This window comes from Mustela nivalis (assembly GCF_964662115.1).
Source record: "Mustela nivalis genome assembly, chromosome: 9".
In the NCBI taxonomy this organism is placed as follows: Eukaryota; Metazoa; Chordata; class Mammalia; order Carnivora; family Mustelidae; genus Mustela; species Mustela nivalis.
In genome coordinates, this window is record NC_139028.1 from 71,179,478 (window position 1) to 71,318,231 (window position 138,754).

The 138,754-nt window shown below is 40.8% G+C and overlaps 3 protein-coding genes and 1 long non-coding RNA gene across 12 annotated transcripts; 3 read left to right on the forward strand and 1 right to left on the reverse strand.

The window, feature by feature from the left end:
• The first annotated feature begins 447 nt into the window (after positions 1-447).
• Positions 448-16,130, forward strand: IPO7 (importin 7). Its single transcript, XM_082683100.1, has 13 exons — positions 448-565; positions 980-1,145; positions 1,316-1,476; positions 2,663-2,791; positions 5,507-5,573; positions 5,656-5,781; positions 6,240-6,337; positions 8,941-9,036; positions 9,695-9,915; positions 10,017-10,222; positions 11,427-11,633; positions 14,110-14,226; positions 15,008-16,130. Exons 1-13 carry the CDS (start codon positions 497-499, stop codon positions 15,103-15,105), a joined length of 1,761 nt encoding a protein of 586 aa, XP_082539226.1. The 5' UTR covers positions 448-496; the 3' UTR covers positions 15,106-16,130.
• Positions 16,131-27,477: 11,347 nt separating this feature from the next.
• ZNF143 (zinc finger protein 143) lies at positions 27,478-89,140 on the forward strand. 6 transcript variants are annotated; one of them, XM_082683090.1, is made up of 16 exons: positions 27,478-27,583; positions 44,238-44,352; positions 44,557-44,649; positions 45,701-45,784; positions 46,329-46,409; positions 48,028-48,224; positions 48,991-49,065; positions 59,494-59,613; positions 61,118-61,193; positions 61,910-62,035; positions 65,443-65,622; positions 71,174-71,401; positions 75,871-76,019; positions 80,149-80,310; positions 86,957-87,103; positions 88,138-89,140. In XM_082683090.1, exons 1-16 carry the CDS (start codon positions 27,542-27,544, stop codon positions 88,219-88,221), a joined length of 1,959 nt encoding a protein of 652 aa, XP_082539216.1. In that variant the 5' UTR covers positions 27,478-27,541; the 3' UTR covers positions 88,222-89,140. The 6 variants fall into 6 exon arrangements, with proteins under 6 accessions (XP_082539216.1, XP_082539217.1, XP_082539215.1 ...); XM_082683091.1 differs by having other exon boundaries at positions 27,500-27,583; positions 44,234-44,352; positions 46,326-46,409; XM_082683089.1 differs by having other exon boundaries at positions 27,513-27,583; positions 46,326-46,409.
• Positions 89,141-95,153: 6,013 nt separating this feature from the next.
• LOC309840741 lies at positions 95,154-111,152 on the reverse strand. The gene is made up of 2 exons (XR_014298768.1): positions 111,032-111,152; positions 95,154-95,428 (listed from the first exon to the last, which is right to left on the reverse strand). It is a non-coding gene; the product is annotated as an uncharacterized lncRNA (long non-coding RNA).
• WEE1 (WEE1 G2 checkpoint kinase) lies at positions 110,290-128,472 on the forward strand. Of its 4 annotated transcripts, XR_014298753.1 has the most exons (13): positions 110,292-111,910; positions 113,390-113,595; positions 114,282-114,345; positions 114,546-114,718; positions 115,405-115,526; positions 119,311-119,457; positions 121,640-121,735; positions 121,823-121,908; positions 122,766-122,936; positions 123,032-123,177; positions 124,338-124,426; positions 127,329-127,417; positions 128,247-128,315. XR_014298753.1 is itself a non-coding variant. In XM_082683095.1 (12 exons), the coding sequence occupies exons 1-12, from the start codon at positions 111,335-111,337 to the stop codon at positions 128,363-128,365; spliced, it is 1,995 nt and encodes a 664-aa protein (XP_082539221.1). In that variant the 5' UTR covers positions 110,290-111,334; the 3' UTR covers positions 128,366-128,472. The 4 variants fall into 4 exon arrangements, 3 of the variants coding, with proteins under 3 accessions (XP_082539221.1, XP_082539223.1, XP_082539222.1); XM_082683095.1 differs by lacking the exon at positions 127,329-127,417 and having other exon boundaries at positions 110,290-111,910; positions 128,247-128,472; XM_082683097.1 differs by lacking the exon at positions 128,247-128,315 and having other exon boundaries at positions 127,329-128,240.
• Positions 128,473-138,754: the final 10,282 nt, after the last annotated feature.

Below are 138,754 nucleotides of genomic sequence, written 5' to 3' on the forward strand. Positions count from 1 at the left end.
GATCTCCAGACCCTGAGATCATGACCTGAGCTGAAGGCAGATACTTAACCAAGTGAGCCATGAGGTACCCTGAGAATATCTTTTTAGATAACCAGATAATTACTTTGTAAGCAGGGTCTTTTCTCAGACTGTGTTGTATTCATTTAGAACTTTTTCAGTGAGGCTTTTTTCATTATAATAGTTTTATAAGGTAAGGAATAAAATTAACCACACTCCCATTACTCAAACATGATTGCTGTTAAGATTTAGTAGAAAAACTTCCTAAGCAAATGAGGTAAAAGATTAAAGAAAAGGTATTCAGTGTTTTTTGATGGTGAAGTTTGAGAATGAGAAAATTAGATATGGATCCTGAGGTACAAAGAATCAGAATAAAATTGTTTTTACATAGTTATTTTTAACATTTGTGTATTTATTTGGCATTTGAGTTGATTATATTTGGAATTCTTTGAAAAATAATTGTTGTTTATATTTACAGAAAAAGATCTACAAAGATCAGATGGAATACATGTTGCAGAATCATGTATTCCCTCTCTTCAGCAGTGAACTAGGCTATATGAGAGCAAGGGTATGTTTTCATCCTTATTCACTTACATATTTATGTTTTGTAATGAATGACTGCTTATGTGGACTTTTATGTGGAGCCTCTTTAATGCTCACCTTAATAAAAGCCTTATTTCCTTTTAGACCTCTGTTTCATGTAAATATTAAATGGCTGCTGTAATGTGTGCATAGTTTTCATCTGTGTCTGATAGCAGTGTCTGTCTGTGTTTTGCATTCAGACCTTGCTATCCACACAAATGTCATGCAGCCAAAGAATAATTTGGGATCATAGTACTGGTCTAGTGTTGTGTCTCTGGGCATATCTACCACTGGCCAGCCTCCAGATTCCCACACAGAACTTTTGGAATAGACATACTGTAGCTTGGGGCAGTTTAAGGATAGGATATCTATAGTAACTCACTGCATTTTTTAATAAAAGGCTTGCTGGGTCCTTCACTATTTTTGTGAAGTAAAGTTCAAAAGTGACCAGAACCTGCAAACGGCCTTAGAGCTGACAAGAAGATGTCTGATTGATGATAGGGAAATGCCCGTGAAAGTGGAAGCTGCCATTGCACTTCAGGTGTTGATCAGCAATCAAGAAAAAGGTAAAGGATTTATATCTCAAAAATAGTGCAGTGTTTTTACAAATAATTTTAAAAGGCATAATCCTAGAAACTTGACACATTTTCTTCCCCTGTATGGGAAAGTATCTGTTATTTGATATATGTTATATCGGGTTTTAGGAGGTTTTGGCCAAATTTTTTTTCTCTTACAGCTAAAGAGTATATTACACCATTCATCAGACCTGTAATGCAAGCTCTTCTTCATATAATAAGAGAAACAGAAAATGATGATCTTACCAATGTAATTCAGAAAATGATCTGCGAGTATAGTGAAGAAGTTACTCCTATTGCAGTAGAAATGACACAGCATTTGGTATGTTATTTGAACCAATCATTTATTCAGTACTTAATCTTTTATTAAGTATGTTCATAGAGCTTACTGTATATCAGGTAGTTTTAAGCCTTACTTCTGTATTTAATTCATACATTTAGCTCATTTAATTCTATATAAAGAATATATTTTTATATATTTATATATAAAATATATTTGTATGTTTTTAATATATTCATATGCTGAGAGAAAATGTGAGCTCTAAAAAGAGCCATTCAGGTACCCCAGCTAGTTTTCTTTTCTTTGTTTTTTAAGATTTTATTTATTTGACAGAGAGAGAGCATAAGTAGGGGGAGTGGGAGAGGGAGAAGCAGTCCTTCTGCCGAGCAGGGAGCCCAATCTGGGCCTCAGTCCAAGGACCCTGGGATCATGACCCCACCTGAAGACAGATGCTTAACAACTGAGCCACCCAGGCGCCCCTGTTGTTGTTGTTGCTTAATGAAATTTATAAACAGTAGCTACTCAATAGTTGGCCTTTGTTTACTGTACATAGCCCCAAACTTTTGAGAATTAACAATGTAAATTGTTTAAGGGTAATAGAAAGCATGAACATGCCCTAACAATTACCATTCATAATCCCAGTACAGTGATTTATTTGATGCAGTTTATATTTTTGCTGAGTATTGAGGTTTCAGGAATCTAGGTCTTGGTATCTGCTGTGGATTTAAGCAAAAGCAGAGTTTTGTGAAAACCTGATTTTGAAATGGGGAAGGATATTTGAATAACTGTAGCAACATTCATTAAATATGTATATTGCATTTATAATAAGCTGGTTATTAATTAGGACTCCATCCTTTACTCCTCAGAATTTTGACAAAAAGCCTTGAGTAATGTACCTATATTTGGGCATTGTCAAATGTTAGCCAATAATATTAATAAGAATATTGATAATATTAGGCAGTTTGTATGCTTTACCTCATTTAAGCCTCAAAGTATCTCTATGATAAAGTTCTCAAATGAAATGTCAGGAGACAGGTCAAGTAACTTAAGGTCAGCTAGTAAGTGGTAGTACCTTCTGATTGTAGAGCCCAGACTCTTAATATTAATCAGTGGTAACATTGATTGGTTTTGCTGTCTCTGTGAGAACATTTTAAAAATTAAGTTTTAGACCAAAATGTGTTTATACTGCTATAACGGCAAGTCTAAATTTATATTCTCTTAATTCTAGGCAATGACATTTAATCAGGTAATCCAGACTGGGCCAGATGAAGAAGGAAGTGATGACAAAGCAGTTACTGCTATGGGAATTCTGAATACCATCGACACACTTCTTAGTGTAGTTGAAGATCATAAAGAGGTAAAATGATTCAGTGTTATAAGGTTTTTGATCCAGGTAATGATCCACGTTTTAGGGAATTTAAAGCCGTTTTTCAGCAATAGTTCTAATGCATTTTTGGAAGACTCTGGCTTATGTAAATTCTCTGGTTATCTTTGACATGCATCCTGACTGTTCCATCTTTTAACTAGTTCCCTTTTTTAAGGAAAAGATTGGTATCTTACAAATATTTTAGGTTCTTTAGTATTAGAAGGAATAGGAAGGAGGTATTTGTATTACCGTATCTTTACTTCAAGGCTTTGAATTTTGGCAGCCTCTTAGGTTACCTCTCAGATCCAGATCCAGTAGTGTGGTAATTCCTAGGAAAACCTTCCTAGTTCCTAGTTTTCCCATTTTATTTTATTTTTTTAGGATTTTTACTTATTTGTTTGACAGAGAGAGATCACAAGTAGGCAGAGAGGAAGGCAGGGCGGGGGATTGGGAAGCAGGCTCCCTGCTGAGCACAGGGCCCCATCCCAGAGCCCTGGGATCATGACCTGAGTAGAGGTAGGCAGAGGCCTAACCCACTGAGCCACCCAGGCGCCCTGTTTTTTTCTTTAGAAAGGGATGGTCAAAGGAAGAGAATCTTAGGCAGACTCCATGTCCAGCACAGGCTCAATCTCAAAACCCTGAGATTTTTTTTTTTTTTTTTTAAAGATTCTATTTATTTATTTGAGAGAAATTACAAGTGGAGGGAAGGGGTAGAGGGAGAAGCATACGGGCCTTGGTCTCAGGAGTCCAGGATTATGACCTGAGCCTAAGGCAAATATTTAACTGATTGAGTCACCCAGGCGTCTTTCTAATTTTTTATTTTATTTTATTTTATTTTATTTTAATTTTTTAAAAAGGTTTTATTTATTTATTTGACAGACAGAGATCATAAATAGGCAGAGAGACAGGCAGAAAGAGGAGGAAACAGGCTCGCTGCCGAGCAGAGAGCCCGATGCGGGGCTCGACATGACCTGAGTCAAAGGCAGAGGATTAACCCACCAAGCCACCCAGGCGCTCCTAGTTTTTATTTTTTAATTAAAATAAAATTTTCTTAATGATGGTAAACTACACATAACATAAAATTTACCATCTTAACCATTTTCAAAGTACAGTTGAGTGGCATTAAGTATACATTGTTGTGCTACCATTACTATCATCTTTATAGTTTTCTCTTATAGTTGTCTATTTTTTTAAATATTTTATTTATTTGACAGACAGAGATCATAAGTAGGCAGAGAGGCAGGCAGAGAGAGAGGAGGAAGGAGGCTCCCCTTGATGCAGACAGCCGGGTGTGGGGCTCGATCCCAAGACCCTAAGATCATGACCTGAGCTGAAGGCAGAGGCCTTAACCCACTAAGCCACCCAGGTGCCCCATCTTACAGTTGTCTTTAAAGAGAATTGTAATCATGAATTTTTAAAAATGGAGTAATTTAAGACGTTCAAAAAGGATAAAGAACAGAAAACTATAACCAGTACCCTTTAGCTACCACCTAAATTTATTAGATTTTAACATTTTATAGTATATCCTTTAGACTTTATTTCCATTAAGAACAACAATTTCAGGGACGCCTGGGTGGCTCAGTTGGTTGAGCAGCTGCCTTTGGCTCAGGTCATGGTCCCAGCGTCCTGGGATCGAGTCCCACATCGGGATCCTTGCTCCGCAGGGAGCCTGCTTCTCCCTCTGACTCTTCCTTCCACTCTGTCTGCCTATGCTCGCTCTCGCTCGCTCTCTCTCTGACAAATAAATAAATAAAATCTTTAAAAAAAAAAAAAAAAACAATTTCAGATAGATGTAATTGAAGCCTTTGGAGGACCTCTTTCTAATCTCATTTCCCTGCTTCTTTCCCTTAGAAGTAACCAGTATCCTGAATTTGGTGTTTATAATTCCAGTGCAGATATTTATATCCATAAATCATAATTCCATGTTATCTGCAAATTGCCTTTTGCAACCAGAGATTTTTGGTAAACTATTTATATTCTGCATTATAATTGGAGATAGGAAGAAGCCATGAGGAATTCTGTAGCTGTGTCTGGTTAACAAAACAAATGTTACTATATTTGAAGAGTTGACAATGTTTTAAGTATATGTAATTGAAATGAATGTCCTGGTTCTGTATCCAGTTAGTAAATTTTATTTTGTCTCCCCTCTTCACTTTTTAAACATTCTCATGGCTTCCAGAGATTTGGGGTCTGATTGAGGATTATACTGACAGTTAACGAGGAATTTGTGTTTTTGGTCTTGGGGTGTGGTTCACTGTGGCTAACAATTGTGTGAATAGAGGTGACTTAAGAATTAGTGAAAGTGGTAAAAATAATGCCTTTTTTCAAATAATTTTTCTGTAAGCTATTGAGAGTGACTCTTCAGTTACATCAGGGCTGAGTTGATCTATATTTAAACACAAAAAGGTCTGTAATCTATCTGCAAAATGATTTGGCTCCTGTATTTTCATAATTACTTACATTTTCCCAAGGTACTGTTTTTTCCTTTACTTCTTAGGTAAACTGTGCAAGTGATTTTTTGTGTGTGTTTCATTATAATGGTATTTTACTAAATTTCAATTCCACATTGACCCACAGTTTTATAATGAGTCACTTCAAACAAAGATTTAAAATGTATTTTAATAAGCAGTGAATTGCATTATACATTACTTATTAATTAATAAACTGCTGTGCTACAGTTACATATACTTTTTTCTTCTCTTTTAGATAACCCAGCAGCTTGAGGGAATCTGCTTACAGGTCATTGGAACTGTTTTACAGCAGCATGTCTTAGGTATATACCTTTACTTAAGCTTAGAATTTCCTGCTTTTTCATATCAGCAAGCACTGTCTTATGACTCCATATTCTCTTTCAGAATTCTATGAAGAGATCTTCTCTTTAGCACATAGTTTGACGTGTCAACAAGTGTCTCCGCAAATGTGGCAGTTGCTACCTCTAGTATTTGAGGTTTTTCAGCAAGATGGCTTTGATTACTTTACAGGTAAGACAAGTAAACATAGAAATACTGATGATTTCCCCATTTTGATTTATTTTTAGTATATCACTTGAACATATGCTTTTGAATATTCTAAGGTTTCTTTATTTACAAGTCTTCATTTGTAGTTAATGCTCAAAGATGATAACATTGATTTCCATTATATATTTTGATTTAGTTATCCTTTGTTTCCTTTAACACATTTTCTCAGCATCCTGCTCCTGTCAGTCTTTTTGTACAATATATAATAATACTCCTTGCATTATACACACACACACACACACACACACACACTCTCTCTCTCTCTCTCTCTCTCTCTCTGTTACAGACCAGTCGCATATTTGCTTTCTTTTTCTATGGCTATTTTTCAGAAACAGCATTTGTATTAGTAAAGATATTTGACTTATATTACTTTTTATGTTTTTAACTCATTTTTAATATTTTTATGCTTTTTGTTAATACAGATATGATGCCTCTGCTCCATAATTACGTAACAGTTGATACAGACACACTTCTCTCTGATACCAAGTATCTTGAAATGATATATAGTATGTGTAAGAAGGTAGGTCATTTTTTAGTTAATATAAGGAGATATGTCATGAGGCTGGTGCTGTGATAAGTATGAAATTGTGAAAAGTCACATGACACATTATAGTGAACACTATATGGGTCTGACAGAATAAGGGCTTTAAAAGTTATAAACTAGAAGACTGATTCCTACATGCCACAATAATGGCTTTGACGAGTATTTGTCTTCTGTCCGCCCTGATTTTTTTTTTTTTTTTTTTTTTTTTTAAGACTTTATTTACTTCAGAGAGGGCGGGCACGAGAGGGGCAGAGGGAGCAGCATACTCCCCGCAGAGCAGGGAGCCTGACATAGGACTCAGTCTCAGGACCCTGGGATTGTGGCCTGAGCTGCAGGCAGACACTTAACCCACTGAACCACCCAGGTTCCCCTGTCTGGCCTGACATTTTATTGGAGTTATAAATGTTTTTATGTTTAGAGTGCCTGGAGCTTACCTTGGCCTAGTTCTTTGCTAGCCTTTGAATCAGAAGAAGGAAAGAACAAGAATTTATTTGAGAGATATTTGAAAGGATCAGAAATAAAGAGGTTTCATTTTAAGATTTTATTTATTTATATGACAGAGAGAAACAGTGAGAGAGGGAATACAAGCAGGAGAAGCAGGATAGGGAGAAGCAGGCTTCCTGCCAAGCAGGGAGCCCAATATGGGGCTTCATCCCAGGACCCTGGGATCATGACCTGAACCAAAGTCAGACACTTGAAGACTGAGTCATCCAGACCCCCCCCAAAGATGTTTTATAAAGAAAATTCTTGGAAGATACAGGTTTATGAAGGCTTTACAGTGATTATTTAGTAAATAGCAAAATTGTAAAAACCAAGGGTTTACTTCAAGTCAAAAGTAATGGGGCACCTGGGTGGCTCAGTGGGTTAAAGCCTCTGTCTTCGGCTCAGGTCATGATCCCAGGGTCCTGGGATGGAGCCCCCACATTGGCCTCTCTGCTCAGTGGGGAGCCTGCTTCCTCCCCTCTCTCTCTGCCTGCCTCTCTGCCTGCTTATGATCTCTGTGTCAAATAAATAAAAATCTTAAATAAAAAAGTCAAATATACTGTGCCGTTTCTTGGAAAACTACAAGTAAATGTATGCCGAGTGTTTTGTGTTGTTTTGTTTTATTTTGTTTATTAATGATTTTCTTACACAAGAGATAGGCGATATAGTTTTTGAATTGGGGTCCTTCAGTATCAAAGTCAGTATAATTGGGTTTGCATTTCTAACAGTGCTAAGAGACAGCTAGCTGTTTAACAACAGGCATTTTAGGGGTGCTTGGGTGGCTCAGTCAATTAAGTGTCTGCCTTCAGTTCAGGTCATGATCCCGGGGTCTTGGGATTGAGGCCCAAGTCGTCAGGCTCCCTGCTCAGTAAGGAGCCTGCTTTTCCCTCTGCTCCCCACTTGTGCTCTCTCTCTTGTGCGCTCACTTGCTCTCTATCTCAAATAAATAAATAAAATCATAAAAACAAAGCAAAAACACCAGGCATTTTAAAAATGATTTTGGGGCTGCCTGGGTGGCTCAGTCATTAAGTGTCTTGCTTTAGGCTCGGATCATGGGATTGAGCCCCGCATCAGGCTCCCTGCTCAGCAGGAGGCCTGCTTCTCCCTCTCCCACTCCCCCTGTTTGTGGTCCCTCTCTCACAGTCTCTGTCAAATAAATAAATAAAATCTTTAAAAAAAAAGAAGAAGAAATGATTTGCTCCATGGAATTTTTAGAGGGGTTTGTCTTCATTGATATCTTTTCTTTCTGAACACCTAGTCACAAAATAATCATCTGGTGTACTATTCATTATTTATTGTCAATTATACAGTTAATGTTAATACTCTGATAATAGTGATATCTGTCTGTACCAAATCCTTTCTTTTCCAGAAGTTACTCATAACACTTGAGAGTTCTCTAAGTAGCAAGCCAAGTCCATGTTTTTTATTTCTTGCTTGGGGATAGCATTTGCCATCAACAAGCTGCTGCTGCTTCCTCCTCTCCCAGTCCAGTGACACTGTTTTTTATTTTATGAGACTTGTGTAAGGAAATGTCTTTCTGGGGCGCCTGGGTGGCTCAGTGGGTTAAAGCCAGGATCCTGGGATCGAGCCCCACGTCGGGCTCTCTGCTCAGCAGGGAGCCTGCTTCCTCCTCTCTCTTTGCCTGCCTCTCTGCCTACTTGTGATCTCTGTCTGTCAAATAAATAAAATCTTTAAAAAAAAAAAAGTCTTTCCTAGCAATGTCAGCTTATTATTATTACTTATTTTTTTGTACTTCTTTACATAGGAGCCTAATATCCCTGAGAAAGGTAGAGTGCTTTAGCTATGATGGTTGTATGAGAAGATAGTGTTTTTCAACATGCTGTAGTTCAGAATGGCACTACAAGGGAGGTGATTTGATTATGTAAACTAAGGTGTGGGATTGATGAGATACAGCCAACCAGTAACTCCAAATCCTCACAGTTGCTTTAGATTCGTGTCTGTACAATGAATGTGTAATGATTTATATTAATTAGAGTATCTTAAAAACTCCAGGGACTATAGACGGATGACAGGTATTCTCTGATTTAAAGGTTTCATGATGCCTTATTGCAGTTTTTTGTTTTTGTGTTGATCAGGTTCTTACAGGAGTTGCAGGAGAAGATGCAGAGTGTCATGCAGCAAAATTGTTAGAGGTCATTATTCTACAATGCAAAGGGCGTGGCATTGACCAGGTCAGTGAGGCTAAGTATTTTATGATTCCCATTTGAGGCTTCATAGAATCTTTGTCTCCACTTTTCTTTCTTTTGGGACAGTTGTGTATTTTCTTTATTATTTTTTATTACGACACTAGATAACACTTTTTAATTATTGGTCTACAATTTAACCAATATATAATGATTATGTGTTTAAATATGTATGAAAATATGACTGACAAGTTTTATGGCTGTTTGTTATCATGCGTGGTAAGATTTATAGTTGGCTGTGAGCTTATTGTTTGCCACATTATCACTTTACAGTAAGATAGATTTAGTTGTTAAATTTCCATGGTCGGTTTCCAGCTTTACTGATATATTTGATATACAACATCATATAAGCTGAAGGTGTATGATATGAATTGATACAGGTATATATAGTGTGAAGTGATTATTACAGTAAGATTAGTCAGTAAGAATACTGTGGATCCAGCTGGCTATCGTGATGAGGGTGTGATAGCCTGGTGAAGACTTGTTTTCTCTAAAGTTAGATTTCTCAGTAAATGCCTCAATAGTAAAAACTATTAGGTTATCTAATGAAGACAAAAAGAGGTTAGTTGAGGCAACAGTTAATATGTTAGGATGGTTAGACTGCTGTCACTTAAGGTTTTGGAATATTTTCCTGTCTTCTTTATAGTGCATTCCCTTATTTGTGGAAGCAGCTTTAGAGAGACTGACAAGAGAGGTGAAGACAAGTGAACTTCGGACAATGTGCCTGCAAGTTGCCATTGCAGCTTTGTATTATAATCCACACCTGCTTCTCAACACCTTAGAAAATCTTCGCTTCCCTAATAATGTTGAACCAGTTACAAATCATTTTATTACGCAGTGGCTTAATGATGTAGATTGTTTCTTAGGGTAAGTGACATATGTTGGATCTTCGTTTATTTAACTTTGTGAGAAACTCTGCTTATTAAAAAAAAGAAGAAGAAAATCTTTATTTTATTTTTATTTTTTAGGCTTCATGACAGAAAGATGTGTGTTCTGGGTCTCTGTGCTCTTATTGATATGGAACAAATACCACAAGTTTTAAATCAGGTTTCTGGACAGATTTTGCCAGCTTTTATCCTTTTATTTAATGGATTAAAAAGAGCATATGCCTGCCATGCAGAACATGAGAATGACAGTGATGATGATGATGAAGCTGAAGATGATGATGAAACTGGTAAGGGATTTGTGGTGGAAGAAGCCAAACTTACCTAGTTAGAAATCAGTGGCCTTTTTTTTTTTTTTTTTTAACCTTCTAAAGAAATGTAGAATCATATGCAAATGCTTTCATGTTTGTTCATTCATAGAGAGACTACCTTATCTTCCTGCTAGAGGATAAGGTCTGTGAAGGCAGAACTTGGGCTAGGTCTCATGACATGTAAAGCATTTCTAGCCATTTATGGGTTTTGCTGTTGACAAACATCTATCATTTATTAGTGCTAAAACCTGAGTATACCTGTACCATAAAATTAATTTGATTAGACATTAGCTAATACATTCCTTCTTCTAGACACCAGTCTACAAGAGTATAAATTGATAGAATGTTGGTTAAGAGAAATTATTATAATGGTTTCAGAATAAGATAGGTATTGCCATTTTTGTCTTTTATCATTCACCAACTTGGCCTTTTAAATAAAAACTCACAAAAAATGTTCTGTGGATACAAGATAAACTGTATTATTTTAGGGGCGCCTGGGTGGCTTAGTGGTTTAAGCCACTGCCTTCAGCTCAGGTCATGATCTCAGGGTCTTGGGATTGAGCCTCGTGTCAGGCTCTCTGCTCAGCAGGGAGCCTGCTTACCCCTGTCTCTCTGCCTGCCTCTCTGCCTACTTGAGATCTCTCTCTGTGTCAAATGAATAAATAAAATCTTTAAAAAAAAAAAAAAACTATATTATTTTACTCTTGGTGTTTGGTTCAGTATATACCATAAGGCCCAGAGTGCAAGTGCTGAATCTCATATTATGTAATCCTTTTTCAAACCTCTGGTATTAGGAATTGTGGTTGGGTTTCTTGGATTTCTGTGATATTTTTTTATTCTACTTATTCCCAAATATTGTACTTACTTAACTGTTTATTTGAAAGAGAGCATAAGAGCAGGAGTAGGAGGGGTAAAAGGTAGGGCAGAAAGAATCTCAAACAGATTTTACTCTCAGGGAACCCCAGCTTGGATCTTGATCTCATGACCTGAGCTGAAACCAAGAGTCAGATGGTTAACTAATTGCACCAACTAGGTGCTCCGCAGAATATTGTATTTAAACACCAGTTTCTGGAACTTGAATTTATTTAGTTGTGATTTGTAATTTACTAAATGTGATCACTGTCAGTTTGTTGAGTAAGAGAATACTTCATTGTTAACAAATGTACCTATTTATGACTTACAGAGGAACTGGGGAGTGACGAAGATGATATTGATGAAGATGGGCAAGAATATTTGGAGATTTTGGCTAAGCAAGCAGGTGAGGATGGAGATGATGAAGATTGGGAAGAGGATGATGCTGAGGAGACTGCTCTGGAGGGCTATTCCACAATCATCGATGATGAAGATAACCCTGTTGATGAGTATCAGATATTTAAAGCTATATTTCAAAGTAAGTCGACTTATGTAAGATTTGTAATTCCGATAGCTCTGTATGATCCATTTCTCTGTACTTGTCTGTTCTTATTTGTGTCTGTCACTTAAAGAAGGGATTTTAGGTTTATCAAACCCAAACTTGACTTGATTGATTGAGGGGATTGGTAGCTGAAGTATCCAAAGTTACTATTGTTGCCATAGAGTTGTAGAGCATTTCCTCATTTTATTACTTTACTTCTATTTAAATTATCATATTGAAACATGCACATTATAGGAAAGTAGTATATTTCAAAATTTATACAATGACAATTCCTCTTTCCCACTTCTGATTGCTCTTTCAGCTTTCTCCAGAAGTATGCACTCTTGTATCTGTTTGTTGTGTGTTTATGTATGTGTATCTTTGTTTTCCCTTCCAGCTAAAACCATAGTTAACTTTCTGAGAAGTTGACCATTTTTAATATTAATGGTCTTAGAATCCCTTTTTTTCCTGTAATACATTGTATGTGCCTTTGCCATCCTTTACTTGGACTTCAACAAAATATAACATCTCTGTTCTGCCCAACTTAAGAAATTAAAATTGGCATTATATTTGAAACACCCTTTCTCCACAGAGTTATAACTCTTCTATCATTCCTATGTATTATGAGAATTTTGATGTGGAATAAATTCTCTGATAACCAAGGCATTAGTCTTCCAAACCCATGACAAACCAATTATGATGCAAGGTACAGAAACACAAAGGAATGGTTTCTGAGCTACATGACAGGCATCAAGAATTGATTGGGTGCCATGAATTACTGACTTGTTTTTGTCTGTGACTGTATATAAGTCTATAAAATACAAAGTTAATCCCAAAGGATGGCTTATAGTAGAGGGCCTGCGAATAGTAAGTGCAGTGAAGTAGAAATAGAAAAGCATGTGATTATGGGGTGCCTGGGTGGCTCAGTGGGTTAAGCCGCTGCCTTCGGCTCAGGTCATGATCTCAGGGTCCTGGGATCGAGTCCCGCATCGGGCTCTCTGCTCGGCAGGGAGCCTGCTTCTCTCTCTCTCTCTCTCTGCCTGCCTCTCCATCTACTTGTGATTTCTCTCTGTCAAATAAATAAATAAAATCTTAAAAAAAAAAAGAAGAAGAAAGAAAGAAAAGAAAAGCATGTGATTAGATGTCCTTTAATCCCCTTAATTTCCCACCTGCCCCCCAAAAAACCCTGCCATCTGGTACATGGGGAAATCAGTTTTCAGTCATGGAATTACTGTGTTAAAAACTTCTTTTGTGGAAAGTCTTTCTAGAGACTTTCTAAAGTCTTTCTCTGACTCCGCAGACACCTACCCCTTTATATAGCTGCTTAATTGAAATAGAGAAATACATGGTCAGACTTGATACACTTATATGTCAATTTATTAGTGCATAATTTTTATGAAACACTGAGATTTTAATACCTGGTCATGTCACATGCTGACAAAATTTGTTAACCATTTAGGCTATAATATAAAATGTGAGCATTTCAATACTGCAGAACTACCATTGGAAAAAGACAGTAGATGTATTTAAGGAAAGTTTTTGACAAGGCAGCACAGAACAAAATAAGGGATTTATTTTGTAACCATTCACTCCTTTCTTGATCTACTTAATGCTTCTGATTTTTATTTTTTAATTTTGGAATTTGAGAATTCTAACCAAGGTAGCCTTGATCAGTTGCTTTTAACTCTGAATCTTTTATACAGGTTGGTTTACTTTTAAAGTTTCCCTACTTTGTTACTTAATAATATAAGAACTGGTTCAGGGGTGCCTGGGTAGCTCAGTGGGTTAAAGCCTCTGCCTTCAGCTCAGGTTATGATCCCGGGGTCCTGGGATCGAGCCCTGCATTGGGCTCTCTGCTCAGCAGGGACCTGCTTCCTCCTCTCTCTCTCCCTGCCTTTCTGCCTACTTATGATCTCTATCTGTCAAATAAATAAAATCTTTAAAAAAAAAAAAAAGAAAGAAAGAAAGAAAAAGAAAAGAAAAGAGCTGGGTTCAGCTCTGATTTCTTTCCTTTTTTTTTTTTTTAAGATTTTATTTTTTATTTTTTTATTTATTTGACAGAGAGACATAATGAGAGAGGAACACAAGCGGGGCGAGTGGGAAAGGGAGAAGCAGGCTCTCTGCTCTGCAGGACTCTATTCCAGGGATCATGACCCGATCCAAAGGCAGACACTCAACAATTGAGCCACCCAGGTGCCCCAAGCTGATTTCTTATTTGCTGGAAATATGAAGTATGATAATAATTAGATTTTTTTGTAGCATAAAGCCAGACCAGAATTTTTTTTTCCCTTTATCTTTTGTTTCACAAATAACTTAAAGTAACTTAAATTACTTCTGGGAAAATATAAAGTAGATCAGAATTTCAGAACTGGAGGTGAAGTAGAAGGAACATATTATAAGGAACTGTCAGGCCTTTCATATTATTGCCCTTTCCCCCCCCTTTTTTTTTTGTTTTGTTTTGTTTTTTTTATAGCTATACAAAATCGTAATCCTGTGTGGTATCAGGCTTTGACTCACGGTCTTAATGAAGAACAAAGAAAACAGTTACAGGATATAGCAACTCTGGCTGATCAAAGAAGAGCAGCTCATGGTATGTCAATTGACCACAACCCCTCTTTAATGCAATTGATGACTTAATACAGCTTTAACATTTTATATTAAATGATTTAAAATTGTATAAATCTACAGTTGTTGCAGGTTATTGGAATTATGGAAGAATGAAATGTAGAAATGAGTTCTGTTTTTGGCCATAGTTAATGACTTTAAGTGTAGTTTCAGTGTGCAATAGCTTTGATAAAGTTGCTCAAGCTCCTGGTGATGGCTTGATAGTAGAAAATTCTATTAAAAGTATAAAAAAAATTAGGTTATGAAAACTGTGAATTTTCTTAGAAATATTATATGCATTTCAGGAAAGGACATTTTAGATAATACACAGCCTAACAATTTTCTGTAGGTCTTAATACTATTAGTCATATTTGTATTCAAAAAAGTATCCTCCTTATTAAGGAAGGCACAAATTTCTAAGGTATTTTATATTTAGATTCATTAGCTGTTCTTCCCTTTGTTGAAGACTGAGTTCTAATTCAGTATTGGACTCAGAAGGGTGTATTTAAAGATTTCTTTTTACCATCAGGAAGTGAAAGTTGGCTAAGAAGTCTACTGTATATAACATGAGGGTTTATCTTCTCTCTATAATGTACATCTTCCCTTCTCTTACTCCTATACAAGAGAAGGAGGGAGAGGACAACTTTGGAACTTTCTGTTTATTAAGTGGGTTAAGCTTTTGTTAATGTCTATCAATTCCTTCTGTTCTCCAAAGTAGTAAAGATGATTAAATATTCTTTTAAACTTTCACTTACTTGTTTTTTTAGAATCCAAAATGATTGAGAAGCATGGAGGATACAAATTCAGTGCTCCAGTTGTGCCAAGTTCTTTCAATTTTGGAGGCCCGGCACCAGGGATGAATTGAGTTATCACTTTCTTTCCTGCTGTGTGATTGTAGTGAAGAGCTTGTGTTCCTCCTAGTAGCGGTTCCAGAACTGGTTCATGTTATCTACTCTAAACTAATTGATCAATAGATGGACAAAAAAACCCAGGAGGTGGGACCTGATCATGCAACTTGGCACTGAAAAAGAAACCAGAGGGATTTTGGGGGGGAGGGTGGTAATTTGGGGGTGGTATTTTCTTTATTTTTTGAAGAAAGATTCTGACTGAAAGTTCAAGTGACACTGTGGAAATCTGAAACGAGGGGATGTCATGAAGGCAGCTTTTCTTTTTCTGAGGAAAAAATAGGCATGGGCTACAGGACTACTTAAAATGTCTCATTTACAGTATAAGCTCAAAGGTAGATGTAATTTTTACACCTATGAGTATTTGTCCGATTTCTGTCTCTTCCTCACCATTGGGTATCTATTCTTTATATGTAAATAAGATAAGGTAATCGATAGCCTTATTCAATCTTCATCATTTTCATTCATCAAAGATTGTTCCTATGTAGATTATTGGACATTTATTGTAGCACTACATAACTGATTAAAAAAAATCTGTAAATGAATTAGCACTTTCATATTGAAACAAGCCTGCTAGCCTATGTATAAAATAGCAAAATGTTTGCTATTTATAAAAAGAAGGGATGTAATGGGGTGGGGGGCAGGGTAATTTCAAGTTATTAATTTAAAAATGAAATAGCAATTTTGTACCTGGTGACTTTGTGGTGCACTCACCTCTGATAGTGACTTGAATTCGGTATGTTAAAAGGGGTTAGTGATATTTCATTGCTGCTAAAAATGGCAACTCCCTCTGTGTCCTGTTTTTTCTTAAAGCTCTCAGTGTACAAGTGGAGACTTGGATACAAGACCTTACTGTATCAAATAAGAAAGGTGATATTTGAAGCATGTAAATTGGATATAAAGTTCTACTCTTAAAGAGTTGATCAAAGAGTATGGCTAAACATCTATATATGCAATCTATTAAAAGAACTTAATTCGGCTATTATGTCTTGATTTGATTGCAGTTTTTTCCTAATTATAAAACTTTTCCCTCATTGGCCTGTTTTTATTCTGTACCTAGAAGAGTGCAAAATGCACACTTTTAAAATTTAACACCTGCTCATATTCTCCTCCCCCCTTCTTCCTTACCCTCTTGATTGTGGTATCTTCTCTTAAATAGCTAGGCTAAAGGCACACGGTTCCCTCCAAAAACCACTATTGATACCACTGCAAAAACAAGCCAGCAACAAAGACAATGTGGAGAGGTTGGCTTGCTTTCCTCTCCTAACTGCATGTTGAAAAATAAGCCTTTATTGATCTTAAACATCTGTCAGATGAGTCATACATTGGGTTATTTTTTTATATACATGTATACACACAATATTTCAAATTGAAAGCAACATCTCAATGGATTCAAAACTATTAAATGCTGTTGTCTATAACAGACTAGGAAATTTATAACTGTAAAAATGAAACAAATGCACATATTGATATTTAAAATGCATAATGAAGAAAACCCATTGGTGTTGTGTTTTTCTTGTATGCCAATAATTAAGCCACTACTGTTGGCACTGTTTGGTTTTCTATTTTAACACTGAAGGAGTGAAAGTATTTCCTATATTTATGAATTTACTATGAAAATCTTGGCAAAAAACAAACAAACAAAAAAAAAAACAAAAAAATTGTCTGTCTAAAATGTGTGAGTGAAAACTGTTAATCAAGTGTGTTTCTACTTTTTTTCCCCCCAAGTTGGACACCATCTGTATACCCTAGGTTGCTTAAGGGGATTTCACTATTATATAAAATCAATAAAATTAAAATGGAGTAGTTGTATATATGCAACATTGTGTACAGAGGGGATATATTGAATAGTATTAAACATTTTCGTCTTCCTTTACCTTTTATCCCTTAATATCTAGTCTACTTTTTTAAACTTCAGACTTCAATGCTCTTTGAATTGATAATTCCAATTTTCACATTGTTATTGGAAAACCATATCTAATAAAGGTTTTAGTTATTCCCATGCACAGTATGAAAATTCTCATTTGCTGAGCTTTTATTCTAAAAAAATGTACTGGTATGTCTTTGAGAAAAGTTTTATTGTCTCCTCTGTCATACAATCCAAACTAATCTCCATTTATAGATTGTAATTGAAATTAAAGGCCTTTAAATTATATTAAATAGCTTTCAAGTGTTAGTTTCTAATGTCTCAAATATATATTAGTTATTTACAGTATTCCCTTAAATTTAACATCAAATTATAGTTTCTTACAGATTATGCACGTTGATACTTGTCAGTGCTTCTGAGTAAGGGTGTAGGACTTTGGATGAGTATTTACAGACTTGTAATGGGTTGCATGTAGATATTATTTAATATACAGTCTTTCCCACAGTTTCACTAACCTGTAACTTATTTAATTTATAGAAGTTCTGATTTTGTTTGGGTTTCAATTTTTGTTTTGTCAAATGACTGACAGTGTAGAATCTTCACTTTTTGTTAAACTTAAGCTATTTTTTTTCCAAAAGCTATTCGTTGATCACTATTAAAGGAAGTTATTAATCTGTTTCTCTCCAGGTAATAAAATGATGATTGCTAAGCTACACACCTTATCAAGATAGTGACTGCTGTGCTCTCCTCTGGAGGAGACCAGAGTGTAGAGCTGGGGTGGCCAGACCACAGCCTTATGATTGTATGCTTCTGTTCAGCCCTAGATGTAGGCCCTGAAGCAAGCATGAAGAAAAAGTCATTAAGAACTGTATTAATACAACTAAACCATGTCTTTGGGAAGATCTAACACAATGCCTTAAGCATAGTAGGCACTCCATAAGTGATTGTGAAATGAATGGCCTAAAATTACATTAAAACATCCATCACAAGAATGTCCAGTTCTGTTTTATATCATTTAAATTTTGGTGAAGATCTCTGTGACTTTTTTTTTTTTTTTAAGCATTCCTGAATTCTGCATTTTACCTTTGATGAGGTTGGCCACTCTTGTAATAGCACTTTGCTGAATGTGGTTTTTTTTTTTTTTTTTTTTTAAGATTTTATTTATTTATTTATCAGAGAGAGAGAGAGAGAGCAAGCACAGGCAGACAGAGTGCAAGGCAGAGTCAGAGGGAGAAGCAGGCTCCCTGTGGAGCAAGGAGCCTGATGTGGGACTCGATCCCAGCACGCTGGGATCATGACCTGAGCCCAAGGCAGCTGCTTAACCAACTGAGCCACCCAGGCGTCCCTGAATGTGGTTCTTAAAAAGGGAAACTAGGTGTTTAGCTAGAAATCCAGGATTTTATTAATATGTAAGGAAAAAGTGTCTTTTAAATAACTTTATTGTGAAGTAACAGACACACACCCTTCCACGTTTGTTTTCGATTTTATTTATTTTGACAGAGATCTCAAGTAGGCAGAGAGAGGGGTAAGCAGGCTCTCTGCTGAGCAGAGCCTGATGCAGAGCTTTATCCTAGGACCCTGAGATCATGCCCTGAGCGGTAGGCAAAGGCTTAACCCACTGAGCCACCTAGGCACTCTTCCAGGTTTTTTAAAGCATAGGTGACCTTTTATGTATGTCTGGATTCTGCTTTCATGTATAGATTGAAATTTTGTCAGTTATACTCGGTTTGGATCCTGTATTTAAATGCTTCCCATCTGAGTCTTAAAGATTAAAAAAAAAAAAATCCTTTAATAAACTCAAACTAGAAGTACAAGGGAACTCCTCAAACTGAAAAATGGCATTACCAAAAGCCTAAAAGCTAGTGGCTGTAATGAGAAACTAAAAACCTGGCGCTGCGATCAAGAACCAGACAAGCAGGTTCCCTGTTGCCACTTATATACAGCATTGTACATACAAGACTAGCCAGGGCAATTAGGCAAGAAAAAATAAAAAGCTTCCTACTAGATTAGAAAGCAAGAAGTGAAACTATTTGACATGATCTTGTAGAAAGCTTACAGGAATCCTCTCACAAAAAAGCTGACTTCATCATGGTTGCAAGACACAAGATTAATATTAAAAAATCAATTGTAGGGGTGCCTGGGTGGCTCAGTGGGTTAAAGATTGTGCTTTCAGCTCTGGTCATGATCCCGGGGTCCTGGGATCGAGCCCTACATTGGGTTCTCTGCTCTGCAGAGATCCTGCTTCCTCCTCTCTCTCTGCCTGCCTCTCTGCCTACTTGTGATCTCTGTGTCAAATGAATAAATAAAATCTTTTTTAAAAAATCAATTGTACTGAAACAACAGTGGAATTAAGGAAATTTTTATGACCCATCAAAAATTTTAGCAAAACTGAAAAACCTGTGAAAACTATGAACACTTGAGAGAAGAACTAAATAGATGAGAAGATGTCCTATATGCATGAATTGGAAGACAGTATCATGAAGATGCCAGTCCTCCCCAAATTTATCTATGTGTTCTATGTAATCCCTATAAAAACAGCTAATTTTTTTCAGGAAATGACAATTTGTATGGATATTCAAGGGGACTCAAAACTAGTCAAAACAATCTTGAAAGCGAACATGATTTTATAATCATGGCAGTGGTCTTAGGTATAAGGATAGACATGCTGAGAGATGGAATAAGATTGAGAGTCCAGAAATAAACCCTTATGGTCAACTGATTTTTGACAAGGGTGCCAAGACCATTCAATATAAGAAAAATCTTTTCAACAAATGGTTCTGAGACAGTTGGATATCTACCCTCACACCATATGCACAAACTAACTCAAAGTGGTTCAAAGATGTAAACATTCAAACTCCAACAAAACTTTTTTTTAAAGATTTATTTATTTTACAGATAACACAAGTAGGCAGAAAAGCAAGCAAAGAGAGAGGATGAAGCAGGCTCCCTGCTGAGCAGAGAGCCCAAGGGGCTCGACCCCAGGACCCTGGGATCATGACCTGAGCTGAAGGCAGAGGCTTTAACCCACTGAGCCACCCAGGCGCCCCTTCAACAAAACTCTTAAGAAAAAATATTGGCATAAATATTTGTGACTGAATTAGGCAACAGTTTCTTGGATCTAACACCAAAACACAAGCAACAAAAGGTTAAAGAGGTAGCTTGAACTTCATCAAAATTTTAAACTGCTTCAGAGGACCCTTTCCAGAAAGTGAAAAGATAGCTCAGAGAATATGAGAAAATATTTGGAAATCCTGAATATATAGAGGACTCTTAACACTCAACAAAGAAACCCCAATTTAAAAAGTAAAGGGGTACCTGGCTGTCTCAGTCAGTAGAGCCTGTGACATTCTGGGTGGTGAGTTCTGGGCCCATGTTGGGCATAGAGCCTACTGAAAAAAGAACTCCCAAAGATGTTGAACATCCCTAGTCATTAGGGAAATTCCAAGTAGATATTTCATACTTTAATAACGTCTTTAATCAAGAAGGTGAACATCACAAGTTTGGTAAGGATATGGAGAAATTGGAACCCTCATATATTGCTGGTAATATGAAAATGCTTATTGTAGAAAAGTTTGGGAGTTCTTCAGAAGATTGAAAATAGTGTAACCCAGAAATTCTAGATAAACATAACGAAGAGAAATGAAACACATCTGCACAAAAACATGCACAGGATTGTTCATAGCAGCATTATAGCCATGCTATATAACCATTAACTGATGGACAGATAAATATAATTTGTGGCCATACAGTCCGTTAGATATTAGGCAATTAAAGGTAACAAAGTACTGTTATATGCTACTATGTGGATGAACCTTGAAACAGTGAAAGAAGTCAGACAAAACATTCCACTTATATGAAACTTGTAGAATTGTCAAGTGCGGAGACAGTCGTAGCTGTGGGGGTGGAGAAGGAATGAAGAAATGCAGCTAATGGGTGATACAGGGTTTCTTCTGGGGATGATTATTTGCATTCGACAGTGGTGATGGTTTGTACAGCCTTGTGAATATACTAAAAACCACTAAAGTGGAACACTTTAAAATGCTGAATTTTATATAAATATCTACATTTTCAGTTTTATTAAAGTCAAATTTGGTTAAAGTTCTCTAAAAGGTAACCTGAAATATTTCCAAATTAAAAAGTTTTACTCATGGTTATTCAGTTGTAAATAGTTTAGAGATTAGGAGTAGGGTCGCCTGGGTGGCTTAGTAGTTAAGTGGCTGCCTTTAGCTCAGGTCATGATCTCGGAGTCCCAGGATCAAGCCCTGCATGGAGCTCCCTATTCAGCAGGAAGCCTGCTTCTCCCACTCCCCCTGCTTGTGTTCCCTCTCTTGCCATCTCTCTTTCTGTCAAATAAATAAAATCTTAGAGATTAGGAGTAAATAGTTTGATTATATTTCCCCATATTTCATTTGCTACTAGCTCATTTTTAAATTTTTGTTATTAAGTAACTCTAGGCTCATCGTAGGGCTCAAACCCATGACCCCAAGATCAAGAGTCGCAAGCTCCACCAACTGATCTGGCCAGGTGCCTCATTCATGTTTTAAATTCCATCACCCTATCAAACAGTCCTATTACTGTAACTGGTGCCAAAATTTTGGAGGCAGATACTTTTTTAAAAAAATATTTATTTATTTGACATAGACTCAGCAAGAGAGGGAACACAAGCAGGGTGAGTGGGAGAGGGAGAAGCAGGCTTCCTGTGGAGCAGAACCCTGGGATCAGGACCTGAGCCAAAGGCAGAGGCTTAAAGACTGAGCCACCCAGGGACCCCTGATACCAGATCCTTAAAATTCTCTTTATAACTTTTTTACAGTAAATGTTACATCTCTCTTATTTATTTTTTTTGTCAGAGCACAACCAGGGGAAGGGGCAGGCACAAGGAGAAGCAGGCTCCCCTTTGAGCAAGGAGCTGGCTGCAGGACTGGATCCAAGGCCTCTGGGATCATGACTTGAGCTGAGGGTAGACACTTAACCGACTGAGCCACCCAGGTGTCCCTAGTATTAGGAATTTAAGACTGAACCAAACTTTTTTCTCAAAAAAAATTACAGCAGTTAGTGTCTTTCTATAAAATAATACCAATCTTAATGCTTATTTGGAGACGTGAGTTGTATTTTAAAAAAAATTATTGGGATACCTGATGCTTCAGTTAAGCGTCTTGACTCTTGATTTTGGCTTAGGTCATGACCACAGGGTCATAAGATTGAGCCCCTGGTCAGGCTCTGCACTCACTGGGGAGTCTGCTTGTGATTTTCTCTTTCTCCCCCTTTGCCCCTCCCCCGGGGCCCATGTGTGCACCCTCACTCACTCTAAAAAAATAATTTTTTTTTAAGGTTTTATTTTTTTGACAGAGACACAGCTAGAGAGGGAGCACAAGCCCCGGTGGGACAGGGAGAAGAGGATTCCCACAGAGCATGGAACCCAATGTGGGGCTTGATCCAGGACCCTGGGATCATGACCTGAGCTGAAGGCAGATGCCTAACGACTCAGCCACGCAAACGCCCCTAAAAAATGAATCTTTAAAAAAAATTCTCACTTTATCTCAAGATTATGTTTTCCCTGGAGTGCCTGGGTGGCTGTCAGTTGAGGATTTGATTCTTGGTTTTAGATCAAGCCCCAAGTCAGGCTCTATACGGGAATTCTGCTTATCTCTGTCCCTCCCTCTGCTTGCATGTTGTCTGTCTCGAATAAATGAAATCTATGGGGTGCCTGGGTGGTTGGTTCAGTGGGTTAAGTCTCTGCCTTTGGCTCAGGTCATGATCTCAGGAGGACCTAGGATCATGCCCCGTGTCGGGCTCTCTGCTCAGCAGGGAGCCTGCTTCTCCCTCTCCCTGCCTCTCCTACTTGTGATCTGTCAAATAAATAAACAAAATCTTTTTTAAAAAATCATAAGCTTATTAAAAAAAAAAGGTCTTAAAAATATGAAATCTATTCTTTTTTCTTTTTTAAGATTGTTGGGGCATCTGAGTGGGTCAGGTCGTGATCCCAGGCTCCTGGGATCGAGCCCAATATCAGGCTCCCTGCTCAGCAGGAAGCCTGTTTCTCCCTCTCCCACTCCCCTATCTTGTGTACCCTCTCTTGCTGTCAAATTTAAAAATACATATTTAAAAAATAAAAAAATATTGTTTCCCCAGAAAAATAAAATCATGTTAAAACCAGTCGTTTCATTCCTGGACTAACAACGTATTCTGCTAAAATGCTGCAGATTTACTATGCATATTAATGAAACTGGTTTTACTGTCTGTAATGCTCTACTTTAAGTAAATGTTAATTAGAAGCCAAAATGATAGCTAGAACATCATCAAGGTAGCCAGTTTTTTTTTTTTTTTAAGATTTTATTTATTTATTTGACCAACAGAGATCATGAGTAGGCAGACAGCAGGCGGGGGTGGGGGGCAGGAAGCAGGCTTCCTGCTGAGCAGAGAGCCTGATGTGGGGCTAGATTCCAGGACTCTGGGATCATGACCTGAGCCGAAGGCAAAGGCTTTAACCTACTGAGCCACCCAGGCGCCCAAGGTAGCCAGTTTCAAAGGAACACCTGGACTCTTAAGGGGCTTTACAAATTTGTGGATTGAGTATTTTTTGCTTGCCACTAAAATAAACAATACACATTAACCACAACTGGTAAACCCTGAAGCTCACTACTTGGGTGATTTTTTTCAAATGGGGTTAACCAATTAGTCCAAGCACAGAGTTGGCAAAAAGAAAAAATTACATTCATATGGGCATTATCAGTTTGAAGTAAGGAAATCACGCAATTAGTCACTAACAACATTACCAGTTTTTCTCTTAAGATTTATTTTACAGAGACTTAGCGAGAGGGAACACAAGCAGGGTGAGTGGGAGAGGGAGAAGCAGGCTTCCAGCAGAGCAGGGACCCTGATGCAGGGCTGGATCCCAGGACCCCAGGATCATGACCTGAGCCGAAGGTAGACGCTTAACGAATGAGCCACCCAGGGACCCCAACATTACCACAACATTACCAGTTTTATGATACCTATGCTTTATCATCAGCATATATACTGAGAACTGAAATGGGAATGTTTTAAATAACCTAATCATACACTTCCTAAAGTATGTTCTAATTAAACCTTAATTAATGGAATTTCAGCCCCCCCTTTCTTAAGGAGATTTACTTTATTTTAGTGTGAGCAAGAGAATGGGGAGGGTCAGGAGAAGAGAAAAATTTCGAGCAGACTCCCCACTGAGCAGAGTCCAAGGAGGGACTGGATCAGAGGACCCTGAGATCATATATAACCTGAGGTGAAACCAAGAGTCTTGACACTTAACCCCTTAACCAGCTAAGCCATCCAGGTGCCCCAGAACTTCATTTCCTTTTATTTTCTTATTAAGATTCTGTCAGAGAGAGAGCTCCCCTGCTGAACAAGGAGCCCAATGCAGAACTCAATCCCAGCTGGGAATCATGACCTGAGCTGAAGGCAGACACTTAACCAAGCCACCAAGGTGTCCCAGAACTTCAAGCTTTTTAGTACGTCTTACGTAGCTTTCATCTGAATCTCAAAGGTGTTATCAAGGTGCTTAAGAATCAAGACAAGCTAACTGAAGTATATGAGAAGCATCTCTGGTAAGTAGAGTGCTACATTTATCTACATTATCATATATCCTCCCAATTACATTGTGAAATTAAGTGGTTTTACCAGGTTCTGAAACAAGACAATTCTACAACTCCTAACGGAGAGAGTAAGCTACTAGTTTGGTTTTATTTATTTATTTTTTAAATATTTTATTTATTTGAGAGAGAGAGCATGAGAGGAGAGAGAGGTCATTGGGAGAAGCAGACTCCCCGCTGAGCAGGGAGCTAAATGTGGAACTTGATCAGAGGACTCCAGGACCACGACCCACGCCAAAGGTAGTCACTTAACAAACTGAGCCACCCAGTTGCCCTGGTTTTTAATTCTTTAGTGCTGGGGAAATAAAAATCTTCAAATTCATGATGAAAAGATCCATATTTGTTACAGAAAAAATAAACCCTCTCCCAGAGATACTTAAAATAGTTTAATGCATCCTTTCTCTTTCTTCTGTGCATGTAGTACTTTAATGGTCATGTCACTATACGAACATGCCAAAAACAATCATTCTCTAGAAAAGTTTTGAGATACTGAAAGGAACGTTTAAAAAAAAAAAAACATGATGGTAACAGTTTTTAAAGGGGGCTAGAAATGTTTGCTTATTTCTAAAATTGAGGAAATGGTTCAGCTTTAAAAGCCTGGACTTAGGGCGCCTGGGTGTCTCAGTGGGTTAAAGCCTCTGCCTTCGGCTCAGGTCATGATCCCAGGGTCCTGGGATCAAGTCCCACATCCGGCTCCCTGCTCACCAGGGAGCCTGCTTCCCTTCCTCTCTCTCTGTCTACCTCTCTGCCTACTTGTGATCTCTGTCAAATAAATAAATAAAAATCTTAAAAAAAAAAAAAAAAAAAAAAAAAAAAAAAAAAAAGCCTGGACTAGCACTGATTGGAAGTATTCTCAACAAGCCCTTAATTTGATAAAATGTACTGATATGAGACAGGAGGTGATGTGGGGAAAATCTGAAGATTATGAATGGCCTTGAATACTATGTACACTTGAACTTTGTTCTATAGTCACTGGTAAATACTGTTAACATAAAGTTCCATTACCTGTAAGAAAATCTGAATTAAGGTTTCCCTCTGAATTATTGGAATTATAACCCCCTATCCACCACCATTCAATTTTTACAACCACTCAGAAGGTTCTGGGGACATGAAGATGTCCTGTAATTGCAATCTATAACTACAGGGTGATTTTTTAAATCTTTATGAGATTTTATATTTATAATGCTTTAAGTAGACTAAAGGCATGGGACTCAGTAACAACTGGCTAAACTACATGAAAGTATTCTGATTAATGACATACCTGCTTATAAAATGCAGATATAACAGCTGGAAGGTACTGAAAGTAATTAAAACATCTTGTTTTTTCATCTAAACTCCATTTCTCAAAGAGAATGTATCCATTGGGTACATGGTCTGTTTTGTAAGCCAATTCCTCCAGCTTCAATGAACCTAATCCAGTTTTGTGTCATATTTTCCATCTTTATAAGGACATAAAAAATAGAAACTACTTTAAGCTGCTAAAGAGTATTATTCAAAAGAAACTCAAAGTCCTATATGCCTTCTAATGGAGTTTGGGCACCAATTATGCAACTATGCTTTGGTTATAGTTAGTCGACCTTCATTCCCCACCAAAAAGAAGGTAACGTTAAAAATCTGAAACCAGACTCCATTAGTAGGCTGGGTATCTTTAACACCTCTTTGCCTTAATATTTTGGCAATTCCATAATCACCTGAAATCCGAGTCACTAAATCAAACGCCATCAAGCTCTTCAGTTTTTGTAGGCAGGTCACAAATGTGTTGAAGCGATCAGCCACCTCATTCTCTTATTAACTACCTAATTCTTACACCTGGAATACACGACTGAACAAATCTTGTCTCCACACTATCTCACCTTTATGAAGCCTTGTTGTCAAAGCAAATGAACACTTAATGAATATTCCTGAAAAGACTAGTATTTTCAATAGTTTAGAAAAACTCTGGGCTGAGAGTTTTGCGGAGCCCAACCAAGACAATGCTTTCCCCACCCTCCTTACTTTCTTTTAATTCTCAACACAAAGAAAAGGGAAAGTTAAAAACGAGGGTGACGACACCATTTCAGCCCACTTCAAACTTACAACCTAAGCAACATAAAAGCACAGAAGCACCCGCAGTGTCTCCCAGCAGAGACCAAGACGACCGCCCCGTTGCCAAGCTCCATCGGAGCTTTGGCAGGGCCAGGAGGCCCACTCCCCCACCAAATGATGCCCCGGCGACTTGAAAAGCCCGAGCAGGCTTGGCAGCCAGTGACCGGCATATAGCAGTTCCTGGGAAAGCAGAGCCCAATCTCCAAACCAAAGGCCTCGGCAGGCACCGAGAGCCCCCAGGGAGCGGTCAAGCGTCTTTTCCTGTCCTAGGCCTCCCTACCACTGTCCTCCCAACGGGGCGACACTCGACAATCTCTAAGCAAAGCCCAACCATTCACCAGAACGCGCTCCAGGAAGCCCACCGGGAGAGTCAAAGCCACCTCCTAGCCCCTGTGGGGAAAATGGCGCCTGTCACCCCAGCTCCCTCCCGGCTAGTCACAAGGACCAACCTCCCTCCCTCGCTACAAAATGGCGCCTCCCGCTGGGGCCCCAGAATCGGCATAAATCACTTGTCAGCGAGGCGGTATCTTTCTAGGATGAGCGGTTCTGCCAACCAGTCAGACACAGGAACTTTAATTCCGCACTTTGCACAAGCCATTCAGGCGCTGGCTGCAAGGCCAGACGAGGCAGACGTCACGAAAAGGGGGCGTGAATGAGGCGGTCTCCTTTCGCGTCGCCTAAATTTGAACCAATGGAAAGCAGGAAGCGCCTCGTGAGTGACGTAATGACCGCCCAATGGAGGCTGGGGGCGGGCCTCAGACTCGCTATGCGGGTTGCGGGGCCAGGGGGCCGGGCGGCTGTTTCCTGTCCTGGTGCATGGTGGTCGGACGAAGGAATTGTTGGAAAATTTTCTCGGAGGTTCGTATATAAATGTGTTTTTACCCAGTGTGCATTATTCTCCGCCCGGCCGCCGCCCTCAGCGCGGCGGCGCGGGCCCGCTTGGGCCCGGGCGCTGACTCCGGCTGCTCAGCCTTCGCCGCAGGCCTTGCCGATCCTACGGCAGGCCTCGGTAGCCGCGCCTGGGCAGAAGCGGAGTTTATTAATAACCCGCGGCCGCCACTCTGGGGCGGCGGAGCTTTTCTCGCTGAGGACGTACCCCCCCCCCTTGTCTCTGCGCGTTGCGCCCCGCCTGTTCCCCTCAGGGGACCGCCGAGGGGAGGGAGTGAAAGAGGGGAGGGTGGAGCCCTCGGGAACCTGGCGGCGCTTCTCTGCTTGACCTCCGCGCGGGGCGAGTCCCCAGACGCCGCCGAGGCAAAGCTCCTCCGGCTGGGACGCTGGGCCACGGTCCGCACCAGGCCCCAGCCCGACGCCGGCAGCAGAACTGGCCCAGGGCCCGCTCGGGATCCCGTTTGCAGATCGCACCCAGAATTTTCCTTCTACCTATATCGTGCACAAATTTCTTGTTTCTCTCTCTCTCTCTTTTTTTTTTTTTTTTTTTTCTTAATTTTTAGGTGACTGGGGTCTCTAACATCGAATATTAGAAGTTGTCAGTTTTACCATTGCCTTTTTTCTCGGTTTTGGCCAGAGCTAACGAATCTTTCAGTTGCTTTGTACTGTATTACTGTGGAACGTGAATCAATTTTTATTCCCTCCCCTGTGCTTTTTAAAAAACATTTTAAGTTTTCTTTCCGCATTAACGAAGTTAAGCAAAAATAGGAAGAACACCATTGCTAAACCCATTGTTTGTTTAAAATCAGCTAAAGCTTTTGCTTTGGAAGTGTCTAATCAGCTGGTATGATCTGGTAGTGGTGTGATGAAAAATTGTAGGTTCAAGGTTGTGGTCGTCTTTTTCCTGAGTGTTAGTAGAAGATAAATGTTTGCTGAGTTAAAAATCTGTGCAGTATTTAATGCTCTTACCGGATTCCTAGTTTATTGTTAAAAGTGTTTAGTAAGAGAACAGGTAATAAGGACATCACTAAGATAAGATGCACAACTAATTTTATCCAGGCAGATTTTGATTACTTTGGAGAGTAATTATTTGGCAGTTTACAAGTACTTGAGTGGCTATTTTTTCAATACCACCCTTTTATTTTTTTAAAATAATATCTGTATTGATAAAATTTATGTACCTTACAATTCACCCATTTGAAGTACATAATTAGGTAGGTTTCATAAATTCTGTTGTGTCCCCATCATCACAGTCCATTTTAAAACATGTCCATCACCCCAAAAGAAACTGCCAGTTAAATTACTCGTTTACCCTTAAGCCTGCCTCCTTCCCCAACCACTAATCTACAGATTTGCCTATTCTGAACATTTTATGTAAATGGAATCACACAGTATGTGGGCTTTGTGACTGACTTTTTTCACAGCATAATATTGGCAAAGTTCATTAATGTTACAACTTGTGTTAGTACCTCATTTCTTTTTATTGCCAAATAATACTTCATTGTATGGACCTAAATTTTATTTAAATATTCATCTGTTGATGGACATCTGGAGTTTTTTGGTCTATTCTGCTGTGAACATTTGTGTGTAAGTTTTTGTGTGGACGTATGTTTTCTTCTCTCTGAGATATGTATATATACCTAGGAGTAGAATTTCTTGGTCATACGATTACAGTATACTCAGTCTTTTGAGGAACTGTCAAATTTTTCCAAAGGGGCTGCACCATTTTGCATTCCTCTCAGCAGTGTGTGTGAGTTCCCATTTCTCCTCATCCTTGCCAACACTTGTTATTATCAGTCTTTCTGGTGGTAGCCATCCTAGTGGATATGAAGTGGTATCTTTTGTGATTTTGATTTGCATTTCCCAATGGTGTTAAGTGTGCTTTTCATGTGATTATTGGCCATTTGCATATCCTTTGGAGAATGGATCTTTTCCCCTATTTTGAAATTGGATTGTCTGTTATTGAGTTGTAAGACTTCTTTGTGTAAAAGTCTTTATCAAATAGATGATTTGTAAAATGTCCAGAGCCCTTTGCTGCAAGCTGGGATATTGCAGTGAATAAGCATTCATCATGTTCTTCACGGAATGATGACCTAGCTAGGTTGGGGAATTATACCCCCACCATTACTTTTAGCTATTATTATTTTTGATGCATATGCAGTTTATTATTGTTTTTTTTTAAAGATTTTATTTATTTATTTGACAGAGATCACAAGTAGGCAGAGAGGCAGGCAGAGAGAGAGAGGGAGAAGCAGCTCCCCACCTAGGAGAGAGCCGGACACAGGGCTTGATCCTAGGACCCGGATCGTGACCTGAGCTGAAGGCAGAGGCTTTAACCCACTGAGCCACCCAGGTGCCCCAATACATATGGAGTTTATGATCATGTTAGGAAAACTAACCAACTTTCTTTCTTTCTTTTTATTTATTTATTTATTTGAGGAGTGCCTAGTTCGCTCAGATGGTTAAGGTCAGCCTTTGGCTTAGGTCATGATCTCCAGGTCATGGGATCAAGCCCCGTGTTAGGCTCCCAGCTCAGCAAGAGTCTGCTTCTCCCTCTGCCTCTCCCTCTGCTTGTGCTCTGTCTCTCTTAAATTAAGAGAGGATTAAATTAAATCTTAATAAATTAATTAAGAGAATAAATTAAATCTTAAAAAGAAAATAAAGATTTATTTATTTGAGAGAGAGCAGGACCCTGAGATCATGACCCGAGCCAAAGGCATATGCTTAACCGACTAAGCCATCTAGGAGCCCCAGGAGAACTTTGAGTCCGAGGTTTTTGTGATTATTTAATTTTGAAGTTTTGTTTTGTTTTGTTTTAAAGCTGAGGTTTTACCTAGTTCTGAGTCTTTTTGCTCCTGGTTTGATTTCAGGACATAATTCTTAGAGTTGTGTTGTGGTGTTTCTCCTTACTGTGCTTAGTTTGCATTCATTTTAAGGGGTGGCCTTTATAGGACAGTGTTTTAAACTTTACTGTCAATCCAAATGATTTTGTTTGTAAGATGGATTTAGACTGAGAAATCTCCCTCCCCCTCATAGAAAAGAAAAAATTAAAAACAGTGATACACTTTTGTCTACACTTTCCCATAAATCGAATCCCAGTTTAAAACTATGCTGCAGGGGCACCCAGCTGGCTGTCAGTAGAGCGTGCAACTCTTGATCTCAGAGTCATGAGTTTGAGCCCCACGTTAGGTGTAGAGATTATAAATAAACTTTAAAATGCTGCTATCAACTATTATTTCATGAAATAAATAATATTAAAACTATGCTGCAGTGGGAAATCTGCACCCTGTCGAGATAACTTGTCCATTAATGTGTAGACACAGGAATTTAACTCCACAAACTACATTTTTTTTGTACTTAAAATACCACTTTACTTAGCATTTAATTTCCACTAGGCACTGAGTTAAATGATTGAGTGGTTTACATTTATACATAAAACTTTTTTTTTTTTAAGATTTTATTTATTTATTTATTTGACAGAGAGAAATTACAAGTACACTGAGAGGCAGGCAGAGAGAGAGAGAAGGAAGCAGGCTCCCTGCTGAGCAGAGAGCCCGATGTAGGACTCGATCCCAGGACCCTGAGATCATGACCTGAGCCGAAGGCAGTGGCTTAACCCACTGAGCCACCCAGGCGCCCAAAACTTTTTTTTTTTTTTTTAAGATTTTATTTATTGGGGCGCTGGATGGCTCAGTGGGTTAAGCCTCTGCCTTCATCTCAGGTCATGATCCTGGGATGGAGCCCCACATTGGGCTCTTTGCTCAGCAGGGACCCTGCTTCCCCCTCTCTCTGCCTGCCTCTCTGCCTGCTTGTGATCTCTGCCTGTCAAATAAATAAATAAAATCTAAAAAAAAAAAAAACCCATTGCATTAAAAAAAATATTTTGTTTATTTATTTGAGATGGAGAGAGAGAGAGAGAGAGATCACAAGTAGGCAGAGAGGCAGGCAGAGAGAGAGGAGAAAGCAGGTTCCCCACTGAGCAGAGAGCCTGATGCGGGGCTCCATCCCAGGACCCCAAGATCATGAACTGAGACGAAGGCAGAGGCTTAACCCACCCAGGGGCCCCTATACATAAAACTATTACCTTCATTATGAACCTAAGTCAAATACCAGAGTTATTATGCAGTAGCATACCAACTTCTTTAACTTCTAAAATGTAAGATGTCTGTAGTTCCTAGAAAGATACAATTGAGTACTGTACATAATATGGTTTAGGAGGGATGTTTTCTGTTATTTATGCATGTCTTTAAATAATGCCTTTGGCCTTGTATTGAAAAATAGAGTTTTTTAAAATATAGTACAGATGTAATGGTCACAAGAAGTTGGAATCCTTTAAATGAATGGCAGTTTACATATGCAATATATACACAGTACATAACATAAAAAGTGAGGCATAATGAAAAGAGCACCGGAATAAAAGAAGACCTAGTCTTAGACCTGTCTCAGGCAGTTAATTTCCCATGTCTCTATACAAATTGTATTCATTTGTTGAACAAATATTTAGTAAGGATACACCATGTGCCAGGCATTCTTGTGGGCCCTGAGAATTCAAGGGTGAACAACAGATGGGGGCCCAGCCATGATGGAACTTAGAGTTCACTTAGAAGTTCTGATAAGTACTATGAAGGAGATGGAGTTCTGTGGTAAAGAATAAGGGGATGGTGGTAGAATGGATATTTTAGATAAGTGACATGGAACAGTACGTGCTAAAGCAGGAAGGTCAGCATGGCTGGATGTATACAACGGAGGACATTTGTAAAGCACTCTGCAACATGAGTTATGTTAAACTCATTAGATATTTATTGAATATATAATCTTAGGTATCAAAAATTTAAAAGACTCACAGAACACAGTACCTGCCTTAGAAGGCTGATAGTCTAATTAGGCATACTGGACATGGGATTTTAAGGACTGGTAAGATGAGAGAAGAGCAGTAGATATCAGGAATCAAGACTTTCAGCCACAAACGAGGTTCGTAAACCTCATTTTTCCTCACCTGTAGAAAGAAAACTGGCAGGTTTTGAGTACATCTTGAGTGCTGAAGTCTTTATGTACTTACTTCCTTTCTCACAATAGACCTATCAGGTGGATATTCGCTCATTCTTTCAAAAGAAAAAACGGAAGCTCAGCAGCAAGTTAATTGCCAGGAACTGAGCAAGATTCAAATACAGAGCATACCAGCAAAGTACGAAGCCATATACAGATGAAACCTATGATAATAAAAATGTGATTGGTAATTCCCAGTGGTCTAGACTACAAGCCAAATAGCTGCAAATACTATGGGATTTAGGTGATGACTGAGGGACGCCTAGATGCCTCAGTCAGTTGGCTCAGGTCATGATCCCAAGGTCCTGGGATCAAGTTCCATACTGGGCTCCTTGCTCGGCCAGGTTCCTGCTTCTGTCTCTGCCTGCTCTTCTCCCTGCTTGTGCTGGCTCTCTTGATCTCTCTCTCTCTCTGACAAATAGAAAAAATAAAATAAATAATTGATGACTGAGATCTGGCTAGTGAGGGAGAGGCACCATGGAAGAGCCAGCGGCAGTTGTAAACTGTTACCTGTGCCTAAACTGCCCTTTCTCCTACCCCTAGGAAATGTTTGTGTTTTTATGCCTAAATTTACATACCATCATTTTTGATCTCTGAGGCAAAATTAGGTGCTTCTTACTCTCTTAATGCTTCTGTTTATAGTAACTTTTTTTTTTTTTTAAGATTTTGTTTATTTATTTGACAGAGATCACAGGTAGGCAGAGAAGCAGGCAGAGAGAGTGGGAAGCAGGCTCCCTGCTGAGCAGAGAGCGATGCGGGGCTCGATCCCAGGACCCTGAGATCATGACCTGAGCCAAAGGCAGAGAGGCTTAACCCACTGCGCCACCCATGCGCCCCTAAAGTGACTTTTTAAAGGGAGATCGATTTATTTATTTATTTATTTATTTATTTATTTATTTTAATGATTTTATTTATTTATTTGACAGGTAGAGGGAGAGAGAGCACAAGCAGAGGAAGCAACAGGCAGAGGGAAAGAGAGAAGCAGACTCCCTGCTGAGTAGGGAGCCTAAGGCAGGACTCAGTCCCAGGATCCTGGGATCATGACCTGAGCCAAAGGCAGAAGCTTAACCACCTGAGCCACCCAGGCCTCCCACTACTTGAGTTTTTATATATAAATACTAGCATGTGCAGGTATTTATATACATTTTTTAAAACATGAATATAGTCATAGCATAAATATTCTTTTTGCAATTTGCTTTTCCTCCGCTTGTAATATATCTTGGATCTGTTTCCTACCATTTAATAACTATCCCATTCTTTTTCTTTTCATTCGTTTTTTTTTTTTTTTTTAAAGATTTTTTTTATTTATTTATGTGACAGACCACAGGTAGGCAGAGAGGCAGGCAGAGAGAGAGAGGAGGAAGCAGGCTCCCCGCAGAGCACAGAGCCCGACGTGGGGCTCGATCCCAGGACCCCGGGACTATGACCCGCGCTGAAGGCAGAGGCTTTAACCCACTGAGCCACCCAGGCACCCCTCTTTCTTTTTTTTTTTTTTTAAGATTTTATTTCTTCATTTGACAGAGACACAGCGAAAGAGGGAACAAAAACAGGGGTAGTGGAAGAGGGAGAAGCAGGCTTCCCACTGATCAGGGAATACTGATCAGGGAATGATGCAGGGCTTCATCCCAGGACTCTGGGATCATGACCTGAGTGGAAGGCAGAAGCTTAACGACCGAGCTGACCCAGCCGACCGGGCCACCCAGGCACCTCAATCACAGTCTTTTTCATGTTTGCATGTTTCATTTATGAATGTCATTTAATATATTCTTTTGGGTGCACTTTTAGATTGTTGACTATTTTTTACAACTGTAAATAATACTACAATGAACTTTGCACACTTGAGAGTGTCTAATAAGTCCCAAGAAGAATTACTTGGTTGAAGATTTACATTTAAAATATTGATAGTTCTAATTGTTGTGGGGTCCCTCGCCTGCCACCACACATTGTGTTTTAATGATCTGTTTTCTTTTTTTTTTAAGATCTTATTTTTATTATTTATTTGAGAGAGGGAGAGCATGGCCAAGGTGAGGGACGGAGGGAGAAACCGACTCCCTGCTGAGTGAGGAGCCTGACACAGACTGAGATCCTGACCTGAGCTGTGACCTGAGCCAAAGGCAGACTTTAGCAAACCTTAACTGACTGAGCCATCTAGGTACCCCTAATGATCTGTTTTTACTTGTGTCCCACCATGGAATAAGTTTCTTAAAGGCAAAGACTTCTTTTTTACCTCTCTAAAAGCTTGTGTGTGCACACACACATATTAATACATATACATGTGTGTATACACATATTCACATGTATGTATATACACATACATGTATATATTATGTATACATATACTACTCAAAATATCAGTCCTAGATATTTATCTAACAAACATATTTTTTTCCAATAGTTGATCATGGTAAATTTAAAGACCTAAAAGAATAATAGGAGATGAAGTTTGAAAAATAAATAGGAACCAGATTGGAAAGTAGCCTGAATGTCAGACCAAGGAATTGGACTTACACCTCTAAATGGTACAACTATGAGCGATCATAGGGGAAAATGTTCAAATCTGGAGAATCCTATCTCATCATTCATTTGCAAGGATCTTAAGTCCTTGCTCTACTTTAGAGTAACCTGAACTTGGGGCACTGGGTGGCTCAGTTAAGTGTCTGCCTTCAGCTCATGTCATAATCCCAGGATCCTGGGATCAAGCCCCACTTCTGGCTCCCCGCTCAGCAGGAAGTCTGTCTGCTTCTCCCTCTCCCTTTTCCCCTCTCCTTGCTCCTTCTCTCACTCTCTAAAATAAATAAATAAAATCTAAAAACAAAACAAAACCCTTTAAAAAAAATAAAGAACCCTAACTAGAATGCATCATACTAGTGATTTTTGTAAAAAAGTTGATGTTGAGGGGCGCCTGGGTGGCTCAGTGGGTTAAGCCGCTGCCTTCGGCTCAGGTCATGATCTCAGGGTCCTAGGATCGAGTCCCACATCGGGCTCTCTGCTCAGCAGGGAGCCTGCTTCCTCCTCTCTCTCTCTGCCTGCCTCTCTTCCTACCTGTGATCTCTCTCTGTCAAATAAATAAATAAATAAAATCTAAAAAAAAAAGTTGATGTTGAATAGATCCACACATCCAATTCTCAGAGAAAGGGCCTCGACCTGTCAAAAATTGATGAATATGTCCAAATATTTAAAATACTTAAATTATGTATCATTTTCATGCTTCCCTTTAGTCTTTTTGAGTAATCATCCATCTGTTCTTAGAGCTTCTAGTATAATAGCCAGGGCCAGTAAAGATGTGGTAAAATGAGCATAGTAATTATGTTACTGGTGACAGTGCAGTCAGTGTACCACTTTTATTTTTTTTTTACTTTTTTTCTTTAAAGATTTTATTTATTTATTTGACAGAGAGAGATCACAAGTAGGCAGAGAGGCAAGTGGGGCGGTTGGCGGAGGGAGCAGGCTCCCTGCTGAACAGAGAGCCAGATGTGGGGCTCCATCCCAGGACCCTGAGATCATGACCTGAGCCTAAGGCAGAGGCTTTAACCCATTGAGACACCCAGATGCCCCCAGTGTACCACTTTTTTTAAAGTAATAGAAAAATAAAAATAAAATAATGGTAGCAAATTGTAATAGTCATAAAAATGCTCAGATTTTTTGATCCAATAATCTTAAACTTGGGAATTTAAGGATGTAATCTACTTCATACCCCTAGCCCAAAAAAAAACTAGTTTTTATTTATAAACATGTCAATTAAAAGAGTGCTTTTTATGAGAAAATGACATGTGCCTGGCATGTAATAAGAAAAATGCTAAATGTCTTGAGAGGGAAATTAGTTTGTTAAATGTGAATTAAAAGCAATCATTGTGAAGATTATCTGGCAACTTGGAACACTTTATAGAAATGAAAACTGAATACAAAACATTATATATACTATAATGACAATGCTGTGAAAATTTATGTATGCATACAATAGCAAGAGTTAGAGTAGAAAACCAGGAAAAAGGAAGATTTGATTTGTTTAAGCTATTGGAAATGATTCTTTTTTTTTTTTTTAAGATTTTATTTATTTATTTGACAGAGAGAGATCACAAGTAGGCAGAGAGGCAGGCAGAGAGAGAGAGAGAGGAGGAAGCAGGCTCCCTGCTGAGCAGAAAGCCGGATACGGGACACGATCCCAGGACCCTGAGATCATGACCCGAGCCCAAAGCAGCGGCTTAACCCACTGAGCTACCCAGGCACCCTGGAAATGATTCTTTTTAACTTTCACATTTATATTACAGTGTTATATGCGATGAAAATTTTAATGGTGTACGAAAACAAGATAAGACAGTTGGCAGTGTTATTAACTGGAAGGATGAGATTGGAGCAAAGAGTGGTAAAGGTGTTACTGCAGTAGTTAATGTGTGAGAAGGTGGAAAACAAAGGTTTTGAAGTATAAAAAGTCATGAAGTTGGCAGTTGCTCTGTTGTGAATTTAAGACTGGGTTTAGGGGCCCCTGGGTGGCTCAGTCAGTGAGGAACTGACTCTTGATTTCAGCTCACATCATGTTCTCAGGGTCATGATCTCAGGGCCTTGAGATCCAGCCCCATGTTGGGCTCCATGCTCAGCACAGAGCCTTTTGGTCCCTCTCCCTCCCCCTGGTTGTGTGCATACACTCTGTCTGTCTGTCTCTCTGTAAAACAAATAAAATCTTAAAAAAAAAAAAAAAGCAATCCCTTCTTCCAAAATCTACTTAGATTTCTATTTTTTTAACATAAGGTTGTGGTGATGGTTGCTGTTTTGCTTTAAACTACTTTTAAACAAGAGATTGAAATATGTACATAATTATTTTGTGAGAACTAATTGTAGTTTCCTTATGTTCGCTTTTTTCTTTTTTTTTTTTAAAGACTTTTATTTTTGAGGCTACCTGGGTGGCTCAGTCATTAAGCATCTGCTTTAGGCTCAGGTCATGATCACAGGGTTCTGAGATTGACACCCCCCCCCCCCCCCACAGCCACTGGTCTCCCTGCTCAGCGGGAGGCCTGCTTCTCCCTCTCCCTATTCCCCACGCTTGTGTTCTTGCTCTGTCAGATAAATAAATAAAATCTTTTTTTAATTCTTTTTGAAAAAGATTTTATTTATTTATTAAAGAGAGAGAGTACAAGCAGGGGGAGCTGCAGGCAAGGGGAGAAGCAGCCTCCCTGAGCAAGGAGTCAGATGTGGGACTCTGATCCCAGGACCCTGGAATCATGACCCCAGCTGAAGGCAGATGCCTGACCACTTAAGCACCCAGGTACTGCCACGCTCAGTCTTTTACAACTGGTGATTCAACCTGAAACATTAACTGTATGAAAGTCATATATGGTGAAGATTTTTTTTTTTAACCTACAGAATGCATATAGTAAAAATTATACTTTTTTTTTTTTACAATTTTACTTATTTATTCAACAGAGATCACAAGTAGGCAGAGAGGCAGGCAGAGAGAGAGAAGAGGAAGCAGCTCTCCATTGAGCAGAGAGCCCGATGCGCGGCTGGATCCCAGGACCCTGGGATCATGACCTGAGCCAAAGGCAGAGGCTTTAACCCACTGAACCATCCAGGCGCCCCCCAAAATTATACTGTTCTTTAATGCTGATCTGTTTAACTGAAGCATACTATGAGAATTTTAAAAACCTGGTTATCCTCTGAACTAATCTTGTGTAAATTATGATTGTCTTTTTGTTTCTTTTGGTTATTCAGTATACTGGGTGCATAAACCTGCTATTGGCATATATTACCTTGATTTGAAATTTTCAATTTAAGTAGTCTAATTCTCATTGAGTGAGTAAAGTTGGAGGGTTGCACTTAAAAATGCATTTATAGGGGCGCCTGGGTGGCTCAGTGGGTTAAGCCGCTGCCTTTGGCTCAGGTCATGATCTCAGGGTCCTGGGATCGAGTCCCGCATCGGGCTCTCTGCTCAGCAGGGAGCCTGCTTCCTCCTCTCTCTCTGCCTGCCTCTCTGCCTACTTGTGATCTCTTTCTGTCAAATAAATAAATAAAATCTTTAAAAAAAAAAAATGCATTTATAGGGCACCTGGGTGGCTCAGTCTGTTAAGAGTCTGCTTTTGGCTTCAGTCGTGATTGCAGGCTTTCTAGATCCAGACCCCTGTCAGGCTCTCGGTTCAGTGGGAGTCAGCTTCTTCTTCTGCCTCTCCTCTGGTTTGTGCTCTCTCCATCTCTGTCTAATTAAATAGTCTTTTTAAAAAATACATTTATGGGGGTGCCTGGGTGGCTTAGTCGTTAAGTGTCTGCCTTAAGGGTCTGCTCAGGTAATGATCTTAGGATTCTGGGATTGTGCCCTGTGTAGGGCTCCCTGCTCATCGAGAAGCCTGCTTCTCTCTCTCCCATTTCCCCTGCTTGGGTTCACTCTCTTGCTGTGTCTCTGTCTGACAAATAAATAAATAAAATCTTTTTTAAAAAATGCATTTATAATAAAATGCTACTTTTAGCTGTTTCTTATATTTGGGTTCGAGATAATATTTAGTTTGAAAAAAGGACCCTAACTGCTAATAAAGATTTTAAATCTTCCATAATATGCACTGAATTTGAAAATGGTGTCCATTTCCCAGACTGAATTGGTGGTTTGGAAAATGAAGTATACCAAGAGTAGAAGTATCAAAACTAAAAATCTGAAGATTCTTTAAGGTGAGCATCTTTTATTTTATCCCTTATTGAAACTGTATTCCTTGAGGCTGAATAGGAGGACAACCCACAGAATGGGAGAAAATATTTGCAAATCCTCCATCTGATAAAGTATTAATATCTAGAATATATAAAGAACTCTTACAATTCCATGATAAAAAGACAACCCATTTTAAAAATTAGAGAAAGCAGCGGCACCTGGTTGGCTCAATCGGTAGAGTGTGCACTCTTCATCTTGAGGTCTTGCATTCAAGCTCCACATTGGGCTTGGAGCCTACTTAAAATTTAAAAAAAAAAAAATTTAAAAACTTAAAAAACAGGCAAAAATAGACATAGGATCTGAGTAGCTATTTCTCCAGAGAAGATATACCAAAGGTGAGTAAGCATATGAAAATATGGTCAACATTATTAGCCATAAGGGAAATGTAAATCAAAGCCACAATGAAATACAACTTCATACACACAAGAATGGCTATAATCAAAGACTGATAAAACTGTTAGCTAAGATGAGAAATTGAGAAATTGGAAGCTGATACATTGCTAGTGGGAATGTAATATGGTGCAACTGCTTTGGAAAAGTTTGACAGTTCCTCAAAATTTAAGCATAGAGTTACCATATGACCCAGCAATTACTTACGTACATATCCCCAAGAGATGTGAAACCTATGTCCACACAAAAACTTGTACACCAGTGTTTGTAGCATTATTCATGATGGCCAAACTGTGTAAAATGGCCCAAATATCTAGATACAAACAATTCAAATGATTGGATAAATAAAATGTCCATTCACACAATGGACCATTATTCAGCAATAAAAGAATGAAATACTGATCTATGCTACAACATGGACGAACCTAGAAGACATTTTAAGTGAAAGAAGCCAGTCACAAAAGATCCCATACTGTAGAATTCCATTCATGTGAAATATCCAGAAGAAGATCTATAGAGATAGAAAGTAGCTTAGTGATTGATTGCCTAGAGCTTTAGGGGGTAGGGTGGGAATGAGGTTTTCTTTTTGAAAGTAATAAAAATATTCTGAATATAGGTTGTGGTGTTTGCACAACTTTGAATATATTAAAGCCATTGAATTGTATACCTTAAATGGGTAAATATTGTGGAATGTGGATTATACATCAGTAAAGTCATTTTTATTTTGTTTTTTATTTTATTTTTTTAAACTCAGAGCTCCATCCCAGGACACTTAACTGAGCCACCTAATTCTTTTTAAAAAAATTATGGTAAAAAAGCAGAACATAAAATTTACATTTTAACCATTTTTAAGTACAATACAGTAGTGTTTATACACAGGGTTGTGCTACAGACCTCTAGAAAGTTTTCATCTTGCAAAAATGCGTCTCTGGGGAGGAACAAGTCCCTTTTTCCCCATCCCCTAGTCTCTGGCAACCACCATTCTACTTTCTAAGAGTTTGACTACGTTCGATAACTCATATTAGTGGAATCATGCAGTATTTGTCTTTTTTTTTTTTAAGATTTTATTAATTAGAGAATACAAGAGAGCACAAGCAGGGGGAAGGGCAGAAGAAGAGGTAGAAGCAGACTCCCTGTTGAGCAGGGAGCCTGATGTGGGGCTCCAACCCAGGATCCTGGGATCATGACCTGAGCTGAGGGCAGATGCTTAACCGACTGAGCCACCCAGGCGCCCAATGGTATGTCTGTTTTTCTTAGGCTGACCTGCATTATTATCTTCCAGAAAGGCAGGGAGTTTGTTTATTATATACTGTGTCTTCTTGGAGTTTCCTGTGGTGCTTCAGGATAGCCTCTTCTGTGTCTGACTTTGGCTCACGATTCATTATCAAAGCACATGAAATTGACTACATTTCATAAGGTGGCCCTTTCTAAGATGTTATATATATCTCACATGTTCATTTCCACACATCCCAAAAATGTCAGTGACAGAAATCATCAAGAAGACATGATGGGGGGCGCCTGGGTGGCTCAGTGGGTTAAGCCGCTGCCTTCGGCTCAGGTCATGATCTCAGGGTCCTGGGATCGAGTCCCGCATCAGGCTCTCTGCTCAGCAGGGAGCCTGCTTCCCTCTCTCTCTCTCTGCCTGCCTCTCCGACTACTTGTGATTTCTCTCTGTCAAATAAATAAATAAAATATTTTTAAAAAAAAAAAAAAGAAGACATGATGGATAAGGTATGAGCAACAGCAGAATGTTGGGTCTATGGCCCATTTTTGCCTTTTCTTCACTGTCCTATTTCCCCCCATGTGATCGTTTTCTAACAAAGTCCTTTGTATCCTCGTCTTTTCTTTAAAAAAAAAAATGCACTGTATACCTGCCATCACTTATTATCTCTGGTAATTGTGCCATTTGAACTCCTCTAAGCCCTTTCTCCCATCACTCCTTCATGTATTTGCCACCAGTTTGTGTCCAGGAAACAGTTGTCTTTTCTTCCTTAAGCTAATATAGCTTTTCTTCCCCCATTAGGTTGAAACTGTAGGTGCTGAAGCCTTCCTAAAGAAATTTAACAGGGCACCTGAGTGGCTCAGTTGGTTAAGTGACTGCCTTTGGCCCAGGTCATGATCCTGCAGTCCTGGGATGGAGTCCCATCCGTGCTCAGCAGGGAGTCTGCTTCTCCCTCTGACCTCTCTCCTCTCATGCTCTCTCTCCCAAATAAATAAATAAAATCTTAAAAAAAAAAAAAAAAGGAAATTTAACAGTTGACCAGCTTTCAGGCAAGGGAGAACTTTTATTTATTGCAGATGTGTTAGTTACCTATTGATGATATATATTGTAGTTATTTGGAGATTGTAGGTAATTGAATGAAAATAACAAATCTTAGACATTTCTTAATATCATGACCCAAATTATCTTGTAATTTGCCTTTTAAAAATTTCATCTCCTAGAATACTCCAGAAATCACAATGCTTACTTACTACATCTTTATAGGTGTTTCCCTTCCATTTCCTTATCTTAATTTATTTGCATTACAGAGTGAGAGAATTTCTTCGAAAATTAACCTCTCCCAATCCTACTTTCATCAGGCATCTTCACTGCAGAATACTAGTATTACTCTGAGACTTCTCTGTTAGCCCTTAGAGGCAGCAAGGAAGTGTTGAGGTTTCATACTGCTCCGTGAACAGTTATGGGTGTGAATCTTTCAGGACTCCCTGAAAAGTCAGTCCTTGATTGACTTTTATCACAGTGGTGATTCTTTTCTATGAGCATAAATTACCAGTTCTGGCTTTAATCCAGAGGGTTTCTAAAACAAAATCTTCAAGTAATCATAAATATAATTGTAAATTATTACTTTCTGAACATTGTTGTTTTAAATATTGGCACTAAAATCAGATCTTTAGAACTGGAAAGTCCTCAGAAGATCCTCTGGACCAATTCCTTGGCACAAGGCAGCTAAGTTATACCATCTACTGTTTGAAGCAACTCACGGCCCAAGGAGATAATAATGGGACCTGAGAGTAGGAAAAGAGAAGGAAGAGGTTGTGATGGTGACTGGTAAAAGAGCCATTCATCCATTTTAGCACCTATTGTATGTCTGTTATGTGTGAGTCAGCGGTAAGCAAGCAGATAAAAATCCCAGTGTGTTCTCATGAGGGAAAAATAGATAAGAAAGGAACTAAATAGGGGTACCTGGGTGGCTCAGTCAGTTAAACATTGACTCTTTTTTTTTTTTTTTAATTTATTTATTTGTCAGAGAGAGAGGGAGAGAGAGCGAGCACAGGCAGACAGAATGGCAGGCAGAGGCAGAGGGAGAAGCAGGCTCCCCACCAAGCAAGGAGCCCGATGTGGGACTCGATCCCAGGACGCTGGGATCATGACCTGAGCCGAAGGCAGCTGCCTAACCAACTGAGCCACCCAGGCGTCCCAAACATTGACTCTTGATTTTGGCTCGGGTTATGATCTTAGAGTCATGAGATTGAGCCCCATATTGGCCTCTGCACTGGGTGTGGAGCTAGATTCTCTCTCCTCTTCTCCCTCTGCCTCTCTTCACCCCCACCCCTTCTCCCTCTAAAACAAACAAACAAAAAGAAACAAGCTAAATATATGTCATATGTCAAATATTAAGTGCTATGTAGAAATATAAAGGAAGGAAGAGGGCTAGGGTATATCATGGTTGGGAGGGCAGCTTGAAATGAAGTGAACAAGGAAGCTCTCATTGGGGTGACAACAGTAAACAAAGACTTGAAGAAAATGAGGGAATAACAGTGAAGAGACTGTAAAGCACGTTTCGGGCAGAAGGAACATGAAATGTAAAGGTTGCGAGGCAACATCACCCTGTATGTTTGAGCAAAAGGCAGGACACCAGTGTGGCTGAAATGAAATGAATGAGATGGAAAGCAGTAGGAAGTGAGGGGCAAGATCATCGGGCTCATCGGCCAGGGTGAAGACTTTTGGCTTTACTCTGGTAAGTTATCAGAAGGTTTTGAGCAGCAGAGGGACATGATCTAACTTTTCCCTTCTAAAGGGCACAGTGACTGTTGTGTTAGTAAGAGACCGTGGGGAGGTCACAGGGCCAGCAGGGAGACCTGTTAGGATGCTGTATTGTGGCAGTTATGTGGGCAAAAGGTGGCAGTGGCTTGAATTAGGGCAGTGATGACGAAGTGAGAAGTGGCCAGAAGCAGGGCAGCTTTCTGCAGATTGAGGCAACAGGATTGTGGGAATAAGTGGGAATCTTATGTTAAACCCAAAGTTGTGAAAACTAGACATAGGACAAAACCGATAGGCCAGAGTTGTCAGTGTGCTCAATAGTTTACTGATGGATTATGAAAGCATGCTTTGGACTGTGGATGGATACTCTTACCCTGCATATTAAGTGAAATTTCAGCTTATTTCAAACACTGTTTATTTCTGTAGCACATTTCTGTGGTTCCTAAATATTCTTTGTCGTTTTTGTTTTATTTGCATTGTTCTTTGTTCTCAAGTGCTTGTATTTTTCCTCAAGGTAGAAAATGTTGTTAGCCCAAATAAATCGAGATTCTCAGGGAATGACAGAGTTTCCTGGAGGAGGAATGGAGGCTCAACACGTTACCCTGTGCCTGACAGAGGCAGTAACGGTGGCAGGTGAGCAGTTTCATTTGACGGGATCATGGGATTCTCCTGCTGTGGACACTGGGTACAGTAGGGCAGGGAAATATTTTTTGTAAATGCTAGAAGAAATCCCATTTGAGTCTAAAGCAATCTGCCTTATGCCTGATTTTCATTTAAAAAATTTAGCACGTAGTTTTGACAGTTATCTAAAGAAAATAACTTTTTTTTAAATAATAGATGGTGACAATTTAGAGAATATGGAAGGTGTAAGCTTGCAAGCTGTAACACTTGCAGATGGTTCCACCGCTTATATACAACATAATTCTAAAGGTATGTGCCACATACACAGCCCATTGATTAATACCGGCAATTTGTAACCTCAGAGTTGGAGTGCCTAGCAACTACCCGCCCCCCTTCCCGGCCCATCATTACGCCTCTGTATTGCATGTGGTAATTTTCAGTAGTTTCAGGTTCACTTAAGTGTGTTTTGATAATTTGGGGACAACCTTTGAGACATTTAGAATATACTCTGGGGTGTCAAAATTAATGGGGGGTTGTCCCCAACCACTTTCTAGTAAGACCCCTCTTGCTTTTTTACTTCCGAGTTATCATGTAAGGTCTTTACAAAATATACATGGAAGTATAAACGTTTGGTTTTGCTTTTATAACATTATCTGTAAATCAGCGTTTACTTTTGCAAAGAAATAGCTCAGTGCTCCCAACTCCTTGTTTTTTTTTTTTTTTTTTTAAAGGTTTTATTTATTTATTTGACAGAGAGAGATCACAAGTAGGCAGAGAGGCAGGCAGAGAGGGGGAAGCAGGCTCCCTGCTGAGCAGAGAGCCCGATGCGGGACTCGATCCCAGGACCCTGAGATCACGACCTGAGCCGAAGGCAGCGGCTTAACCCACTGAGCCACCCAGGCGCCCCCAACTCCTTGTTTTTATGGGAACCTACTGAATGCATGTATACATAGTTGAGGGACGAATAGCACCTAGGAGTGAGTAGGACATCTGGCCGCAGATACACTGATGAATCTGTCAGTCTTCTCAGTTTCAGCTTCCCTGCAGTCAGGGTCACTGTTCTAAGTGGCTCTGAAAGGTAAAGAGATTCAGCTCCCATAGCTTGCCGTGATGAGCCACTCTTCCTCTTGAACTTAATTAACTGAAAATTGGAGGGGAGGAAGAATGGCTGAGGGAGGATTTTCTGCTTTCTGTAGGATCACTGGATGTGTTTTTGAATTGCCTCAGAACATTGAGGGAAGAATCAAGATGAACATGATCTTAAGTAGTGTATGTTTTTATAGTTGATACCATTTTGAAATTGTATAAAGTTTAAAATGTTTGCTTGGGCTAATTTATTGGCTTAAATCTTTTGCTCCAGATGGAAAACTCATAGATGGCCAGGTCATTCAGCTGGAAGATGGTTCTGCTGCCTACGTTCAACATGTACCCATACCTAAAAGTAGTAAGTATTTGATACTTACGCTCCTGATTCTCATCCTTGGGTATTTGCTGCCTCCAGGTGTAAACTTGGAGTGTAAACTCTTACTGGTGTAAACTTGGTTCAGGTCTCTAGTCCTTCTTTTGAAAGGGGAGATCAGTAGGTGGCAAAGAGAGGATCTAAAGACCATTTGGACTTCATTGAGACTTTGTCTTAAAAATCACAGAAAAGAAATTACTGGACTGTACTCTGGAGATAAATGGACAGTAGTCCTACGTGAATATTTCTATCACTTGAGCTCACTCCCGCATGTCTCTCATTTTCTTTTATCTCCCTCTTTTTTCAACTCTCCTTACTTACTAGTAGATATTCCTAAAACAAGTATTCTGCTATTTTTTTTTACTAACACTTACTTACAGTAGCTTTACTGAAAATACTGTAGTGTTCAAGGACTCCTAAAGCACGTGTAGGTTTTTATAATGTGTTTAATGGTTTATTGACTCTTATCGCCGAGTTATCCGATCGTTAGGAAACGTGGGATCTAAATGTAATTATTGTTCTTGAGCAGGGGACAGTTTGCGTTTAGAGGATGGTCAAGCAGTGCAACTAGAAGATGGAACGACAGCGTTTATTCACCATACCTCCAAAGGTAAACTAACTTTGGAAATAGGAATAAGGGAGGAGTGCAAGAAAAGTAAGACTTGTCTGTATTTGCTGAAATGCTGTCACGTAAAAGATTTGTACTTGTTTTCCGAAATACAAGATGGTGGATTTGGGCACATTCTAAGGAAAAACTTCGTGACCATTTGAGCTGCCCAGTAACAGGTTGGAAGGGCAAACCCCTGGTCTCTGAAAGACTTCAAGTAGAGGCTACTATTTGAATATAAAATTAAACATTTGAAATTTAAATTATTGATTTTTTCCCTCCTAAATATATATTTTTTAAGATTTTATTTATTTGAAAGAGAGAGTATGAGCTGCGGGGGAGAGGGAGAAGCAGGCTTTAGGCTGAGCAGGGAGCCCAATGTGGGGCTTAATCCAGGGCTCCGAAGTCATGACCCGAGCCAAAGGCAGACGCTCAACTGACTGAGCCATCCGGGCACTCCTCGAATATAACTATTTTTTTTAAAGATTTTATTTATTTATTTGACAGAGAGAGATCACAAGTAAGCAGAGAGGCAGGCAGAGAGAGAGGAGGAAGCAGGCTTCCTGCTGAGCAGAGAGCTCGATGTAGGGCTCGATCCCAGGACCCTAGGATCATGACCTGAGCATGAGGCTTTAACCCACTGAGCCACCCAGGCACCCCATTGAATATAATTTTTAAGCAAGATCCTTTGCTATTATGTTGGTCTTTAAGATGAAATAAAAATTTTAAGTTTATTTGAAGCCAATGTGGCAAAAATGTTAACGCTTTTTAACTTCGTGTAGGGAGGCCCAGGGGTTTGAGGTGGAATGCATAGTAGTGAGCATAGCTCTGAAGCCAGACTGTCTGGGTTCAAATCTGGGCCTGCTGTCTTTTAGCTGTGTGGCCTTGTTCAAATTATTTAACCTATGCTTCAGTTTCATCCTCGGTAAAATGAGTGTTACAGTAAGTATCCACATCATAGGGTAGTTTTGAGGACAAAATGTGCAAACATATGTAAAGCATACTATTTGTCACCTAGTAAAGGCTTGAAAAATGTGAGCTATTATTACCTTATAGAATATATTATAGAATGACATTACATGTTTTAGAAAGACTTTAGTTGTGAAATCAAAGGGGGAAATTTTTTTAAATTTGGAATACTTAAATTTGTAAGTAATTTAATTAAAGTTAAGAAGATGTAAACCCTGAATTTTTTTCTTTGGCAGGGGAACTTAATCACAGATTCATTGTGATTGTCTAGATTTATGATTTTACAAAGCTCTATATATCTGAACATGCTTATTTAGAAGGGGGAAAAAAAAGCCCATGGACTTTGGAGTCATCCTGGCATGAGTTTAGATCCTGGTTCCTCCACATACTGATTTTGACTGTTAAATGTTAGTTTTTTCTATTTTCTGGTTTCTAAGGAAAGTGACTTTCCTTCCCCCAGAACTCAGTTTCCCTTTTCCTGAATGAGGGTGGTACATACACCTACCTCACAGAATTGTTGTGAGGAATTGAAGGAGAGCACACATGTGAAACACATGGACCTACTCAGCCAAAGTTCCTTCCCTTCTTCCTTTAAATCTGTAACTCTGTCAGACTACCTATAATTTCATGCCCTTCTCTTCCTCTCCCCCAGACAGTTATGACCAGAGCGCCTTACAGGCAGTGCAGCTGGAAGACGGCACCACTGCGTACATCCACCATGCGGTGCAGGTCCCGCAATCTGACACCATCTTGGCAATTCAGGCTGATGGGACGGTGGCAGGTCTGCACACTGGAGATGCCACGATTGACCCCGATACCATCAGTGCTCTGGAACAGTATGCAGCAAAGGTACAGCATTTTACACTGTCAAGAACGTCCCAGATATAGCTTCTTTACTTTTCATTAAAATAAAACAAAAAAAAGTCTACTTTATCGAAGAAGAAACTAGCAATTCAAAGTCAAAATCAGACAGCCTTAAGGAGATCAGCATTTATCTTAAAAGAAGTAAAGTGTAGGAAAAAATAGTTAAGTACAGATAACAAGAATGGAATAAGAGCTTATAGAAAAGAAATGGGGACTGATAAGTCACAGAAAGATATATTCAAGGATGAGTGCCGTAAAATAAATAATAAAGTATAGATGGAACAGTTTATGAATTAAGAAGCAGAAATTAGAGATTGGAAAAAGTGAAGGAAAGTCTCAGTGAAGTTTTACATAAAAAATACTGGGTTTTTTCCTTGCATGGAACATGTATCTTTCATACAATTTAAAAGGTTTCTTTTCCCCACTTTTTATAGTAGAAAATTTCAAACACACACAAAAATAAATGATAATGAATCCCTGTGTACTTATCACCCAAAGAAATGGCAAAGGGTGAAACTTTTTTTTTAAAATATTTTATTTATTTATTTGACAGACAGAGATCACAATTAGGCAGAGCAGCAGGCAGAGAGAGTGGGGGAAGCAGGCTCCCCACTGAGCAGAGAGCCTGATGTGGGGCTCAATCCCAGGACCCTGGGATCATGACCCGAGCCGAAGGCAGAGGTTTAACCCACTGAGCCACCCAGGCGCCCCAAAAGGTGAAACTTTTTAAAGCTTTATTTTATTCTTCTAGGTGTCCATTGATGGCAGTGAAAGTGTAACAGGTACTGGGATGATTGGAGAAAATGAACAAGAGAAAAAAATGCAGGTATGTAGAGCTACTTTTTTACAGAAGAATTTCTTTCCCTTAGCATTTGAAGGCCCTTCTGTGAGTGAAAGCAAGAGTAGAGAACTTATTACTTCTATAGGAAGATCTTACCAGGGAAAGAGTGTACATATTAGGCAGTAGCTTTCTCGAACTACCTCCGGTCTCAGGATTTATTATGGATCCACAGTGGCACTAAAGAAATAGAAGTATCCGAGAAATCCCAATGAAGTTTATGTTCTGGAATCCAAGGCAGTTTTGGAGGCTGGCATGGCAGGTTATGGATCCTTCCTCTGGGGCCCCACAATTACTGTGTGGGCACCCTTACAGGGAGCACCCTCCCTGCTTTGCTCGTTGTGTCTTTTTGTTTCTTTTGCTTCCACCTGGTTCCCCATACACTTTCCTTTTCAACTTCCATAGAGAAGGTCCAGCCTTGCTAATCATCCTTGTTCCTACTGGGCAAAGCCATTTATGCTTTTTGTACCAGACTGCTTCCTGGGCTACACATGGCCACGGGTTGGCTATCCTTAATTCAGATGCTCACCCTGGGTCCAGTCATTGGGCATCCATTACCCAAACAACAGCCCACAGCAGCAGTGTCTCTAAAAGTTTTATACTAAGTGCAAAGTAGTCACAGATGCATTCTGGGAGATATACAAGTCAAAAATCCCAAACTGGCATAATTCAGGATTCTGCTTTGAATTACCTCTTTGTGTGGGGAGTTTGGTAGGTGTTTGGGAGTTATATAATCCTTGTAAAATATTCTTGCTTTAATGCTGCACCTTATTTTTTCAGCAGCTACCTCTAATAGTTTGCCAATTGTTCCCTCGTGGCAGTTGTTCACATTCTTTGACAGTTTTGTAATACTTAACTCCTGTTCTAAAGTGATTCCTTCCAGGCCACAATTTTAACTTGAACGTTAGTATCACCACTTACCACAGAGTGATACTATTAGATGTTACAGAGAAGATTTTACGTTTATAATAATAGTAAATGATTAAATGACAGGAATCACTGAAATTGCTGGTAGAAATGTGATACTTATTTTATTTTATTTTATTTATTTATTTGTGAGAGAGAGACAGGACGAGAGAGGGAACACAAGCTGGGTGAGTGGGAGAGGGAGAAGCAGGCTTCCCGGAGAGCAGGGAGACCAACGTGGGGCTCGATCCCAGGACCCCAGGATCATGACCCGAGCCAAAGGCAGTGGCTTAACCAACTGAGCCACCCAAGCACCCCCAGAAATGTAATACTTCTGAACATTGGTGAAGAGCCAGCATTTCTGTTTCTTTTCTCAAGTGGTATCACGAAGGGGTGGTAGTATGAACAGTAGTTAGCAATTCACCAAGCCCATCAGCTTTGATACTGTGTGATTGTTGGTGAAATTTTCAAGTCTTTGAAGTCATAAAATGAGAAATATTTTTTGTACTGCAGTATGTCAAATCCACCGAGTCAAGTTCTACTAAAAGGCAAATGAGGTATGAATATATTCAAGAGAGGTAGATCAGTGCCTTGGAGTCTGTCCCTTATTAGTAACTAACAATTAAGTTTTTAAATAATGAAATATTTTTATTTATTTATTTATTTTTAAAGATTTTATTTATTTATTTGTCAGAAGGAGAGCAAGCGAGCGAGCACAAGCAGACGGAGTGGCAGGCAGAGGGAGAAGCAGGCTCCCTGCCGAGCAAGGAGCCCGATGTGGGACGTGATCCCAGGATGCTGGGATCATGACCTGAGTCGAAGGCAGCTGCTTAACCAACTGAGCCACCCAGGCGTCTCCAATAATGGAATATTTTTAAAGAGACAGTTGTAGCTACACGTGTAATAAACTAACATAGAATGGGTCTTAAAAAATCGAGTGAATTTACCACTGGACTGTATAACATTATACTGTTACCATAAAAGTCTCTCATAAAAGTCTATTACAGGGGCGCTTGGGTGGTTCAGTCAGTTAAGCATCTGCCTTCAGCTTGGGTCATGATCCCAGGGTTCTGGGATGGAGCCCCACATCAGGCTCCCTGCTCAGAGGGAAGTCTGCTTCTCCCTCTGCCTCTCACCCTGCTCATGCTCTCTCTCACTCACTCACTCTCTCTTTTGCTGTCAGATAAAGTCTTTTTTTTTTTTAAAGTTCTATTATCATTAATAATTATTTCTGAATCCAGAAACATAACTAGAAATTCAGTACTGCTAAAGGAAAATGTTGTAAAAAGCCCTATTACTGCAGACATATAACCATTTGGTGTTGGTGCCAGTAGACAAGGAAACAGAAGGAATTTGAATAGGATTTATTTTTTGTAGCTGTAGCTTTTTCTCCTTTGCCTTTTGTGCCTTCCCTTTACAGGTATCTGATATGGTAGCCACATGGTGGCTGTTGAGCACTTGAAATGTGGCCACTCAGAATTAAGATGTGCTGTGAGTGTAAAATACATATAAGATTTTGAAAACTTATTATGAGAAAAAGAATGTAAAATATCTCAGTAATTTCTCATATTGATTATATGTTGAAATAATATTTTAGACATTGAGTTAAATAAAAAAATTACTAAAGTTAGTTTCACCTGTTTCTTTTTACATTTTAAATGTGGTTACTAATTCATCATTAGTAGAACATATTTTTTTAGAATTAGAGTCCAGGCCCAGTGTGGAGCCCCAACACTAGGCCTAAATTCACAATCCTGAGATCAAGACCTGAGCTGAGATCGAAAGTCGGAGCTTAACCAACTTAGCTGTGCCAGTGCCCCTAGAACATTTTTAACTATATACATGGCTTGCACCCGTGACTTCTATTTTTCTTCATTAATGCTGGACCAGAAGTTCATGAATCCTCCATCCTTTCATACAATTTAGTACCATAGTTGACGTTGAGCGTCCAGTACATAGTATTAAAAGGTCAAATATCGCAAAAGAACCACTGCAAATAAGCAGCACCTCCTCTTGGTACTCCTACTTCTGCCAGAATGCTTAAGAACTTTTAACTCCATGCCTGGCTGAACTTTAAATAAAGAGATCTGTAGCTAATACAGTAGATTTTTTTCTAAGTAGTCTTGTTTCACAGCTGTAGATTTTTTCTTTTCATTCTGATGCTTACAGTTTAGAACTCTTTCTTTCATCTATGACATAAATATACTAATTGTGCTGCTGAGTTGCTCTTGCATGAAACCAGATTTCATAAGACAAGAAATACCTAGAGGATCTAAAGCAGCTGTGCTCATGGGGTTGGGCAGAACTTCCCCCCTCCCCCCCACCACCAGAAGACAGTTAGCAATGTCTGGAGACAATTTTGGTTGTCACAGTTGGGGGAATATTACTGGCATGTAGTGGGTAAATGTCCTGCAAGGCATGGGACAGCCCCCACAACAAAGAATTATCCTGTTCAAAATATCAGTAGTGCCGAATTTTTGAAAACCATGGTCTAAAGTACTCGATTTAAGAATGCCCAAGTGTTCATTTGTGGGAACTATAAGGCTAATGGGGTAGGTATTTGGGGGAGACTCTGACTGCTATCATTGCCCTCATGCTGTACCACCCTTAGTTAAGTAGAAAACAGCATGGTATTAAAGTAGCACAACTGTGTAATAAAAAGTCCATGTAGTTTCTATTCTGCCATATAATAGCTGTGTGACTGAACAAATCATTTGACTTCTCTGGATCTGAGTTTTCTCATCTGGTAAATGAGAATAACTTGCCTTACCCATCTCATGAGGTTATGAAAACCAAATGAAATTTTCATTTGGTTGACATTTTAGGTAACACATGAGAACATTATTTTTAACTATGTAAGTATTATATGACATTGTTCATGCTTTACAACATGAATACTAAGAATACTAGAATACTAAGGCTTTTTTTCATGGTAGCCATTAGTTTATTTTAACTTCATTTGAAACTAATTCTAAGTATTGGAGATCAAAGTGTTTTGGCTTGGTACTTTTAATCAGATAGATATTAATCAGATAGATATTTAATCAGATCATATCTGATTTAATCAGACATTACTTTTAATCTAATAGAAAGTACAGAAAGCCAATGAAGCCAGCTCAGGAAAAAAGAGATCTTGTAAGCCTACAGCAGAGCTTATAAGAAGCCAAGAGCATGAACTGATGGATAGCCAGACTTCACAGGAGCCAGAATTGCAAAGAAGTCAGGACTGGAGGTTGATCTCACTCCTTTTTCTTCCTCCTCCCCTCTTCCATGGCATTTCTGCTTTCTATGCAGACAGGTGTCCTGTTTTCATTGTATTTGCATATGGCTCATCACAGCCATTCTTTTTTAGGTTTACCACCTACAACTAACTCAACATTTTCCTTTATTTCTCAGGTCATATTCCAGGGAAGGAAAGTTGGACTTAGCTTGATTTTTAAGTTGAGCCGTGTAAGGCATAGGTTACTGGTCAGCCTTATATATACCATCTGTTCTGATTATCAGGCTCTGTGGGTGGTGTGGCAGATCTCCCAGAACATGGGTTGGGTGATTCCCCCCAAACCTGCCTGTATATATAGGCAGTTTTAGTGTAGATCCTATTCTATGCATATATTCTGTACTTTTATCTAGCTATGTGATCTTGAGTAAACAAACCTTGCTTTCCTAAGCCTTTTCTTTTCATCTCTAAAAGGAAGGTATTTGATCAGTGGTTATGAATCAGGGGCAAACATGAGATTGAGTTACAGAACTTTTAAAAATAACCCCTGACTGGGTCATGTGGCTCTGTCGGTTAAGACTCCGTCTCTTGGTTTTGGCTCAGGTTATGATCTGAGGGTCATGGGATTGAGCCCCGAGTTGGGCTCCCCACTCAGTGGGGAGTCTGCTTCCCCTCCCTCTGCCCCAACCCCCCACTCACACTTTCCCTCTTTTGTTAAAATAAATAAATAAATCTTAACAAACAAAGAAACAAAAAACCCCATGACTAAAATCATTTTCCAGAGATTTGATCAGTAGGTCTGAGATAGAACCCAGGATTTTTTCAAAAAATACGTTTAGTAGGTTTTTTTTTTTAAATTATTTCAAAGAAGTACATTGGCAAAAACCAAAATGACCAATTACCTTACTGTGTAGGTAGCTACTGCATACTTTTTTTTTTTTTTTAAAGATCAGCGTGTTTACTTTTAGAAAATCCATTTGTTGTCTTATCTTCCATTTCTCTCATCAGTGTTTTATAATTTTCAGAGTACAGGTCTTCATCTTCTTGGTTAAGTTTATTCCTAGGTATGCTATTCTTCTTGGTACAATGGGAATGTACTGGTTTTCTTTTCTTTCTTTCTTTTTTTTTTTTTTTTAAGATTTTATTTATTTATTTGACAGAGAGAGATCACAAGTAGGCAGAGAGGCAGGCAGAGAGAGAGGAGGAAACAGGCTCCCTGCTGAGCAGAGAGCCCGATGTGGGACTCGATCCCAGGACCCTGAGATCATGACCTGAGCCGAAGGCAGCGGCTTAACCCACTGAGCCACCCAGGCGCCTGTACCGGTTTTCTTAACTTCTCTTTTTGCTGTTTTATTATTAGAGTATAGAAATACAACTGATTTCTGTGTTTTAATTTTATATCCTGCTACTTTACTGAATTAATTTATTCTAATAGTTTTTTTGGTGGAATCTTCAGGGTTTTCTATATATAGTATCATGTCATCTACAAGTAGTAACAGTTGAACTTCTTTCTTCCTAATATAGATGCCTTTTATTTCTTTGCTTGTCTGACTGCTGTGGCTGGACCACTTTCTTATACCATATACAAAAATAAACTCAAAATGGATTAAAGCCCTAAATGTGAGGGGCGCCTGGGTGGCTCAGTGGGTTAAGCCTCTGCCTTTGGCTCAGGTCATGATCTCAGAGTCCTGGGATCCAGCCCTGCATCAGGCTCTCTCTGCTCAGCAGGGAGCCTGCTTCCCTCTCTATCTCTGTCTGCCTCTCTGCCTACTTGTGATCTCTTTCCCTCTCTCTGTCAAATAAATAAATAAAATCTTAAAAAAAAAAAAAACCTAAATGTGAGACCTGAAACCATAAAACTCTTTTTTTTTTTTTTAAAGATTTTATTTATTTATTTGACAGAGAGAGATCACAAGTAGGCAGAGAGGCAGGCAGAGAGAGAGGGGGAAGCAGGCTCTCCACTGAGCAGAGAGCCCGATGCGGGACTCGATCCCAGGACCCCGAGATCATGACCTGAGCCGAAGGCAGCGGCTTAATCCACTGAGCCACCCAGGCACCCCGAAACCATAAAACTCTTAAAGAAGAACAAAGGCAGTAATTTTTCTTGACATTGGCTATGGCAACATTTTTTGCAGCCAGATCTCCTAAGGCAAGGGAAGCAAAAGCAAAAATTAAGTATTGGGACTATGTTAATATAAAAAGCTTTTGCACAGTAAAGGAAACCATCAATAAAACAAAACAGCCTACTGAATGGGAGAAGATATTTGCAAATGATATATTCAATAAGGGGTTATTATCCAAGTTATATATTAAAAAAAACTTAAACAGTTTGGGCGCCTGGGTGGCTCAGTGGGTTAAGCCGCTGCCTTCAGCTCAGGTTATGATCTCAGCGTCCTGGGATCGAGTCCTGCATCAGGCTCTCTGCTCAGTGGGGAACCTGCTTCCCTTTTCTCCCTCTGCCTGCGTCTTGGCTTACTTGTGATCTCTGTCAAATAAATAAATAAAATCTTTAAAAAAGAGAGAGAGAAAAAAAACTTAAACAATTCAACACCAAAAAAACAAATAATTGGATTAAAATGGGCAGAGGACCTGAAAATACTAATTCAAAAAGATATATGCACTCCTATTTTTATTACAGCATTACATACAATAGTGAAGATATGGAAGCAGCCCAAGTGTATATTGACTGATGAATAAAAGAAATTATGGTATATATAAAATGGAATATTTTGCAGCATAAAATGAAAAAAATGAGATCTTGCATTTGTGACAACTTAGATGGACCTAGAGGGTATGCCAGATGAAATAAGTAGGAGAAAGACAAATACCATATGGTCTCATTTATGTGTGGAATCTAAAAAAACAAGACAAATAAATTAAGAAAAAAGCAGAATCAGACCTCTAAATTCAGAGAATAAAACGATAGCTGCCAGAAGAGAAGGAGTGTGGGGGGGATGGGCAAAATGGGTGAAGGGGAGAGGGAGATACAGGCTTCCAACCATGGAATGACTACATTGAGGGAATAAAAAGCGCAGCACAGGGAAACTAGTCAGTGTTGCATGATGACAGGCAGTAGCTATATTGTTGTAAGGGTGGCATGTCACATAGAGACATTGAACCACTATGCTCTATACCCATAGCTAATACATCATTGTGTGTCAACTATACTCAAGTAAAAAAAATTAGATTAAAAAAAAACCTTATCTCATTGTACCCTTAAAAAAAATCCAAATGGGGAGCACCTAGGTGGCTTAGTCAGTTGGGCGTCTGCCTTCCGCTCAGGTCATGATCCCAAGGTCCAAGGATTGAGCCCCTTGTCGGGCTCCCTGCTCGGCGGAGAGCCTGCTTCTCCCTCTCCCACTTCCCCTGCTTATGTTCCCTCTCTCACTGTATCTCTCTAAGTCAAAAAAAAAAAAAAAAAATCCAAGTGGTACAGAGAGATAAAAATAAAAAGTGAAGGACCGCTACCCAATAATAACCATAGTTAGAATGGCTATGAAGGATTTTTGTTTGTTTCTTTAAGTAGGCTCTACACCCAGTGTGGGACTCAAACTCATGACCCTGAGATCAAGACTCACATGCTCTACCGACTGAGTCAGCCAGGCACACCTTTGTTTTCTTAAATCTTCCTGGCAGTTCTTATGTGTCCCCTGTTCCCTAAAGGTCCCTCTGTTGCCACACTTCTTCTTCGATTAATTCCTCTCTTGAAAGAGAACATACTTTTGAAAATTCTTCAGGTTGCTTGAATTTTATCCTTTCCCAAGCGTATAAATTATTGACATCCTAATAAATACAGATTTACATAAGTCAGATAACAAAAGTCCTATTTTCCGTGTGTATCAGACCTTTACAGTAAATGGAATTTCAAGCACTGAGCTAGGCAGTAAAAGCACCAGTTTTCCACAGCCCTGTCAGCTCAGTCACTGCAGCCACAGAAGCTCTGCCATTCAGTTACCTCTGAGCTGCTGCAGCCTGAAGCCCGGTGGCTCACTAGCGTGAACTCTGGAGCTCATCTGCTTCAAGTCCTACTTCCCAGCCTTTGACCTTGGGCAAGTGACATTACTTAACTACCCTGAGCCTCGTTTTTCTTATTTGTAAATCACAGGAAATAGTTAATTCATTGGATAGTCACGGAGGACCAGCAAGGCAGCACACAGGCAAAGCACCCCCCACCACGCAGCACAGAAGTGCAACCCCTCAGGGAAGGGCAGTGAACCTCTTTAGTATTGAAGTCACTTTGGAATTCAGTCTTGGGCTCCGCCCTTTATTTACCAGTGGGATTTGCACATCCTCAGAACCCAGGAATGTTAAAGCTAGAAAGGAATTAGCATTATCTTCTCCTACCTATCAGAGTTTGAAAACCACCATTTTTCGGTGGGGGCTGGTCCTAGGGTTTCTTTGCCGTCCCTCCAGGACTAGCAGAGCTTTGAGCCACCCACACCTGCCTGGGCCAGCAGAGGCAGGAATGCTTTTATCTGTTTTACGCAGCAGAATGCTATGTAAGATCTCATCTAGCAAAGGAATTTAACTCCTTAAAGAAAGTTTAAAAAAGAAAAAAAATCACTGATTTAGGACAGTGTGTTCTTTATACAGACAAGCAAGCCCTACTGACTTGGAGAAGGTCACACAGTGAATTTATGGCAGAGCTGAGGTTCTCTCTTAATTCCCAGAACATACATTAAGCAAGGTAGTAATGAAGTCATTTTCTGTAGATGGTTCTAGAGGCTGATTAGCATTTCACTGGTATTAGCTTCTCTATTGCCCTTGAGACATTTCCCTTACAATAATACATCAGGCTTTTCTTTCGACAAAGACTATGTCTATCCTATACTGAAATAACCAATACAGCCCTGCCTCTTCATTTAGCTTTTGAAATTTGGACTCTGTCCACTTTCATCCTTAAAATATCTGCAGAATCATCTATTGCTTTCTATTCCTTGGTCATTGTCCTAGGCTGGATTTCACCACTTCTTCCCTGCATATTCATGATTACCCAGACTTTAGTTTCCTTGCGTCTTTTGTCTTTCACTGTTGCATGCCATTACCAGAGTTCTCTTTATAAAACACAGAACTGATCTCAGTCAGTCCCTTACTTTAAAAATGTTGGGGCCCCAGAAGAGCATGTGACTCTTGATCTTGGAGTTGTGAGTTCAAGCCCCATATTGGGTGTAGGACTTGGTTAAATAAATAAATAAACTTAAAAAAAAAAAGTTAATACCTGCCTTTGCATTCATTATCTAAGTTTACTCTTCAGAATGGCTTCTGGGGACACCTGGGTGGCTCAGTCTGTTGGGTGTCTGCCTTTGGCTCAAGCCATGATCCCACAGTCCTGTGATCAAGTCACACATTGGGCTTCTTGATCAGCAGGGAGCCTGCTTCTCCCTCTGCCTGCCGCACTCCCTGCTTGTGCTCTCCCTCTCTGACAAAATGAATAAATAAAATCTTAAAAAAAAAAAGAAGAAGAAGAAGAATGGCTTCTAAAGCTCTTCCCAAATGTGATCTTCAGCTTCCCCTTCTTTTTCATGTTACTCAACTGCCATATAGACCTAATCCTCTCATACTAAGTTTCTATTTCTTCCAGGCACACTTCCATATTTTCTGTCATACTCTACTTCTGTCTGGACTGCTTGCCTCACTTCTCATTTTCAGCCTTTAAATTTCACTGTGAAACAAGGCACCCTAACCTACAGCTCTGTCACCCCAGGGACCAAAGAGTAGAAAGTTGTTCTTCCATTTTTATGGTATCTTAATTTCTAAAATAGGTGGTCATCTTTAAAAACTTCTGAAATCAGGAAAATTGTTTGAAGTCTTGTGGTGTTGAGTCCCAGAAAAATCTCCTGAATATAAGTATAGACTAGGATCAGATGCACTGTACTGTCTCCTGCAGGTGACGGTAACAGCAACATAAACCCCTCGTTTTTCAGTGCTTTGAAAGGCTCTTGAAGTTGAAAATGCTCTTTACGTTGTTTTTAGAACATATATTCCTTGAGCCTGTCATGGAATACTTGCATACAATGGTGATGCTTCCTGGGTAGAATTCTCTAGAACGGGAATAGATCTGTGAGCTCTAGCTCTGCCCCCTCGTGGAGCTCATCTTTTGACTTCTTCCCTAGCTGCTGACTTTAGCTCTGGAACAGAAATAATCTAACTGGTTCAACATGACAGAATCTTTATAAAATAATAATCTGAATCTGGAAACCCACATTACAGTTTTTTATCTTTTTTATTCTGCACATAGTAATTTCATCTACCTTATTTCTGTATGAATAAACCGTACTTTTTGTTTCATCTAGATTGTCTTACAAGGACATGCGACAAGAGTAACTGCTAAATCCCAGCAGAGTGGAGAGAAGGCATTTCGCTGTGAATATGATGGATGTGGGAAATTGTATACAACAGCTCATCACCTTAAGGTATGTTTAAAGGAAATGCTCTATCTGGGTAGGACAATAATGAGGACATTAAATGCCAACACCGTATGTTGATAGCATTAAAAGCCGTTATTTTCCCTCACTTACCAGGATAAAGACACACGCTCACACTCGAACAGGCCATGCAAAACCCTATGCAGATTTTAGAAACTGTCAACTCTCCAAGAGCTTGAGCTGTTCCTTTCTGTCTCCCTAATGTCTGTCGTTCTACCTGGCACATGGTAGATACTCTGTGTATTTGAATATATTTTTGTCAGATGTGAAATTTATGTAAGTTTAGGAGAGCTGGTGGTGTAATTCTGTTATCAGTGATTTGCTGAAATCTAGCAGAAGTTGCTGTTCATGTGCCCTGTCTTTCAAATATATGGGGCACATGGGCTACACACAACATACCACGATTCAGTAGCTAACACTCACTGAATAACTTACAATGTGTCGGGAGGCGGTCACTTAGCCTGTTTAGAATAGCAGTCCCCATTACTCATTGGTGTGTAACTTTGACATGTTGTTACTTGGTGTCTTGGGGCCTCATTTCCTTATGGTAAAAGCATCTCCCTCACAGAGCGGTTATGAGAAATAAATAGGTAGATTTTATATATGTAAAATAGCGAAAAAAATGGCGTGGTAGAGATTCAGTAAATGTTGGCCACTGTCGTGATTGTTCATTTGCCACGGCAGCCCTCTCCAGTAGATACGGTTATGTCTTGGCTTTACAGAGAGGAGTAGAGGCTTAGAGAAGGCACCTGCCATGGCCATCCCACTAGTCCACGCCATCCCACTCGTCCATGGTGAAGCCTTGCCTCGGGGCAGGGCCCCTCTCGCAGCAGCCTCCACGCTCTTAACCTTACGTTGTGTAGCTTCCCTGTGGTCTGCTCCTAGCACTCACCATGTCTGTGTTCCATACGGACACCTCTGACCACCTCCAGTACTTCTGTTCTGTAATTAAAATAAGTACTTCTTAACATACAGGATTTAGGTTTGTATCGAGAATTGGTGGGCTATAATTTTTGAGAAAAGCTGTCTTTTGTTTTTAAAAAAAAAAAGCACATACAAATAACGGACTGAAGTTCAGCCTCGAACAACACAGGTTTGAACTGTGCAGTCCTCTTACATGTGAATTTTTTCAAATACGGTATAGTACTGTAAATGTATTTTAATAACATTTTCTTTTCTGTGGCTTCCTGTTTGGGAAGAATATAGTATGGGAAATAATGTGATAACATGATAAACTTTCATTATGCTTTATGTTCTTGGTAACGGTTCTGTTCTGTTCATCAGTAGGCTATTAGTAGTTTACATTTTTGGGGGGTCAGGAAGTTATACACAGATTTTCGACTGCATAGAGGCAGGAGTCAGCACTCCTAACCTCAAGTGGTTCAAAGGTCAACTGTAATTCAAGGGGGGGGGAATAAATAGGTCTCTCTTGAGACCATCTACCTGAGGGATGCCTGAAGAAAATAGACTCATGCCTGCATTTTAATGACAGGTCCATGAGCGATCACACACGGGAGACCGGCCTTATCAGTGTGAGCATCTAGGCTGTGGGAAGGCATTTGCAACAGGTAAAAACATTAATTTTCTTCATTTCATAGTTCCACTTAGGGGGCAAGCAGGGACTGGCCAGGGGCAGGGACTGGCCAGGAGCAGGAATTGACCGCTTGCCTTTGTCTGAATTAGTAGATGCTCAATAACCAGGGTTTCGGTCTCTCCTTTAACTTTCTCCTGTCCTGCTTGCTCTATTCTCTCTCTTTCTCTTTCTGCTTCCATTTTTCTCCTCAGGCCTACCTCTGCCTACGGTGGTGTTTCACTCCATACTCTGCTTTCTTTTAGCAGAAAAATAAAAGCCAAGCATTAGAAGCAGACACAGAATTTAACATTAGGACAGACCTGAGGGAACCATGGGCAACAGGGACTTAGCAGGGGTTGGGGCCTGCCTGGGGAGACATCCAGCAGGGCCAGCACTGGGACCAGGCCTCCTGACTTCCACCCTATTCCTCATTTAATCTCAATACCACCTCAAGCTTTTGGGGTAGGAGTTGTGAACATCTAATAAGATTTGGGCACTTTAAAAAAAGAAACACATACAACCTCTTCTAGACAGAGTTGAAACTATGGAATTTCCAGCATGATGACCCTTAGCTGTCATATTCTTGTCGATTATTGATAGCTGCTCTGTTGTGTTTGCCAGTATTATATCATATTTTTCAATTGTTTAATCTCAGTTGGCATGCTTAGAGGGATCTCAAATAATGAATTTTTTTTTATATTTTTCTTAAAGGTTATGGATTAAAAAGTCATGTCAGAACTCATACAGGAGAAAAGCCATATCGGTGTTCAGAAGATAATTGTACTAAGTCTTTCAAAACTTCAGGAGATCTACAGAAACATATCAGAACTCATACAGGTACTGGTATGAAGAAATACCATATGTAGGCCGGGATTTGACTGATTGATTTAAGGCCAGGAATTTTTTTTTTTTTTTTTTTTTTATTCATGTATGTGAGAGAGAGAGAGAACATGTGTGCCCATGAGCTGCAGGGAGGGGCAGAGGGAGAGAATGAGGGACAAGCAAACTAAGCAGACTCCCCTCTGAGTGCAGAGCCCGATGTGGGGCTTAATCCCAGGACTCCAAGATCAGGACCCAAACTGAAGTCAGAAGCTTAACTGACTGAGCCACCCAGGCACCCTTAGGCCAGGGATTCTTAAGAAAAATTTTTTTTAAAGATATTATTTATTTATTTGATAAAGAGACAGCAAGAGAGGGAACATAAGCGGGAGGAGTGGGAGAGGGACAAGCAGACCTCCTGCCGAGCAGGGAGCTGGATGCCGGGGGCCCATTCCAGGACTCTGGGATCATGACCCCAGCCCAAGGCAGGTGCTCAAGCTCAACCAACTGAGCCACCCAGGCACCCCGAGGCCAGGAATTCTTAATCTGCAGGGAGGGGACTTGGGGAAGGAGTCTCTGGAAATTTCAGAGTTAGCTTCAAGGGTTTCTCTTAAACTCCTTGCTGTTTGTATCTTTCCAGGATGAAGGCCCATAATTTTGTTAGATTCTCAAAGGGGTCCATGTCCCAAAAAGGATGAACAACATAGATACACTTTGTAGGTATTATAGTCATAGTCAATAGACTATAGTCATAGATACAGTTTGTAGGTATTATCTGAGCAATAGGCTTATTTACCGAGGATTGCTCATCTACTTAGTAGCCCAGCTCAGACTAGAACCTAAGGCACCCAGTTCCTTCTCAATTCAGCATTGCTTCTCCTGTGTTAAGTTGCTGCTAAAGAAAATGAACTCCTAACTGCCCTACAGAAAGAAAGGCTTATTACTTCCTTGTGATCATCTCTCACCTCCTTTAATTTCCTCCTCTTCTTTTCCTAAAGGGTACTTTGTTTTTATCTCCCCTCCCCTCTCTTTCTTGTTCTTAATTATTTGTGGAATTGGAATACCGATTATAAAGGTAATTATTTGCTTTGGATGAGAGCTGGAGGAATCTCAGAAACTGTTGATAAGAGATGCTGTTACAAACTATTGATTAAGCTGATTTATAGCTTAATAATTTAGTTTAAAATTTTACCACATAGTCTGATAACTTTGTCCCCAGATACTTCTAAGTATTCTAAAATAGTTCAGCAAATTTCCATTGAGGACTTGCTAGTCATTAAAATTTAGCTTATAATTCATATATGATCCCAGATATGCTTTGCTTTACAGTGTTCAGGAACAAAGCTATAGATCTCTGCTTCTATTTTATTCATGTAGTTATTTTTTTATTCATTGTTATCAGATGCAAGTGTTTCCAAATTCCTGCAAATTCTATTTGGATTTGCTGTATAATGCCAACCTGTTATTTAAAAGTTACATAAAAACACAATCTAGTTCCATTAATATTTGGTCAAAACATTGGGATTGTGATTCCTTTGATAGTACTCACTTAGCAAACCATATAGTCATGCATCAGTTTTTAAATTGTGAGTATTTTCATTGGTAAGATGTTGGATTGAGTAAGCGGGCTTCAGGGATGTCTATTACAAACACAAATGATTTCAGCAAAAACAAAGCAAGGTGCTACAGGTCAGAGGAGTAGTGTATATAACACCATGGGAATTACTGGAATGCTAGATTCCTTATCACAGCATGTCAGAGCTGGGAAAATGTTAAGGTCATCTAGAGCCAGAGAGAAGGAACTTACCCAAGACAGACTCTTTTCCTTAGGTTAATATATTGAGGGGGGAAAAAAAACTTTCTCTAAAGAAAGGATCAGAGGTTCCTGCTCCTTTTTAAATGATTTCATACTTGAGGTACAAATATTTTGGAATGATTTTTACCAGCAGGTAAATCATAATTTCACTTGGCCAAAATAAAATAACCAACTTTTATATATAGGTAAATATTTGTTTATCTATACACACACAGATTATTTTTTTTAACCACAAAAGTTGTTTGCTGAATTTGAGCTTATTCTAAATAGGGCACATGGGAATCAAAACCAAAGACTGCTTCCTGCCTAACAGTTTAAAGGCCCTTTAAGTTCTGAGGTTGTATAAAACAAGTATGAAGAAAAGGAATGTAATTGGCAGAATAGACTTTTTCATAAGCGTAGATTATGAGCATAATAATATATTCAGCAAATATATTGATATGTATTATATGCTAGACACTACTAGATTTTTAGAAAAACAAAAATTTTTTAAAAATATTATAAATTGAATTAGGATATAAGCTTTTGGGGGATTCTAGAGTTCAGATATTTTTTTCTAGTTAATTGATTTTTTAATTTATTTTTATTTTTTATTGTTCAAATATTATTCTTACTCTTTAAAAAAAATTTTTAAAATAATTTTATTTATTTATTTGTCAGAGAAAGAGCAAGAGAGAAAGAGCAAGAGCACTCATGCAAGCAGGGAGAGCAGCATGCAGAGGGAGAGGGAGAAGCAGGATCCCCGCTGAGCAAGGAGCCCAATGTGGGGCTTGATCCCAGGACCTTCGGATCATGACCTGAGCCAAAGGCAGACGCTTAACCAACTGAGCCCCCCAGGTTTCCCTATAATTCTTATTCTTGACTCTATTTTTCTTTTGTATTTCTTTCTGATTTTTTCTCTCTACTTTTCTTAGCTCATTTTCTTAATATGCCCATCTGGATGACTCCATCTTGGGAAGTCATGCAATCAGTGACAAGTTTTGAACAATATTCAGGTTTCCTATAGAAATTTAAATTTGGGGGCACCTGGGTGGCTCAGTGGGTTAAGTCTCTGCCTTCGGCTCAGGTCATGATCTCAGGGACCTGGGATCGAGCCCCACATCGGGCTCTCTGCTCAGCAAGGAGCCTGCTTCCTCCTCCCTCTCTGCCTGCCTCTCTGCCTACTTGTGATCTTTCTCTCTGTCAAATAAGTAAAATCTTAAAAAAAAAAAAAAATTAAATTTGGAGTTGAAGATACTATTTACAGGGAAAAAAAGGAAAAAACCCTGAAAGGGAAGCCCTGTACCGGAAGACTAGAGTCTTGAGTATAATCCTAGGCAGAATTGAAGGATAAGACATTTTAATTTTTGGAGTGCCTGGGTGGCTCAGTTGGTTAAGCATCTGCCTTCAGTTCAGGTTGTGATCCCAGAGTCCTGGGACCGAGACCCACATCAAGCTCTCTGCTCAGTGGGGAGTCTGTTTCTCCCTGTCCCTCTACCCCTACCCCTGCTTATACTCTCTCTCTCATTCTCTCTCTCTCAAATAAATAAAAGCTTTAAAAAAAAAAAAAGACATTTCAATTTTCTATGTATTTTTGCACCATGTAATTTATTCTTTTTTGTGTTTTCAGGTGAAAGGCCTTTTAAATGTCCTTTTGAAGGCTGCGGTCGGTCTTTTACAACATCAAATATCAGAAAAGTGCACATTAGGACACATACAGGAGAAAGACCGTATTACTGCACAGAACCAGGATGTGGGAGGGCATTTGCCAGTGCAACCAATTATAAAAATCACGTGAGAATACACACAGGTAACTGTCTCCAATTTTTTTTGTCTCTGTCTTTCTTCCATAAACCATTTTCCAGCCATTCCTTCCCTCCTAACACTTGGCGTGGTGGAGGGGGATTAAGCAACTTCAAAAAAACCTTCCCATTAGCTTTTATACACTGATTTATTTAACAGACACTGAACATCTATTGTGTGTTCCCCTGCCGAGCATCAGAGATACAGATACGACATGGTCAAGGGCAATTAAACTGGGGAGAGATGATAGACCTCTAATTGCTATGGAGTGCAGAGTGTCTCCCATTCCTTGAACAAGATGTTTTGGGAGTAGAGAGGGGAGCAGCCATCTCTGTGGGAAAGGAGAAGCGTTCAGGGAAGGCTTTCCAGGGGAAATTGACTTTTATAATTTTATTTATTTATTTATTTTTTAAAAGATTTTATTTATTTATTTTACAGACAGAGATCACAAGGAGGCAGAGAGGCAGGCAGAGAGAGAGGAAGGGAAGCGAGCCCAAGGACTCGATCCCAGACCCTGGGATCATGACCTGAGCTGAAGGCAGAGGCTTTAACCCATTGAGCCACCCAGGCGCCCCGGAAATTGACTTTTAGACGGAATCCTAAAATTTGCTAGGTAGAAGGAAGGGGGACCATGATTCCTGACAGGGGAAATGTCACAGTTAAAGACACAAAGTACAAAAAACATGATTTATTTGGAGAATATGGCAGGCCTAGGGCACACATAGGAGACAAGCGTGAAGTGAGGTTGGAGGGGCAGGCAGGGGCCTTGTGTATGTGCTGTCATGGTGAGGGTGTTTTTTAAACTGGCCTTTGTGGTGTTTATGGGGCAGAGGGGGAGGGGCAGTCTGTGGCTATATTCTTTAAAAAAACAGCTTTATATAATTCACATAATGTATAATCACTTAAAAATCTGATTCATTGTGTGCCAACTCTACTTCAGTAAAAATGAATAAATTCATTAACTAAAGTATATAATTCACTGTTATTTAGCATAGTCACAGGGTTGTACCATCAGCACAACTCAATTTTAGAGCATTTTCATTCCACCTAAAAGAAACTCCATACTTAGCGGTCTCCTCCCACCGCCACCCACTAGCTGTAAGCAGTCTTCGTTCTGTCCTTATGGATTTGCCCATTCTGGACCTTTTAGCCACATGGAATCCTATAACCTAGGGGTTTTGCATTTGACTTCTTTCACTTAGCATGGGGTTTTGAGGCTCAGCCATGTCACAGCATGTATCTGTAGTTCTTTCCTGTTAATTACTGAATATTATTCCATTATATGAATGTGTCACATTTTATTTCTCCATTGACCAGTGGCTTTCACTTTGGCTGTTATGAATAATGCTGCTCTGGGCATTCATGTACAAGTTTTTGCATGGAATTCTATTTTCATTTCTCTTGGATGTATACTTAGGACTGGAATTGCTGGTTTACATGGCAACTCTGTATTTAACATTTTGAGGAACTTCCAAACTGCTTTTTCTCTAGTGACATGTGAGGTTTCCAGCGCTCCACAACGCAGCTATGAATTATTATCTTTTTGCTTGTAGCCATCCTAGCAGGTGTGAAATGGCATCTATCTCACTGTGCTTTTGATTTGCATTTTCCTGTATCCGAAAGATGTTGAGCATCTTTTTCTGTGCTTATTAACCATATGCAGGTCTTTGGGGAACTGTCTACTCAGATCCTTTGCCCATTTTTCAAATTTGGTTCTTTTAACTGTTGAGTTATAAAAATACTTTATTATATTCTGGATATAAGTCCCTTATCAGATACATGATTTACAGATATTTTCTCCCATTTTGTGGGTTTTCTCTTCACTTTCTTGATGGTACCATTTGCAGTACAAAGGTTTTTAATTTTGATGCCGTACTTTGCAAATGTATTTTTAGTGGTTGCAAAGGGAAAGGCAAAAGGGAGGCTAAGGCAGAATGTACATTAGTTTTTCAAGAAGTTGTTTAATACATTGTCTTGATTACTGGTATTAAGAGTAACTTTGGGGATGCCTGGGTGGCTCAGTTGGTTGAGCAGCTGCCTTTGTTCAGGTCATGATCCCAGCGTCCTGAGATCTAGTCCCACATCGGGCTCCTTGCTCAGCAGGGAGCCTGCTTCTCCCTCTGCCTCTGCCTGCCACTCTGTCTGCCTGTGCTCACTCTCTCTGACAAATAAATAAGTAAAAAAATAAATGGGGGGAAAAAAAGAGTAACTTTGCATTAATTTAAAATTAAAAGACATTTTTACAGAAGTTGCAGTGTTTCTCTGGCTGTATTCCCCGGATCCCTGAGTATCTCTGGAAATCTTTTCAGGGATCCACAACAATCCCTTCCCTTTGAAGAGAATACATTAACAAATTTGAATATCACCATGGGCAGAGAGGAAACCTTAAGAGGATTTAAAGAAGGTTTGCCTTTTTTTTTTTAAGATTTTATTTATATTTGAGAGAGAGAGAGCACACAGGGAGGAGAAGGAGAAGCAGGCTCCCTCCTGAGCAGGAAGCCTGATGCAGGACTCAGTCCCAGGACCATGGGATCATGACCTGAGCCGAAGGCAGATGCTTAACAGATTGAGCCACCAGACACCCAAACATTTGCTTTTTCTTAGGAAAAAAATCACTCAGTCCATATTATTGAGAGTTTTTTTTTTTTTTAATTTTATCTATTTATTTGACAGAGATCACAGGTAGGCAGAGAGACAGAGAGAGAGGGGAGCAGGCTCCCTGCTGAGCAGAGAGCCTGATGTGGGGCTCGATCCCTGGACTCCAGGATCATGACTTGAGTCAAATGCAGAGGCTTAACCCACTGAGCCACCCAGACACCCCTACAGAGAGATGTTAAAGGGAAATGAGACCAATGGCAAGTAAACTGAGGGCTGTTAGAATATTCAAAGTGAGTATGAGATGGGGAAGGATACAGATGAAAAGACATTGAAGAGGTATCTGCACAGGACTTGGTTAGTCACGAGGTGTAAAGAAGAACCTATCAATCTGGGTTGTGTGAATCATAAAATGGGGGAGAGCAGGTTAGAAAGGGAAGATAACATCGTCAGTTTGGATGGATCGTCAGTGGTCTCTCTCCCCACTTGAACTCTAACCATCTGTATGTTTGCTATAAGGATTTTCAAAATTTTTACCCAAAATTTATGATCCAAACTGAAAGCCCACTGTAATGAATCTACTTGTGATGCATTTTTCTGTGAAAGAAAAATATTTTAAGTGAGTCTATTGTGAAAACATAGGACATACTGAAGTCATATTTCTGTACGGTCATGTCTTGTGCTTACATTGTGTAGTATGCGTTATTGCCATCGTGTTCCCTCCATTATTACACTGTTTTCTAAAAAAATGGAAAAGAAAACCATAGATTAGAAGGACTATAATGTGTTTTTCTTTTATATCTTTAAAATACTTGATTTTTAGATTATAGTATGTTTGTGTTGTAAAAGGAAAACAGAATTCCTGTCTGATTCTGTACTGGATCATTGTGTATTACAAATCATCATATACCTACTACTGAGTTCCCTGAATGTTAAATAATTAGATAACTGGTGTTTGAAGTGCTTCATATTAGGTAAATGTTCTTGGTGGATTATAACACAGGTGCTTAAGAGCCTTTGTATGATATTTGGGGAAATTGGCTGTTTTTTTTTTTTTTAAATTTTTAAAAGATTTTATTTATTTCTCAAAGAGAGAATCCACAAAACAGGGGAGACGGGCCTAGGGAGAGGGAGAAGCAGACTCCCTGTTGAGCAGGGACCCTGGGATCATGACCTGAGCCGAAGGCAGATTCTTAACCAACTGAGCCACCCAACTGCCCATTGGCTGGAATTTTTAGATGGTCTGGGAAAACATTATTTTTCCCATTTAAAGCAAGTGGAATATAGATGCATTACCTAAGAGTTTACTGTTCCACATGTTTAATGGGCAAATTATATTCCAGTAAGAGGGATGCCTGCATTAAGATTAGAGCTTTGGAACATTTAAATAAAGTCGTGCTCTTGAATGTGACCATACATTGGATTCACTTTTCTAAAAATAGATTATTCCCCATATTCTGTCTGCACAAGTCTGACATAATTTTATGGAATGAAACCCAGGCATCGGTATATATTTAGAAAGCTCCAGGTGTGTGTGTGTGTGTGTGTGTGTGTGTGTGTGTGTGTGTGTGTAAAAATACATAAAGAAATTAACACCCACCTGGTCTTTTATGTGATTGAGAAGCAGTGAAGTAGAGAGATATAGTACATAGCTATAATTTTTGGTCTGACCCAGAGGATGTCTGGAGTGGAAGAAAAGATTAGCTAATGATATCAGGTAGATAATACAGTAAATGCCCACATTATGCTATAAGTGGAGTGCAAATATTCAGCTATGTAAAATGCAACCCATTCTTTCAGGTTTGGTTAGAGGATCCAGTTAAGGCTGCGCAGATAGCCAGTAGAGAGCGCCAAAGCCCAATTCAAATCCACTTCTGTCTTGACTGTGGTTTGGTGCCACCTAGGGGCGGTTTCTGCTCCAGCCTGAATATCAATGGAGCAGCTTTTCTGTTTGGAATTGCCTGCCATTTCCCTTCCTGGCCTTGACCTTACCAGGTTTGTCCCACAGACGGTTACCAAGATAAGAACATTAACCTACCCGGCTTTGGGAACATAGACTGGGCAGAGGAAGGAAGCAATTTCCAATTACTTTATGCTCAGACTTATGTTACAGATGACATCAGGGTGAGATTTTACTGTTTGTGGGTGGTTCTACTGTGTTTAGAACCATGCAAGAAAATGTGATTACGCAAGGAATGGTACAAATGAGAATGAAATACGACATGCGCGTGTATACACACGTGCATGTGCACATTTTAGAAATGTGTGTCCTTTTAGATTTCTAAGTGTCTAGACCATGTCTAGTGGACTTTTTAGGCAATCTTTTTTTTTTTTTTTTTAGATTTATTTATTTGACAGAGAGAAATCACAAGTAGACAGAGAGGCAGCCAGAGAGAGAGAGAGAGGGAAGCAAGCTCCCCGCTGAGCAGAGAGCTCGATGCGGGACCCGATCCCAGGACCCTGAGATCATGACCCAAGCCGAAGGCAGGGGCTTAATCCACTGAGCCACCCAGGTGCCCCTAGGCAATCATTTTTTATTGTCCTTATAAAACCCTTAGGGAAAGATGTATTTGTTTTAAAAATAACTGCATTTATTATTTTTTAGTATAGTATTCATATCTAGCTTGTCTAGTTGTAGTTAACAATCAATGAGTTTTATCAAAGCTTAGCATTAAACTTGGCAACTTCTCCGTCCTTTTCTCATCCCTTGAAATTAAGGGGAAAATGGTATTCAGGCACGAGATAAGACTCAGAAATCAGACTACCTTTTGAGCCAAGACAAAAACCATAGTTAATGGAGTCTTTTCTTATGTTTTGTCTTATGGCAGTATAGAAAGAGATCTGAGAACTATCTATTTTTGCTATTAGTTGCCTCCCCATCCCCCCCCCCCCCCGTGGGAGAAATGGATTGATTATGCCTTCATATGCAAAGTTGATTTTCTGTGTGTGTGTTCTTTACTTAGGTGAAAAGCCATATGTTTGTACAGTCCCTGGGTGTGACAAAAGGTTTACAGAATATTCCAGTTTATACAAACATCATGTTGTTCACACTCATTCCAAACCATACAACTGTAACCACTGTGGGAAGACCTACAAGCAGATCTCCACTCTGGCCATGCACAAACGGACAGCCCACAATGACACTGAGCCCATCGAGGAGGAGCAGGAAGCCTTCTTTGAGCCTCCCCCAGGTGAGTGTACTTTCCAGTAAAACTCTATGTTGGGGAATTAACAGCTATCATAATTTGTGATTCATAGCATTTTCTCAGATCACAGAGTTTTATTCAAATAATCACACAGACATAGAATTTACAACTGTAGTAAGTGCTGTCAAAGAAATGGGCTTGGTGCTCTGGGACATCTATGGGAAGTTAACCTAGTCTGGGAGGTGTTTTTGTTTTGTTTTGTTTTGTTCCCTGTTTGGTTCTCCTCTTGTTAAACAGAAGGATCGCAATAGAGTGGGTTTAGGACACACAGCTTAGCTCAAATGGCAGTTTTTCTTTTGTCAGACCTGGTTCCATTTGCATATAGGACAGAGGGTTTTAGCTCTTGACTGTGGCTTCTGTTCAGCAAGGAAAGCTGTATTGTCACTAAAGAAGTCCTGGAACCTGGCAGCCTGAAGATTAAGCTTATTTCAAGTGACAGTGGCCTCTAGTGGTAGGAGCAGAGGGGTCGGCCACGCTGGGAAGCAGAGGAAGGACCCACTGCTAGATATCTCGAGCAGTCTCGCCTTGCTTCAAGCTGAGTTGGAGTGACTTCTTTTCTGCTTAATAAGTGACCGCTAGGTATAATAGACTGTGAAGGCAAAGAGTTGCAGTAAATCACTTGCAAAGGCTATGTGAGCTTCCTAGTTTTGTAAAGTTCATTACAGGTTAGCTAGGCACAGTTCTTAAATAGGTTAAAGTGACAGCTACTAGGAGAGATGGGAGAGGGTGGATGGAGGTAAATTTGGTGGAGAGGCAAGGATTTGGCAAGAAGGGGAAATAAGGAGCAAAGTCAAGAGGACATTCCAATAGAGGGAAGGGCGCATACAGAAAGCCCTCAGGGTGAAGGGAGCAAAGTAAATTGGAGAGACTAAAAGAAGTCTGGCCAGGGGTGCCTGGGTGGCTCAGTCAGTTGGGTAGCTGCCTTCAGCTCAGGTCTTGCTAGGATTGAGGCCCGCATCGGGATGCCTGCTTCGCGGGGAGTCTGTCTCTTCCTCTCCCTCTGCCTACTGTTCTGCCTGCTTGTGCTGTCTATCTCTCTATCAAATAAATAAATACAATCTTAAAAAAAAAAAGAAGAAGAAGAAGTCGTCTGGCCAGTGGGGCGCTTCTGCCCTAGAAAGGAAGGGAGGAGCAGCTAGGCTGTTTGGGTGCCCTGATGATGTTGGTCTTAAGCATTAGAGCGGTGTAGCACTGCCAGATAACTCTTCGTTGATTCATGTGCTATTCAGCAGTGTTGTAGGAGACAGAAGCATTCATTTCGATAAGAATAAACTCTTGGGAAAAAACATTAGAGGATTGATTACATTCTGTAATTTCATAAGTGAGGAAGTAGAGTAAGTGAAGGTTTTCTTAAAAAAACAAAACCTAGGTTGTCCTGCTGGTCACCACATACCTCCTAAACAAGATAGATTTGAAAATGAAAAGAAATCATATTTTCCCATTCTTAGAGTGAAGCGTTGAAAAATTTTTAGGTGAAAAATGCTGGTTGGAGAATGAGGGGAAGAGCACATCATTTGCTCCCTGCTGCGGTGGTTCCCTGTAGTTCTTGTTTGTCTTTTCAGACGTCTGTCATGTGTCGAAGTAACAGCTCCTTCAGTCCTGGGTGCTGTGTTTTTGGCAAAGCGCTGTGAGTGCACACGGTCCAGTAGCCCCCCAAATGCTGGGTCCTTGCAGTTAGAAAGTAGGCTTTGTTTGTTTGTTTGTTTTTAAAACAGTCTTTAATGATGACAAGCTCAGGTTTTAAAATTCTTTTTTTTGTTGTTGTTTTAAGATTTTATTTTTTTGTCAGACAGAGAGAGCACAAGTAAGGGGAATGGGCAGAGGGAGAGGGACAAGCAGGCCTCCCACTGGGCAAGGAGCCGGATTCGGGGCTTGATCCCAGGACCCTGAGATCATGACCTGAGCCAAAGGCAGACACTCAACCCACTGAGCCAGCCAGGTGCCCTGGAAATTCTTTTTTTAAGCTTCTTCAGTCTCTCCCTTCAAAGTTGATCTTGCAGATGGTCTGAATTTCTTGTATTCTGGAAATAGTCCGTGAAATACTGGCGCATATTTTGTTAAAAAAATAATCAACAAAGATTGTTTTTCCAAGAATACCGATGTGTTTGCATTCCTTTCCTCTCGTATGATTCTTGAGGTTTTGTAGCCCATTCAGATCATAGTATCTGAATGGCTGTGACACAGAACAGACAGGCGTGAAGTAATGACTGCCGTGGAGATTACACGCCCGGGATCAGAGCCATATGCGTGCAAGCAACAGCCACTACCATGGAGAAGTACTCTTAAATTAGCATAAGTCCTTCCTTGAAGGAAAAAAAATAATCCCATATTTGCCCTTTTTCTGGCTTCGTGGGAGGTAGAAAGCCATAGAAGAGAAGGATCAGCAGGCTTCCTGGTTGCCAAGTATAGCAGTAATGGACTGTTGAAATTGCTGTTTACTTGCTGGTTCTTTATGAAATAAAGAAGTGGATGGGGGTTCCTGTTCTGTCCCTCATTAAATGATTAACCTTACCCCAGATAATATGCCATTACCTTGTCTTTACACAATGTGGTCATTGTGTACTGATGACTTGCAATCAGTCACTTGTGTTAAAGAGTAAGTAATTTAGTATTATAGTAGTTTCTGTTGACACCACATTCTGGTTTTGTGGTTAATGTTTATGAAGATTGTCTTATCATTTTTAACAGCTTCTTAAGTGACTGCAAGAACTTCATGCATACTTGCCCTGTTGGAAGGGTAGTTTGCCAGGCAGTCTTCCTGTCCTGTACCCCCCATGCCCTGGCACACATGCATGGTATCACAGAATGACTCCAAGTCACAAGAATAAAAGGGGTCTCCAAGAATAAAAGGACTCCAAGAATAAAAGGGGTCTCCCAAAATTAGGAGTTTTTTTTTAAGACTACTTATTTATTTGAGAGAGGGAGAAAGAGATATCCTGAGCAGGGGGAGGGACAAAGGGAGAGGGAAGAGCAGGCTCCCCGCTGAGCAGGGATCCTGATGTGGGGCTCCATCCCAGGACTGATCAAGACTTCAGCGGAAGTCTGATGCTTATCCAACTGAGCCACCCAGACACCCTGGAAATTAGAACATTTAAATTTGATTTGGAAAGCTTCGGTTTGGTCTGCTTTGATTCAGTTTGGCTCTACAAAAGTGGAGGTGGAAGAATTGGAAAGAGGTGCTGGAAGCCATTTTTATGATTTGGAATATAATACCTATACACTTTATCTATACAAGTATTTCTGTCGTGTTTAAAATATTGTCTTTTTATTTTTTTTTTAAGATTTTATTTATTTATTTGACAGAGAGAGAGATCACAAGCAGGCAGAGAGAGAAGGAAGCAGGTTGCCCGCTAGGCAGAGATCCCGATGTGGGGCTCAGTCCCAGGACCCCGAGATCATGGCCCGAGCCTAAGGCAGACGCTCAACCACTGAGCCATCCAGCCGCCCCAAATATTGTCTGTTTTTGAAATGCAAATCAGAACTACACTGCAACAGAATGACTAAAATCACACAGGTGTTGGTGAGAAAAGAACCCTTGTACACTGCTGGTGGGAATGCAAACTGGTGCAGACACTGTGGAAAACAGTATGAAGGTTTGTCAAAAAAGTTAAAAATAGAATTACCCTATGATTCAGTAATCAAATTACTGGGTATTTACCTGAAGAATACAAAAACACAAGGGGCACCTGGGCATCTCTGTTGGTTGGGTAACAACTTTTGGTTTCAGCTCAAGTCAGGATCTCAGGCTTGTGAGACTGAGCTCTGAGTCGGGCTCCAGCTCAGTGTGGAGTCTGCTTGAGATTCTTACCCTCTCTCTCCCTCTGTCCCTCCCACTCATGCTCTTATTCACCCTGTGTTTATAGCAGCATTATTTACAGTAGCCAAGGTATGGAAGCAGCCCAAGTGTCTGTCCATCAATTGATGAGTGGATAAAGATGTACACACACACACACACACACACACGACAGAATGTTATTCAGCTATAAAAAGGAATGTAATCTTGCCATTTACAATGACATGGATGGAGGCAAAGAGTATATGCTAAGTGGAATAAGTCAGAAAAAGAGAAATACCATGTGATTTCACTCATATGGAATATAAGAAACAAAACAAATGAGCAAGGGGAATAAAGGAGAGACAAAACAAGAAATAGACTCTTAACTATGCCAAGCAAACTGATGGTTACCAGATGGAAGGTAGGCAGGGAGGGGGTGGGTGAAATAGGGGACGGGGGTTAAGGAGTATTGTGATGAGCACCGGGTGATGTATGGAAGTGATGAATTGTACGTCTGAAGCCAATATCGCACTGTGTGTTAATGAACAGGAATTAAAACAAAAATTTAGGAAAAGATAAATAAGAAATATTCAAAGTGATTTAAAAAAGAAAATATATCCTCTGTTTTCTAAACAGCTTGGTTGGTTGGTCAAACAAATGATTCATTTGTTTTAAATAGGTCAAAGTGAAGATGTTCTTAAAGGGTCCCAGATCACGTATGTTACAGGCGTGGAAGGGGATGATGTTGTGTCTACACAAGTAGCCACGGTGACACAGTCCGGGTTGAGTCAACAAGTTACACTTATATCCCAGGATGGGACTCAGCATGTGAGTATCCACCAAAAGCCAAACGAGTTAAATAATATTTCTTTGAACATGGACATGGAAGGCAGGTTCAGCCCCAACTGAGGAAAGCCTTGAATATCAACTCCTTAAAAAAAAAAAAAAAAAAAAAAAGAATATCAACTCCTAGGCTGTGTGAGAGCTAAAGGTGTTCCTGTAGGCCACTGAGAGAGGCTCCGTACAGGGGCATTAGGAGAGGGAGGATGCCTGTGACTCCAGCGTTGGTACTGTTGGAGTGATATTGGTATAGTTACTGGTATAGTTCAAAGGTAATGTGATAAAGGTCAGAACCACAGTGAAATTGAGGGCTTGAAAAGTAAATGGTTCATGAGAAATATAAATCCGAGAAGGGTTAGGATTATTTAGTAGTTGATTAAATCCAGGAGGTAAGATTGATAAACCAGTAGAGCCTTGTCTGAGGAGATGAGGATAGGGAAGCAGCATTGAAAGATCCTGGGAGGGGGTGCCCGACGGGCTCAGTCAGTGGGGTATGTGACTCTTAATCTTGGGGTTGTGAGTTCAAGCCCCACATTCAGTGTAGGAATGACTTAAAAATAAAATCTTAAAAAAAAAAAAAAAAGTCCTGGAAAGTTAGCAATGGGCAAAACTGTAAAATTTCCAGCATGTGATTTTCTCCCTACCTGGAGTTAATGGGAGTTCACTTAACTTACCTCCCAGAATTAATGGACCAAGTATCTTTATTTCCCGGGGTAAAGCCATGTAATTGTTATTCTCCAAATAATTGGTTTCTAGATGCCACTAGCCTAAAATAATCCAGATTTGATTTCTTTTTTTTTTTTTAAGATTTTATTTATTTATTTCACAGAGAGATCACAAGTAAGCAGAGAGGTAGGCTTAGAAAGAGGAAGGAGCAGGCTCCCTGCTGAGCAGAGAGCCTGAAACGGGGCTCGATCCCAGGACCCTGAGATCATGACCTGAGCTGAAGGTGGAGGCTTAACCCACTGAGCCACCCAGGCACCCCACTGATTTCATTTTTAATCTCCAATTAAGGCTGTCTTAGTACCTGATAGAAATAGACATGGGACTCTTTATCCACCTATAACTGTCTTCCATGGAGAACTCTCTCTTTCCCTGTCTTTCTCAGAGCTTACCTCCCTACCCCATGATGAATCTGCCTTCGTGTTGGTAACTGTTACTATGCTGATGTTAATTAGGAGACAGAACATGTTCAGGATTGGCAAGTTCAAGGTGTTTTTACCATCCCATTCATTCCCTCCCCCATCACAACACTACTTCCTTACCATATTCTTTGTCCACTCGTTGCCATGAAAGATTAAATATATTTACTAATGCAGTTTTTTTTTTAAAGATTTTATTTATTTATTTGACAGAGAGAGATCACAAGTGATGGAGAGGCAGGCAGAGAGAGAGAGAGAGAGAGAGAAGCAGGCTCCCTGCTGAGCAGAGAGCCTGATGTGGGACTCGATCCCAGGACCCTGAGATCATGACCCGAGCCGAAGGCAGCGGCCCAACCCACTGAGCCACCCAGGCGCCCTACTAATGCAGTTTTAATTTAGCATCAAACCCAAGACTTTCTTGAACTAGATCAAACAGACAGAGACCCTCTTGAAGTCATGCTAGGTAACCTTCCTCCCTCCTGATACAGGAGAATTTCCCGCTACAGCAGCCCCCAAATAGATAAGGCAATTTCTTTCGTAAGAGGCACTCTGTTCCATTGTTGGATAATTCTGTTGTTTATCAGACTGGAACCTACTGTTGTCAACCACTCTTGGCTACTCTCTGACCAGATAAAATGAATCTCATCCCCCTTCATGTGTTCCAGAACAGCTATTTTCCTTATCGTGAGGTATTTTCTCCACATGTAGCCTTCCCATTTCCTTCAGGGATTAGATATTTTCTTCCATTCCTTTAGTCAATTAAATAGTAAACAATTACTGAATTCTACCCAGTACCAGATATTTTGATAGACTTCATGTGGGGAGTACAGAAAGTAGGGGTGGGTATCATAGTCTAGTAGGAGAGAGCTATTCCTAAATGACCAATAACTTCTTATAATGATGGTCATATGATTGAGGGATGTGTAAAGCACAGTGTCATCCTGGAGGAAGAAGTAAATAATTCTTTTTTTTTTTTTTAAGATTTTATTTATTTATTTGACACAGAGAGACACAGCGAGAGAGGGAACACAAGCAGGGTGGGTGGGAGAGGGAGAAGCAGGCTTCCTGCTGAGCAGGGAGCCTGATGTGGGGCTCGATTCTAGAACCCCGGAATCATGACCTGAGCCAAAGGCAGACACTTAATGACTGAGCCATCCAGGTGCCCCAGGAGTAAATAATTCTTCCAGAAGGAATGTTGGAAGCCCTTATGGAGAATGGGCATTTTTTTTTTTTAAGATTGATTTATTTATTAGAAAGCAAGCATGAGTGCAGGGGGAGGGGCAGAGGAAAAGGGAGAAGCAGACTCCCTGACGAACAGGGAGCCCAGAGTGGGGCTCATCCCAGGATTCTGAGATCACAACTTGAACTGAAGTCAGACACTTAACCAACGGAGCCACCCACGTACCCCAAGAGTGGCCATTTAGTTGGATCATGAAGAATTTTCATAGTTTGGCAGGCAGAATGAAGGGATGGGAAAAGTCACGAAGATATAACAGAATATGACACTCAGGAACTGCAGATAGTTAATTGTGGCTAGGAATGCCAGATGCTGGTTTCGAAGTAGTAGAAGATGAGTCTGGAGAAGCTGTTAAAGGCCATATTGCAAAAGACTTGTAAGAAGTCTGAATTCTGGGGTGCCTGGGTGGCTCAGTGGGTTAAGCCGCTGCCTTCGGCTCAGGTCATGATCTCAGGGTCCTGGGATCGAGTCCCGCATGGGGCTCTCTGCTCAGCAGGGAGCCTGCTTCCTCCTCTCTCTCTCTCTGCCTGCCTCTCCGACTACTTGTGATTTCTCTCTGTCAAATAAATAAATAAAATCTTAAAAAAAAAAAAAAAAAAGAAGTCTGAATTCTGGGGCACCTGGGTGGCTCAATAGGTTAAAGCCTCTGCCTTCGGCTCGGGTCATGATCCCAGGGTCCTAGGATCACGCCCACATCGGGCTCTTTCTGCTCAGTGGGGAGCCTGCTTCTCCCTCTCTCTCTGCCTGCCTCTCTGCCTACTTGTGATCTCTGTCTGTCAAATAAATAAATATAAATAAAAATCTCTAAAAAAGAAGTCTGAACTCTAGTAATGGGAGGTCACTGGGGATATAAGGAGGGAGCATAATGAAATGAAATTTGGGTTTTTTTTTTGAGATTTTATTTATTTCTTTGACAGAGAAAGAGACACAGTGAGAAAGGAAACACAAGGAGGGGGAGTGGGAGAGAAAAGCAGGCTTTCCACTTAGCAGGGAGCCAGATGCAGGGCTTCATCCCAGGATCCTGGAATCACGACCTGAGCTGAGAGCAGCAAACACTTAACTACTGAGACACCCAGGTGCCCCGAAATTTGTTTTCTTAAAAAGGTGTCAAGGTAGAGGATGGTTTAGATAAGGTTAGACTGGATCCCTAGGAAGAAGTTATATTATTGCAGGAGGTCAGACGAGAGGAAAATAAAGGTCTAAATGGGCAGTAGAGATGGAGAAGAGGAAATGTACTTCAGAAATAGTCAGTTTTGGGGCGCCTGGGTGGCTCAGTGGGTTAAAGCCTCTGCCTTCGGCTCAGGTCATGATCCCAGGGTCCTGGGATCGAGCCCCGCATCAGGCTCTCTGCTCAGCAGTTTTGGGCTACCTGGCTGGCTCAGTCGGTAGAACATGTGACTTTTGATCTCAGGGTTGTGAGTTCAAGCCCCACATTGAGTGTAGAGATTACTTAAAAATAAAACCTTTAAAAAACGAAAAGAAATAGTTTTTCTGATTATCTCTTTCTAAAAGAGTTTATTATTACTATTTGCTCCCTCAGAGTAGATTTATACAAGGATCAGGCCTAGTCCTCAATAAGTATTGCCAAATATTTGGAGCACCTGGCTGGCTTAGTCAGTACAACGTGTAACTCTTGATCTCAGGGTCATGAGTTCAAGCCCTACATTGGGCGTAGAGCTTATTTTAAAAACTGGAAAAAAAAGAGAGAGACTGATTTGTAAAATGCATTGTATTGCAGGTCAACATATCTCAAGCTGACATGCAAGCCATTGGCAATACCATCACAATGGTAACGCAGGATGGCACTCCCATTACAGTCCCGGCTCACGACGCAGTCATCTCCTCAGCAGGAACACACTCTGTTGCTATGGTTACAGCCGAGGGCACAGAAGGACAGCAGGTAATGATATTTTCTTTGGATATGAGTCAGTACACGTGTCAATATCATAACCGTTATGTAGATATGCAGTGTGATATGGTGTTATGAAGCACACAGACTTGGATTGAATCCCAGCTTTACAGCTCGTTAGCCACACAGCTCTGAGTCTCAGTTTTTCATCCTCTGTAAAAGAGGAGTGATTGTTGCATCCACACCAAAAGGCTGAGGTAAGGACTGAATGAGAAAGTGCGTATTAAGTAGTTAATACAAAGCCCCAGTGTATATTAAGGTGTTCGTTAATCGTAACCCCTCCAGTGATCATCATCAGATAGTTAGGAAAAGTTGATTTGCAAAATTTACTTTATTTAATATTTTGAATATGTAATATAGTCACATAGTTCAGAAATCAAAAAGTATACACAAGTGTGCAGTGGAAAGTCTTCCCCCTAGCCCTGCCTCCATCAACCTAGTTCTTGCCCCCGCAGAGATAATCCATGCTTGCTAGCTTCTTGTGTAGCCTTCCAGCAATTCATGAAGTGTATACAAACAAATACGGTCGTCTTCTCCCCTTCCTTTCTTTCTTATGGTAGTAAACTATACTGTTCTTCACCTTGTTTGTTTTTCTGTTTAACTTAATTATACATCTAGGCAATATTTCTGTTTCATTATACAGACCACTTCCTCATTTTTAAAAACTGTACCATGTTTCATTATATGAACACCATGGTTAAAAACTTGTGCTGTTTCAAACAACATATCACCTCATGCTCGTGTGACTTGGCATGTGTGTAAGTCTGCTAGGCAAATCCTGGAGTGCATTTATAATTGCGATAAGTAGTGCCAAGCTTCCATTCCACATGACAGTGCCCAGCCACATGACCACCAGCAGCATTTGAGACAGCCTCTTTCCCTTCTGTAGAGTCAACACAGTGGTATCGAATTTTTGCATTTTTGCCAATCTGATGTATCTCTTTGTAGTTTTAATTTTTCATTTCCTTCAAAATACAGGCTATTAATACATTTTACAGTTGTTCTTACGCTATGCTGAAAGCAGTGCTGAGATTTGCTGCAGCTGCCTTACCGTGTTCAGTGAAAGAGTCTGTCAAAAATAGTAGCTCTCATTCTTCATAAATTCATTTATAAATTCCATAGCCTCACAATCAAAATTCCAGTATGCTCCTTTGAAGATATTAAATAATCTCATTTTAAAATTTACATGAAAATGAAAGGACCTTTGATAAATAAAACAACCTAGAAAAAAGAACGAAGTTGAAGGTCTTTACACCTTGAAATACAAAACTCAGAATCATAAAGCTTCTGGAAGAAAAGTGAATATTTTTGTAACCCTAGGATAAAGATTTCTTAGGATAAAAAAAAGCACTACCGGGACGCCTGGGTGGCTCAGTTGGTTGGACGACTGCCTTCGGCTCAGGTCATGATCCCGGAGTCCCGGGATCGAGTCCCGCATTGGGCTCCTAGCTCCATGGGGAGTCTGCTTCTCCCTCTGACCTTCTCCTTGCTCATGCTCTCTCACTGTCTCTCTCTCAAATAAATAAATAAAATCTTAAAAAAAAAAAAAAGGCACTACCAATTTAAAAAAAAAGATAAATTGGACTTCATCAGAATTAATTCTGTTCACCAAAAGACCTCATTAAGAATGAGATTGGGAAAATTTCAGATTGGGAAAAATATATTCACACTATATATCTGACACTGGATTTATATTGAGAATATATAACAAAATTCTACATATCAACAGTAAAAAGATGAATAGCCTATTAAAAGTGAGCAAAATAAATACAATATTGTATTTTATTTTATTTAAAGATTTTATTTATTTATCTGATAGAGAATACCAGCAGGGGGAACAGCAGGCAGAGGGAAAGGGAGAGGCAGATTCCTCTCAGAGCAGAGAGCCTGCCTTGGTACTCGACCCTAGAACCCTAGGATCATGACCTGAGCCCATGGCAGACGCTTAACCATCTGAGCCACCCAGGCACCCTTATAATTTTTTTTTAATGAGCAAATCATTTGACTGTTCATTTGAACAGACCTCTCACAAAAGAAGATATAAAAATGGCCAGTAAGGGGCGCCTGGGTGGCTCAGTGGGTTAAGCCGCTGCCTTCGGCTCAGGTCATGATCCTGATCAGGGTCCTGGGATCGAGTCCCACATCGGGCTCTCTGCTCAGCAGGGAGCCTGCTTCCTCCTCTCTCTCTGCCTGCCTCTCTGCCTACTTGTGATCTCTCTCTCTCTGTCAAATAAATAAATGAATCTTTAAAAAAAAAAAAAAATGGCCAGTAAGAAGGGCACCTTGGTGGCTCAGTGGGTAAAAGCCTCTGCCTTTGGCTCAGGTCGTGATCCCAGGGTCCTGGGATGGAGCCCCGCATTGGGCTCTCTGCTCAGCAGGGACCCTGCTTCCCCCTCTCTCTCTGCCTGCCTCTCTGCCTACTTGTGATCTCTGTCTGTCAAATAAATAAATAAAAATCTTAAAAAAAAAGAATGGCCAGTAACAAAAAAGTGTTCAAATCTGTAGTTATCAAAGAAATGCAATTTAAAATCGCAATGAGATACCACCATTTCAGACACAGGAAGATTACTAAAACTGTGAAAAGACTAAGAAAATGGTAAAAATGCGAAGCAACTAGAACATTCGTATATGCTGGTGGGAGTGTAAAATGATATAACCGCTTTGAAGAACTGTTCGGTGGTTTCTTACACCCCACCACTCAGCAGTTCCACTAGAATACGTATCATATGATTTCACTTACATGGAATCCAAGAACAGACAAAACAAATCCATGGTGATGGAAATCAGAACATGCTGCTTGCCCAGGGGAAGGAAACTGATGGGATGCAATATGAAGGAACTGTCATCTCTATTGTTTTAGGTGATGGTTCTACAGATGTATCTAACAGCCAGAACTCAACAGAACACCTAAAGATTTGTGCATTTATTGCTTGTTAATTATAGTCTCTGCAAACACAGAAACAAAAGCAAAACCCAGCCACTAGCTTTCAGGCTGTCTTACGGAGTGGTCCTGGTCATTTCCATAAGTGTAGGATCCCTGGATGGCTGCACGGTACAGCATGGGTACATATACCTTATGCCAGTTAAGAGTTGCAGGTCTGGAAGGATAGTGACCCCAAAGCAAACATTCTTTTGTAGTTTATCTGTAGCCTGGGGAGTAGGAAAATTTTCAGGAGAGGCAGCTTTGAGGGCTGGAATGAAGCCAGGCAGCTTCCAGCAACCAGGAATACTACAACAGGAGTGGGGGTTTCGTTGGAGGACCAGATGCCCCCATGGCTTCTGCTGCTGCAACTGTAGGCCATTGGGCGAATGTCTGCTATCCATTTGGGGTGTCCAGACACCACCTGTGAATTATCTGTAACGCTTAAATTGCCTAGTTCTTCACATGCATGAGAAGAAAGCAAATGGTCCTTCACTGGCTTTTCTTTTTGTGTGTGTGTGTGTGTGTGTATAGAGTTAGGATTATAATTTTGGGCTTGTCATCCATTCTTCGACTCAGTTTTGTAGATGCCTCTGGAATCCTAGTTAGCAGGTAGAGAGAGAAGAGTCCATGCTCTCCATCTGTTTTATTTTATTTATTTATTTTTTTTTTTAAGATTTTATTTATTTATTTGTCAGAGAGAGAGAGAGTGAGAGCGAGCACAGGCAGACAGAGTGGAAGGCAGAGTCAGAGGGAGAAGCAGGCTCCCTGCGGAGCAAGTAGCCGGATGTGGGACTCAATCCCAGGACGCTGGGATCATGACCTGAGCCGAAGGCAGCTGCTTAACCAACTGAGCCACCCAGGCGTCCCTCTCCATCTGTTTTAGTTTGAGATTACGAAAATAATAAATATTCCCAGTGTAATAGAATAGAAAGTCAGGAAACAAACTCTCACACAGTCAGTCAGTTAAATTTCAACAATTAAAATTTGACCATTCAGTGGGAAAGGATGGTCATTTAAACAAATGGTGCTGGGAAAATTATATCCACTTGAGAAGGAGTGAAGTTCAACCCTTACATTATAGCATATATAAAAAATAACTCAAAATATTTTAAAGACCTAAATTTAAGAGCTAAAACTACATAATGCTTAGAGGAAAATATAGATGAAAATCTTCATGACCTGGATTAGCGAATTATTTCTTATAAAGCAGAGGCAATGAAAGAAACATAATCAAACTTGTTCAAAATGAAAAACTTCACTCACTAATTAGAATTTAAAGAAAATTTTGAAAAAGAAAAAATATATATATAAAATAAAATAAAAAATTAAAGACTTTGTGCATCAGAGGCCAGGACCAGGAGAGTGAAAAGACAATCTACTTAATGAGAGGAAGGTATTTGCAAATTATATATGTGATAAGGGATGAATATTTAGAATAAAGACTTTATATAACTCAACGACAAAAAAATAAAAAAACTAAGCCACCCAGTTTAAGCCAGAACAAATGACTTGAACAGACATTTCTCCATCAAGATTTAGAGATGGCCAATTAACTCATGAAAAGATGTTCCACATCATTAGTCATCAGGGAAATACGAATCAAAACCACACTGACATACCACTTTGCTCCCATTAGGTTGGGCTATTATTCAAAAGTCAGTAACAAGTGTTGCTGAGGATCCAACTCAAAAATTGGAACTCTGGTGCATTGCTCATGGGAATGTAAAATGATGCAATACTATGGAAAACAGTATAGCAGTTCTGGGTGCCTGAATGGCTCAGTTGATTAAGTGTCTGACTCTTGGTTTCAGCTCAGGTCGTGATCTCAGGGTTGTGAGATCGAGCCCCGCGTCAGGCTCTGTGCTGAGCATGGAGTCTGCTTGGAATTCTCTCTCTCCTTCTGCCCTGTTCACACTTTCTCTCTCTCTTTCTCTAAAATAAATGAGTGGGGCACCTGGGTGGCTCAGTGGGTTGGGGCCTCTGCCTTCGGTTCGGGTCATGGTCCTGGAGTCCTGAGATCAAGCCCTGCATCGGGCTCTCTGCTTAGCGGGGAGCCTGCTTCCCCCACCCCCCAACCTGCCTCTGCCTACTTGTAATATCTGTCTGTCAAATAAATAAATAAAATCTTAAAAATAAATAAACAAATAAATAAATAAATAAAATCTTAAAAAAAAAAATTGAACGTAAGGGGGTGCCTGGCCGGCTCAGTTGGTAGAGTGTGTGACTCTTGATCTTGGGTCATTGAGTTCAAGCTCCCTATTGGGCATAGATAGAGCCTACTTAATGGACATAGAATTACATGTGATCCTGTAATTCCACTTGTAGCAATATATTCAAAGTAATTAAAAATAGAGACTCAGGGACGCCTGGGTGGCTCAGTTGGTTGGGCAGCTGCCTTCGGCTCAGGTCATGGTCCCAGCCTCCTGGGATCGAGTCCCGCATCGGGCTCCTTGCTCAGCAGGGAGCCTGCTTCTCCCTCTGCCTCTGCCTGCCATTCTGTCTGCCTGTGCTTGCTCTCTCCCCCCATCTCTCTCTGATAAATAAATAAAATCTTAAAAAAAAAAAATAGAGACTCAAACTAAAAATCTGCTGTAATCGGGGCACCTGGCAGGTTCAGTCAGTGGAGCATATGGCCCTTGATCTCAAGGTTATGAGTTCGAGCCCCACAGTGGGCTTAGAAATTACTTAAAAATAACATATTTTTTTAAAAATCTACTATACTCTTTTGATGTTAAAATAACTAGTCTCGACATTTAGAACTACTTACTTTGTGTATGTATGTATGTGTGTGTGTGTGTGTACAGAGTTAGGATTACAATTTTGTGCTTGTCGTCCATCTAACACTGTGTTCTGAGCACTTTCTTATACCAATTAAATGGTCTTTTAAAAGGATTTTTATCATTTGTAAAGTAATCCATCAAATGACCTTATTAACTCATGCCATATACAGAAATTGTTGTATAAGACTTTGGTTATATTCATAGGAGTAAATTCTAGACATGGAATTATTGAATTAATGGTATAAAGTATTTTAAGCTGTTTGCTACATACTGCCAAATTGTTTTCCAAAAAGTTTGAACAATTATGTCATGGGTCTAAACGCTTCCTGGTTCTTCTGTACTCTTCTTGCTAGAATTGAGGATTTTTTTTTATATTTGCATAATTCACAAGCAAAAGTTGAATTCTGTTTTTATTCTCATTTGTCTGACCATTAACAAGGTTTTTCATATCAGCCTACAATGTTTTTTCTTAATTGTGGTACAATTTACATACAATGAAACATACAGATCTTTTTTTTTTTTAAGATTTTATTTATTTACTTGACAGATCACAACTAGGCAGAGAGGCGGGGAGGGGGGTGGGGAAGCAGACTCCCCACTGAGTAGAGAGAGCCCAATACGGGGCTCAATCCCAGGACTGAGCCCTGTGTGGGGCTGCGTGCTCAGCGGGGAGGGAGTCTACTGGAGATTCTCTCTTTCCCTCTCCCCCTGCCCCTCCCCCTGCTCTGCTGTCTCTATATAAAATAAACAAATCTTTAAAAAAAAGAAGAAGAGTCTAGAATAGACAATATGTAAGTTCTCTTCCAGCTTTAGGCTTCTACAAGTCTGTGGTCAGAAGGGAGTTTTTCCTTTCAGATCCAAAGACAGTCCCTTGTATTAAGCGGAATTTAATGTACTTAATCATAGCTTTCCTTTTGTGTCCTTTTTGATAAAGGTTGCAATTGTGGCTCAGGACTTGGCAGCGTTCCATACTGCCTCATCAGAAATGGGGCACCAACAGCACAGCCATCACTTAGTCACCACAGAAACCAGGCCTCTGACCTTAGTGGCCACATCCAACGGCACCCAGATTGCAGTTCAGGTGAGTATGGTGACAGCCGGACTCCGTAGCTCTCGGCCTCTTACACTGCCTTTCATTCATAACCTTCACAGGAGGCAGGACACAGAATAATGTGTGGCACTTAGCTCCTTGAAGAGAACTGCTGTTTGCGGTGCACTCGAAAAGACCGGCACTTTGTTCTCTAGTATCTCTGCGTGTTTTAGGGGTTTATAGCAAGAAAAAAGAAAAGCTGCTGGTAAACATCCCAGCGTGCCCCCACCCAGCCATCTTTACTTTCCAAATAAGTCTCATTAGGTGGATTCTGTAAAGCACTTAAGAGCTCCTCCTTGCAAATGAACCTCGTGTAAACAGAGACCCTAAGTTAATCCCCTGAGAGTCCCTGCACAGCTGTATTTCACACTGGGGGGAAATCAGAAGACAGAAAAAACTCTTCTTGGGGAAGTCACTGGATTGAAGCTGAGAGTCTAGAATGCTAGGCGCAGATTACCTTTCCTGGGGAAGAGTTGTTTCTCATGTATTTACTTGGAAAAGAGAACACATTCAGGAAAATGCTGACCATTGGTTTTAATTTAGTTTATGGGCACAGAAGCCAAAGGCGCAGGGTGTTCTCAGTGCCCCCATTGGAAAAGATGAGCACCTTTTTTCTGTTGTACGAGTGAAGGTTTATCAAAATCCTACAGAAAGAAGTTACATCATTCTCCTGCAAGGATTTTTTTTTTTAAGCTCTTAATGATTGGATCAGCAGTAGTGTCTTAAGTCCAGCTGTCAGAATTACAGAAAGAAATTTTTCTTCTGGGGGCACCTGGGTGTCTTAGTCGATTAAGCATTTGCCTTCAGCTCAGGTCATGATCCCTGGGTCCATGATCCCTCTGCTCAGCGGGATCCTGCTTCTGCCTCTCCCTCTGCCTGCAGCTCCCCCTTCTTGTGCTGTCTCTTTCTCTCTCTCTCTCTGTGAAATAAATAAAAGTCTTGATTTTTTTTTTTTTTAAACTTCTGGCATATACTATTTCTTTGGTATTATCTTAACTATGCCCATGTGTTTGTTCCTGTTCCAGCTCGGAGAACAGCCATCTCTGGAAGAAGCCATCAGAATAGCATCTAGAATCCAACAAGGAGAAACGCCAGGGTTGGATGATTAGTCCTCGAAACAGTGGAGCACTACATTGGGAGGAGCCTTTCATCTTCAGGCAGCAGACATCCGAGAGCCCGGGCCCAGGAAAATTAGAGTTTTTCCATTCCTGACATACTGTACACATTTTTATGCAAGAGTGGAGAACATTTTATTCTTGATGCTTTTGTGTATATAACTCTTGGAATAGATTCCCAAACTGATTCATTGTGTACAAGGATGTATGAAATTAGGGCAATACGGTAAATTTTCACGTTACTCTTTTATCACTTTGCAAACTCCTAGAGTCTACGTGCAAGATCAGTGGAGTCTTTCGGAGTCTTATGATGGATTTTTAACTTACTGTGAAAAAATAAAATAAAGGCTGTATCTAAAACGTCAAAGGTTCTATACTTCAAACAATCAATTCCAAAAGCCATCATGGATAATAAAGGATGTAAAGCCTTCAGATATTTCCCCAAGTTTAATAGAGTGTCTGCAGTTTTTGTTCTACTGTATACTTGTATGTTTTTATTTGTACCTCACGGTTTGAAGACTATTCATTACAGTTTCCATCCCTGTTAAAATACCACCTCTTCAAGCTGAAATGCTAATTATATTGAATTGGATCCATTACATTGGATTATGTATGAAATGACAAAGTTTGGTTATTTAAAATTAAAAAGTTAAATCCAGTGCTTTGGTTTTGTTAAAGATTTTACTTAGCGTTCAATTTTTTGTTACTGTTTTTTAAAAATAATGAACTATCAAAGTTTGACCACAGGCTGGAGCCCGGGATAACAGTGCTGTAATTGAAAATGGCTTTACTCTGAAAATTAGGTTAGTGGGTCGGTGTAAATTATTTATTTTTGCTTATGTACTTTTGTTTTAAAGCTTATTTACCCTAAAGTTTATTATTAATTTTGAATACAGCGATTTTTAAATTGTTACCTTTACCTTTGTTTTATTAAACTCGTATGGGGGTGGGGGAAAGTGTTGCAGAAAACACCACCAATGGCATCAATTATAACCCAACACACGTATATCGGGAGTATGTTGTTGATCAAGCACAGAATAAGTATTTTTTCATACATTTTAATTTGTGAAATACAAAGGATTTATTATCCCCCTTTGTATAAGCGGAAACAGTTTCCAAAGAAGCTAAATGCCTTCTGGGGCCTCTGGCTGTGCAGAAGGAGGGCAAAGACAGGGCAAAACCCAGACTTTGTGACCCCTCATCCCACAAGCCTTCACCACTCCGAAACTGTGCCTTCTCAGATGACAGTTTGTGGCAGAGATGATCAAGATGAGCTCTGGTGTTTTCTGATTGCCTAATGACCTGAGCACTTGAAAAACCAGGTCTGATGTCAGAGATTCAGCTTAGGGGCCACCAAGGTCCCTAAAAAGGGGGGTTGAGTGAGGGAAGGTTTGTCTTGCAATAACCACTCCTTCACTGTGGTTCACTGTGCTTTGTTTGCCAGAGAACTGAAATGGGGCTCGTGTTTCATTCCAAGCTTTACAGTAAAAAAGGGAAAACTGTTGTACTGTTTTCTTCAATATAAATGTTATCTTTGATGAGGTTTCTTTGAAGTCTTGTTAAAAAGGGTCATGACTCAGTCATCTGAAATGGGGGTTGGGCCGGGACTGGTTGCTTTCCCTTCAAAGCTCCTCACAGATAGTCAACATTAGAAAAGGTCTTAGTCCCACATGGATCCAGTCTTCAGTCTTAGACTAGAACACACACAGAAGAACTGCCAGCTGAGGCCTGCTGAGGCTCAGATAGGGGCTGACATGGGAAGACTGAGGAAGAAGAGCAACTGCAAAGTCCCAGGGTCATGGCCACTGACCGGGAGCTCCTCCACTGGGCCCATTCAGGCCCCCTGTGCTGCCCAGAACCAAACCCAGGCTTGCAGCCTCCCGGCCCCGCTGACAGCGGCCTTTGCTCAGATCCCAAGCTTTCTCCCTCACCCTAGCTCCTTTGCTAGCTGGACTGGACAGGGCAGAGCTGGACTGCACTGGCAGGCCCGATTATCCCTCAGCTTGAGAAGAGGGCAGAGGGAGGCTGCGGGTGTGTCCCCTGCCTGGCCACCTGGCTGCCTGCCTGGGAACAGGACCTCGGGCGCCTAAGGAAGGGGCACATTTCCGCCAAGGGAAGACTCCAGCTGATGTGCAGAGAGGTGCTAGTAAAGCCGGTGTGCGGTTTCTTCCCAGTGTAGGATGCAGAGAGGAGCCCTCCGAAGTTGAAAATTCCCCCAAAGACACTTGATGAAACAAGAGTACTTTACCAGTGGAGCTGCTTGGAGCATAACTCAGCAACATGAGCTGGACAGGCCTCAAGGCAAAACTTCGTCCAAGAAAAACCCCCACTCTCGCAGACACACGGGAGGCCACTACAAAAAGAAAGGGTACTGCCTACGGTCTGCAGTTGTAAGAATTCAGGGAATAGAATGAGAGAAAGGCTTGGCTTCCTCAACCCTCCAAATGCGGCAGCTGCCCAGATGGCCAGGGGAGCCCTGTGCCCCCACCCCCACACCACCCTATGCCCCCAGGCTGGCTGGGGCAAACCAGCTTTGGAGGGTCTCCCATGCTACCCATCATGCATGGCACCTCTGGGACTACGGAATTAACTTGGGAAACCCCACACTTAGCGCTGAAATGGACTGGATTAGGGACTTACAGTCCAGTATTTCCTAGCTCAGGTAAGACTATAGACCAGACAATCGGCAGATCCCAACAGTGAGCAGGGAGTGAGAGGGTGAAAATGACAGGGCACAGCTGAGGTCTGTTGGTGAGCAAGGAAAGGGAGCCCAGGCCCCTCTGCTGTAAGCACTCTACCCTTAGGTTTCCTTAAGGAGGAGGAGATCTGGGGCACCTGGGTGGCTCAGTGGGTTAAGCCTTTGCCTTTGGCTCAGGTCATGATCTCAGGGTCCTGGGATTTCAGTGATTTCAAATACAAGTTAAATATTATGATATTTTCATTTAAAACTAGCATTGCACTTGGGGCACCTGGGTGGCTCAGTCGGTTGAGCATCTGCCTTTAGCTTTGGTCATGATCCCAAGGCCCTGGAATCAAGCCCCACATCAGGCTCCTTGCTCAGCAGGGAGTCTGCTTCTCGCTCTCCCTCTGCCTACCGCTCTGCCTGTTTGTGCTTTCTGCCTCCCTCTCTCTATCAAAATACATGAATAAAATATATTTTTTTAAGATTTTATTTATTCATTTATTTCTGAGGGGGGCGGTACACATAGGCAAAAGAGTGGCAGGCAGAGGCAACAAGAGAAGCAGGCTCCCTGCCGAGCAAGGAGCCCAGTGTGGGACTCAATCCCAGAATCCTGGGATCATGACCTGAGCCGAAGGCAGTGGCTTAACCCACTGAGCCACCCAGGCATCCCAAATACATAAACAAAACCTTTAAAAATACTAGCATTGTGCAATAAAAACATAAAGGGTAAAATTCACACTAAAAATTTGAAATTAATTTTTCTTTACTTAGAACAATATTAGATAGCAAATTTAAAAAACTCAAGACAAGTCGAGAGAGAGACCTTGAAAGAAGGGAAAAAAACCTCATGTATTCCTGTGTGCATATGTGGGGGGGGAGAGGGTTGTAAAATATATATAACATAAAATATGCCATTTTAACCATTTTTGAGTGTACAGTTCAGTATCATTAAACACCTTCAAATCATTGTGCAACTATTCCCACCATTCAACTCTAGAATTTTTTCATCTTCCCAAACTGAAACTCTACCCATTTAATGATACCTCCCATCCCCCCATCCTCCCAGCCCCTGGCAACCACCCTTCTTTCACTTTCTATAAATTTGACTACTCTCAGGACCTCACATAAGTAGAATCACTAGTTGTCCTTCTTCTTCTTCTTCTTTTTAAGATTTTACTTATTTTTGTGTGAGAGAGTAAGAGCACTCCAGCATGAGCGGGCGGAGATGGGGGGCGTTGGCCAGAGGGAGAAGCAGACTCACTGGTGAGCAGGGAGCCCGATGTGGAATTGGATCTCAGGACTCCAAGATCATGACCTGAGCTGAAGGCAGATGCTTAACCCCTGAGCCACCCAGGTGCCCACTCTTTGACCTTCTGTGTCTGGCTTTACATGTACCTTTAACAGAACTTTTTCCCTGTTTTTTGACCAAGAGGCTGGCATTTTTCTTTTTGCACTGAGTCCCACAGAGTCTGTAGCCTGCCCAGCTGAGGAAAGCGCTTCTCTTAGCCCTTCTCTTTTCTTGCCACACAAGAGGTATGACTTGTGTTTTGGAAATACATTATCTGCTTCTCCTTTTAGAGCATGGGCTCCCTTAGAGTAACTGGGGACTGCAGCTTCCCCATAACTCCCAGAGGCCTCACAGAGCAGCGGGTCTCCTCTAGCTGCTGCCCCCAGCTCTAAGCTCACCTGGCTTGAGAAGTACAGAGAATCCTCCAGACCCCATGCAGGGGTTTCATTTGGCTTCTGAAGCACATCTAAAATTGAAGGGCAGAAGGTCACGCTGAGAGCAAACAATGCTCAAGATCTGGGAAAATTGCATAAATAGTTAAAATGAAAATTACCCAGGGAAAGCTTTTTCTTGTTACTTTTCTGCATTCTTATGAAGGAGGATGGGATTCCTGCTCTAATGTCAATCCCAAATGTCTCCCCGGTTTGCCTCACCTCCACAGGGTTTCTCTGGGCCCACTGGAAGCATCCACAAAACACTTTTGGTAATCTGTCCCAAAGCCGCACCTGCCTAAGAAAGGGTTGTGGAAAACAGCTCTAATCTTGGTTATAGATTCAGTTCTAGTGGCCTCCAAATTCTGCAATTTCTTTCTTTCTTTCTTTCTTTCTTTTTTTAAGATTTTACTTATTTATTTTTTTATTTGACAGAGATCACAAGTAGGCAGAGAGGCAGGCGGGGGGGGGGCGGAGCAGGCTCCCTGACAAGCACAGAGTCTGATGTGGGGCTTGATCCCAGGAACCTGGGATCATGACCAGAGCCAAAGGCAGAGGCTTTAACCCACTGAGCCACCCAGGTGCCCCCAAATTCTGCAATTTCTATGGAAAAAGCAAAGAGGTGAAATCTCTTTTGCCGCAAGGGGGTTGTCTTATCTTTCTCAGTGGGGAAGTTTTTCTCCAAGCCAGCCACGGGCTTTTGAGCTGATGAGGGCCCTGGGAGCAGCTCTTCACACTCACCAGATCTTTTACCCAGATACAGTTGATCAGGCAAGGAGCTTCTCTGCAGTCTTAGGGCTAGTTTCTAACATAAAGCAATCCTGAAATTGCTTTATGTTCCTTTCAACAGAAAATCAGGAACAGTAGAAAACTGGACCATTTTTTCTGCCCAAGTGATCTTAGCTGGGGCACCTGGGTGGCTCATTGAGCAGCTGGCTTCACCACCTCCTTCTCGAACAAATCAACCTGCTGTGCCTGGGCCAGAGTGGGGTGGGGGGAGGTGGTCTTTTCTCTACCTGGAAGGAAATTATTTAATGCTGGGAGAAAACAGGTTGAGTGATGGGAAAAAGACCCCAAATGCCTCCTCAGGTTGCTGGGATGATACTAAGGAGGACGTGCCCACACCAGACCTGGGAGACTAGCTTTGTCTCCTTGCCCAACAGGAGACTGACAGTCACTTTTGGATTTATAATCAAATTGACTAAAGAAATTTTTTCAAGGGCATCTCAGATTCAGCCCTGAGATGCCAGTGGCAATCTTTGTGACTTGGATCACAAATCTTTGTGACTCTTACACGGACACTGACAGGGCAAATCTCTGCCAGACCTGAGGAGTCCCAAGTCCCAGTCACTCAACACTCCTAAGGCCAGTCCTAATGGATGGGCAGGTTGCTGGCAGTATTTGGCATTCTGCATCACATCACAGTCTCAGGGGGAAGTGGAAGGTCTATAAGGACACTGTCCTCCATCTCCAGAGTCACTTGCTCACCCAAAGACAGAGCACAGCCCAGGACCCCATTGTCTATCATGACTGGAGGCAACAGGATGCCCATAGATCCTATTCCATGTTTTTAGACAGCAGCTCTTGGGATAAATGTCCTTTGCTGCCCTGCGCTTGGCTCCAAGTCTAGTAAGTGGTCTCTGACCTTGTTCCTGGTCAATCCAAGACAGGATTGACTCTGTCTTGGTCACCTCTCCTGGTCTCCATACTTGCTAAACTGTGGCCACTGATCCAGCCTATCTGACCCAGGGACCAAGGACAGCATCTAAATGAAGTGTCTACTGAAGGTGAAACCCGTCCTTTGCTGGTTCTCGGTGCTCCCATCCATGCATTGGCATTGGAGTTGGAGCCCAATGGAGTTGACAGAGAAGTCAAACCACCACTTGTCCAGGCCATGAGGAAAGAGCAACCTGGATCTTCTCTCAGAGATTAGTTCATGAAAAAGGTACGGAAAGGCCTCCACCCGCACTGGCAGCTCTCACAAGGGCAACTGTATTGACAGGCCCATGGGCATTTGCACCTTCTACAGAGATGTCCTCAGACTCCTGTTCTTTCTGGCCCCTGAGTTTGGATTTTTGAAGCACACAGATGCTCTGGCTTGATGGTCTTCCCGTACTTGCAAGTTGAGTCACGAGAGTCCTTCCCAGCAGGAGGGAGGGCACGCTCTCAAGGAGGACCCTGAGGATGGCCAGGTAATGACTTCCTCCTGGAGAATCACTTCCCCCCGTGACAGTCCAGGAGTGCCAATGCCCTGGTCAGAGCCAGCACAGTGGGAAAGGCCTAGAAGCCCTTCCTCTGTGCTCTACTAGGGCTCTGTTTGATCACGCTGTGTATCTGCCCTTCTCTCCTCCCTGTGAGAGATGAAGAGAACAGGATCCACCTGCTTAGTTTTTGACTGGAGAATTATGGATTTTGAAAATACAAATCTAAATGAGGCTATATATTAACAGGAACAGAAAGGTACATAACTCTAGTTTTAACACCAAGGAGGAAAAAAGGGCCAGAGAAAAACAAAAAAATGCTCTAATTTTGGAAGAGCAGATTCAGAAAATAGAAGTTTTATTTGCACTGTATATTCCAGTGTGACATTTCCCCTTCTGGAGCATGAGCTATGGACAGCCGTACATCGGAGGCAAGAGAGTGCTGACTGACTAGAGCTGAGGAAAGAGGCAGAACTACAGCCATCTGATGCTAGCTTCATGCTCTGGACCACAGGACGACAGGGCTACCACAGGCTCTTCTGCAAGTCTGTGTTCTCCTGCCATCACTTTCCATTGTGCTCTGTCTGCCAACCATGGGCTGTGAGTGGAACAAGACACACACACTCACTGATCAGCCTGGTGACCCTCAGTTACATGCAGGGTACCCGCCCAAGACAGTGTGTTAGTAAATACGAGGAGCTCTGTGCTTTCTCTGTGCTCTCTCCCAGGGCAATCTGTAGTCATTGTAACTTAGCTACTGATCATCACGACCAGCAACCTTCTGGAGGGAGTGATGCTTGCCCATTCCAACTACTTATTTTGGGGACGCCTGGCTGGCTCAGCTGGAAGAGCTTATGACTCTTGATCTCAGGGTTGTGAGTTCAAGCCCCATATTGGGTGTAGAGATTAAAATACATAAACTAAAAAATACATAAACTTGAAAAATTAAAAAAAAAAAAGATTACTCAGGAAAAGAGTAAAAGCAAACAGCTCACTGGCAGAGCATTCAAGATCTCCTCCATCTCACTTTCCAAATTCACAGCAGCCTTGAATAAAACGAAGAATTGTGACTCTTCGAAAGAGAGGAGAAATACTATATAAGGTTTGAAACGCTCTCTTAACACATGGTCACGGTTCCAAATCCTCTCCAGTGTTGTAAAACAAAAGACTGTGACCCCAGTAAATGTTAAAATGAATTACTGAGAAGGAAAGACAGAGTTTAATTAAATAGTTAAAAGATAAATTATAGGCATAAGGAAAATTTTGGGTTGACAGAAACATTCTAAAACTAGATTGTGGTGAGGGCACATAACTATAAATTCACTAAAAATCACTGAATTGTACACTTTCATAGGTGAATGTTATGGTATGCAAATTTACCTCAATAAAGATGTTAAAAAAAAACTTTTTTAAAAATTATGGTTCATCTAGACAACGGAATACTATGCAGCCTTTACAAAGAATGGGGGCATCTAGCTAGCTCAGTTGGTGGAATATGTGACTTTTGAGGGTCATGAGCTTGAGCCTCCTATGGGTGTAGCAATTACTAAAAAAAAAAAAAAATAATAAACTTCAAACAAAATAAAAAGAATGAACGGACTAGTCCTATATATATTAACATGCAGCAACATCCAAGAAACAGTAAATGCAAAAGCAAGGTGCAGAGCAGTACTCATAATATGCTACAAGTTCTTATACAAATATTTAAAAGATTTCATGTATTTGCATAGACCATTTCTGAAAAGATAGACAAGAATATAATAATGCTGGTTGCCCCTGAGGAACAGGCTAGAAGCTGGAGTTGAAAGGGAGGCTCACCTTCGACTATATACCTTTTTGTACCTTTTGAATTTTGTATTATGAGCTTTTTATTACCTAAAAATGGATAAATCTCAGTCTCAATGATAGACCTTTCACCTCTACCTGTAGCACTTTGTTGAAAAGATTGTCTATGTTTGGTCACCAAATTTGTGCTACAGGCCTTCATTAAATATAAAGTTGGCTGGTGCAAGTTGATTTTAGTAAAATAGTTTGAATTTAGCCTTCAGCATTAGGTTGGAAGTGTAAAAGTGTGACTGGCTTTTAGCAATACTTTTTTTTTTTAAGATTTACTTATTTGAGAGAGAGAGAGTAGTAGGAGGGAGGGGCAAAGCAGGAAGGAGGCAGTCTTAAGCAGACTCCCTGAACAGTGCAGAGCCCGACCCAGGCTCCATCTCATAACCCTGAGCTAAAACCAAGAGCTGGGGTGCCACCCAGGTACCCCTAGTGATAACATCTTTTAAGGACCAGTGGACTACTTATCTGGTCTCATCCCTGAATATCCAACCATTTGCAATGCCAGAACTGTAGCCAGTTGTCCCCATACATAGAAAGGGCCCACTGGTCACTGCTCCAGGACAACCTGAGGTAATGGACATGCAGGGGACATTGCTGTTTGGATCCATGAGAGAAGTCCTGTGCTTTCCTTGACCTGACAAAGGACCCAATTTCTTTCCAGTTTCCTTGGCAACTCACAAGGCTGACAGTACAACCTCGGTCCCTTTGTCTACCATCTGTGTGTGCTACTACTCTGGCAAAGTTCAAAAAAAACCTCTGCCTGGAGAGGTTAAAAAAGATGTTGCCTTTAACTTTGGCTAACTTCTTTCTTCTTCATTGTGTATCAGGAGAACATGATGAAGGAATAAAGCTCACTGTTTCTTACTATATATTTTTTAATTAATTAACTAATTTATTTTGAGAGAGAGTATGAGCAGGGAGAGGAGCATTGGAGAGGGAGAGAATCTCAAGCAGACTGGGCGTGGATGTGGGGCTCGATCCCAGACCCCTGAGATCACGACCTGAGCTGACATCAAGAGTCCCACGTTTAACTGACTGAGCTGCCCAGGCACCTCTCTTACTCATAGGGTATGTTCTATGAGTAAGGACTCACTCATTCAGAGGAAAAAGAGCCTGAATCTAGGCAGTTGGTCCTTAGTCACCCTGATGCACTCAAACTAGGAAAATTTTCAAGTTCTCTTAAACAACCCTTCGATCAGCAACAAACCAAAACTGAATTACAGACTCATTTTAACTATGTAGCAATGAGAAGGTATGAACTTCAACTACATGTGAAAGTATGGATGATGTCCACAAATATAATGCTGAGCAGTGGGAACTAGACACAGAAGAGCTCAGGCAAAGCTATTCTTGTCATCTGAAGTCAGGAGAGTGGACACCCCTGGCAAGGAGGTGGGTGAGGGATGGGTGGAGAGCCCAGAGGCGTGCCGGCCGGGCCAGTTTCGTTAGTGTGCACACAGGACCCTGTGTTTAGAAAGATCCCATGGTGAGGGATGACTGGGCGGCTCAGTCGGTTAAGTGGCTGCCTTTGGCTCAGGTCCTCATCCCAGGGTCCTGGGGTAGGTCCCCAGTGTTGATCTCCCAGCAGGGAGCCTGCTTCTCCCTCTGCCTGACGCTTCCACTGCTTGTGCACTCTGGCTCCCTCTCTCTCTGAGATTTTAACAAAATCTTAAAAAAAAAAAAAAAAAAAAAGAAAGAAAGAAAGAAAAGAAAAGAAAGATCCCACACTGGCTTTAATGATCTGCTGTCACGCATCTTATAGGTCTTAATAAATGTGAATATTATATTTCCATTTCTCACCAGGCTCTATAAATTATGTAGTAGCCCTGGGTATTGGTAATATCCTTTCTTTCTTCCTTTCTTCTCTCTCTCACTCTCTCTCTCTCTCTCTCTTTCTTTAGATTTTATTAATTTACTTGACAGAGAGAGCACAAGTAGGGGGAGAGGTAGAGGGAGAAGCAAGCTCCCTGCTGAGCAGGAAGCCGGATCCAGGGGACCCAGGGCTCTATCTCAGGACCCCGCGATCATGACTTGAACCAAAGGCAGATGCTTAAACAAATGAGCTACCCAGGTGCCCCAGTTAGTTAATCTAGGTGTTGAATTTGTGAATATTCACTAAACTGTACATATATTGGTGTGTTTGCCTTTCTGTTTGTGTATCATACTTCAGCACAAAATTTTAAAAACTGAATTATAGGCTATTTTAAAAATAACTCAATGAAAATGGAATGCTGCCACAGTTGTATTCACAAGAAAATGGATGGCTCTAAACACTTTAATTGCTAAATAAGAAAAAAGAAAAGTTTATTAAGAAAGCAGACAACAGGGACGCCTGGGTGGCTCAGGTGGTTAAGCAGCTGCCTTCGGTTCAGGTCATGATCCCAGCATCCTGGGATCGAGTCCCACATCGGGCTCCTTGCTTGGCAGGCAGCCTGCTTCTCCCTCTGCCTCTGCCTGCCTCTCTGTCTGCCTGTGCTCGCTCTCTCTCCCTCTCTCTCTCTGACAAATAAATAAAATCTTAAAAAAAAAAAAAAGAAAGAAAGAAAGCAGACAACACAGGAAATTAGAAGGGGGAAAAAAAAGCCACAGCAGAAAGCGAAATGCAAAGACAGTGAAAGGAGTTAACAAAGACACAAGAAACGTGAACGATTTCAGAATCAGAGAAGAGACATGACTGATGAATAAATCTAAGATCTAGTTCTTTGGGTTGGGAGGAAGCAAACAACAAAACTGATAAGCCACCAGCTAACATAATAAAAAAGAAAGACAAAATAGAAATGCACAAATTAGGAATGAGGAAGCGTTTACAGATGGGTATAGAAAAAATGGGAAATACAAGGGAGAGGGTTCAGTCAGCATTTATCCGATTCTACCTATGCTAATGTAATTTAAAATCTAAATGAGGGGCGCCTGGGTGGCTCCGATGGTTGGGTCCTGCCTTGGGCTCAGGTCCTGATCTCCGGGTGCTGGGATCAAGCCTTGCATAAGGCTTCCAGCTCAGCAGAGAGTGTGCTTCTCCCTCTCCCCCTGCTCATATGTGCTCTCTCTCTGTATCATTCTGTCTCAAATGAATAAATAAAATCTTTTAAAAATCTGAATGAAATGGGTAATGCTCAGGAAATATAAATTACCAATAGGGACTCAAAGAAAAGAGAAAATCTAAAAACAAATAATCATAGGCAAAAACTGTCAAAAGCTATACATCTCAAAAAAAAAAAAAAAAAAGCAGAACCTAGATATGTTCATGAGCAACTTCTTTCAAACTTTCAGGAAATTAATCATTCTTACTATTAAAGCTACTCCAAAACATAGAGAAAGAAGTAAATAGCCCAGTATTTCATGAAGCCAAAATTTTATAAATTATCTTATAAAAAATCTTATAAATCTTATAAAATCTTATAATCAAGCCCCACATCAGGCTCTCTGCTCAGCAGGGAGCCTGCTTCCCCCTCTCTCTCTCTGCCTGCCTCTCTGCCTACTTGTGATCTCTGTCTGTCAAATAAAAAGTAAAATCTTAAAAAAAAAAAGATTGTACAACAGAAAAACTAGGGAGCAGTCCTATTTATAAATACAGATGCAAAATGCCTAGATTAAATATATGAATATAATTTTCCAGGGTATTTTGAAAATGACTTGACTAAACACATTTATTTGTTTCAGGAATGATAGAGTAGTATAAAGAAATCCATTAATCCAATTCACAATAGAGATAAATCAAAATAGGAAAAAGCAAAATGATTAAGAGAAATGCTAAAAATTTAATATTTATTCCTAACAAATATTCTGATAAAAGGAAAAGAAGACTTCTTTAACATAACACAGGTAGAAATCCTGTGCCTCTGTACTCACACACGTGTATACATCCATCAACCAGTATTACTTTTTGGGTGTGTATATATGTATGTATGTATGTATTTAAAGTAAGCTCTATGCCCAGCATGGGACTTGAACTCACAACCCTGTGATCAAGGGTTGCATGCTTTACTGACTGAAAGAGCCAGACGCCCCGGGCAGTATTACTTTTTTTTTTTTTAAGATTTTATTTATTTGACACATCACAAGTAGGCAGAGAGGCAGGCAGAGAGAGAAGCAGGCTCTCTGCTGAGCAGAGAGCCCAATGTGGGGCTCGATCCCAGGACCCTGGGACCATGACCTGAGCCGAAAGCAGAGGCTTTAGCCCACCGAGCCACCCAGGCACCCCAGTATTACTCTTAATATTACCATTAAAGTCAGGAGGACGACAAGGCTCCTCACCACCTCTCCTATTATTAGCACTGTGCTCTAACCAACTGAGCTAACCAGCCATTGAACACCTCTCCTATTATTTAATGTTGTTCTGCAAGTGCTAGTTAATACAATTAGACAATACAACCAAAGAAGTCATAAACACCAGAAGAGTTATTATTAATTATATGATTGTCTACCTAGAAATCAGAATAATCGACTGAAGAATTATTAGAAACTGTGTAAGGCCACAAAACATTTTTTTTAAAGATTTTATTTATTTATTTGACAGAGAGAAATCACAAGTAGTTGGAGAGGCAGGCAGAGAGAGAGAGAGAGGAGGAAGCAGGCTCCCTGCTGAGCAGAGAGCCCCACGCGGGACTCGATCCCAGGAACCTGAGATCATGACCTGAGCCGAAGGCAGCGGCCCAACCCACTGAGCCACCCAGGCGCCCCACTTTTTTTTTTTTTTAAGATTTTATTTATTTGACAGAGAGAGACACAGAGAGAGACACAGAGAGAGAGAGAGGGAACACAAGCAGGAGGAGCGGGAGAGGGAGAAGCAGGCTTCCCGCTGAGCAGGGAGCCCGATGTGGGGCTTGATCCCAGGACCCTAGGATCATGACACGAGTCGAAGACAGACGCTTAACAACTGAGCCACCCAGGTGCCCCAGAACATTTTTTGAGTATTTATTTTATACTGGCCATTTTTCTGTGCTGTATGTTGTTTCTAACAACTGGTTGACAAGCATATGGATACACAGGGCCAGGGGAAGTCAGAGGATTTTGTTAGTAGCAGTGGGGAGTAAGGGTGGGCACCAAACACTTAAGGGTTAACTACTTCAGAAACCTTGATGGCCATGCAGGTGGTTTGGTCAACACTGGCAGGAACCCGTGTGAGCAACCCCATTCCCCAAACTGAGCTCCTGGCTCGATTATATTCTGGAGCTGGGAACCATGGATGAAGCCTTTTTATTCTGCCCTTAGAAGTGAGCCTGTTGGGACGCCTGGGTGGCTCAGTTGGTTGAGCAGCTGCCTTCGGCTCAGGTCATGATCCCAGTGTCCTGGGATCGAGTCCCGCATCGGGCTCCTTGCTCCACGGGGAGTCTGCTTCTCCCTCTGACTCTGCCTTCCACTCTATCTGCCTGTGCTCGCTCTCCCTCTGAAAAATAAATAAATAAAATCTTTAAAAAAAAAAAAGAAGTGAGCCTGTAATAAATCAGAGTGGTCCTGGAAGCCCTCTTCCTTATCAGCATCTCGCCACAGACTGCAGCCAGAGCACAATGTTGCTTGTGTGAGAAGAGAAGGAAGACCAGTCCAGATGAAGTAACTGGGCTCAGAAAACAGAAGCTCAGGACCCTTTCTCAAGAGCAAAAGGAAGGGGGCGGGGGGATAGGGATGTGGGGAAGCGAGGAGAGGGGAGGAGGGCTCAGACATCAGCGGCCTAAGAGGAGAGCTCCAAGTACATCAGAAAAGGCAAGGGTATACTTCCCTGGCAGTGGAGAGACCATGATCATGAAGGTGGTTTTCCCAGGGCGAGACTTATCTATTGCACCCTTGTGATTCCCCCAGATGTGGGAAATTCTACTGCATAATTTGTGGTCATGGGCGACTGCATTTGTGCTCTCCCCTGACTGGAGAAAAAAAAAAAAAAAGACAAAGGTATGGTTCTTTAGGACTTGTGTCTTTTTTTTTTTTAAGATTTTATTTATTTATTTATTTATTAAGATTTTTATTTATTTATTTGACAGAGAGAAATTACAAGTACACTGAGAGGCAGGCAGAGAGAGAGAGAGAGAGAAGGAAGCAGGCTCCCTGCTGAGCAGAGAGCCCGATGCGGGACTCGATCCCAGGACCCTGAGATCATGACCTGAGCCGAAGGCAGTGGCTTAACCCACTGAGCCACCCAGGCGCCCCAAGATTTTATTTATTTGACAGAGAACACAAGTAGGCGGAATGGCCATCAGAGAGAGAGAAAGAGAGAAAGGGAAGCAGGCTCCCTGTTGAGCAGAGAGTCTGATGCAGGGCTCGATCCCAGGACCCTGAGACCATGACCTGAGCTGAGGGCAGAGGTTTAACTCACTGAGCCACCCAGGTGCCCCAGGACTTGTGTCCTAATCCTGTCTGCCCCATTCTGTTTTTAGAGACTGCAGTAAGGCCTACCTTACTCTTTAGTTAGGCTCTTTCTTTAGTTGGCACCTAGGCACTTCGACTTGTTCTCTCATCCAATCCATACAACAACTCTTTAACAGGTGGTTGGTTTTGGGGTTTTTTGTTTTTTGTTTTTTTGGACACTTTTGTGTATTTCCTTAGATGTCTTCTGTGGGATAAATATATTTGTTCAGGAATTTTTTTTTTTAAATTGAATCATTCTGCAGTTTTTGTAACTTTTTTTCATCTTATCTTAGCTATCTTTTCATTCAGTACATACAGCCCTCTCATTATTTTGCAGAGTGTGGTTACTGACAGACATTTGGGTGGTCTGCAGTTTTGGGTATTAGAAACAATGCCTAGAATATACATCCTCCAGATGTCATTTGGCTGATTCCCTCACTTCATGCAGATTCCTGCTCAATGCTGCCTTCTCAAAAAACCCTTCCTACATGACACGATATAAAATAGCATTTCCATCCAACCCTCTACCACTTCTTAATCTATTTCCCTTTTTGATGGCACTTATCACTATGTGATTTTTTTTTTTGTACATTTGCTCACTTATGCATTGTGTTTCTCCACCAGAGGCCTCACAATTTTCATGAAAGTAAGGACTTTGTTTTATTTCACTCATGTGTGCCCAGGGATGTGCCCGAAGATGTGCCAAGCTCAGAGGAGAATCTCCCTAAGTATTCCCTGAATGAACTAATAGAACAATAAACATACTTTTACATATTTTTTTGCAAATCTGTGCAAACATTTCAGTAGAATTGCTAGGCCAAAGAGTATACATACTTAAATTATAACAGAAACCATCAAAACAATCTTTTTTTTAAAGATTGATTTATTGATTGAGAGAAAAGGTGGGGAGGGGCAGAGGGAGAGGGAACCAGAGAGGGAAAGAATCTCTAGCAGACTCTCCACTGAGTGTGGAGCTGGAGGCGGGGCTCCAGCTCAGGGTCCTGAGATGGGTCTCATGACCCTGAGCTGAAATCAGGAGTTTGGATGCTTAGGGGCCCCTGGGTAGCTTAGTCGTTAAGCGTCTGCCTTCAGCTCAGGTCAAGATCTCAGGGTCCTGGGATGGAGACCCACATCAGGCTCCCTGGAGGGAGCCTGCGCCCCCCTCCCCATGTCCCTCCAAGTTTCCCTCCTCTTGCTCACCCTCTCCCTGTCCCCCCTCTGTCCCTCTCACCTTGCTAATGCATGCACTCTCTCTCTCTCATAAATAAATGAAATCTTTAAAAGAAAAAAAGTTGAATGCTTAACTAACTGAGCCACCTAGTCACCCCCAAAACAATCTTTTTTAAAAATGGTGCCAATTTATACCCACCCCCCACATAGTAGACAAGAATGCATTTCCCTACACCCTACACAACACAAGATAACATCAATCCTTATAGCATTTCCTCTTGAGTTTAAAATGTAAAATACATGTGGATTTTATGTAAAACAAAAAAGTAAAAGGTGCAAGTCTAACTCTCTGGATCGCACTTCCCTCACTCATACCAGATAAGGTGTATGGCCTGCTGTCAGAATCCTAGCATCACACTGCATGACTGTCTGACTCACCGGCTGGGGCCAGCAACCTTACCTTCATCATGTCTTTTTTTTTCAAGATTTTATTTATTTATTTGACAGAGAGAGAGAGAGACAGAGAAGGAACATAAGCAGTGGGAGCGGGAGAGGGAAAAGCAGACTTCCTGCTGAACAGGGAGCCTGATGTAGGGCTTGATCCCAGACTCTGGGATCATGAGCTGAGTCAAAGGCAGACGCTTAACAACTGAGCCACCCAGGCGCCCACCTTCATCATGTCTTACTGTTCATTCTCACCCTCACCTTACCCCACTCCTGCTGAAGTAGAAGGAGCTAGTCTGAAAGCCAGTAGTAATACAGTCTCCAGAATATAGTCTCAGTAGTCCTAGCGCTATGGTGTAGGTAGGCATCGAACCTATCTGGCTTTCATTTCCTTCTGTAAAGTGCGAATAAAATACTTCTTTCATTAGTACTTTAGAGAGTAAATAAGGTGCGCCTGGGTGCCTCAGTTGTTAAGCATCTGCCTTTGGCTCAGGGCTTGATCCCAGGACCCAGGGTCCTGGGATCAAGCCCTGAATCAGGCTGCCTGCTCAGCAGGGAGCCTGCTTCTTCCTCTCCCACTCCCCCTGCTTGTGTTCCCTCTCTCGCTGTGTCTCTCTCTGTCAAATAAATAAAATCTTTAATAAGAAATAAATGGAGTGAATAAGATAAATATGTAAAGCGTCTGATTCAGTACCTACCATATAGCAGGTAGTATATCTACCTTTCCCAGCTCCTTCAAGTACCCCAGATCTTTGTAGCACTTAACACATTTCTCATATTCTTTTTTTTTTTTTTGAAGATTTTATTTATTTATTTGACAGACAGAGATTACAAGTAGGCAGAGAGGCAGGCAGAGAGAGAGGAGGAAGCAGGCTCCCTGCTGAGCAGAGAGCCTGATGTGGGGCTGGATCCCAGGACCCTGGGATCATGACCTGAGCCAAAGGCAGAGGCTTTAACCCACTGAGCCACCCAGGCGCCCCCACATTTCTCATATTCTAATCTTCATAAAGTTAATGGGGAATGGGTAGAACATAGATGGTGCTTGAACACAGCAGGCACTTAACAGGTGACTGCCAAGGACAGTTGATTTCTGCATTCAGAACTAGTTTCATCCTTGCTGATATGTTTTTTCCACGTACATATTTACACCACCAATCAGCTGATTGGATCACACACTACCCAATCCTCTCTACCCAATGAGCTATCAAATGAGCTCATCGTAGTCCTGTCTGAGCTGAACAAGGCCTTTTACAGAACTTTAAAACTCACTACTGAGTCATCAAAATAGCAATACCCAAACACACTCCTGTTGCTACACAAAAGAGCAGCATGGGACGTTTGCCTTATCTCCTTTCCCTCTCCTAATGGGACTGAACCCCTTGACTCACTGAAGAAGAGTCATCACATCTTTTGTGCTGCAATAATAAGAACAAAGCTGGCTTAAATAATCACAGTGTGGTCAGCAAACAACAGTAGTCCTTGTGGTTATCCAGGTCATTTCCTGAGCATGTCACTGACCCAAGAGGAGAGGCAATTAATCAATTACTCAAATGTGTATTGAGCACCAGCTTTCTGTTGTGCACTCATGATTCCTCCTGTTTATAACATTTTTGTGAAGTGACCTTTTCAGTTATTGAAACTCACTGACAATGTAGGGAAAAACAACCCTTTGTGCTTCTGCAAAGGGAAAAAAAAGTATTATTGGAGAAAATGGGGCTACTCGGTTCCATCCCAGTAGAAAGGATTTTTAAAATAGCGAAGAGGAAGCATGGTGTTTTGGCTAACTGCTTTATAGAGCTCTAGTTTTAAATATGTTAACTGAGAACTCCTTTCTCATCTAGGACTGATAAGGTCAGTGGTCAGTATTTTTTCTTGGGAAAAGTCTTGAAGTTAGTATCATTGCCAGAGGCGTGGCTGATTGCCATGGACTATCAAGTCTTTCAAGATTCTGAGGCCTGTGTAAGGGCTAAGATAACTGGGAGCAGGCCTGAAGGCTTCTTTCACAAATAAGACCTGTTACAGTCACGGTTTTGGACATGTGTGGATACAACTTTTGAGTACCCCAGCAGGATCTCTCATAGCTGAAGACACTAAAAGAAGAACTGAATAAGAATCTTAGGTCCTCAAACTTTTTGTATGCAGACCATATCATTGATATAATCCATAGTTAAAGGATGTAATGAAATGTGCCCTTTATCTACCTGATATAAATGTTAAAAGGATAAAGAGAAATGGTAGTAGTAGTCTTTAAAGATTAATTAGGCATGACAAGAAATAATATTTATTTCATTAAAATACAAGTTTTCAGCTGGCCACTTTTCCTGAACTATATTTTTCAATTTCTTATTATAGCAATACAGTTGACCCTTGAACCACATAGGTTTGAATTGGGCAGGTCCACTAGTACATGGATTTTTTTTCTATTAATACAGTACACTACTGGAAATGCATTTTTCCCTTACAATTTTTTTAAAATTTTATTTATTTATTTGACAGAGAGAGCATAAGCAGGGGGAGTAGCAGGCAGAGGGAGGAGAAGCATACTCCCTGCAGAGCAAGGAACCTGGTGTGGGGCTTGATCCCAGGACCCCAGGATCATGACCTGAGCTGAAGGCAGACACTTACCCAACTGAATCAACCACTAGCCCCTGGCTGCTTCTGCTTCTTTTTTAAAAATTAGGAATCTAGGCATGCCTGGATGGCTCAGTTAGTTGAGTGTCTGATTCTTAGTTTAGGCTCAGGTCATGATCTCAGGTTATGAAATAGAGCCTCAGGTTGGGCTCTGCACTCAGCACTTGGAGTCCGCTTGAGATTCTCTCTACCCTCATGTGCCCCTCCCCCCAGCGCCCACATACTCTCTCTCTCACACTAGAATAAATAAATACAATCTTAAAAAAAAAAATTAAAAATCTATCAGAGCAGGCTCTTGTTTAGAGAGAGTTATTGTTTCCCAGAATCGAAAGCATAAACTAGAAAAGATTCAGCTTTGCGTAAAGCCTAACTATTCTTACGAAACACTCCTACAGACTATGAAAATTAGTTACTAGTTCTGTAGGATCTTTTATTCAAAAGTACAGGCTTATGTTAATAAGAATATGCATACATATTTATGTGCTTGCATGTATTAAAAGTATTTGGGAGGGTGATTTAGGACTCTCAATTATAAATCTTCAGGGCAGGAATATTGTTTATTTTGCTGCTAAGGTAGGCGAATTGTGCCAACAATGGTGGTATTAAAGCCTTATACTTGCTAAGTCATCTGTCTAAAGGGATAAACTGGTTAAGTTTGTTTTCCCAACACTTAGAGGCAAGATTTTTTACTCAGTTATTACAACATTACCACAAACTTGTGGATTCTGCAAAAGTTGCCTAGCAACATTACAGTTAGGTACAACACTGGGTGGAGAAAGAACAGGAAATTTGAATTAGATGTGCCCTGAGGCAGGTGGGCGTAACCCCATTCTTCCAGTACAGTGAGTCCTGTACTTGGAGGAGCATGAAATTGAAAAAATAAGATCATTTAGAATTTCAGTTAGGACACTGCTGACAGTTCAGCCATAACACTATGGCATGTTGTCAGCTGGAGGGGGTAAGGCCTGGGTTTCTTACTTATTTTGGTACTTTCGTTTTAAAGAACACGGAGATTTTTATTCCAGAAACATTTATTTAAGTACCTTCCCAGGGGCCAAGACACATTGCTGGCTCCTGAAACTCTGAAGATAAATAAAACTTGATCTGAGCCCTGGATGGAAGGGCAGCCAGACAAGTAAACAAAGAGTATTTACATTGTCCATTACAGGTATGGTGGAAAACCTGGTGCACAGTGTCTCTTTTACCTAGAAGTGGAGAAAGTTAAGGAAAGGCTTTAGAGAAGAAATGGTTTTCCAACTGAGCCTTTTTCCCAACTTTTAAAGACACTGCTTCTTTCCTCCAGTCATTCTATACATTCAGTGGAAATTTACCTCTCCCATTCTGTGGGTGGGCTTGGGTGCCAAGTATTCGAAGTACTGGGGCTGTGTACCAAGAACTCTTCCCTTCCCGTTCAAAAGCCAGGCCGTTTTGCTCCAGCCTACTTAAAGGACCTCCCAGTTTAGAGAAGCAGACAGGTGGCATAGTTAAGAGTTGAAAAAAAAAAAAAAAAAGTTAAGGGACAGTTTACCTCCAAGAACAGGCTATACTGGGGTACCTGGGAGACTTCTGTAGCAGTTGAATTTATACTGAGATAGAAAAATAAACCAATCAACAAATATTTAAATAAGGGTTCTGTTATCATTCAGAAGATATTGAAGGCCCAAGCCATGCTAGAACACTGCAATAAACAAAATAGAAAAGGTCCCTACACTCAGAGAGCTCATTTTCTAGAAGGGGATAGTAGTAAACAAAGAATCAACATATTCTGAGATAGATATAAGTATGTCAAGGGAATAAAGCAAGGCGTTGTGGAAGAGTGAAGAGGGAGGGGATGTGAGTTTGCAGGGACAGCAACAGAGGATACAGAATTCCTACATAGGAGGGGGTTTGGAACAACATTCTAGTTGCAGAAGAGGTTATCTATAGGGCTTTAAAGTTTACTTCGAAAACACGATTTTTACATACAACTCATGTTAAAGATCAATAAAAAGTCATTTTCTCAAATTATTTTTATTTACACTCACATGAACTTGAGAAAATCAACTCAATATAGTCAACTAAGCATATCAAAGAAACATATTTGCCATTAGGAGTGAAGGAGAGGAGGTGTTGGAGGGAGAGTGCTAAAAAACCTTTCCTTGGCTTTGGCCTGCAGGCATCAGAGAATACCTCTCCTTTGAAACACACAAAAGGGTAGACACAGTTCCTGTCTTGCAGGAGCTTAACACTGAATTTGGATTAACATGAAAAAAAAAAAAAAAAAAGACATATATCAGGTAGCAAATGTCTGGAGAAGACAGCTGTCTACCCTTCACTGCATCTTCATGTGATAAGTATGGAATTTCCCATGTGATAAATATTAAAGTATGTTCCCATTATTAAAAATCCAGTTTGAGTTTAGCCTCTGAAAAGTGTTAGAACAACATATATGGCAAAGTGTTAGTATTCATAAAGTGCTACAATAAGAAAAAGACAATAGAAAAGTATAAATGGCCACTGGCACAGGAAAACTGTCCAACGATATGTATCAAAACAACAAAATTACATTAGCAAACATTAAATATCCACTTACATCCAGAATTCATGAGCAGTGTACTCTAAGCCACTGCCAATGACAATGTAAATTGTTTTTTTCTGGAGGTTAGTTTGGCAGTTTATATCCTTTGACCCAGTAATTCTCACTTCAGTGAATTTCTTTAAAAAAAAAAAAACAAACAAAAACCCAAACCCTCAAAGAACGCAGAGAAAAAAACCGCATGAGAAGTTAGAATATTCATCACGGGGTTATTTGCAACTGAAAAATTACAAGAAACTTGTCTGTGCAAGATAAAGGGCAGATAAAATCACTATTTGACGGAGTCCTGGGGGAATTTTTTTTCTCAAGTTGCGTTTAAGTTTGCAGAGGGGTGTGCCAATCTTTTTTTGCCAACACTTGCCCACGTGCTGGCAAACCAATATAAACACCGTGGCAGCGTGGTGGGCGCTGGGTTTCGGGCTGGGGCTGGGGCAGACTACGGTGCTGCTGCTGTTTACTCTGGACAAGTGTGTGTGTTGGGGCGGGGGGGGGGGGAGACTGCAAAGGGGGCTACGACCTAGGGGAAGCTCACCTCGCAGAGGACACACCCGACCCTAACAACCATGGGCGGGGGGGGGGAACTGAGGCCTTCCCCACAGCCGGTGCCTCCGCCGCAAGTTCTCGTATGCTGGCTTCCTTGTTGATTACGGTGCCCACGCTAAGCAACCCGCTCAGTTCGCAAAGCTCCCGAGGCCCCAGTCACCATTTCTGGCTCAAAACTCTACGGGGGAACGTGACTGCCACAGCAACGCCCACAACGCCCCAGGCCTGCACCAAAGGGACGCAGGACCCCGAGGCCGGACTCCCTGGGCTGAGCCCAAGGGCCACGGTGGTTCCGCGAACGCTCCGACCCCGCCGGGACCAGAAATGTTCCCCACCCCCCACCTCAGATCCCGAGCGCCTGAGGGAGCGCGGGCAGGTCGCCTCCAGGCTGGCGTTCGGCTGGGCGGGCACCCTTAGCCCCTCCCAGAGAGCTGCCTCGGCTCTCCCGCCCGGCCCCGACCGGGCGGCTCCCGGCACCGCTCCCAGAAGTCCGGCTTCCTCATAGGCCCGCGGCCAGGCCCGCCTGAAGGAGGAGTGGGGGGAGGCGGAACCAGCGGGTTCGCGCCAAAATCGCGTAGTTGATCCCTCCCCCGCGGGCTACGTCGCGCCCTCCTTTTTTTTCAAACCCAGGGCTGGGCGGGGATTGGTCCGTCGGGCACTCACGTGGTTAACGGTCGCGGGAAGCAGCGGAGCCCGAACCTGCGGCTGGACCTGCGGAGACCCCAGCCTCGGTGCTCAGGCCGCCCCGCCTCTGCTGGACAGTCCACGCCGCCGCCGCCGCCGCTACCACCACCGCCGGCGGCAGCCCCGAGCGCCCCGAAGCCGCAGCCCACCACCGCGCAGGTCCGCCGCCGCGGCGACCAGGCGCGCCCAGTCGCACGTGGCGGACCCGCCCCCTGGGCTGTCCGCGTCCTGGACTCCTCCGGCTCCGGCTCTCCGGTCCTCGGCCCCGGTCCCAGGGGCGCGATGAGCTTCCTGAGCCGGCAGCAGCCGCCGCCGCCCCGCCGCCCAGGGGCTACCTGCACTTTGAGGCAGAAGCTGATCTTCTCGCCCTGTAGCGACTGTGAGGAGGAGGAAGAGGAGGAAGAGGAGGAGGGCAGCGGCCACAGCACCGGGGAGGATTCAGCCTTTCAAGAGCCCGACTCGCCGCTGCCGCCCGCTCGTAGCCCCACAGAGCCCGGGCCCGAGCGCCGCCGCTCGCCCGGCCTGGCCCCCGGCAGCCCCGGGGAGCTGGAGGAGGACATGTTGCTGCGGGGCGCCTGTCCGGGCGCGGACGCGCCAGGCGGCGGGGCGGAGGGCGACTCGTGGGAGGAGGAGGGTTTCGGCTCCTCGTCGCCGGTCAAGTCGCCGGCAGCCGCCTACTTCCTGGGCAGCTCGTTCTCGCCGGTGTGCTGCGGCGGCGCGGGGGACGCGTCCCCGCGCCGCTGCGGGGCGCGCCGGGCTAGCGGCGGCCCCTGCTCGCCTCTGCCGGACCACCCAGGCACCCCGCCGCACAAGACCTTCCGCAAGCTGCGGCTCTTCGACACGCCGCACACGCCCAAGGTGAGAGGACGCGGGGCCCCGGGCGCCCCGAGCCCCCGGAGTCCGCGCCCGCCCAGCCTTTTAAAAAGGCCGCGGCGCCGGGAGCTGAGCGCGGCGCTGCCCGGGTTCGGTTACATAACCGCCCGGCCGCACCCCCACTCGTTCCCCTGAGCCGCAACAAAAAGTTGGCAGCCCCTCTTTTTGGCCCTGCCCAGAAGTTGTCCGTTAAGATTATGTAACTGAACAATGGGCCTCTTCTGGAACTTCTTCATCTTTCAAAGGGGTTGATCGGCGCCGTCCAGGTGGCTGATGATTTCACGCCCGTCGAGTGGGGGCCTTTCCGACAGTGTCAGCCCGGAGTGTGGCCCTGATAACGTGGTTTGGAAGGATGTTGGAGTGCTGCTGGCCCGGCCACCTGACACTCCTGAGCGCCGCAGCCATATGGTGCCTTTTAAACGCAGTGGTGGGCCCTGTAATTTGGGCGGCGCACGTAGGAGTTCGGTTAAAAAATTTCATGCGCTTATTGTTTCGTGTCATGACCTTAAGGGGTTAAGTTTGAGGTATGGAGGGGGGCTGCGCTTCGACTCCGGAGAAAAGGCTGGCCTTCCAAGCATTTCCAGTCTTAAAAGACTCCTTAACCCAGAGTAGCATTTAAGCTACTGTCCGTACATGGTATTTATTGGGTGAGCGTTTGTTTACACCCTTGGGTTTGCAGTGCCCATGTGTGGTCCCCCTAACTGTAACGATTAGGGACATCCAGCTGTTAAAAGCCAGCATCGGTGGAGTTTCTTGGACCCTTGTGCTCTCATATTGCTGATAATATATCACAATGAAGGAGGACCTGTTTGTTGAGTAGCAAGTGAGTATGCAGATTAGTACTTCTGAAACTTTAGATGTAGCGGCAGATTTTAAAAGCGGACCCATCACGAAATTGAGACAAGTATCGCGTTTATAAGACTCATATGGAAAATGTACCTTTTTGAGTCCCTTTCAGTACCGTGGGTCGTAAACTTAACGAAGAAGTGTGTTTTTGGAGCGTTACTGTTTATTAGGAACTTGCCCCAAACATGATCCCTCTGGAAGTGAGGGGAGGAGTCCGCCGGAGGTGGTTTTCAGAGCCCTATTTGGATGGGGGGGAAGGGAGCTTTTATGGTGCTCCCTGACTGCTTTCTATTTTTAGATGGAATGAAAGTTTTTGTTAACTCCTGGACTCTAGAATAAACTTAATTTCAGTCTGCATTTCTACTGTTTTTAGGGTCAGAGACCTATTTTATGTGGCTATCTGTTTTAGAAAGGGTGGTTTAGAAAGGTGGTTTAGAAAGGTGGTTTAGAAAGGTTTCAGACTGCTGTAGTTATCCACAGTTTGTTTTGCTGGAGATGTGACAGAGGCTTGTGTGTTGCTTTGATCTACACTATCAGACCTGTGAAAGGCTTGAAGGTTGGGTTGAGAAGGCTGTCTGTAGGACTTGGAAACTAAAAATTTCATTTTTCCTGTCCTAGAGTTTGCTCTCCAAAGCACGAGGAATCGATTCCAGCTCTGTTAAACTCCGAGGTGGTTCTCTATTCATGGATACAGAAAAATCAGGAAAAAGGGAATTTGACATGCGACAGACTCCTCAAGTGAATATTAATCCTTTTACCCCAGATTCTGTGTTACTTCATTCTTCAGGACAATGTCGTAGAAGAAAGCGAACACATTGGAATGAGTAAGTTATTTAGTATTCCACAGTGTGGTCCCCAACCACTCACGACTGGTTTGTGGTACTTATCAAAATTCAGTTTCATCTGAATTACATGGAAGTTTGTGCTCTGAAATTTTTCTGTTGCTAGCACCCACTTTCCAGGAGAGGTAGGTGGAAAGTAATCAGCTGTGGAAAAGTAGTGGTGTGAAAAAGGAAGGAATAAAAAGCCTAGATAGCTTGTAGAAAATCTGCTGGTGTCAAAAATGAGGCAGGCAGAGAGAGTTTAATTTTGATATGTGTAGTGGTGTTGGCTTGTAGTTAATAAGTATATTTCAGCAGGGACAGCATTTTCATCAGCTGAGCCATATCTTGTGATTATAAAATTAAGTGCTTATCTTTTTTTATTTAAGATTTTATTTATTTGGGGGAGAGAGAGAGCATGCGCATAAACACAGGCTGTGGAGAGGGGCAGAAGGAGAAGCAGACTCCCCGCTGAGCAGGGAGCTGGACACAGGACTCAGTCCCAGAACCCTGGGATCATGACCCAAGCTGAAGGCTTGCTTAACTGACTGAGCCACCCAGACGCTCTTTCTTGTCTGTTTCTATTCATTAAAATATAATTTCACCGTACACCTATCAGATTAAGTTTTGGATTTCTAGTTGATGTGTCTGTTAGATCTCTTGATGGAAAAATACATAATATTTTTCAGTTCTTGTGGAGAAGACATGGAAGCCAGTGATTATGAGTTTGAAGATGAAACAAGACCTGCTAAAGTAAATATCTTTTCATTTTCTTTTTATTGTTTCTGAGATTTCATTTTCTACTTCTTAACAAGTTTCCATATATACATTTTAAATATCCATTAAAACATAAGATATAATGACTTTTAAGTTTCACATACAGTGCTATCATCATAGCAAAAAATCATTTTTATATTTTTTATTACGTATATGGATACGCTTTTTTATTACAGAGAATTACAATTACTGAAAGCAATATGAAGTCTCGGTATACAACAGAATTTCATGAGCTAGAGAAAATTGGCTCTGGAGAATTTGGTTCAGTGTTTAAGTGTGTGAAGAGGCTGGATGGATGCATTTATGCCATTAAACGATCAAAAAAGCCATTGGCTGGCTCTGTTGATGAGTATGTATTAAAAATTTTGTCTTTTGCTTTTTTATTCCCTATGGTGTTAACAAACCTTAAGGTTTTACATAATCAAGCACTAAGATTCTTTCACTTTTGAGAAGCTATAATAATTTAATCATGTCCTTTTCATTTTTTGCCATTAATTCTTATTGGACTTGGGAGAATTATATGAGTAGTCTGATTTTGAAACCTAACTTTTTTTTTTAAAGACTTTATTTATTTGACAGACAGAGATCACAAGTAGGCAGAGAGGCAGGCAGAGAAAGAGAGAGAGAGAGGGAAGCAGGCTCCCTGCTGAGCAGAGAGCCCCTTGCCAGGACCCTGGGATCATGACCTGAGCCGAAGGCAGAGGCTCCAACCCACTGAGCCACCCAACCGCCCCTTGAAACCTAACTTAAATTTCTTTGTTCTGATAGCATCCATGAATTCAGGGTAAAATGGAGTTTCATTTTTCCCAAGTTCTAGGGCCAGCAAGGTTCCTTATTTGTAACATTCTTCTTTAATGGAATCCTTTAGAAAAATCTGGTACAGAGGTTCTCACCCCCTCTCTCTTAAGCAAGTTATCCTTCAGCATAATGATAGATGACAGAAGTTAAGTTTCTCTTATGAAGTCAGATAAATTTGTTCAGTTTAGGCTTGAACAAAAATGATTTACCATTCTATCAATCTCAAATTTCTCCTAGGCAGAACGCTTTGAGGGAAGTATATGCTCATGCAGTGCTTGGACAACATTCTCATGTAGTTCGATATTTCTCTGCATGGGCAGAAGATGATCATATGCTTATACAGAATGAATATTGTAATGGTGAGTAATATGTTGGTTCTGTTACAGATTTGTGAGCTCAAAAAAATGAACACTGAGGAAATCGTTTTTATTTGAAATCCCGCTCTAATTCTATGCCTCTTTTATCTCTTATAAATTCAAAGAGAGCCTATCTTTTTTATAAATTGAAGAAGCCTAACCTGAGTTTCAGTGAAGTTCATTGCTTACCTGGATATTAAGAAAAGATTGAAAACCTTGTCCCGGTTACTTCAGTAGTAGAATTGTGCATGGTAGTGTGCCTGTTAGTCAAACTGATCTTGAGAGGACAGTGGTCTTGCCATACATAATTTTGGCATCCCTAGCATGTAGCATAGTGTACGTAGGGTATGGTAGTACATAATATAGGTTCAATTCATTTTAGCCTTCCCTTTCCATTTCATTTTATGAAATGAAGTTAAAACTGATGCTGGTTAATCATAAAGTGACTGTAACTCTCCATTGTTCCAACTTCAGCCATTTGTTAAAGTATTCTATAATCTTGCCCCCCATTCCCATTTTTTCCAACCTAGTTTACCATTAGAATCCTCTCACAATTTTCTGTTAAGTTATGCCTTTTGTTCTCTAGCTGTGCCTCTCTCCCTCATTTCGCCCCCAAAACAAGAAAAAAAGCTTCTGTTGAGGGTCAACTTTGGACCTCTGGAGAGCTTTCAATTTTCAAAAAGTCCCTCAAGGACCAACTTTGTTCCCCCCTTCTTAATTAAATCTTTATCAAAACCCTAGTCTCAATTCTGATTCTTGTAAATACCTATTATTAAATAGGTAAATCTTTATATATGCTGGGTTTCCATTTCTCTATATCTTCTGTGAATATTAGAGAATTTGGAATTTAGTGAGCAGTTGGGAGGTGAAAGCAAAGGTTTGTTTCTTTTTTTTTTTATTATTCTCGTTATTTTTTCCTTCAACAAGACCAGCCTTCTCATAGCTTGTTAATAAATAAGTGATGTAGGTAGTGGATTCAGGTTTTCAGTGTTTAAAAACATTGAACAAAATGGAAGTAAAAGATCCATTTCTCACACCTAGCTTTTTGTTGAGTTGTCATTATATTAATTCTCTGTACTTGAAATAACGAAGTGCTAAGTATATAGCATTGGCGCTAATTTGTTTCACACATCTCTTGAAATGTTTCTATTCATATCATCAGAATATTTATGTAGCTATCATGACCTTGTGGACCAATCTGTTTCTTAACCTTCAGTTTTCAGTTACTGCACTTAATATAGGGCAGTTTGACCATGTCTTTTCCACTAGATGTTTGCTAGATGCCATCTTCTGGTTTCTTTCTCCCTTTCACTTTGTTGATGTAGTTGGTCCTCTTAACAAGTATTTCAGTAGAAATCCAGGGATCACACATTTGTAACAATCCACCAAATAATGTGGTTATATAATTCAGATGATTTTGAAAAACTTTGGGCCTGAGGGGATAGGGAGGGGTGAGTTGATGTCCTGCCCTCTCAGATTATAAAGACCTTGTCCTAAAAAACAAAATAAAACAAAACCCTGTCTTGTAATACAGTTAGATTATAAAATAATATTTTGTAACAGTTTATTAATTTGGAACAGTATAAAACACTTAAAGAATACACAGATCTTTAAAAATGACCTGTGTGAAAAGGGTTGCCTCTTAGGTTAGTTGTCTTTTCTGTTTAGATGAAAGGAAATGAAGCTACCTATATACATTCCTAAACTCTTCTATTTCCTTCTGCCATCATTGTTCTCTCCACATAAAGCTTTGACTGTCCTAATAATAGGCCTGATCTTCAGATCGTTTTCCACAGTTCTACGGGAAATCATTGTATTATTTCACTTATACATGGTGATTAACTGATGTCCTTTATCGTTACTAAGTTTCCTTATTATCTCAAACAGTCATTTACATTTTAAGCCTTTTGTCTTGGTTTGGTGATAGACTGAAATTTTTACCCCGTAAACAAGTGTGGGAAAATGTTGATGGGTAGGGGAAGAGAATGTGAAATATCAGATGAGTGTCTTGCTCTTCTTACTTCTCTTTGCCTTTCAGCAGTGAAATAGAAGGAACTGACCTAGCTATAGCTGGTAGATACACTAAAATGCTTATTAAACTTAGACTAGGACTTCAAGCCCTTTTATAGACCTCCCTTCTAGAGCCCTTTTTCCTGCAGCTCAATATTTGTTATGAGTATAGAGAACATACTTAAGTCTAAAATACTGAGGTGTCTGATTTATTTTTATTTTTAAAATACATTGGACATTTTGCTACCTAGTCTTACTCAAATTGTATTCCTGGCTAATCTTTCCTGGTATACTAATATACCTTCCTGATTTTATTACCCTGGTTCTGATTTCATTATTCCTAACTAAGCTTTAGACAGAAGTGGTTTGTTTTGGTTTTTGATTTTTGTTTTGTTTTACGTAACTCCTCTTTTCCTAAGATAAATTATAAACTTAAAAATGTTTTTAATAAAACTTAAGAGTATAAACTTAAAAGCTTTTTTAAAGTATAAACTAATGAACTGGTTGGTTTGACCTATCCTACAAAAGCAGGTTTTATTCTCATTCATAATAATAGTAGTATAAGTTAAAACTATTAAAATACTGTTTTTTACCTATAAAATTTATAGACTGTTGTCAAGGGTGTGGGGAAAACCGTTTTTCTCATACGTTAATGATGGGAGTGTAAATTGGTACGGGCTTCTCTATGGGAACTGTGTGTGTGTGTGTGTAAGTATAAGTAAAATTGCCCCATATTTGTCTTCCAAAGCCTCAAATTCACATAAGGCACATGTTAGCAAAGTTTAAGTACTGGCCATTTTGAAATCAGAAACCGAATACGTTGTTACTTTTTTTATGTGAATTTTCACAGGCCCTGTAGTTTTGGCAAGGCTGGTGTGAATACCAACCCTTTTTTGTAGCAGGATAAACAGAGAAACGTCCCTCTCAGCTATAAAAACATATTCTATATATAAGATAGTATTTCACACACATACTTGAGCCACATATTACCATTGTTTTGTGACTAAGCATATCCTTTAATTTTTAAAAAAGATTTTATTTATTTATTAGAGTATGTGCATGAGCATGAGGGTTGGGTACGGAGAGGAACAGAGAGGGATAAGCAGCTAGCTCGAGGGAGAGCTTGATCCCACGACCCTAAGATCATGACCTGAGCCAAAACCAAGAGTCAGATGTTCAACCAAGTGCCACCCAGGCACCCCATATATACCCTTTAAACCAGCAATTTTTTTCTATAAGATAATGTTGTTAAATGTGTGTGTGAAATGACCAATGTACAAAGTTATTCCTTAGACTATAGTATATAGTAGTAAAAGCTTGGAAATTACTTTAAAATATTCATCAATTAGGAGACCAGCTGATACATTGCCATTCATTTACACTATGAAATCCTGTAGAGACACAAGAGAGAATAGGGTATCCTTTGTATGTTAGTAAAGAATGATCTTCAAGATAATGAAAATATGTTGTCATTTGTGTGAAAAGGAGTTGAGAAAAATATATAAGAAACCAATAACATTGGTTTATTCTGGGAAAAAGAACCAGGTAGGACGCTGGGGTATATGGATGAAAAAAACTTTACATTTTATTTTGTACCCATGTGAATATATTACTTATTGAAAGAATAAATAAAATTTAGATTTCATAAGCAGGAAAAAGAATAGGTTATATAAAATGCTACTTTTTTTCTTGAGTTTGTGGCCACTCAATAAAGATGGAGGGAAGAGAAGTAAGATCTCATGAAGAGGAAATTGCTAATTTTTCCTGTGTTTGTTAGGTGGAAGTTTAGCTGATGCCATAAGTGAAAACTATAGAAGCATGAGTTACTTTACAGAAGCAGAGTTGAAGGATCTCCTTTTGCAAGTTGGCCGGGGCTTGAGGTATATTCATTCAATGTCTTTGGTTCATATGGATATAAAGCCTAGTAAGTATTACAAATTCTCTGACCTGTGTTCTTTAGTGTTATAGAGAATAAATTATTTCATTAAAACAATATGAAAACATATACATCTTACTACGTTTTTTTGTTGTTGTTTTAAAAGACCTTTGAGCCACATACTGTTTTATGATTTCCTTTCACTTCTTCTCCTGTTATTCCAAAGTATTTGAGGCAATTCATTTTTAATAAAAGTTGGAAAAATTTGCTATATCTTATGGAAACCCTGTAGTCATGAAGTGGGACTCTGATGGGAAGACTAAGAAGACTTCCTAGTGTTTAAAGTCCTATTGTTTAAAGTCCCTCTCTTCTAGATTATAGAACTATTGTTTAAAGTCCCTCTCTTCAAGGTTATAGAACTATAGTTAAAAAATAGTGCTGGTGCTGCTAACAGGTTTGTTAGAATAAAATGAGATATTTGAACATATTTTTGGAAACTTAAGTGCTATGTAAACATGGTGATATTTCTAGCCAGTATACCATGAAAGTGTTACTGCATTATTCAGAAAACAAATGGCATATGCAGTATGGTTATCTTGCATTTAAAAAGGGTGCAAGTGAATGCAGCTATAACAGCGTGCACATCCCTCTCATTTTATTAAAATAACCTCATAATGTGTACTTTTAAAAGTTGTAAGTCAACTCTACCTTTTTGTTTCAGTAAATTTTCATCTTTTCTAATAGCTAGATCATATTAAAATTTTTTCCAGGTGACCCAAGTCTTTTTTGTTTACTTGTCCAAACTAGTATCCGTTTTCAGGACCATGCATTCCATCTGCTTCTATTTCCCGCCCCCCTCCCCCGCCCTTCAGGTTTTGCCCTTCCTCTGCCTTAAAAAAATAATACTGATATGGACTTTGTCATATAAGATATCCTTTTTTCTGGATTTGATTGGTTGCTCCCTTGCATCATTTATCTTACTCCTTTTTCCCCTATGTTTCCTATAAATTGGAAGTTAAAACTAACAGATTGATGAATTCAAGTATGAATTTTAGGCTAGGTATTTTTTTTTTAACATTTTATTTATTTATTTGACAGAGATCACAAGTAGACAGAGGCAGGCAGAGAGAGAGAGAAAGAGGGAAGCAGGCTCCCTGCTGAGCAGAGAGCCCAATGCAGGACTCGTCCCAGGACCCTGAGATCATGACTTAAGCAGAAGGCAGCAGCTTAACCCACTGAGCCACCCAGGTGCCCCTAGGCTAGGTATTTCTAAGTTGAACTTAATGAAGGTTTTTTTGTTTTGTTTTTGTCTACGGAAATGTGTGATTCATGAGAATTTAAATCATTTTACACAATTACATGAAGAATTTATCTGTATGTTAATAACTCACTAAAATTTTTATTTTTCCAATGGGGAAAAAATAATATTTGAATTGATGGCAGTAAATAGAAATTAGTAAGGTTTGCCTATACTCACTCATACCTTGTTTTAAGTGTCAGACAAACATAGTAGATCCTTATAAGTACAAAAGTTGAAAATATTAAGATGTGGAGTTTTAAAATTTCAAATTTATAAATACCATTGAAAAATAAGTAATTCCATAAATAAAGTGAAATTGAAAGATGACTTAAGTGAGTGTAACATTTATAAACTCAGTAGTTTATTTACATTTTACATTTACTTTACATTTACATTACTTATTTATTTACATTGGTAAAACTATTAAAATGAAATCTGTGACTGAAACTTAATGTTAATCATGAACTTACCTGAATTTGAAGAAGAAAAGTATATGTATAGTAGAGGAACCACAGAGCCACATTGGGATGTAGATACAGCCAAACTCAAGTTATATTACTTGTATTTTTCATACCAGCCCCTAGCATTAGGTTAAAATTTATGATTTGGAAGCACCACCGATTACTACGTTATTGCCTTTTTTGTATTGTTTCTATGTAGTTAAAACTAAAGATCAATGTATAGATTAGAGTCTAAGGAAGTGGTTTCCAGGTGTTCAAAGATCAGTACTAGGCCAGAAAATATGTTCCTTAGAAAATCAACCCATTTCCTCTCCCCTGAGATTCTTATTCTCATTGGGCTTTAGGGTAGAACATATGAAAATCTATATGTTTGAAAGCTTTTGGGATGATTCTGATGTATGGCCTTGTTTAAGAGTTTTGGTTACACTATTAATTGTTAGTGCAGCTGACATAAATAACTGTTTGACAGGTAATATTTTCATATCTCGAACCTCAATCCCCAATGCTTCCTCTGAAGAAGGAGATGAAGATGACTGGGCTTCCAACAAAGTTATGTTTAAAATAGGTAAGAAAGAAAGATAACCAGATTATTGCCTTAAAATAAAGAAAGAGCCTATTTAACTCTTGACTCTATTTTTTTCAATACTTATAGGTGATCTTGGACACGTAACAAGGATCTCTAGTCCACAAGTTGAAGAGGGTGATAGCCGGTTTCTTGCAAATGAAGTTTTGCAAGAGGTAGTTTTTTTCTTTAATAATGCTATTTGTTTTATAATAATGCAGACATATTAAAATTTTAAGCTTTAATAACTAGTAAAATCTTAAAGAAAGCCTAAACCATCAGCCAGGGATATTTAATCTAGCAAAATTCAGTAAAGGCAAAGATTTATAGTGTTCAACAATGATGGAGTTATAAAAGAAGTTCACATACACTACTGGTGCAACTGTAAAATGGCATAGCCTTTTAGGAGATCAAAGTATTTGTATCTATCAACATTTTAAAATGCTGTACCCTTTTACCCAGAATTTCCTTTCTAGGAGTCTTATCCACAGAAATGTTCATATACAAATAAATTGAGAACAATGTAAATGTTTAGCAATAGAGAAATGGTTAAATAAATTATAGCATATAGTTAATAGTACTGTTTGAAAAAGTGTGACCTAAAAAAAAGTATGACAAAATATTTCTTGATAAGAGTTTAGAATGAAAGTAGAACAAGCAGAACAAATAAATTGCATGATCCCTTTGTTTTTCATAATTATATATGTATTTGTAACTTGTCAATGTATGTATGTCTCCTGTATTCATATATGAGTGCCCCAGGATAGGAGTTTATTCTGAGAGATGAATTGGACTATTGAAAGAGAGAAGGCATTTACTTTTACTCGTCTCCCTGATTGTGTATGTATTTGTGATATTAAAAATCTCCTCAAATTTAACTTCTTCTCTGAATAGGTTTTAAAGGTTAAATGTGGCACTGGATATTTTAATTTAGTCTTATTTCTCACCTAAGTCATCCCTGAAGTGTAATTCTACTTTATTTTGGCCATTTTTATATTCCCTTAAAATTTTTTTTTTTTTAATAATTTTACAGAATTATACTCATCTACCAAAAGCGGATATTTTTGCCCTTGCCCTCACAGTGGTATGTGCTGCTGGAGCTGAACCTCTTCCCAGAAATGGAGACCAATGGCATGAAATCAGACAGGGTAGATTACCTCGGATTCCTCAAGTGCTTTCCCAAGAGTTTACAGAGTTGCTAAAAGTGAGCATTTTTGGTATATAATGCACTTTTTATTGACATGGTTTTATATTTGTTAAATTGCATGTCTTTGCCTTATTTTTACTTCTCTTTCTAAGGTTATGATTCATCCAGATCCTGAGAAAAGACCTTCAGCAATGGCACTGGTAAAGCACTCAGTATTGCTGTCTGCTTCTAGAAAAAGTGCAGAACAATTACGAATAGAATTGAATGCTGAAAAATTCAAAAATTCACTTTTACAGAAGTAAGTGAGAGTTTTATGGAATGTTTGTTTTAACTTTCTCATTTTCATTTTCAAATTTTAATGAGCAATGATTTAGGTTTTCTGTCAGTGAAGGCTGTAGTGGTTTGGTATGTTATACAGTTAAATTTTGGGGATTTCTGCCTTAAATTATTTGTGACATATGACTTGGTATTGTTCCTAAACTTGGAAATTATGGACTTAAAAAATTTTTAAGACTAGCATGTATTTGCAAGTGGTATTAATCCCCAATCCTTAACTTACAGCAAAAACTAAGTGAGCCTGTACAATAGACAGGCTTTTTTTTCCCCCTTAAAGTCTCACCGTAGATTAAGTTTCCTTCATTCGTTCTATTCATTTTTTATGGAGGGATTAAATGAGTATCAGTTAAGTTAGTAGATGAGTCTCATATATTTTTTTTTTTTAAAGATTTTATTTATTTGACAGAGATCACAAGTAGGCAAAGAGGCAGGCAGAGAGCGAGAGAGAGAGAGAGAGAGAGGAGGAAGCAGGCTCCCTGCTGAGCAGAGAGCCTGATGCGGGACTTGATCCCAGAACCCTGAGATCATGACCTGAGCTGAAGGCAGAGGCGTAACCCACTGAGCCACCCAGGCGCCCCATGAGTCTCATATTTTGAATGACTTTTGACATTTCAGAAAATTGATGGGAATGATAATTCTAATTCATTTGCTTTATTGCTGATTTTAACCTAATAAAAACTGACTTGAAATATGAAAGGTTTATTTGCCACTAATTTGATAGCCATCACAGTTTATACAAATGGGAAGTAGAAGTTTCCTTTCATCTCTATTATGTAATATTTTCACAATATGAATTAGAGTTCTGGTTGAAATTATTTTGTATTACAACTCTGTCATTACTAACATCTTTATTACTTAGGTCCAAGTATATATGATATTTTAATTCTGAGAACACAAAATAAAATCATTTCATAAATTTAAGTTGTTTGAGCACAAGCTAAAGTTTCATACTGTAATTTTTTTCCTCAGTTGTATCTTAATAAACTAATTATTATTATTCTAATCATAGCATGCTAATAAGATCTCCCAGCTGATAATATAGTTTGTGTTTGGCCTCTTAGGATCCTTCCTAGGATTAATACAATAGGTGAAAAGTCTTGTTTCCTATTTTTATGTTCTTAGAGAACTCAAGAAAGCTCAGATGGCCAAAGCTGCAGCTGAGGAAAGAGCACTCTTCACTGATCGGATGACCACTAGGTCCACCACCCAGAGTAATAGAACATCTCGACTTATTGGAAAGAAAATGAACCGCTCTGTCAGCCTTACCATATATTGAACTACTCAATTCCCACCTCCCCCAAAAAACTGTGACAAGAGGAAGCTAGGTTGAAATCACTGCTAGAATCCAGTTTGCAATTACTTTCTCAATCGGTGTCAGTAGTTTTACTGAAATACCTTTTAGAACTTTTATTTGTGAATTACAGTTGAAAGCTGTATCTTGACCAGTGGTATATCAGGCTTTCGTCTAGTCTTACTAGTCTGTCTTCTGTAGGATATCAGTGACTGTTGGATGTTACACCAGCCTTTCCAGGGTTAACCACTGTGGTGGTGTGCTGCTTATAGTTTGCTGTTGCATTGTAATAAAAGGTGTCTTTCCCTGTAGTGACCTGTAAAAGGGATGCAGGGGCTTTATTACAAACATATTCTCCCTTTGAGAAGGGGAATGCTAAGAGACTCAGTACTACTCAGCCTTCAATGTACCTGTGTGTCAATCTTCTATTTCTTTTTTTTTTTAATTGTGAATTATACTTGTATATCCAACTGGGAGCACTTTGTAGGCATTGCATCAACCATGGAATGATAATTCTGTGGAAGTATTGCCTTGTGAATTTGCTGCTATTTTAGTTTTGTCTTTGCTGTAAAATTGTAGCATTAAACAATCATTGTTAATAGGCTTTTTTGGAAAACAATTATGTGAAATACATAGCTGCTCTTGATGACAAGCAGCTATTTGCCTTTTTTTCTTTGAACTTTGAAGCTAGTGCATTGGAGTAATGCACCTTTTTTTCCCTTTTGGATTGCTGTATTAATGTAGTATAATTATTATTGGTTTTGTAATTTTTCCTGATAATGCCCTTCCCTGACTCTTTTTTAAAATGTTCCCTCCCTCTACCCAAGTTTTGTACTTGATTGTATTGTTAGTCTGTTTTTAAATGTTTTGCCCAGTTTCTCTTCAATATTTGTGTATATAAACTAATCTTGGTGATAGTGTATATAGCTATTTGAAATGCCAGAATGACTTCTGACTATTCCAAGCTTTACACAAAATATATTTTATCAATGATAAGCCATTTGACTAATAATACTGGCTAACCAGACATTGCAAAAAACAAAAACATAGAATTTGTCTATTATTTGTTTTCCTATTAATTTTGGTTTACAATTTGTTTGCACTTGTCTGTTTGACTTGTGTTTTATTAACATTGATTGGCATATTAAAAGTCACTCTGAGCTTACCTTAATTGTCTAATTCCTTGTGATGCCTGTTTTCTACCATTTTGTCTCTAGTATCACTACATTTTAACGTTTAGAGTATAATGTATATAAAGTACTAAAAGAGGGCACAGTTTTTGATAGAATATGGAACATTATTTAATGATGAGTTTTAGGCTATATTAGTTACATTTGGTAATTGGAAGAAAATTTGTCCATCAACCACAAACTTTTTGTCACTGTAAATATTTAATATTTGTGTATCACATTGCATATTATGCATTTGATCTGCTAGAAATGTAAGATAATGTAGTTTAAAATAGCTTTAGATATTAAGTGGATATAAAGACTCAGCTTTCTAATTTAAGCTGAGTCACACAAGAGCTTCAAAGTAAGGCTGTAACTCAACTAGGCTAGATTTTTTAAGAACTGAGAGTGCAAATTTAAGTGATAAACAGTGCTAATTCTATGTGACATCTTTTTCTGATACAGATTAGAACCAGAGTAAGCAGCAAAGGCCTTAGAGCTTAGAGTGGATTTCCTCCACCCCCCACAAAAAAATGAAACAAAACAAAAAAAACCAAAAAGGATTTCGCAAGATCCTTGTGCTTTTTGATCAAGGGTACATAATTTCTGTTGATTAAGGTCTCTTTCTTCCCACTATAACCATTTCTAATAAGCTTAATTACTTTAGCTTTGAAGCTTATGACATGTTAAAAAGCACATTTTAGAGGTGTGAGAGGAATTAGTGCAGACAGGTAAATGAGATAAAAACTCTGATAGGTGGGGTTGAGGAAAACATACTGCAGAGACTGGAGTAGGTAACATTTCAGTAGTCACTGAAGACAAAACTATAAAAAGTATAATCAGTGTACATTAGGGTCACTCAAAGTCACTAAGGTGCATTTTTTTAGTGCACTAGCTTCAAAGAAAAAAAAATCAGGTGTTTTCCAAGTTGATATTTGCAGTAAATTTTTCATATTGTTTAAGAATATTAGATTAAGGGGCGACTGGGTGGCTCAGTGGTTTGGGCTGCTGCCTTTGGCTCGGGTCATGATCTCAGGGTCCTGGGATCGAGCCCCGCATCGGGCTCTCGCTCCGCAGGAAGCCTGCTTCCCTCTCTCTCTCTCTCTGCCTGCCTCTCTGCCTACTTGTGATCTCCGTCTTTCAAATAAATAAAATCTTTAAAAAAAAAAAAAAGAATATTAGATTAAGTAGAAAAAAGTCTGGTTTTCTAGGAAAGAATTCTTAAGCCATCTAAAAGCTGATCGAGTTGGGCTCATATTCACCACAGGATACTTAGGTTGAATGCCTTTTGTGTACTAACTGGTAGACCAAAGACTTGTAAGAAATAGTCTTTGCCCCTCCGTACTCAGAATAAAATCGAGGAGACCCATGTAAACATAAAATGACAATAAAATGTGATAAGTGCTATGTTGGAGGAATTCTGCAGGTAGAGTTATAGCTCAAAGGACAATTACTTAGCTTGCAAAGATGCTGGTGGTGGTAGAGCAGAGAATAGATCCAGGGAATGACATTTAGACTGATTTCAAAGTCACTGTACTGACTTGGTAAGAGTAAAGGGCCTGAACTAGGACCCCTGTGGACAGCCACACGAGAATAGGGATTTCATTAGTTGGGAGCACTGTACACTAAACAGTTTTTGTTTTTATATAATAGAATGAGAACTTGTTAGCATAACATCGGGAGGAAACTACAAGTGCTAATATGGAAGCATTGAAGAATTTTCCAGAAAAGTTAACCAAAATGTAAGGGCCTGTTACTATTTGAGACAGATCTCTACTGTTTTGGAAAACTGACTTTAGTAAAGAAAAATTTTAAAATATTGACTATGTAGGTAGGTAGGAGGAATCATACATTGCAGTTGACTACAAATTAAATTGCCTTACCTTTAACTTGACATGAATCCAAGGCATCCCCTTTTAACTAGGGAGCTAATGTCTTGAAGAGCCAGTTCTGAAGCGTTGGTTTTCACTCTGTTCCAGAGGTGAAGAAATAATGGTACTTAAATATTGCTAACACCTGGATTTGGGTACCGCTTTCAGTTGTCTCCTAATCCTTAAAGCAGCAGCATCCTGACATTAGAGTAGTTTTCTTCCTCCCCAATTCATCTCCACAAAGCATCTCCTTAACTTAACTTTAGCCAACAGATCAAATAAGTGATTGCATCCCTAAGATATTTTTATGTGTGAAATTTTTAAAGACCAATTAAAGCAATCAACAAAGGATGGATCAAAAAAGAATTTTTGGACGTGTTTTGGATATTGTGAAAATTGTAAGTGAAGCCTGGAACTAGGAATTTGGAGGAAACTCTCACTCAGTATTTTGAGGCATTTGTATAACTGTAAAAAACATCACCATAACTGATTTGACCCTGCAGAGTGAGTGGATCTAGAAGTTTCTCCTGCAAACCCGGTTATGTTGTTAGAAACTTCTCAGAAGCTCAGCAAGGTAGATTTTTATAAAAATGGAGGAGTAAGACATCATTGAAACTGCCCCTTTCCCAGCAATTAGCTTTTTAAAACTTTGAGAAGCATTCATCTGAACATCATTGAACTTTTTTTTTCTTTGTGGCAGATGACCCTAATTTTCAATGCAGTTCAAAGGTCTCTGGAATAAGGAAAAATATCTATGTATGCTCTAGGAAGATTTACCAGGAAAAGATGACATGTTCTGTCCAAACTTCATTAAACTAAGAGTCTAAGAAACCTCGGCCAGTCCAGCCCATGAAGAAAAATACCTCAAGGAACATTTATATCATAGTTCATATTGTTTAGTTTTATATGTTAATAAATATTTTGAAGAGCACCTTATTTGAGTTTTGACATTCTTATGATATGAACTGGGTTTCCAGGCCTGGAATTCCAGCTTATGCCTACTAATCCGTAATGCCAACGGGAAGTATGGGTTTAATGTACAATGACTCTATTTCCGATGATTATCCAGAGAGAGGTCCCTTTTCGCTGATGAGACTATAGAGGCCAAGGTCAGTTAAATAGCTTAGGAGCTCAGTTTGCTAAGTGGGAAAGCGAGAATTCCAACTCCAATGTTATGGCAAAGAATCCTGCTTTTTCTGGACACGTGAAAGTTGAGGACAAATACTAATTAAGGGAAAAAGTGCAGGCAACAAAGGAGAGTTAAGAAGATGCTGTCTGAATATTAGGAAAACTGGGAAGACTAATGTCATGGTAACCAAGAGAGAATTTTGAAGAGAAATTAGGTACGACTGTATACGGAAAAGATTAAGAAGTGACTCAAAGCTCCATGAAGGCATCTAGGGTGGAGATCTTTGGTGAGCAGTTTTAGTGGGTGAAGAGGGGCATGGGGAACAGAAGCTAGATTGTAGTGAGTTGGGGTATAAATGGGAGATGAGCAAATAGAGATAGCATGTAGAAATCATTTTCAAGAAACATGGCTGAGAGGTGCCTAGGTGGCTCAGTCGGTTAAGTGTCTGCCTTTGACTCAGGTCATGATCCCAGGATCCTGGGATTGAGTCCAGTGTCAGGCTCCCTGCTTGGCTAGGAGTCTGCTTCTACCTCCTGCTCCCCCTGCTTGTGCATCCTCTCTCTCAGTCAAATAAATAATCTGTAAAAAAAAAAAAGAAAGAAAGAAAGAAAGAGAAAAGAAAAGAAACATGGCTGAAAGAGAAGGGCAAGAGAGAAGAGGACTATAGCTAGATGGGAATCTGGGTTTTTCTGTTTTCACTACCACTTATTGATCACCTAGCATGTGCTAAGTGTTTTACATATATAATATAATCTTCATAAGAGCTCCATAGCAAAAATCCCTGTTTTACATATAGTATTTGGAAGAGAGGCAAAAGGAGTTTCCCAGGGGCGCCTGGGTGGCTCAGTGGGTTAAAGCCTCTGCCTTCGACTCAGGTCATGATCCCAGAGTCCTGGGATGGAGCCCTGCATCGGGCTCTCTGCTCAGCAGGGAGCCTGCTCCCCGCTCTCTCTGCCTGTCTGTCTACTTGTGATCTCTGTCAAATAAATAAAATCTTAAAAAAAAAAAAAAGGAACTTCCCAGATTATATCACTACAAACTATTGGGATTTAAACCCGAACTGTTTGCAGCACTATCCAAATTCATAGCAAATCCGCTGAGCCTGGAACAGGGGAAGGATGAGTGAAGATGAGACAAGTTTGGGAGTGTTTATTTTTTATTTTTTTTTTAAGATTTTATTTATTTATTTGACAGAGAGAGATTACAAGTAGGCAGAGAGAGAGAGAGGAGGAAGCAGGCTCCCCGCTGAGCAGAGAGCCCGATGCGGGACTCGATCCCAGGACCCTGAGATCATGACCTGAGCCAAAGGCAGCGGCTTAACCCACTGAGCCACCCAGGCGCCCTTGGAAGTGTTTAGAGGAATGAAGGAAATGGGGGAGGAGAACTCCAGTATGATGGCTCCTTTTCTGTAGCTGGAATTGAGTCCCAAGAACTGTATAGTGCCTGAGGACAGTGCTCGTGTATGGAAGGAATGCTGACTCACTCCACCACCTTTTTCCTTCTGAATGAGGTGGTTAAAAGTTTTCAACTTTGTGTTGAAATAAAAAGCCCCCCCCCCACACACACAATAGCTATTTAAAGCAATGTTTTAAGAAGTTTTATGGAGAAATGCATGTGTTATACTGAAGAATCAGGAAGAAAAGTTACATATACGGGATTTTAAAAAAATATTAAAACAGAAGGCTAACATGGCTGTCGTTTAAGTGGTAGAATTATGGGATATTTCCCACTCCTTTTTCCATTCCAAACTTTTTATATTTTATTTTTTATTTATTTTTTAAGATTTTATTTTATTATTTTAAAAAAATATTTTATTTATTTATTTGACAGAGAGAGATTACAAGTAGTCAGAGAGGCGAGCAGAGGGAGAGGGAGAAGTAGGCTCCCTGCTAAGCAGAGAGCCGATGCCAGGACCTTGAGATCATGACCTGTGCCGAAGGCAGAGGCTTTAACACACTGAGCCACCCAGGTGCCCCTAAGATTTTATTTTTATGGAATCTCTATACCTAACATGGGGCTTGAACTCACAACGTGCTCTCCCTACTGAGCCAGGCTGGTATCCCTGAACTTTCTATATTTTGAACAATGAGAGGTGCCTCGGAGGCTCAGTCGGTTAAGTAACTGCCTTCGTCTCAGGTTATGTTTCAGGATCCTGGGATCGAGCTCCATGTGGGGCTCTGGACTTAGTGCAGAGTCTGTTTCCCTCTCCTTACCCTTCTGCTGCCCACCCCCCCCCCAGCACACCCCCACCGCCACCCTGTGTTTAGTCTTTCTCTTTCTCAAATAAATAAAACTTTTAAAAAATGAAAAGGTATCTGACATTATTAATAGCAATCAATACAAATTATCAAGTCACCTAATTGGCAAAGATTTGTCCAGTGATCATGCTTGTACTCCCCCAGATTTCTGGTAATGGAGACCACTTGAATACAGGGGCACTTACATGATCTCACCTGAGCCAAATGGAGTTTCTCCTGAAACCTTGTAGATGCCCCAATTGCTATGTGGGCCAAGATTTCCACTGCCTGGAAAAGGCCTATCCACAGGAGAAGGAGTAAACAAACACAGAAGCTGACTTGAGAAAGGAGGAAAGTAAGATCTGACAGTGATCAGTCCTTGAAGCCAATCTTGGTTTGATTCCATAACTTTGTATATTCCTCTTTGTGGCCTGAATTATTTTGAGGTGAATTTATAGTTTCACAAAACTACGCTATTTTGAGGTGTAGCTTGCAATTAACAGTTTAACTGGTGCAACATATTTTTCTAAACTGGCGGCCATAGTCTAGATGTTGTATGACTGAGAAATGTATGCCACAGATCCTAAGCTTCCTGGATTACTCCTTTGTTGAGCCTCCTGCTGTGTCAAGACTGGCGTGGGACATCACAGACTCCCCAGCATCTCCTCCTGGCCTACCTCATTTTCCTGGTTGCTTATGGTGAGAACATACATTTTTTTTTCTTTTAATTTATTTACTTGAGAGAGAGAATGAGAGAGGGCACAAGAATGGGGTGAGGGGCAGAGGGAGAAGCAGATCCCCCCACTGAGCAGAAGTCCAATGTGGGGCTCCATCCAGGGGCCTCCAGGACCACGACCGAGGCTGAAGGCAGACACCCAACTGACTGAGCCACACAGGAGCCCCAGGAACATAAATGTTCTAATGAATACTTTGTGTAAAGCACCACCACTGCAGTTCCAGAAAGAACTCCACAGGTAGAAGTTGATCTCTGCTGAACAGGATGAGACATCACACGGTCTCATTAATAGTTAAAGGGACTTTGGAGATATTAGGCAGAAACAACTAACTATATACAGTAAAACAAGGGCTCTTTGAGGGTTCGCCAAGATCACTTTGGAACAAAATGATAAGCAATTAATCCAGTGGACAAAGGGATGGATATTGCTGTTCCCAGGAGTGATAACACTTCATCTAGGTCTTAAAAGATGAGTAAAAGTTTGCAAAGTGGATAGGGTAGAAGGGGTTCCTAAGCAAAGGGATTTGCATGAACAAGGTACAAAGAGTGAAACTGCCCGGGGTATGAGGAAGGTGAGGGTACATTGTGTGTGTTAGAGGACAAGTAAACTGGCTGTGCACAGTGATATTGGGAACCCAACTTCATTTTTGCCAGGTTTGTGATTTTCATGTCTAGGTGTCAGTTCTGTGATAAACTGCTGAGAAAAACAGATTTCTGTCTGTTCTTATTCAGAGAAGAGTTGAAAATAAATGATGAATGGAGCAAGTGAAAGAAAAATATGTAAGAGGTCCAAGGCCTTGCAATCAAGGAATATTGAGTCCTAACAGTTCTAAGAGGAAAAGGAGAGAAGAGCTTCCACCACCATGGAAACTTTCGCCTTTTCCAAGCTCCATTTTCTCCTGAGCCGGGCCCAGAGAATCTGGTCCTCCCACAACTTTGGCCCGGCTCTCTGCTCCTTCAGCAGGTCAACCCTGGGCACTGTCCCTCCTGTCCCCTGTGTTCCTGGTGCTGTCTTCCCTGGGCCAAGGCCCTGTGCCTGAGCCTTGGGTGTTGCCACCTCTGTTCCCCCTATCTCCTGGTCTCTGAATATTGAGCAGCCCCAGCAAAGAGATAGGACTGGCGGCTGGTGGTGGTGGCGAAGGGCTCTGCTTTGGAGTTGAACATCCCTTCCCCGTTGGTAGGGGCAGCTGCCTCTCCTTTCTTCTTCCTCAGTGCCCAGAAAGAACCAAGAAAATAGTTGCCTCTCTCATCTAAAGACAACATATCTGCTGGTGAGCCTCCACGCTGTTGCCGTTGTGAACTTGGCTGGAGTGCTTGCCAAGTCAGCTGAGTTGGGGCTTTCTGGGTCAAGGCTGAAATTAGAGAGACAGATCCTAATCAAAGTTATTCACCAGAGGCTGAATAAGAGCTAAAATCTTCGGGGGCAACAAGAACCAGTGCAGAAAACCAAATTCAACTCCAAGTCCAGGCAGAAGGCTCGGATCCTGGCAGGACCCGGAGTAAGTGGGGTGGGGGGCGGCACGATCCCATCTGCTCTCTCTTAGGTTGTTAGCCGTGTCCAGCTAATGTGGCCTACTGGCTCACACACTTGTTCACACACATTGGCTCACATCTGGGGGGCCAGGGCATACCTTGGTTTCATCCAGGGAGGGACCCAGATCTGTTTGGGGCATCTGCAACACGAATGTTCCTTCCTTGACTCTTCTTTCTGCACCTGGCCTTGGAAGGAAATCCTTCCTGGACCACCAGTCTCCGTCTGTGAAATGGGAACATGTGCAGACTTACATCTGTATGCATTTTTCCTTCTCAGGAAGATGTCAAGTCTCTCCCTTTGGGCATAGTAAAGAAAGCGACTCGGAGGCTGCCGGTGAGAGGGAGGAAAACACAGAGGGTGGCCTGGGCAGGCGTGGAGGCTCAGGCAGCTTGGGAGAGGGGCCATGGGCTACAACCTTAAAAGGGAGGGTGACCGAGGGACCTAAGAGGGAGGAGGACGGAGTAAGGAGACTCTGGCTCAGATCATGATCCCAGGATCCTGGGATGGAGCCCGGTGTCAGCATAGGCATTGGGCTCCCTGCTGTCAAATAAATCAAATCTTAAAAAAAAAGAAAAGAAACACTTATTTAGTAGTGATGTAGTAATCCCTACTAGGGATGGCTGCCGCATTCCAGTTCCAATATTTTTTTTTTCTAAGATTTTATTTATTTATTTAACAGAGATCACAAGTAGGCAGAGGGGCAGGCAGAGAGAAAGAGAAGAGGAAGTAGGCCCCCCCCACCAAGCAGGGAGTCTGATGCAGGGCTTGATCCCAGGACTCTGGGATCACGACCTGAGCCAAAGGCAGAAGCTTTAACCCACTGAGCCACCCAGGCGCCCCCCAGTTCCAACATTCTAATTCTTTTTTTTTTTTTTTAGGGGTTTTAAATTTATTTATTTGACAGAGAGACACACACACAGAGAGAGAGAACACAAGCAGGGAGAGTGGGAGAGGGAGAAGCAGGCTTCCCACTGAGCAGAGAGCCCTATGCTGGGCTGGATCCCAGAACCCCGGGATCACAACGCCAGGACCCTGGGATCACGGCCCTAGCCTAGATGCCCCTATTCTAATTCTAATTCCAACATTCTAACACTTCCTTCTACCCTGGAAAGTATCTTTGTTACCTCAGGCAGGTGCCTAACAGCCAGGCTATACTATTAGACCCTATCCTCGTAGCATAACTGATTGGTCCAGTGGTAGACACTCAAATTTAGAGGGCTCTTCACAGTCTAGCCATAAATAGTATGGAAGCCAGCCTCAACCCAAGCCAGGCCAGAATCCCTCCTCACAGCAAAGAGAGAAAAGGCCAGCCCCCATCTCCTGAGGGATAGGTGGGATGTGAGAGAGGCCAGAGCTATTGGCACTCAGCCACTCCAAGGAGTCCAGTCTGTAGCAGGGACAGTTGAGCCAGCACTGAACCAGACATTGAATCTTTATGTCATTCGGATCTAAGGTCAAACTCGGGTTTCCTCCTCCATCCTCCAGTTTAGTTGATACTTGAAACACTCAATTATCCTTCCAGGAAGCCCCACTCTGTACTTTTCTTTCTTAAAGCAGCGGGTTCCCTTTTAGTTTCATGCATCATGCACCAGGAATTCTCACACAGATGACAAACTAGGTAGATGAAATTAATGCTATCTAAAACTTTGCTTGGGACCCCCGGGGGGCTCAGTCAGTTAAGCGTCTGCCTTTGGCTCAGGTCATGATCTCAGGGTCCTGCGATCAAGCGCCGCATCAGGCTCCCTACTCAGCAGAGAGTCTGCTTCTCCCTCTCCTTCTGTCCCTCCCCACCCCCACTCGTTCTCTCTCTCTCTTCTCTCAAATAAATAAAAAAAATTCTTTAAAAACACACACACAACAACTTTGCTCATCCTCAGACCTCAGATTACTCTGCTTCTGTCAGAGAAACTGTCAATAGGCCATTTTTGGAATGTTCTGGTACCAGAGCTAGATTTGCCTTTCTAGGAAACTTCACTTAGGAAAGAGCTGATCCCTAACTCTGGGAGCCCACAGTTCAGGAGAAGAGAGGAAACCCAGAAACCTAGGCCCTTCAACTTGGGTCAACTGCTACATTTGGAGAATGGGATTTTGTCAGAGAGTGTAGCTCTGCTAAACAATGACAAAGCTCAGAGTGTGTACAAGGGGTAAGTGGCCCAAGTGGAAAGAAGGGTGGTTGTAGATGATGGAATCACAGACTTTAAAATTAAGATAGAGAATGTGTCACCCACAGAAACACTAAGTCATCCAAGATGGTGGCAGTATTTCCCCTTGGGAACCCTGAGAACCAGGGACCCAAGTCCTGGTGAACATTGGGAGGTAGGTAGATGGTAGTGCCAAGAAAGGGAATCTCAAAGAAAGGTGATGGTCCAAGAATGACAGTGAGGGATCAAGGATGCTGACCACCCTCCTCCTTGTGCCATGGTAGGCGGGCTATGGGAATGAGTTAGCCTCTCTCAGAATGGCAGCAACAGAAGCTGTGTCCTCAGCGAAATTTCAGTTAAGGCAGAAAATGGAGGAAGCTTCTTTCTATAGGTGAACAAAGGTTCCAGGCGATAGGCTCAGGAGTCTGGGTGTAGTGGCAGGCAGGGCAGAAAGCAGCATCAGCCTAAGAGTGCAGGAGAAGTCAGGTTACTGGACTCACTTGCATTTAGGAGTTTAGGAGTTCGCCTGAGATGATGGTGAGGAGGGAGTTCGGTGGGACTGGTTGACCCGAAGCCAAAGGAGACCATGACTGAAATGGCCTCCATGCTGTGCTGTTTAGGGATCTGTACCAGGTTCCCAACAGAAACTTGGTGACATTTTGTGAGAGCCTCTGCAGGGTCTGGCCCTGATGAAGGGATGGGTAACTAGACCTGAGTGAGAAAAGGAGTAGACAGTGGTCCTCCAGCATCTCCAGCCCTGGTCGGGGAGGAGGGGATATGCCTTTGTTGTGGATCCTGTGGTGGGTCCCTCATCCATGGCCACCCTTTCCTCTAGATGGAGGGGCCCTGCTCTTTAGGTAGGATTGAGTTCACCTCCAGCCCTAGTGGTGTGTCTTCAGCCAGTTAGCGAAACCCCAGCCTCCTGGCCGGTGACTGGTTCAGGGAGGGACCTCAGCCCTCTCGTCTTCCTCTGCATGTTGGCTTTCCTCTGGCCACAGCGGTTGCTTGGGGGTGGACACATGATGGACATTGGCCCCAACAGATTGAAGCCCAGTCATCCGTAAGGATGCTGTGGTCTAAGGATATACACCTGAAAAAACCAACGCTGTTTCTGTACCCATTCGGAGAAACAGAATAAGGCCAAGGCCAACATATAGAGCAGGGCAGAGTTGAGGAAGTCCTGAAAGAGGCCAAGACTCTGAAGATCTTGGGAATTTCTGGATCGAACCATTAGTACCATTAGTCAAGTTCTCATTGCTTCTGAGACAATAAAGGCCCTTTAGTGTTTAAACTAATCTGAGTTGAGTTTTCTGTTACTGTCTTAGGCACCCCTTTCTCCCATTGGCTCTGCCACATCCCACTTCAGGGCCAACGTATGTCTGTGGGGCAGGGCATGGCATGAATTCCGGTGTTCTTACCCCTCAGAGGACTGTGATTCTGAAGACGGAGCTGGAGGTATATAAACTAGGAGTCAGGGAGGGAGCCAGTCTCTGCCCGAGAAGAGCTGGCCTCCAGCCTCTATCTTGGTGACCCAGATGCTTATTTCTGTTTTTGCAGAGTCTTCTGCACTATTAACCTGCATCCTTAGCAATATCCCTAAGTGACTACTCTGTTAATGTTTCTCCTCGTCTCTTATCTTTACCACATTGTTACTATCTGCTTTCCCTACCCCCTCTCATTCAATCAATGAGTATTTTTCCAATGCCAACCAGGTGGCAGGCACTGTTCTGGGCACTGGGGATACGTCAGGGAACAAAAAAGATATGTGTCTGTATATTTAGATTCAGATAAAGTGGAAAATCCAAAGTAGGGAGACTTTTTTTAAAAAGATTTTATTTATTTATTTATTTTAGAGAGAGAGCGAGTGCAATTGAGGGAAGGAGCAGAGGGGGAGGGAGAAAGGGAGAAGGAAAGAATCTCTAGCAGACTCCGTGCACTGAGCCCAACTCAAGGATCCATCTCACAACCCTGACATCATGACCTGAGCTGAAACCAAGAGTCCAGCTTTTAAGCGGCCGAGCCAACCAGGTGTTTCAAAGCCGGGAGTTTTGTGGATGCTTGCCTCACTGAAAAAGTTGTTTTGTTGCTTTGGCTTCTGAGTAAAGATCTGAAGGAAGGGAGGCATTGATCATATGAGACTCTGGAGGGAAAAAGCATTCCGAACAGAGGGAACAAGTCCAAAGTCCTCTAAGTGGGCTGGTGCCTGTTGTGTTTGAGGAGCAGCAAGGAGGCTGGTCTGACAGGCCGGAGTGAAGGAAAGGCCAGAGGAGTAAGTGAAGAGGTCAGAAAGGTTGCGCCGTTAGGACGTAGTGAACTCTTCAGCTTTTACATCTGATAAGTGGGGAGATAAGAACAGGTTTAAATAAAGGACTGACTTGGCCTGACTTGGAAAAGAGAAGTCAGAATACCTGGGTGGCTCAGTGCGTTAAAGCCTCTGCCTTAGGCTCAGGTCATGATCCCGGGGTCCTGGGATTGAGCCCTGCATCCGGCTCTCTGCTCAGCGGGAAGCCTGCTCCCCCCCACCCCCCGCCTGCCTCTCTGCCTGCTTGTGATCTCTGTCTGTCAAATAAATAAATAAAATCCTAAAAAAAAAAAAAAATAGGAAAGAGAAGTCAAGGATGGCTTCGTGTAATTGGTTTGAGCAAATGAAAGAACTGACTTGCTATTTACTGAGAGGAGACCGTTGGAGTCTTCTTCGTGGTGTGTGTTGGTGGGGTATGTGTGATGGAGGGATGGAGAACAGGTGGTCACTTTTGGATATTTAAGTCTGGCATCCATTTGGTGAGGTCAAGTGGGCAAATGGATATTTGAAGCTGGATGAAGTTCAAGGCTGAGGAAGTTCAAGGTTAGGGATCTGTTTGAGAATGGTTGGGCTCGTTGATCCCCCAAACTGGATAAACCTACTAAAGAACAACCACATTTTTGTCTTTACTTTGAACACCCTTTCTCTAAATTGTGGCAACACTTTAACTCATATCTTTGTATGCTTTATTTAGAGAAGGGCTGAGTGTGTTGGAAATGAATAAGTAACATTTTATGGAAGATGATGGGGCTAAAACAATCTTTTTGTAATGTCACCTACCATGGGGGCTAAGGTTTTGTTAGTTTAGTGAAGATAAAATAACAGACAATTGACAATACTATATCAGTTCAGCTTAATGAATTCATCATTGTTGTAATATGTATATAAAGTAAACAAATTTTTAAAATATTCCAAGTATTTTATTTAATTTTTTTCCAAGCATTTTATTTTATTTTTTAGTTTCAGAGGTTGAGTTTAGAGTTAGTGATTCATCAGTTGCGTATAACACCCAGTGTTCATTACACCAAGTGCCCTCCTTAATGTCCGTCACCCAGTTAGCCCATGCCCCCCCCCACCTCCTAAAATATTTCAAGTACTATTGCATGATTAAAAAGGAATCAAATGGGGG

Bases quoted from the DNA above. Each gene is read 5' to 3' on its own strand.
- WEE1 (XM_082683095.1), top strand. From the start codon at position 111,335: ATGAGCTTCCTGAGCCGGCAGCAGCCGCCGCCGCCCCGCCGCCCAGGG. The intron at 114,346-114,545 runs GTAAATATCTTT...TTTTTATTACAG, and splicing joins ATGAAACAAGACCTGCTAAA to AGAATTACAATTACTGAAAG. The intron at 119,458-121,639 runs GTAAGTATTACA...ACTGTTTGACAG, and splicing joins TCATATGGATATAAAGCCTA to GTAATATTTTCATATCTCGA.
- ZNF143 (XM_082683089.1), top strand. From the start codon at position 27,542: ATGGTGGTCGGACGAAGGAATTGTTGGAAAATTTTCTCGGAG. The intron at 46,410-48,027 runs GTAAACTAACTT...CCTCTCCCCCAG, and splicing joins TATTCACCATACCTCCAAAG to ACAGTTATGACCAGAGCGCC. The intron at 71,402-75,870 runs GTGAGTGTACTT...TGTTTTAAATAG, and splicing joins CTTCTTTGAGCCTCCCCCAG to GTCAAAGTGAAGATGTTCTT.
- IPO7 (XM_082683100.1), top strand. From the start codon at position 497: ATGGAATACATGTTGCAGAATCATGTATTCCCTCTCTTCAGCAGTGAA. The intron at 566-979 runs GTATGTTTTCAT...TTTTAATAAAAG, and splicing joins TAGGCTATATGAGAGCAAGG to GCTTGCTGGGTCCTTCACTA. The intron at 10,223-11,426 runs GTAAGGGATTTG...TATGACTTACAG, and splicing joins TGAAGATGATGATGAAACTG to AGGAACTGGGGAGTGACGAA.